Here is a 144,179-nt window from a genome sequence, read left to right as displayed (position 1 = left end):
AACAAACGTGTGTGTGTGTGTGTGTGTGTGTGTGTGTATGTGTACATGTGTATATCTTTGTGCCAATGTGTCTGTGTATAACTATTTATGCATACGTATTTTATATATTATGCACATATAAATATATCTTATATTTTATATATTGTATATACATAAACAATTATGAAAGATGGTGTATATATAGAGAGTGATATAGTGGTATATGTGTGATATACTATAAAGCATATGCACTATATATCAGTGCCTATGTATAATAGTATGTATTTTTCTATGACAAACCCTGGCTTATGCAACAGTAATTATTAATGAAACAGTTCTCCACAAAACACAATCTTTTTCTCACATCTTATAAAATATGTTAACTTTAATTATCAAGTACCAAGTCCTAATTATCAAGAAGAGTATATTGCCTCAAAATTTTACTAAATGAACCAAAATTAGAGAGTTAAGAGGACAGATCTTGGGTGGGAACAAATGAAGAATCACAATGCAGAGCAACCTTCCTCCATGTGACCAAGAGACTCAGAACATGTCATGTTGCCTTAAAGTACAGAGTAGAAGATATGACTTCCAAAAGACTGGTCAAAATGAACATTCCCAGCGTTAGAACAAGCAAGTGTCATGAGCCTCCTGATCTGCCACACAAAGGAGGGTCTTTCTTCTGTACACCCCTAGCAGAAAGCAAACCTATTATGTCAGACAAACCAAGACTGAGGTACAGTCTAAAGAAGACCCTTCAGCACTCTCATGATCAGAAGAGAAAGACAGAAAGAGCAACTTCTCAACATTCAAAGAGGGTTAAAGGAGGCCTGAAAACTAAGTTCAACATGCTACCCTTGGTTTGGAATTAGATGACAAAAAAATTTTACACAATTGGCAAATGTTAATAGAATCTATAGATTAGAAGACCGTGGTGCTCTCACCTTGAGCTTTGTGTCATGAGAAGGAAGAGAATGCCAAACATCTTTTTCATGGTGGGCGGTAACATACCCTGGGAAATAATGTGTAACAAAGGGTCAGTGTGTACACATTACTTTCCACAGGTTAAAAAGAGTAGGTTGGGGGTGGAGAGATGGCTCAAAGCCTAAGATCACTGGCTGTTCTTCCAGAGACGCCAGGGTTCAGTTTCCAGCACCTACATGGTGACTGACAGTCATCAGTGACTCCAGTTCCATAGGGTCAGATGCTCTCTTTTGACCTCTGTGGGCACTTTGTGCATGTGGTAGATATGCATGCAAGACAAACACTTATACACATAAAGTCAAAATAAAGGAACCTTTAAAGAGAGAGAAAGAGAGAGAGAGAGAGAGAGAGAGAGAGAGAGAGAGAGAGAGTTACAAGATGTCATATTAACTAAGATCTTTTTGAAAGCAAACTTGGCATGATGAAACAGGCAGACTTAGTGGACTGATAGGTGTCCTGGCAGAAGTGTACCAGCTGTTCACACTTTGTTTCTAACAGGTGAATGATGTCAAAATTTGTTATCTACCTTCCTGTAACTTTCAGGACAGTCTAGTGAAGGCCTGTTTAAACATTTATGTTTCATACTCTACATTGTACTATGAGAGCTCTAAAAAAAATTGAAACCTCTGTTAGTAAAGGTCCCTTGTGCAGAAACAAGTACCAGAGCACCAGAGCATACACACACTAATCTGAATTCAAGAAAAAAAGTTGACAGAATCTTGGAGATTTCTTAGTATTGAGAGTTTTTGTTGTTGTTGTTGCTTTGGGCTGTTTGCTTGTTTGTTTTTCACCCATTGGCTTTGATAAGAAATATTTAAAATTTTTGAGATTGATGTAAAGAAGAACAGATGTAAACATCCGAAATCCTATCTGTGACTGATGCAGACAATTTTACAGAAAATAAGGGATGACAGAGAATGTTTGAGCTGGTGATCAAATAGAAATTTTTTGGGAACAGGAAACCATGAAATGGTTGAGCAGCAGCATGAGGGGATATGTAAATTATACAAATTCCAATGTCAGAAAACTAGGATCAGGGATACAGTAAACAGCTGTACCTAGGAATGTATAGTGGTGTCTCCTTTTACCAGAAAGTAAAAACTGTTTTGAACATGTACTCAAGAAAACCAAGAGTAATATAAATTAAATAAATGCTTTTTTGAAAACCAAAAGTGTTTCTTTCTAATTAACAAGAGTAAGTGAGGCCTGACTTATCCAGGAAATGAGCAAAGTCTGGGTAAAGGAAATATGGGAAACATTTGTTGATGAAGATGTTAATGGGTTTAGAAGATAAGGTTGCCCTTAACATTTACTAAACTCAGTCTCTGAGTAGCAATAGAATATAGTGGCCATGAAATATTTGGTGTGGTTAAGAAAGGCTAAAAATAGCTACTTTTACTGTGAAGTTAAGGAAACTACAATCATTGCATAAAATTACGGATTTTTTAGTAGAACAGTTTTGATTCTTATGATTGGCTTTGTGATATTTTTCATAATACAAATGCCTGAGATAATCAGGACCCTGTCACAGTAATCATGGATCTGGGTCCGTTTATCTATTATTCTTTTGGCATTTTCTACCTTCCTCCTCACACCTACACTGGGAGCTTCGTTGGCACTATACCTAGACATGTTAGGTTGCCCTTGGAGAGAGCATATCATCACACCCTAGATGTCTGCAACAGCAAGAAATTCTTAGAAGATGCCAGAAGATGTGGATTTACTGGGGGGAAAAAACAACTTGATTTTTGTTTCTCAGAGTAGGATCACAGGCTGTAAAAGGAGCAGCGGGCTGCATCCTAGCACCCAGCTCCCGGCCATCTGGCTAGATTTACCCGAAATAATTACACAGAAACTGTATTCATTGAAACAATGCCTGGCCCATTATATCTAGCCTCTTCTTGGATAATTCTCACATCTTGACCAACCTATATCTCATAATCTGTATGTCACCACAAGGTCGTGGCTTACCGGCATGAGTCTAGCCAATGTCTGTCTCAGGAAGGGGAATCATGGGGTCTGCCTGACTCTGCTTTCTTTCTCCCAGCATTCTGTTTTTTCTACTCCACCTATCTAAATTCTGCCCTATCAAAAAGCCAAGCAGTTTCTTTATTAACCAATGAAAGCAACAGAAATACAGAAGGACCTCCTCCATCAACAGGCTGTGTTAAGACTTTTCCTTGTGAAGCATCAACAAATGTTTCTTCACCATAGAAAAAAATACCTGCAACAAACCACAGAAATGATCCTACCCCAAGTCCGACAAGGTGAAACAATGACTTTATTGGGTTTAATTACAGGAGCATGGGCGACTCAAAGAGAGTTTCACTACCAAAAATCCCACCCTGGTGTAGGTGATGCGTCCTGGACAACTTGCTAAAAGTCTGGTGTTTGCTGTTATAAGCATCAAGTAGGACTGTGTGAAATTTGTAACCTTCTAAGCTTTTTGAGACTTGTATGTTTTCTTCTTTATCTAAGTCTAGAGAACTTCTTTCTCTCTATGTTGGCCCCCATAGAGTCATAGGGAATGCAAGTATTAGAAGTTGTGACCTTGTTGGAATAGGTGAGGCCTTATTGGAAGAATTAGAGGAAGTGTGTCACTGGGAGTTTGCTTTGAGGCTTCAGAAACTCAAGCCAGGCCCAGTGGTTCACTTTCTCTTCCTGCTGGCTGCCTGAAGATCCAGATATCGACTTCAGCTACCTCTCCAGCACTATGTGTGCCTACATGTTGCCATGCTTCCTGCCGTGGTGATGATGGGTTAAACCTCTGAGTTGTAAACCACCTCCAATTAAATGTGTTCCTTCATTAACATTGCTGTGATTGTGGTGCATCATCACAATAATGAAACCCTAACTAAGACACTTCCTTGTGGAGATGTTTCTATTTGAAAGGAATAACTGCATGAGAGTGGTTTATTCCTAAATATGCCATCAACAACATGGTAGAATTAACAAATTGGTTTAGAGAAGGGTCTACACCTTTGTATAGGATGAGGTCATACTGAGACCTATAAAATATTGGAACTAAGTCCAATTCTTTAGTAATAAATGGGAGTAAATAGACGCTGGTGTAGGGAACAGGTTTTGCTGTATACACATGCCCAGAAGCAACATCTCTTAACTGTATACAGGACTGATGCATCTGTGACATATAAGGGCCTGAGGGAATGTGGACTGTCATCATTGTTTCACACCAGAACTGGGTCAGAGATTCTTACACTTTGCCCACCTTTTCACTCTATAATATATGTAAGTCATTCCCCTATATTTTAAAATTAATGAGATTAAAGTATTTGACCAAAGTATAAATACAATCATGAATAAAACTGAACTTTTAGAATTCAAATATTGTTTTACTCTACCTCATTTGTAAAGTTTATGCTTGAGGTTACAGTATGTTACATTTCTCCCTTCCCTTTTCCCCCTCAAACCTTCCCAGATTGCGTCCATTCTCCTTCAAATTCATGTCCTCTTTTTTTGCTAATTGTTATTGCATGCATGTAAGTATGTTCATATACACCACACAAACACACACGCATGTGCGCGCGCGTGCGCACACACACACACACACATACACACACGTCCCAAAATTTCACCTGTTCCATCCAGTATAACCTGTCCCATCCGTATAATATTGATTCTATGTATATCCTCAGGATTGACCATTTCATTTGCCACTAGATAATCATTGATGTGCTCTTCTCTGGGGATGCCCATCTCTCCTGCTCCCTTTGTTCTTAAGTTGCCTACAGTTTTTTAGGTAGAGTTGAAGTACTCATGACTTTTCCCTATCGCATTAGGCATGGCCATTGGTGCCCTCCGTGTTCAGTGCATGTTTGGGAAGTAATGTTGTTGTAGTTTCTGATATAACTAGGAGACACAATCTCACAGAAAGCTCCCTGGTCCTCTGGATTTCTAATACTTCTTCTCTGCCTTTCACAATGTTCCCTGAGCCTTAGGTCTGGATATGTTTTGTAGATGTATTCGTTGGGATGGAGCTCCACAACTGCATTTTGATTGGCTGCAGTTTTCTGTAGTCTATCTGTTGCAAAAAGAAGTTTTCTTGATGTTGAGTGAGGACTGTACTTGCAAAAGGGACCCTACTAAAGTCACTTTCAGTCTGGTCAAAGTCTCCATTTTGTATTAAGATCAAATAAAGTGTAAGTTCTCAAGACTTTCCCCGCCCCACCTCCCCTTGGGTAACTGACACCGGCCTCCTGTCTGCAAAGGACAGATATATGACATCATGTTCTGCAAGGACAAATATAGTACATACCATCTGTCATAACCAGAGGAGCACCTTAGATGTCAGTCTAACTGTACGGTGGTGGGGATAGCTAATAGAAATAAGCCAAACTGCCCAGTACAAGTGCCATAAGTCCTGATTGCTTCCTGACACCCATGTAAGCGAACACAGATGGCTGTGACTCACACAGATGGTTTCGCTTAAAAACCCTGTGAAAACCATGAGTGAGGGACTCAGTCAGCTCCTGAGGCTGTGCTGTTGTCCCTGATCTGTCAGTTTGTGCTGCCCTAAATCTTGCTTTGCGTGTACTCTTGTTTCTACTTGGGTTGTTGAAAAGCCTCAGACCACATATCTTATCTATAAGCATCAGCACAATTTTAGAAAGGATTATGCTGGTTTAGTAATTGTATATGCTCCTCCTATAGGCATGATTTGACTAGCATTAAGAAGTTAACTAGTTTCCATCACCAGGCATGGTCTTCTTCTTAGTGGGTCTAAAATAATTTTTAAATTCATTCTTTGAAAAGTACATAAATGCATTAAATGCATAGAATATATTTTGATAATACTCATCCCCACTATTTCCATCAAACTCACCCTTAGGGTCCATCAATCAGTCTCAATTTGATTCATATATTCCTTTTGCTACTGTGATTATTAATAGCTCCCTAAAAACAATGCATACTGACTAAATGCACACGAATATAACATCATCCACTGAGACACGTGCAACCTACCAGTAATCTAAAACTGTCTGAATATCAACTACATAAGTCATAATGCTTCTGGCCACTGTCCCTAGCATAATAAAAGATTAACTGTGTCCCTACAAGGTATACTAATAATATGACTCTCACTACAATTGGATTCTCACAGGAAGGAGTCCAGAACCACTGCCCTAGAATATCTATAGTGCTAAGAGAGCTATGCTCTTTTAAGATATTCCTTCCAAAGATCTTTATGTTGCAGAGTGCCTATTCTCTGTCTTTCTAATTAACAAGTTACAGAGAATTTCCATTTCCTTGTTTTTTTAATGAAAATAATAGATTCATGATTTTGCATTCAACAGTAGAAGATTATGCAGTGATAAAAGCTGACTGGTTAATAACAAAGAAATGGGATGGATCCACACTCATTTGAAGATGTTTGCTTCAAAGAACCTGAAAATTTCTATAATTTTTTCCCTGCTAAAAATTCAGAATTATGAGGTCAATTGCCCATCTGCACAAGAGAAGCATTGCAATTACTTGACAGCCTGTGAGAAATAGCAACGTTTTAAGATCCACTTTCTTCTTAATAAGCTGTTATTCTATGCATTCAGTAAGCAAAACTTGGTATCTGTGCAAGTGTCACTATGTGAGAACTTTAGGAAGGACTTTTAATCACACATGATGTCCCAGTGAATCAACTCAGCAAACACAGAAATTTTCAAGTAGAATTTATTTTCCTGACAGTGTTCTATAAAATGGAATGATTTTAATTCTTTTTTTATAGAATTCTTTTTATTTCATTCCAATCACAGTTCTTCCTCCACTCCTTCTTGCACTACTTTTACCCCTCAGCCCATCCCTTATCTACTCTTCCCAAAGGGTAAGGACTCCTATGGGTAGCCAACAAAGTCTAGCACAGTAATTTGGGACAGTGCCAAGCCCTGTCCCCCCTGAATTAAGGCTGAGCATGACATCCCACCCTAGAGAATGGGCTCCAACCAGCTAGCTCATGCACCAGGAATAGATCCTGGTCCCACTGCCGGGGCCTATCAACAGGTCAACACAGTTTCCTGATTTACCAATGGTTTTACAGCATACAGAGGGGAATCCCACATCAGTTTTCTATAGAGCAAAAGGTATGAGTAAATTTATGTAAATAATTATCTAAGGTAACCAGGCTGGTACAATTCATAAGTAATGATCTTGGAACTTTTTGTTTCAAAGCAGGTTGAGTATCTTTGCTTTATAGTAAAAATTCTCTCTACATAGCCCAGACTGGTCTTAAACTTGTGATCCTCCTGCACACACTTTTAGACTTTTGGGATTATAGATCACTACGCCCAAAACTTCAAAGCTTAGGTCCCAAAGTTTAGATTTCTTTTTCCTTGACTGTAAAGCCAGTCCTGAACTCTTCCCAATCTCCCAATGCTGTACTCTCAAGTACAATAATACAGAATCCCAAATTCACTTTCTCTTGTCCCTCAAGTAAAGTATTAATATTTAGAGCATATGACCTCATTGAGTGAGTATATTGCAAATGTGTATGTTCGTCTCTGTTAGGAAGAACGTACTTCATATTTATTTATTAAGTATTCCAATTGTTAAAAATCTAATGAGGTTTATGTTAGTAAATATGCATTTAATGCTAACAGACATAAGGTACAAGGCAATGAGGTAGATTTAAATGTTATATTGATAGCATCAGAGCATACATAAATGCTCAGTGGAGGTTTTGTTCGTAGTAGGTACTTGAGAGTATTTGATGAGTGAGTGAATGGATGAAGGAGTGAAGAGGAGAAGACAGGAACAGTCAGGCATGTGATTGCAAGTATCAAGATATATTCAACTTCAAAATTCAACAGTGGTTATATTTATATTAGCTTACTCAGTGTTTCCTGTTGTCCTTTGATAGGTGTGGGGGGTATAGAGTGAAGTTAATTGTGAAAATTTTAGGGTTCCATATTGTAGCTTTTTCATGGTAGTTGCCAGAAAATAAGTAAGGTACAAAGTTTTAGTCATTTTTTTTCACAATTGTTATATCTTGAGCAATTGCTTAAAGGAGGATTATTAAGAGTTTAATTATAATGTAGCTTCATTTTTAATTGTTCGTATTCTGAATGACAGCTCAAAAATTCTCTACCACATGAATAACAGAAACAGAAACAAAACCCCCAAAATGAAGAAATAAGATTTTTAATTAAGTTCTTAAGCACAATTTTTGCCCTTAAAGTGTGTGTTTAAATAATTGTAATATGAAGCAAGAATTACACACCAAATTACACTGGCGAAGAAATGGAGGGAATGACTGGAATTAGAACTGGCTGATTTTTGCAGGGAAGTTAGGCACCAGACTCTCAGAGGTGTTTCTGAGCAGACCATGTAAGACATGACAGTGCTCTCAAGGACTGGGAGCAGGGAGCACCTGTGCAGAGAGTACTCTGGGATGGCTCTTTCTCACTGGTTAAGCCATAACAGTAGCCCACCCCAGGGTCAACCAGCCTGGATGCTCTTTGTCCACATCTTCTTGCAATCATTCGCTAACACTCCCACGCCCAGGGCACCAGCCTTTGAAGCCATCATTCCTGTAACTGTCAGGTTAAACCCACTTGTATTCTTGGCTGTGTATGCTTTATTTCTCCATCAATTAAACAAAAAGTGTTTTTGCCTACACAATATAGTTTCACTCATCGACTTAATATTTCACAGTAATATTGCAGCCTTACCATGAGTTAATAAAATACTAATTCTTCTCTATGGCTTCTAATTTCTGTTAGTCCCATGACATCTCTTCTCACTCTATGTCATTTTTCCCATAATCCCACTAATCTTTCCTTTGTTTTTTTTTTCCACCTCTCTTCATTCTGGCTAAAACATTCAGAGCAGAAATTCATGTGCTTTATTCCTCTAGCTTAATAGTAAAGTCAGTAATTGCTGAGCATGGTAACAAACTCCTGTCATTCTAACCCTTTGAAGAGTAAGGAAAATGACAAGATCGAGCAAACCTGCACAACAGAACAAGAGCCTCCAAAAACAAAATAAGTCACTTCCAGAAAGAGGATCCACTTGTAACTGAGGCAGAGGGCCACACTGCCTTGTCCTCAATCACTGGCCATGTGCTCGCTCTTTCTGTGTTTTTCTAATGAGGCTCATCCAGAGGAAGTCAGTGCCACTAGTTGGCAGTCAAAGAACTTAAAATGGAAGAAAAAGTCCTTTTCTGTCAGAGTCTTTCTCTGAATAGTAGCCAATGCAGGAGCCAGCTCTCTGCAAAGAGTAGAGAACAGGGATCTGATAAAAACTGCAAGTTGTTCACAGATATTGCAGTGAGAATGAACTTTGGGGTTCCAAAGGATGTTAGGATTAAAACCGTAAAGCCAGAGGAAGTAAGGATAAGAAGCAAAGACACTTGTATCTAGATATGTGATAGCCAAACAGACCTTATAGAGATAGACAGACTTTGAGAAGCAAGACTACTGTTGGAAACCAAGCTAGGTAGCTTCCATAATGATGCCTTCCCCAACCGCACCACTTCAAGAGAGAACATATGCTAAACATCATTGTTTATTTACATGTTCTTGCTTCTAATGGACTAATTGTAGCACACTATTTCTAAGAAGGCTCTATCTATTTCAAGAAGGAGACCCTAGACTATCTCATGTACAAGAAATCAATTAAGATTAACTAAGAATAGTGACAGCTACCTTTTGGTTGCTATGAGAAGAAGGAGAGCTGACTGTAAGCAACAGCATTTGAGGCACCTCCAAGGTAGCTACATAGCCAAAGACTAACAGCTACTATACAATATAGATAAACAAGTAACAAAGTCATTCAGAGGTAGGGGTGGTGTTCAATCATCCTTAACAGGGAGAGCAACCTATGAACAATGTATCTCTCTCTTGGGCCGATGGCACATGCATACAGAATATGGTCTCTCCTCTGGCTTGGCTCATGCATTAAACACCTCATCCTTTGCCTAACTTCTGTTTTGGTTCTTTTAAGCAAAGAAGTTCAAAGGCTTTCCTAAGAACTGTTCCCTGCTTTGAGTGTGTCTCTCATTTTCCCCAATTTCTCACTTTCCTATATTTCTCCTTAAAAGAGATCAATTCTGCCTTGCTTGCCCACAATCATGAGAGTCTGTGTCCTTAGTCTTCACTGACAAGACACAACACAACCAGGAGACACTGTTGTCAACTCTGATTGTCTGGGACCACACATCTTTGGATCAAGCTCAATGGGGACAGGAAAATTCCCATCATACCCAAAAGCCCTGGGTCAGTGGGACAGCTCAAACTACAGCAATGGGATGAGTCCTAATATTTCTGTCCACTTCACACGTTTCTGTGGTTCACAGAAAGCCCTCAGTAAAATGAAAAACTGAGAGCCACCTGGTACCACCAGAGCAAGTCCTAACACATACAGCGAATGCCCTTTAGTTTGCCAGCATTGTTGTTCCCCAGCTCAACCCAACAAGAAGCATGCCCCACACAGGCTTCTCTGATGCTTGGTTTTCTTTCCTTTATAAAAAAAAGTACTTTTTTATTATATGTGTATGAATATTATGTTTTGACTGCATGTATGTCTGTTCATCATAATTGTGTCTGGCACCCACAGAAACTAGAAGAAGGTATTGGATCCCTTAGGATTGGAGTTAAGAATGGTTATGAGCCAACATGTGGGTGCTGGAAATTGAACCCAGGTCCTCTGTAAAAAGCAGTCAGTCCTCTTAAGATCTGAGCCATCTCTTGAGCCTGACTCTTGGTTTTCAGGGAACCATCTTAATATCAAACCCAGCATCTGGTTTTATTTGGGATTGCATCATTGAAGCAAAGCACAGTTCTTGTGATTCTCATAAAGGGGTTAAGTATCTCTGTTGTCTCTAAGCTTCCATTGCTTAGCCGCATCCACTTCTGAACCACTTATACCCTCCTCTCATTTTCTACTTGTCATTAAAAACATACTTTTTATCATCGAATTCCGATTCAAGACTCAACAGTTCCACACAGGAGGCCATGCTGGTTTGAAGAATCCAGCCTCTGACCAGGAACTCCACAATTTGATACTACTGAGGTCCTTACTGTCAGTCTTCTGATTTGCTGCTGGTCGAATAAAATAAAATCTATAGAATAAAGAGCAACAAACTTTGGCAAATGGGTAGAAAAAAAGTAACTACCAAAACGTCTAGTACATGGAGAAATCTCATTTTCTTAAACATTCCTCATTAAGGTTTATAGAAAAGAGCACCTTACTAGGTGCTGGGACCTGAATTACTCACTGTCTTTATCTCTTTCTCCATTTGAGAACTACGTAAAATGTTACTGTACATTGTATTTCTTATCTTTAACAAATGTAGATTAAATAAAATAATATCAAATTAGAAATTGTCACCCAGGTAGTGGTGGCACACATCTTTAATCCCAGTACCTGGAAAGCAGAGGCAGGAGGATCTCTGTGTTTTTGAAACCAGCCTGGTCTACGGAGCAAATTCCAGAATAGCCAGGGCCACACAGAGAAACCCTGTCTCAACAAAACAAAACAAGTGTCTTTCTAAGTCAGTTTAACTTACCGTTGTCTCTTCACTGTCTTTACTAATTAAAACTTGATCATTAAAAGTAGATATGAGACTGAGTAGGTATTCTAACCTGGTTTGTGACATTGCAGAGAAAAGAAGTATAAATGTCTCTAAAAGTTACAAAGCACATAGATGTCACCACAAAACAAATTTTAAAAATATATTTCTACCTTTATATGCTTGTGTTTATCTGCATGTCTGTCATGGAGACCAGAAGAGGGTTTTTGATCTCCTGGAGCTGAAGTTAAATGGGGGTTGTGGGCTGCCCAGTGTGAATGGTGGGGAACAAACTCCAATTCTCTGCAGTAGAATTACATCACTTCTTCCTTCCCTTTTCCCTTCCAGAACTTCGTCGTTACCTTCTTTCAAACCCCTCCTACACCTCCGTATCCCCCATTCTGAAGATGATAAGCTATTTTTCCTTGATTATATGGTTGCACATACACATAGACATCTGTATATGATGTATGTGTATGTATATACACATAGTTACATATATATGTATTGTTACAGATGTACATGTATGTATACATATTATGTATATATGTATGTATAATGTGTACGCATGTGCATATGTGTAGTTACATCAAAGGAATAAGACCAGGGGTGAGTCCCTTTACTGGCTATCTAGTGCAAAGTATCTCATCTTGAAACCACACACACACAAACAGAAAGCTTGCCCTCTTAGACTCCAAATTATCTCTCCTGCTTCATGGTTTCTTTTTCCTTTTTTAAAATTCATCAGTTACCAAAGGGTGTGCGTGTTCTCCTCTGAGTGTTTCTTGCTTTAGTCAGATTAGTCTAGAGTGGATTTTGCTGGGTACAATTTGCTTTGGATTGTGTGTGATCCAAATGGAGACCTGCTGGCAAGTTTCCAGATAGAGTGTGGGAATGTTTGTTTTACTCATTTGCAGGCAATTTGCTTTGGGCCTCTCTACAGCACGCCAGGTTATCCCTGCCTACCATTCCACTCTGCTGAAACCGTGCCTCCATAATGAAATTCAGTCCAAGCTGACAGAAGAAAATAAGTTTTAACACATGCACCATCTGTGCTTTGGAATGCCAATGAGTTCCAAGCAACAGAAAACTGTCCTCAAAATGAAATAATACAAATGTGGATGCCATTAGTAAAATAGAAAAAAAAAGCACCAGGGAACTCTACAGTTTAGGACTGGTGTCATCTACATTCAGAAGTCTGTGAAGTCCTTTAAACAGATGAGTCTGTTTTCACAATACCTGTTTCCATAGAGATCGACAGGGTTCTATCTTGATTTGTTCACATTTTGTTCTTGCTTCTTCGTGTCGACCTGTAACTGGGCTTCCTATTTCCTTTCCCCTGGTTCAGTCAGCTTGAAATTTTCTTCCTCTTAGAATGGCACACTACTGCTCATATTAGATTTTTTTCTATTTTCTTTCTAGGTTATTATATAGTAGCACTTAATGCTACTTCAAACCATGAGCAAACGTTCTGGTGTGATGGAAAACAGATTAGGCATGGATTTTCTTTCCCTGTGCAAACAATATTTTAAACATAGAAATGTGTTTTAATCTTCTTGATTATCAATTAAGATATCCCAAAGAGATGCTGTGGGTATTAAGTGACAATATGGGTAACTCTCTATGAGAGGTAGGGTAAGGCCTCCTCCATGATGTAGCTGCTAGACCCAAATGCCTGGAAATCTCTCTCTTAATTTACAAGCCAAAGTAGACTTTTCTTATGTAATCAAGCTAAGAATTTTAAAAAGGGGATAATATTTTGATTTGCATTTCTCTGATGGCTAAGGATGATAAGCATTTCCTTAAGTGTCTTTCAGCCATTTTAGATTCCTCTGTTGAGAGTTCTCTGTTTAGGTATGTACTCCATTTTTTATAGGGTTATTTGTTTTTTGATGACCAATTTCTTGAGTTCTTTGTATATTTTGGAGATCAGAAATCTGTCTGATGTGGGGTTGGTAAAGATCTTTTCCCATTCTGTAGGCTGCCGTTTTGTCTTGTTGACTGTGTTCTTTGCTTTACAGAAGCTTTTCAGTTTCAGGAGGTTCCATTTATTAATTGCTTCTCTCAGTGTCTGTGTTACTGGTGTTGTATTGAGGAGACCAATACATGGTCTCCTGTACCAATGCATTCAAATGTACTTCCCACTTTCTCTTCTATGAGGTTCAATGTTGAAGTCTTTGCTCCATTTGGACTTGAGCTTTGTGCAACTCTGAGATTCCATCTTATACCTGTAAAACTGGACAAGATCAAAAACACTGAATACAACTTATGCTGGATAGGTTGCGACATAAAGGGAACACTCCTGCATTGTTGGTGGGAGTGAAAGCTGGTACAGCCTCTTTAGATATTTATGCCGATTTCTCAGAAAATTAGGAAACAACCTTCCCCAAGACCTAACAATACCACTTTTATATTGAAAGGATGTTCAATAGTACCACAAGGACATGTGCTCAACTATGTTCATAGCAGCTTTATTTGTCATAGCTAGAACCTGGAAACAACCTAAATTCCCCTCGACCAAAGGTTGGATAAGGAAAATGTGGTACATTTACACAATGGAGTACTACACAGCAGAGAAAAATAATGACATCTTGAAATTTGCAGGCTAATGGATGGAGCTAGAAAACATCATATTGAGTGAGGTGACCCAGACCAAGAAAGACAAAAATCATATGTACTCACTAATAGGTGGTTTTTAAACATGAAGCAAAGAAAATCAACCTACAAATCACAATCCCAGAGAACCTAGACAACGAGGACCCTAAGAGAGACATGCATGGATCTAATCTACATGGGAAGTAGGAAAAGACAAGATCTCCTGAGTAAATTGGGAGCATGGGGATCATGGAAGAGGATTGAAGGGGAGGGGAGAAGAAGGGATGGAAGCAGAAAAATGTATAGTTCAATATAATAAATGAAAATTAAAAAAAATGGAGTAATGTTCTAGATTGTCAGAATGAGTCATGTGACCATTGTCATTGTGAGCTTTCCTTTTAGTCCCACATGACTTTGCATCTCACAGATGAGAACAGACATTTGCTGTTTTATAGGTATATATACCTCAGAATTGACAGCAATGTTATAAATATCAATGAGCTTCCAGAAAATTCTTGGAGGCTCCTCTTCCCTAATTTATGTTCCAGAATATATATCATGTATGCTTGGAAAAATAGACAACTATGGACCTCATAATATTTTGCTATGTATCTGTTCCAGAATTTACATTGTATAACAAATTTAATTTTTATTTATTTATACACCAAACATATATATATACATACATATATATATATATGTGTGTGTGTGTGTGTGTGTGTGTGTGTGTGTGTGTGTGTGTATGTATATATATATCTTTGTTCCCTACTCCTGTCTCTCTCTTTGGATCTCTATCTTTTTCCATACTGGGGATCAAATCCAGAGCCATGTGCATAACTTTCCCAAAGAGCTATGTCCCAAATACCATACATTACAATGTTGATTAGGAGATGGTATCTGAGTCTCAATTATTTTGTTTGCTAAACCAGACTTCACTAATGCATTCATGTGGAAAATAATATTTTATTTCAATATTCCAATCAGACATTTCTATTACATTAGGATTCATTTACACAGATATTAAGCACTTCTGATTCTTTGAATTAATGTTTATAGGTAAAAAACTTCTAATTCATGTTGTCTCTAAACTAAAGGCAATTTGAGTTTTACATCTTAATGACTAATTAATAAATAACACAAGAAACACTTTTCAGCTATTCCATTTTTCACAACCATGTGAAGCTTCCTGTAGATCTGGTCTGATTACACTTCAGAAAGCCTTGCAATCACAAGTGTAATCAGATAAATTTGCTCACTGATGTTTCCCTGAGAGCTTGGTGCCTTTATTCATAGTCCAGGTACATAACCTGTGTCATGAGAAATCCTTTCAACCAGGACACATCTTCTTCTACGAGCATCCTTTTTTCTTGTCAGTATCGTAATCTGACTTTCTCTGCTGACCCTGTTTTCTCTTTACTCATGAATGTATTTAAAAAGATGAATGACAAATTAAACAAATATAATTGTTAAGGTTTTATACAGGTCGTATAATCATTCTCAATAAATCTCTACCTCATTTCTTTTATAAACAAGATGATGGAATGACTTGTCTGTCTCCCTGTTTTATACTTAAAACAGTTGTATCTGATGCCAGCCATTGACCAAAAACTGCAACTCAAATGCATTTAACAACATTTATATAAGAAACTGAAATGACATGCTTAGCCCATCATCTTAAGTGGGACCCGTTTTTCATTTTTCCATCACATAGTTCTTCCTGGAATCTAGCAAGCATTTATCTCTCAATTTTTATTACATGGCAACCACTATCATAAACTGGGGACTTACAAGGTCCCAGGCCACAGCCAGATCCTATGTGATTCTGTTTAATTCTTCATGTAAATTCTCATGACAACAACAGTATGCATATTTCACATGGAAAACTAGGGTTTAGCCCAGGGAAGCAGCATATTTAGAACTTCCTTGGTGGTAGAGAGCAGTTTGTACCAAAGGGGCTAAAGAGTTTGCTCAGTGGTTGAGTACACATGTCGCTCTTGAAGAAGACTAGGTTTCCATTTTCAGCACTGACATGATGGCCCACAGCCATCTCCAATTCCAGCTCTAGGGAATCTGACATCCTCTTCTGGCCTCTACAGACAAAATACTCATAAAAAATTAATTTTTTTACTCTGATGTGTTCTTATTATCCTTCCCAGTGTGACCCTACCCTGAGCATTAGACCCCCCAGACTGACTGTAAGAACCCCGCAACTGAGTGTGAGACCCCACAGCCTGAGTGTGTGACCCCAAGTCTGAGTTTGAGACCCCCAACCTGAGTGGGAGTACCCCACTCTGAGTATGAGACCCCCCAGCCTGAGTGTACAACCCATAGTCTGGCTGTATGACCCACAGTCTGAATGTGAGACCCTCCAAGCCTAAGTGTGAGAACCCCAGTCTGAGTGTGAGACCCCAAGCCTGAATGTGAGACACCCCCACCCTGATCTCACTCTGGTCCTTCAGTGCTCTGTGGTCTTTTGTACCCAACAACAGGGCTAATGTACCAGATTTATACTGATGCTTCCAGACGCAACCATGATCCATCCAGATCCAACCAAGAACGTAAGACCTGTCATAAGCACTTATTGGAGAACGTTCTGAAATGTTTGATAGTATCTCAGCTAGTGTCAAACTGGGTGAATTCTTTGACCCAGGGACTTGTTCTTCTGAGGTAGTTTCTCATGCATACGCTATCATCCCCCTTCCTGTTTTTTTCATGCTACTAGTTGATAGTCTGAGGCTATTTCCTAACTACTTAATGATTCCTCTAATTTGTTTCTGTTTCTTTTATAGACTCATTGATCTTCCCTTATTCTATGGCAAAGTAGATGAGGTTCCAGAATTTGAGTTAACTTTTTCAGCAATTACGGGCCTTCCTCTCCACACTGGGAAGTCTCAATCGCTTTATCTGATAAGGCAAAAAATACACAACTGTATTTGACATGTGCCTACCATTTCCTCAGGTACAATATAGATGAACAAGTCAGCTATTTTAATGCTAATACAGAGTGGGACTTTCAGCAGTGCCATTATAGGGATTAGGAAACTGAGACTTAATAAGAAAGAAGCATACAGCTATTTAAGGTGGCCTGTGATTCATTCAGATGATTTTATTCTCTCTCTGACCTAACTGACATCCAGTATAGAGTTCTGCAGTTCTATCTACCTTTACAGAAAGTTTATAGAACAAGACCTTGACAGAACACACTCATTGCAATGCATTTAGATTTGCCCCTTAGATGTTATCTGATTTTAGAAATCACTTTTTTTCCTGGGCTTCATTTCTTTACTCATGGCAGAACCTCTAAGATATCCCCCAATATCAACTGTCTTAATGTTAGTTATAAAATTTTTCAAAAGCATCTGAAACCAAAATATTCCCTTCAAAACTACATGAAGTCATCTGTTTCAATATGTTCAGGAAGTTGATGAAACAGGGTATGTGACAGTTTTTACAAATGCTTTTCAAAATGTTACTGTCACCTTTAGATTTATTTTGCCTGTTTTCTTTTTGAGTGACAGGATATGAACACGGTGAACAAGCTCAGGAAGGCCTTGCGAGTGGAGGCAGAGCAATATGATAAGAAATCTCTTCTCAGAGCCATCTATACAGAGTCAGTTACCAGGCTCCCAGTCTTCAGGTTTCATCCAATGGAAATGGTCCTAGCTGGGTTAGTCACTAGTCAGTGTTCAGCACATTTCTGGATTCGCTGACAGTTATTCAGATGTAGGGTTTGGTTTTCATGTGTGAGTGCTTGTTTATTTCATTTTTTGTTTTATTTTGTTTTCTGATTTCCTTCCTCTTTCAACCATTATTTAAATCTACGTTTGAGAAACAGGTTGACAGGCTGGAAATCCAAAACATACTATTTGAAACACAGAAGTGAAAGAGAGGAAGGGACTGGGAAGGGTTGAGAAATCAAGTCTCTGTTGTGTCTTTATTTTAGAAGTACATGCTTACATTTATCCACTCCTGCCCTTTGAAGCCCCTTCCTGCATGCATCTTTCCCCAACACAACAAATAATCTTACATTACCCACAGTCACACGCTGTCATTCTCTCTAAACCTTACAAAAATGCTATAAGCAAGTGGAATACTTACTGGAGTTGATAGTTATAGTCATTAGTCATATGTGGTATATGTGCATGCAGATATGCATTTATATCATTGGTTCAATGATAAATATTTTTATATCGCTGTAAACCTTGACAGTTTTTATGATTCATGTTTGACACTGCCTCTATTCTTAACTGAGAATGGTTATGTCATGCAATTGTGTGTGAAAGGTATTTTTAGAGATATGAAATTTTACAGATATGAAATTTGTTCCTTCTATTCAACTTAAACTTTTGCAAAAAGACAACTGATCTGTCTCTGGGCATCTGGTACTGTAATTTATTTTTAAGCTGTGTGTATTCTATCTGTTGAAATTTTAGAATGTTATTTTTCTTTTTGCTATCTTAAATTTTTCAATGAACCATTAAATTAATGCAATGTACTCTTTATCCTGGAGCAAGTGTGGTCCAGGAGTTCAGATCACAGGTCCTTGGCTCCTAGATCTGCCATTTGTTGGTGGACCACTGACATGTAACCTAACATCATGATAACTTAATTTCCCCATTTGTTAAATCACAATACTCATCTTGACATGGTTTAATGTCATAATATAATCATGAAATCTATTTCTAAGACCTGGCATGGTTTTAAATCCCTCCATCCTCCACTTCTAAGTTCTTCATATAACACTTAAGATTTCCAACCTGTCAGTTCACTTGACAAGCAACAGTTCAATGTGCAAAAGAGGAATGAAGTCAGAAGAAAAAAATCTTCCCAGAAAAGATACAGTTGGTTTGAAACCCAGAGTTTAAAGAGGGACATGAATGGATCTGTTTCTTTATAGTAAAAGTACAGTTAGCACAGTTCTGAAATACAGAAGTTTTATTTTTTAAATAAAAATGTAAAGCGCCAAGCATGTTTTCAAAAGATAATTTTTTAATGAAATTTTCTAATTTTTTTTGAATGCAGGGACATGAGACAGGGTTTTTCTGTATGTAACTGGCTATCCTGGGACTCTCTCTGTAGAATAGGTTGGCCTCGAACTTAGAGATCTGCCAGTTTCTGACTCCTGAGTACTGAGATTAAAGGTGTGCACCACCACCACCAGGCTCCAAAATATAAATTTTAATTTTGTTCACCTTAACTACAGTCTCAACTGTGTTGACCATAAGATAGTTTGGGGTCATGTATGATGATACTTTAGAGCACTTATGGTCTCAGTCCCCAGTCTCACAGGTTTAAGCACATTCTATTCTTACAATTCTAGTGTCCAGTTTTCCAAAGGAAAGGACATTCTTCCTTCGGGGCCTGCCACACATTTGTCAGTGATGAAGCACAGTCATTCAGTGCTCAGATTACTTCAAGCATCCATAGCACTGGAAATGCACATAATTCAAGACAGTGGAATAATAATGTAGAGTCTTGGTTGCAGTTCCCCCCATCTATCTCATGATTTCATCAGCATACTTCATTGAAGAAGGAAACCTGTACTGTTACAGTCCAAAGGACACAGGACACAGTAATGTTAAAAAATGAAAAATCCAACAACTACAAAAAACTTTTCTGTTCAGTAATTCATAAGCTTAGATTTACTTTGTTAGACTTAAAAATATTTTACTATTCATATTAATTACCTGTTGACAACTTAGTTATTCTAAAAAGAACTTTTAGGTAATCCTGTTTATGTCTCATTAAGTCACCAATGATCTAAATTAAATTCTCTTTGCTGCAGAACTGTAAACTCTGTCAGCTCCTACCATTCTACGCATGGTAATTGGAAGAATTTAGGTTTCATTGCCTGAAGCAATAGTTGTGAACTTTAACACATTTCACAACTATCTGGAGGGTTCTTTAAAGGGCACACTGCTGGCCTAGCCTGGCCTTCTCATTCAGTCAACTGATCTGCATCTTAGTTGGCTATCAGATGTAGGTGCCCTTGTTCCATAGACTCGACTTGGAAAAATTGATAGTTTCAACTCTAAAATATTTACAGGACCCTGGAAATCATTGAACTTTACTCCATTAGGTTTTTTTTTTTGTAATAGCTTAAAGATTATGAACATGAAATGCCACGCCAGCACGGCAACTGTTGTTCTTCTGAGTGAGGGACGTCGGGATTAATATGCAACACAACTTCAGGTTCTGCAGACAAAGCCTTTATTCCACTTTCTCACACAGTTTATGTAGCCCTCAGCAGGGGAGGCCAGGACAACAAAAGCAGGAAGCTCATCACCATAACTCAATGGCTTAGGGGTAAACATTCTTAGAAACATTGCTGAAAACAACAGGTTGTTCCTGTTTTTGTTCCTGTTTTCAACCAACTCCAAGAGTGCAAAACAGATCAAGTGGGGGTGTGAAGGCCTGTCCTCTAGGGACCCAACAATTCTCCCTTTTTATTTTAAAAGCATGAGAGCCCGTCTTAGGACTCCCCCAGATAGAGACTCTTACCCATCTACGGGAGGCCTTAATTCCTGTCTTAGGCGAGCTCACTATACCAGGAGAGTTGCCTGTCATAGGGATCCCTCATGACTTCTGCAATATCTGCAGCCAGACTTTGGGCACTTCCTGATTACCTGAAGACAGTCCAAGCAACACTTGTTGAGTGACAGTGTGCTGTACGTGGGATTGCCACATAAAGCAGCAGAGAATCCAAAAACAGATAACCCCAATAGCAATATGAGTACAAGTGAGCATTCCAGACAATCGCTGGACCCAGCCCCCAAGCTAGGCCATGGCATTCTACTGACTGGATCCAGACACAGCAGGGACCCATGTTCTATTAATATTAACAATATGATAAACTATCTGCAGGGTGAAATTTAAAAAGAAATTCCAAGGGCCATCCAAACATGCATTCAACTGTTAAACCACATCAGAAGCATTTATAACATTAGCAGGTGTAATGTACAAGACACTTGTTGTAGGAGTCAAAGGGAATTTACCTGTTCTTGCAAAAGCACAGTGTGTTGATTTAAATTTAAAAGTCCAAGTCCAATATGAGAGTCCAGAGCACTCTGTGTCTGCAGGGACTTGCTAACCCGTCCAGACAGCTGATCCACAGTCTCTGTAGTCACAGTTGTCTGCGAAATGGCAACTCCAGCAACTGTAGCCACAGTGGCAGTGACAGCAATAGCAGCAACAATTGCAGCTGTTCACCCGCTGGTGATAAAGGATGATCACCTGATGTTCTTGAGACACCAGCACCGGCAAAGGAATCACAGCAGGCACTCGAACGATCAAAGCTCCATCAGAACCATCCTAGCAATTACTCAGCTTGCAGATCCTGGAAGAACAATTAAGAATACCGCCCCCTCCCAAAGTGTCACTCCACAATACAAAGAAAAATGGGGGAGGAACGCAAGCAGAAGATCAAATAGTCATATTGAGTCCAGCAGTATAACAAATCAGACTCTTGAGTGATATATTCTCCCCACATAACTGTCAGGTGGAGATTAAAATTTCCATCAGCATCTCAACAACAAGGAGCAGGTTTGGGACCATAGGTATTATGCAATACTAACTGGCATTAAAAGTGGAGGGTTTCCCAGCAGACTCCCCATCACTCATAATTCTATTGTTGTTACCAGAGTCATCACCTGAAGCAGAAGGAACATTGTGGTCTTCATCCTGGGTCACTGACCTTACACACCGCTCTGGCACCCAAATTGGTTTATCAACTCTTGGAGGAAAAACACATACAGCCCCCCTCACCTTGGCCAACAAGGGGGTTGGTTCCATCCATCTTCCTGTTTGCAAATCTTTCCAACAAACCCATCCTATGCTCTGAGCCCTAACCTGTGTATGACGCTCCATAGGTGAGCGCCCTTCAGCATCCACAGTCAAAAATTTTAAAATAAAGAGAATGGTGGATAATTGAGTAGCTGGGGAGAATATAAACTCCCCTCTTTAATTTTTTGAAAATATTGCTTGAGGGTCTGATTGGCTCTTTCCATGATTGCTTGACCCATTGGGTTACATGGAATGCCTGTTTTATGGGAAATTTCATAGAAGGAACAAAAGGATAAAATTTTTTTACTGATATATGCTGGACCATTATCTGTCTTAATAACCTCAGGTTTGCCCATATAGGCAAGAGCAGATAGGCAGTGTGCAATGGCATTTTTTGCTCATTCTCCTGAATGCAAGGATACGAAAATTACTCCTGAAAAAGTGTCTACTGATACATGGACAAACTTAAGTTTCCCTACAGCAGGGGGGTGTGTAACGTCCATCTTCCATAACTGATTTGGTCATAACCCTCATGGGTTAACTCCTAAACTGGGGCTGCTTAGGAAAGGAGCACACTGAGGACAAGAAGATGTGTAGGCTTGTGCTACTTCTCGCGTGCATCGAGTATGATGCCAAAGGGAGCACCTGTTAAGGTGAAATTTATCATGCATTTCTTGGGCGCAGTCAGAAGTAAAGCAAACATGTGTATATTTATCAGCTAAATCATTACTTGCTGACAATGGCCTAGGCTGTCGAGTATGACTGTGGATATGTCCAACAAACAAAGGCTCAGTCCTCTGCCACATCAAATACTGAACGCAGTTGAGTAAATGATTGACCTTAAAGGTAGGTGATATATATGCAGATGTCTCCAATGGCTTAAAAATGTGGGCCATACACACTATTAGTATACAAATTTACAGGTTCCCCAGGGAAGAGCTGGAGTGCAATGAGGCAGACTGTTACCTCTGCAGCTTGGGCTGATACATCCCCCACAAGACTTTTCCATACTTTTCCTCCAGAGAACACTACTGCATTACCTTGAGGGGAAGCATCTGTAAAAACAGCATGAGCTGAGGGTATGGGAGATCCTATAATCACGTGGAGGAATATAATGGGATGATTTTTGAACAGGACCATTAATGGATGCTGAGGATAATGAGAATCAAAACTTCCAGAAAAGGAGGTGAGAAAAAGGGTCCACTCATCATGATACTGCTGTAATTGTACTAGCTGGTCTTTAGTATAAGGTGTTATAATCTTGTTAGGGTACTTCCCAAATGTCTGGGCAGCAACCTTCTTAGTTTTCCAAAGTAATTGTAATATAGCTTCATAGTATGGGGTGACTACCCTTGCTGGAGAGGCAGGCATGTGTACCCATAAAATACGTCCATCCTGCCAAACGACTCCTGTAGGAGCAAAATTGGAAGCAAGAACTACAAAATTTAATGTTTGATCATAATTAATCTGCTGGAGATGGGCCCTTTCAATGTTGTCCAGAAGAAGCCTTAAGGCCTGCCTGGCCGCCAGGCGTCAATATTCGGGGAGAGGCTGGGTCAGGATCTCCCAAGAGCATATCATACAATGGTCTTAAGTCACCTGTTTGATTGCTAGGGAGGGGCGTATCCACTGTACGGCTCCCAGTAACTGCTGCCAATCATGTAAGGTTTCAAGATGAGAGGTGTTAATAGTTCATTTTTTTGGTTTAATTCCATCCACGGCCAATTGGTACCCAAGGTAGGAATGTGGGGCTTGTATTTGGACTTTCTCAGGAGCTATGATCAGCCCTGCCTTCTCTAAATCCTGTTACATTTGAGTATAGAACTTTTGACAGCTGATCCCCTGCGGCCTTGTTTGGCAGAGCTTTCCAAGCTTTGGTAGCCGCGGTCACCACCTGGAGATATACGGCAGGATCGAGCACAATTTAATTGGCCAAATCAGCAGAAGCTCCTGCTCCAGTTAGCATGTCTAGATTGCGCTGTGCCTGTCCCACTTGCGCATTTAACCTAGCAGTTTGTAAACAATTTTCTTGATATTCTCCCCTCCACAATAAGTAATCTCCTCCCGATAGTACTGCACGGCATAGCTGCTGCCAATCGCAAGGTGTAAGATTCAATGCCACAAAAGACTCTATGGCATTGACTAAATGGGGCCTGAGAGCCATAAACCGCCATGGCCTCTTTCAATTGCTTCATCTCCTTAAAGCTCAAGGCCACATGTTGTCTCAGCATCTGTCCTGGATTGTTAGGATCAGGTACCTCTATAACCAGGGCAACTGTGTGCTGGGACCGAAAACTGACACCTCCTCTTCTTCCAGAGCCCTCTTCAGCCTCCCTGTCATCTGTCAGTCCCCAACGGGACTCCCTCCTTCCCCAGTTGGCATTAAAAGCAGGTGGGGCTAATGGCACACAGAAGGAATCCTTTGCTTTACAGCGCTTCAGCCTTTTCTGAAGTACCTTCATTTCCTGCCTTAGCTGTGCTTCCTCATCAGATAAACTATTCTCTGCACTATCTTTCCCATTTTCTGACTCAGAGGTTATTGCTATCTGCTTTTGCACCCGAAAACAGGTAGACTTTGGCGCTAGCCTTAGTCTGTGCCAGATTCCAAAGTTCCCCCGGTACTTCTGACATTTCCTTTTGGTCCCAATGTGACTCTGCTGATCCTATGGACTGGCGACTCTCCTCCTCCTGTATTTCTTCAAGTATCTCTTTAGACCTCGGGTCTCACTTTCACTTTATCAGTAAGTAGGGCATAGCGAACCAGGCACCATAGTGAAAAGGTAGATATAGGGATGCTATCGGCACCCCCCTTTTGCAGCCGTTTCTGCAAATCTGTTTTTACCTGTTTTCAATCGGAGATGTTCAAACTTCCACCTGTCAAAAACCATGGGCTTGCTGCGGCTATATTCTTAAGAAAATCCTCTATAGTTCTCTCTTTGACCGTGGTTCCTTGTTTCTCTAATAATTTAGATATCTCTCTTACTGCTTGTGGATCCCATTTTACACCAATCCGTCCTTACCGGTCTAGGACGACCCCATCCACTACCTCTTCTTTCTCAGATCTCGGTGGGAACCTCCACTTTGCCGTGCTAGCACGGCAACTGTCGTTCTTCTGAGTGAGGGACGTCGGGATTAACATGCAACACAACTTCAGGTTCTGCAGACAAGCCTTTATTCCACTTTCTCACACAGTATATATAGCCCTCAGCAGGTGAGGCCAGGACAGCAAAAGCAGGAGGCTCATCACCATAACTCAATGGCTTAGGGGTAAACATCCTTAGAAACATTGCTGAAAACAACAGGTTGTTCCTGTTTTTGTTTCTGTTTTCAACCAACTGCAAGAGTGCAAAACAGATCAAGTGGGGGTGCGACAGCCTGTCCTCTAGGGACCCAACAATGAAAAACTCAAAAAACTTGCTTCTATGGTGGAACTCAAGTTATCAAGTGAATGACTTTGTCTCACTGTCTTCTTATAGCTGTCTCTATGTATCTCAGCCTTGCTTGAACAGTATGTTAATTTTCTTCTAATCGTCTCTTGAGTCTTGTCAGATTAATAATTTATTAAAGCAGATAAGCCTTGGGAATCTCAGACCACATAATTTGAGAAAGTTTAACCTTCTCCAAAATCTACAGTTTAACTAATTTTCCATTTCAACCCCTATGACATTTATTCAATGGGATATTGAAAACTATTCTGTCTTCTAATCTCTATCTCAGCTGCATCCAAGTTCACATTAGTTACCAAGGCGACAAGAAGCACTGGAGGAGATGTTCCTAGATTGCATCGTTGACATTAAGTCTAGTCAAATATCATTTTTCTTAACTGCTGATACCCACAAGTCATTGCACTTCATTGTTCCTACTCTCAGGGCCTCTTCTGAGCCAGTGTTTCTGACCATTTACTACAGTGTCGCACTGTATTAAGAAACACTGACTCTGTGGATTTGTGGAATAAAATCGAAGACAAAGACATAAATCCACACACCTATGGATACTTGATATTTGACAAAGAAGTCAAAACTATACAATGAAAGAATGAAAGCATCTTCAACAAACGGTACTGCTCTAACTAGATGTCTGCATGTAGAAGAATGCACAAAGATCCATATCTATCATTCTGCACAAAAGTCAAGTCCAAGTGGATAGAAAACCTCAACATAAATCCAGATACACTGAACCTGATAGAAGAGAAAGTAGAAAATAATCTCGAATGTATTGACACAGAGCACAACTTCCTGAACAGAACACTAATTAAGGCATTAAGATAGACAATTAACAAATAGGACCTCATGAGCTTGAAAAGTTCCTGTAAGGCAAAGGACACCATCAATAGGACAAAAATGGCAGATTGCATAGTGGAAAAAGATCTTCATCAATGCCACATCCAACAGAAGGATGATTTCCAAAATACAAAAAGAACTCAAAAAACTAGATATCAACAAACTAAATAATTAAAAATTGAGTTCTGATCTAAACAGAGAATTCTCTGTGCTGACCATGAGAGCGGTAGCTCAGGGTCATGTATGACGAAACCTTAGAACACTAACGGTCTCAGTCCCCACACTCACAGGTTTAAGCACACCCTATTCTTAGATCAAGTATTTTTACAATTCTACAGTCCAATTTTCCTAAGGAAAAGACATTCATCCTCCAGGGTCTGCCACATATTTATCAGTGTGCAATCTGACTGCTACTTCTGTTCTAGAACTTCAGGTAAATTTGTGTTTTTAGTATTTGTGTTATCTGAGAATTGAACCCAGAGCTTTACCCATGCTGGGCAAGCTGCTCTGCTACAGGTACGTGTTTTCATTTCTTATATAAATTTATGCTTATGTATGTATATGTATATGTATATATATACTGTATAAGCTATATATATATATATATATATATATATTGTGTGTATATATATACACTGCTTGTGATGGAGTCCTTGTCCTTTCAAAAGACCTGGAGAGGAGGCAAGGAACAGGACCATTTTCCTCAGAGATAGGATGGATATACATCTTCAAGTATGAGAATCACTGGCTTTGTTCATCATGAAATTTTACTAAATTAGCGTTTGTGTTTCATATCTACATAAACCTGTTCTGTATTTTCTGCAATGAAATCTACCTTCCTGACTTATTTTATAGGGAAAAAAAATGCTTTTAGAACTCATAATAAATTAAATCTGGTGGTGATGGAGAGATGACTCCGCAGTGAAGACCACTTGTTACTCCTTCAGAGGATCCAGGTTAAGTTACCTTCTCAAAGTCGAATTCCAAGTGATGTGACGCCCTCTTTTGACCTCTGATGCATCAGACATCTATGTGCTGCACCTATACACATGCAAGCAAAGCACCCATACATATACAATAAAGATAAATAATTATTAAAAAATAAAATCTAATATTCAAACGTGTTAAATCTGTTTTTTTAGGCAGTTGCCTCACTCTGTTTCATCCAAAGAGATAGACTGATTCCACTCAGAGTTCTGTTTTTCCAGTACTTTCTATTCCCACTGGCACAGCTTGGCATATTATATTGTAAGTTTTGAATAGGAATGAGATAATATAGACTTTTTTGCCAAAAGAATCCAAGAATCTCTTTCCAGAAGAGAAAATAAATCATAGTCCTTAAAGAAATATGCTTTCATTCTCCAAAGGTGGGGAAAGGATGGTTGAAAATGTCAATTAATGACCTGGGTGTCGTGCAACTGTGTACTTATGAAGAAGGGATTTGGAAATGTATGTGTGCTTTTCCATGGAGTCTCATTCCAAAGGCTGTCTTCCAACAATAACAAAAGGAGAAATGACGACCCTCACTCCATGTAGCTCCTTGCGACAGTTCAACAACCCTCCCTAAACAGTCAGGGGCAGGAACTGAAGCTTACCTAATACAGCGACACTGGGGAAATGCCTATTTAACAAAAACAAAATTAAGGGGAAAAAAATAGAAAGACTTTGAGCATGGGTGTGGGAATGAAAGCAGAACTGAAAGAAATCACACCCTGAACCCAAACTCTGATGTTCATCCCAGTTCTCCAGACCCTGATTCATGCCAGGTCCCTCACTGCTTGCTTGTGCCCAGCTCTCAGTCCACCATCCCAGTTCCTCTGAAGAGTCTGTTTTGACCTCTATAATAGATGAAGAACTAAAAAGATCAATGAGGAGAGAGATGATGAGTGGGGTGTAGCCAGTTTTACTTGTCAGACCTTTTTGCACCCCCAGCCCCCAAATAATGACATGTAGATTTATCATTAATTATAAACGATTGGCCTTTGGCATAGGCTTGTTCCCAACTAGCTCTTATAACTTAAGTTTACCTGTTTCTATTAATCTACGTTCCGCAATCGGTCTCTTTATCTCTCCTCCATTGTGTGTGTCAGACTCCCTCCAGGTCTTGCTGGCTTCCCCAAAACACCTAGATGCATGCTGTGTTCTCTCTCCCCAGAGGTCTCCTGCCTAGCTCTTGACCATTCAGCTCTTTATTAAATCAATTAGAAGGTACCTTGGCAAAGACCACCTTGACAGTAAACAAAAAGATTATCCCACAACAATGAGATTTTCTGTCTTTCCAAAAATGCTTTATTTTTCCAATATTTTAATACAATATTTCTAACAAAATATACATCTTTATTCAATAAAGTGTTTGCTACTCACAAAATAAGCATGAAAATTTTAGTGAAAAGAAGGGAAAAAGAAAAACATTTTAGAAAAATCTCAATTACTTTTTATTTCTGATTTTATTAAATAGAAGTGATCATAATAATATGCTGAACTTATGTAAATTCTTCCATGATAACTTCTATTTTATGAATTTGAATATTTGTATAATCAGATATAACTATATATCATATATACACACATATATATGAGAGAGAGGCAGATATAATACATAAATCATCGTCTTTGGCAAACCTTATTAGATGTGCAATGCTCACATTTTCTGTTTGATTTCTACTGCATATAAATTATTAACAGCTAATTAGATACATCTTACACTCATTTCATTTTTGTTTCACATCTTTACTTCTATCATATTATTTTATTTTCATGCCAATACCTATACATAAATATTTCATAACCACATTTGAAAAATTATGCTAATTTTAAGGTTAATCCAATAGCTGAATACTTGGAACTTAAAACAGTGAAGCTACTTATAAAATGGAAATAACATGTTTCAATACTCTGTAAGGTCATTCTTTGCACAGTGGGTAGACAAAGTGATGAGAAAAATAATCAATTTGACTTCAGAAAGGAGTTTTGTACAGCAAGGATGCAAACGAATACAGCTAACACATAGACCAGCTAGATAAACATTTTGCACTTGGTATTCATCAAATTTGTAAAAATATATTCACAGAACATTTGCTCTCCTTCCCTTTGCATGTGGTTTGGATTTTGCTGTGGGCTTCTAGTGACAGGACAGAAGGCACGGGGTATGTTGCCAACACTCTGCTATAAACAGACTGTGATTTCCATCTGGACTGAATTTGGATTCTCTCCTGAGTCTTCACTCTGGGGAAAACTAGCTGCCTTGTTTTGAGAATATTGCAGCAGGTTTTGCAAAAGACTCATGACAGGTAACTGAAGTCTTTTGTCAAGACACATCCAGGAGTTCAGGCTGCCAAAACCCATGCCAGTAATCCAGTAAGTGAATCACTACTCACCAGTGGGAGCTTCTGAAGAGACAGTATTCCTGACTGACAATTAGACTTTGCTGCTTTAGAAGTCTTTACTATTTTATTTTACTTTATAACTTACAAAGATGTGTGATAATGGTACTGAGAATAAGGGAAATTAACTGGACAAAAACTGATAATTAACACAAAACCTTCAATTAAATATTAGCAGAAACTTCCACTTTGAAAGTAAATTCAAAAGTGAGTAGATAATCTAAATTACATTTTCCTTGAGAATAAAGGTGATCAGAAAATAAGCCTACAAGATTTATTAAATCATCATTAGTAGCAATATGCAAATTAAGAGTAAAAACATGTTGAAAGATGTGAATGATCAAAGTTACTCCAGAAAGAGGTTGACAACCAAAATAACCTTGGGTCTATTAAAAAACTAATTCATAAAGAAATGCGTCCCCAAAGTGAATTTCCTAATCCCAGAAGGATTCATTGCTAATGTTTATTTTTAGCTTTATGTTAGGTGAGTATGCGTGTCTTACCAATTTCTGGTGTATTGTTAGTGAAGACAGACACTTTCCCAGTCTTGAAAAATACTGCCATCCATCATCAGAACATTTTTCATATTCTGTAACTCCATACCCCTCAATCCCTAAGCTGTATTCCCCTAACACTAGCTTATAGGAAACACCAGGTGCTTTCTCTTTGTCTGTGTTGACTACTCCATACACCTCACACAAATAAATCATGCAGTGTTTGTGATGTTGTTCCTACTTTATTTAATGTAGAATAATGTCTTCTAACCTCATCCTCTTTGTGATATATGCCAAAATTAATTACCTCATAAAGGTTGAATAACATTACATTGTATATGTGCATTATTTTGTTTCTCTGTCCTTGGATGGATATTTTGGTTTCTTTAGCTCCAAAAGAAATGTTTTCAATACTTCTGCTATGGGTGTACTTTGAATCCATATTCCCTAAAGTGGAATCGCTGGATCTTAAGGTAATTCTTCATTATGTTGCCTGAAAAACCATAATGTTGTTTTCCAAGCCACTGCATCATTTACATTTCAATGACAGACCACAAGTATCCACGTTCTCCATATCCTTACAATGCATTAATTTTCTATTTTCTTCTTTTTTTATTTTCATTAAGGATTGATTTGTAATCCTTTTGTGTGTTTATAATTGTTATCCAGTTCACATGAAGTATCATATAGGGAATGTGATTTCTCGAGTTTTCCTAACATTAATGATTGTAAACATCTTCCCAGGTCTTTAGTTTCTAATGTCTACTCACTCTGAAAAAAAAAAGACTATTCATATACTTACTTCTTCACTGTTACTTAATTCTTCTTATTGAATAGCAAATCCTCTTCATATGTTTTAGTTGTTAATCTTTACCAGCTAACACAATTCAAAATGTCTTCTTCTTACTGTGTTCTGTGCCTTTGAAGCATTGATTATACCCTTTGATGAACCAATGTTGAAAGTTCATTGATAGTTTCCTAATTTTGTTTTCATTGTCTATTGTTTGGGAATTTAATAGAACTCAAACTAAATGTGATGGAACCTTACCCCAGTGCTTTAGATTTCTAATGTTTTATTTCTGCCATCTAAAAATTTATCTTATTTTCAGTTACTTTCTGTATTTGATGACTGCAAACATTTGGTCATATTTGTATATATTTTGGTAGGATATAATTTAATTTTTATTTTGTCAAAATGTTTACTAATTTTCTTTGTACTTTCAATTTTTACCCATAATTTTAATTTTCAAGTATTTGGTGGGGGGGTTGCTTCTTTTCTGTCAATTGATTATTACTAAAATTCTCTATGGTAATATTGTCTGCCATTATATAACTTTCAAGTTTATTGATTTATTAATTAATAAAATATTCACCTGGTATGCGATCCGGTGAATTATTTTAGGTGTAATCATCTCTATTGTTCAGCAGGTGTCGGGGTTACAGAGTCCTGACTAGCAGCAGTGCAACTGGTGGTCCCGAGCTGTAAGGCTCCAGGCTTTTCTGTGGATACCCAGGCCCAATTCAGGCACACGCTTTCCTGAACTCGAGTCCACGAGAATGGACGATTGTCCTGAGGGTTAAAATAGACACACACAAAAGAGACCTGCTCACTTACCAAAGAGTAAATGGCCACTTTATTAAACTCAAGTCGGGTATTTATACCAGTGGGCAAGGGGGTTCAAAAGGGCATGGCCTCCTCCCATCAGGAGCAGTAGAAGGAGATTACAGGTGCCCGGCACCTCAGGCAGAATCAGCTGGGGAAGGCAGGCGTATGGGGCCCACTGCTAGAACCTTGATTACAGGTGGAATCACCATAACAAAAGAGAGCCAAATTCTTCCTAAGCTATACCCTCAAGCCAGTGCTAGTGCAGAATCTCCAGGGAGCCAGAGGTCAAACGGTCCTGCTAATCGCCATGAAGTGGGGGAAAGACCTGTGTACCTACACCGACCCTCTTTGGTTTCCCCTCTTGGTGCTGGTTAAATACTGAGAAATATGCTTTGCTTGGCAAATTAAAAGCAGTTAAATTCCGTACATGGAGCAAGAAGCCCAGAACTCATGGACAGGGAGTACAAACTGGAAACTACACAAGTCGCAATGCGGCAGTGGGGCAGATGGGCACAAGCTTGGGAAATTTCGAAGTCACCTCACTCAGTTAGCTCTGCTGTAGTGGGGGTTTTACGAAAAAAACGCTTAGTAGGTAAAAGCAAACCAAGTGGGTGGGAGTGGGAAACGTTCTGGGCTATGGACGGGTTAGGCCTTTAAGCTGGTCTACTGAGTAGATGTGTAATTTGAATCCACATGGGGCACCAGATGAAGATGGACGCTTGAAAGAAAGCCCGCACTAGCTCAGAATTGAATATATTAAAGGGTTACTTATTTAGGGGTAGACTCACAAACCAGAGCCCTCTACTTGAATGGTGAACAGCAACCGAATCCCACAGCCAGAAGAGAGGCCAGATGTGGTTTTACATGAGTATATATAGTATAAGAAGTCACACCCAAGTGGGCAGTTAACTTAAAGGCTATTGGTTGAAGGAGTTCCTACAGCAAGATCTCCCCATGAGTAAAATCACTTTAACAACTCAAAACTGCAATGTTTTTTCATTAAAAACATTACTAGGTCATTAAAGTTTCATTTCAAAGAAACTGCAGTGGCATCTATTTGGGTAGATAGATTCAAATCTTTAACCAAATGAGGGATGTTAGGAAAGGGAAGCTTTGTTCCACATCATTTTTCATGGGAAACACACAAAATAATTTCTCCTTATTCTTTCACTTTGCTTCACAATAGCCCTCAGTACAACTCTCATAATATTTACTTTACAGATAATGAAATTGCTCAGGGAAACATTAGCTTACTTGGAACAATTGTAAATTTATAAACGGTAGAGGTAAGCTTTGAACACACCTATTCCTGATGCTGCATGCATTTGCTTCTACTTGGAGGTCTTGGATCTGACCCAAGGGTAAAGCAGCTGGAACTTGGAGCACCATAATATTCAATGAAATGACTGTATGAATTAGCATGTGAAGCTTGAATGGCCTGAGGAAGACACTGGGAATTTGGTTCTAAGTGTTTTGGTCCTTAGGGTTTTCTTAATTAATTTTGTAACCTTGAGCAACGTGTGTACTAACTGGGTTTTTAGCTCCCTCACCTGTGAAATTAGATGCTTAACCTAGATGTTCTCCGAGTCAAGTCACTCCTCACTGCAGTTAGAAGTCTGTGGTTCTAAAGCAAGGCTGTCATATAACTTCTTGGTGATGTGTGTGTAGAAGTCATAAAAACATACACTCACCAGACTTTGTCAGAATCAGTTCAAGCATGTAACATATGGTTTCCCATATTGGCAAGGAAATACAAAGGGGTCATGAATGATATATCATTAAGAAATGGAAGAAAACCAACAAAATTAAATAGAAGTTGTAAAATATGAGGACACTATGTCTAAAACTTTGCTGTGATTCTGAAAAATATAAGATGAGAGACCAGCGATATGGAGATGGCTTGGCTGTTAGGAGCACTTAATGCTTTTGCAAAGGAACCAGATTCAGCACCTGACAGCACCCACATGGTGGTCACAATTCTCTGTAACTTCAATTCCAGGCAATCCAATGCCCTCTTCTGGCCTCCAGGGGTATCTGCATGTGAATGGTGTACCTTAACTCATGCAGGAACACAACAGTATGCAGAAATAAAAATTTAAAAACTAGAATATTCTAAATGCTCCTTGGCAAACAGATGTTATTCTTTGTTTTCTTTGATGACCTTTAACTTTCTACTCTTACAATCTCTTCTGAAAAATGCAATTGGGGTGAAAATGTTTCTTTAAGATGCCAAGGGAGAAAATCACATTTCCCTTTATATTTGTAAATGAATGTGAGCCATTTTTATGTTCTCCACAGGCAGCACCCTTCAGTGGGAAGTGTTTGTAAATGAATTCAGGAATGGGAGAGTGAAGTGTGTGTGTGTGTGTGTGTGTGTGTGTGTGTGTGTGTGTGTGTGTATGTGTGTGTGTGTGTGTATGTGTGTGTGTGAGAGAGAGAGAGAGAGAGAGAGAGAGAGAAAGAGAGAGAGAGAGAGAAAGACAGGACAGAGACTGAGAGGGAGAGGGAGAGAGAGTAAGCAAGAGAGAAAGAAATAGAGAGATATTGTGGAACTTGAGGCTCTCATCCTGTGCTTAGCACACCACACACACACACACACAGAGAGAGAGAGAGAGAGAGAGAGAGAGAGAGAGAGAGAGAGAGAGAGAGAGAGGAAGGGAGGGAACGAGGGAGGGAACGAGGGAGGGAGGGAGGGAGAAAGAGAGAGAGAATTATAAAGGTTCACCAGTAGTTAGGTTTCTATAAGGTGTTCTCAAAAGTGTCTTGTATTAATTTTATCTCCCCATACTCCTTCCTCTCCTCTAAGCTTGCCCCCTAATTCTGCTTAACTCTTCTTGCTCCATTATTGCTCATACTTTCTTCATACTATTTGTATCCTATTTCCCCTCCTTTAAATGCCACCCTCTTTCCCAATATTAGTTTCCTAACCAATATCGTACTCCAATATAAACATATGTATCTAGAGATTATACAATCATTGGGAAAAAATATTTATGAGTGTAAGAACAAATTAGTATACAAAGTGATGGGATACATTGTAAACTTTGCTAATACTTTATTCTTAACTGATCTCCCAATATCCATCAACCACCACCTGACTTATTCCAATTGGCATGACATCCTTGTGATTCTTCTACTTGTCTTATTCTTGGTGTAAGTGTTGTGGTTGTTTTCACCACTACATAGTATCTGTGAGCCAAGTAGTTACTGAGCACACATATATCAAAGGTGAGGTCCTTTATGGACCTTGTACATCTCCTTGTACATCTCTCTGTACAAGGATTAACATGATACATTTAATTAATAAATTTATTTATGCTACATTGAAATAGTGAGAAAATGAGCACTGATAAATGAATTCAACAAGCATGTGTTGTAACCCACAGAGATAACCAAGTTTAACACAACAAAGTACAAAAGCGGCTCTCCTTATCAAGAATCACTCCATTCCTGCCACAAGAGCACTCACCAAGAAATAGTTTCCCATCCTCAAACTCCATGAGAGACACGCCACCGAAGGAGCTATTGTCCCTACGCAAGATTAACACAAAGCAGTCTTTTCAATTGAGTGGATTAACTCAAATTGAGCCTTCTTTAGCTCTAGAGTGGGAAAGTGTTCAGAATCATCTTTCAGGAAAGGTGCTGACATGCGCATCCTTTTCTTGAACACTGAACAACACAAAAACAGAAGCTATTGAGACTGCTTGCTAAAACAAACTCTTACTGGCACAGTCTTCTGTGGACTCTTCTAACAGCGTCAAGGATCCGTTTGAGTTTTCCAAGGAGTAGCAGGCACAACATATCGTCAACTGGCCTTGACGATAACTTTGGAGGCACCATAACTGCCAGGACAGAAATGAAGATACTTCTTTGTCTTTCTAGCTGAATAACAATCGGTTGAAACAATGGTTAACAAATAAATGAGAATTTCTCCAGGAGAAGGAAAATGGGAAGCTAGTAACAAGGAAAGGCTTTACACAGAGTTATAACAATTGCCACGGGGCTAAGAATAGTGTCCTGACAATAGTGGGACTATAGTGGGTGGCACCACATCTTGACCAGAGTTGCTTATATGTACATATTTTTGGTCATTTATTTAAACTTCACTCTCACTTTAAAACCCCAAGATGGATTTAGGAAAATTATTTTATCGCTTTTCCCCTCTTCCTCATGGCCATATTGAGTACATATCCTTTCACTACTCTCTGCTATTAATTTAAGTCTTTTAATTGGCTTGTTGAGGATGGGCGCCAGAACCTGGCTTGGGGTAAAGGCTGTTATCCCTAGGTTTCACGACAGCAAAGCCAAAGGAAACTCATTACAAGAAACAATGGCTTAGTGAGCTTGAGAGCAGAATAAAACCTCGCATTCAAATCCCAGGTCCTCTAATTTTATATGATATACCATATAAAATGGTCCCTTTGGAAGGGACCGCTTGCAAAATGTGAACAGATACGCCATCACACATGACTTACCAATGCAATACCCATTCAACTTGCTTTTTCAGTTTTAGTAACAACCCAATCTGTGTAGTTGGGTTCTTTATTTCTCTTTGAAAAACAAAGGTGTAGTTCAAGAAGCAGAAAATAGGGTCTTAGTCTACTCAAGGAGTTTTACGAGAAGGTCCATTCCTGTGACTGTCACAAGTATTGTCTACAGTTCTTAAACAACAGAATCCGGAAGCTTGGAACCCAGGTATCTGTCATGCCTATCATGAGCACTGGGACTGCGGACTGGCTTCTTGTATGGTTGAGAATTCAAGCAACAGAGAATAACTATCCCCAAGGCTCTGCCTCTTCCCATTTCATCACATTATGTAACCCTTCCTCAGCAATAACCACTGCTGGCAATGACTCTGCATTGCTCTCTGCAAACCCCTCAGCCTCCCACCAAATTCCTGCAGTTATTGTTGAAAATCCTGATGCAAGTCACCTGCTTTCTGATATAGTAAAATGTGCTCTCTTGTTGCATGCAATTGATCATGAAGAGGGAAGAAGCCCAGCATTTGATGAATGTTTACTGATCCACAAACTAAGATAAATAAAATCAACCCTTGTTGTAGGTCCTCACAGACGAATCAGTGAGAATGAAGCATGGAGACAAATGTAATTAGAATCCAGATACCAATCTCAGATCCCCTGTGTAAAGACTGTGCATTCTGAATCCAGAGACATCCATTAATCCTAAAGGAACCAAAAAAACATTCCAGAGTAGTGTGCTTGTTTCTGGCTGTGTCAACTACCTCTGACATTAAATATATAATTTTAATAAACTAAGCTTTATTCAAAACTTAAGTCATAGAAATTAAATGAAAACTGTATATTGCTCAGCCACCTCACTTGTAAGAAGCCTAAGATTTATCATAACAAACAAATCTGGAAAGTTAGGGAGGAAAGTCTGAATTGTTAGAATATAGAAACCTAAATACATTGAAGAAACAGATTTATAAACCAATAAATGTCTTTAATGAGAAGGCTAGCCTATCTAGTCTTGTGACAAGTATTTTTTTTTAGTGATTTGCTGCTTTTTGAGATCACATATCCAGCACCAATATAGCCACAATTATGGATAGTTATTGCAGCATTAGGCTTAATACCTGAAATCAAATTCCTCCTCTACTTTCCACTCTGGAAATTTGCCCATTCATCATGGAGTACAGACATATCAGATAGCTCTTAAAATTTGAACTTTTAACAATTAAATTCGTTTTTTGATAATTTCATGCATGATTATTCTCACCCCTTCCACTGTCTCTTATCTCCCTGGCAGTCCATCAGCCCATGCTTCTCACTGTAAGTCCGTTTCCTATGTTCATACCTTTGGTTTCTGACCTACTGAGTTTAACCAGGGCTGTCTGTGAGATCATGGGTTTGGAACTATCCACTGGAGTCTTGTTGATTCGCCAGTAGGCACACAACTGCAGAGAATGACTCTCCCTTCCCCAGCATGAATCAGTAGCCTATAAGTCACAGTGGAGAGATAGAGAGCCCTAAGGTCCTCTTCTTCCATGATTACTGACATGTCCAGCCATCTACAGAGACAGTGGTGTAGTTACAGGGATAATAAATTCATGACTGAAACAAGCTTGTCATGCCCAGAAAATGGCATCTCATTGCCCTTCTCCTTATCACCTACCTCTCACATTCTTTCTATCCTTCTTTGCTGATGTTCCCAGAGCCTCAAACAAGGTTTTGATTGATAATTTCAAACCCAGTGTCCCACAGAGGGTCTTGGATGAAGTGAGTCACAAAGTAAACAGATGGGAATGTGGGCAGGAAGTTTGTGGGGAAGAATAGAGTCTGATAAGGGAGGAGGAAGGGAGGGAGGAAAAACCAGAATACATTATAGAAATGCATAGAATGTCAAAGAACAAAGTTAATCAATAGAAATAAAGCTATGTCATTTTGAAAACAACCCCTAAATTCAAAATCAATTTTCCAAATCACTATAATAAATGCATTTTAAAAACTTATGAATTAATGAATCATATTCTGTAACATAATATAGAAGTCATCTTAAAATAGTAAATATCTAAAATGGGCACAATATTCAGCAATTGAGAATGTAACAGACAGTAATAGATTTTTCATAAAGAACTAATGAGAACTCTAAATAATTTCCATATGTTTTGGGCTTCCATCCAAAAGAAAACTCAACTTTCTCTTTAGCATAGACATTCTTTTTACATGGCTCTTTAGCCACAGCTTCCAGAGGAAGTCCAGTAGGAGGCTCAGCCAGGTTCAAGCATCAGTTCACCTGAATCCAAGGTTCTTACCAGATTTCTATTCTCCATTCTCCCTTTCCGAACCACTCTTTACCCACTACTTTCTGAAAATCTTTCAGCAGTTCACACACCATGCCATCTTTGTCTGTTTTCTTCACCTTTCCTAGGTTTTCGTTGTTGTTGTTTTGGTTTGGTGGGGGTTTTGCTATTGTTTTAGTTTGGTTTGGTTTAGTTTGGCTCTATCCTCTAGACCTTTGTGTTGGATGTGTTTCATCAAGACAAAATGCCTAAGAAAAATCAACTTCGATAAGAAAAGTTTTGTCTTCGCTCATGGTTTTACATTAGGTAGGAAGCATTAGAGCTATTCCTTTGGACCCATGGTGGTTAGGTTTTGTAGTTTCTAATAGGATACAGGAAGGTAGGAAATAGGTAGACTTAGGCCAGGTGGTGGTGGTGCACACCTTTAATCCCAGCACTCAGGAGGCAGAGGAAGGCTGATCTTTGTGAGTTTGAGGTCAGCCTGGTTTACCAAGCAAGTTCCAAGATAGCCAGCGACATACAGAGAAATCCTGTCTTGAAAAATCAGAGAGGGGGGGGAGAGAGGGGGGAGGGAGGGAGGGGGAAAGAGAGGGAGGAGGGAGAAGGAAGGAAGGAGGGAGAGGGAGGGAGAATGAAGAAAAGAAATAATTAGGCTCTTCATTGTAAATAAGTGGAGTTACTTTTAAGGCTGCCTTTAAGTCTGTTAAAAATTATTTGCAGTAATTCTCATTAGGAAGTTTGTTAAAGCAAACTTTGAGAGAATATCAAAAGGCTGTCTGATTGAAGTGATAATTTATGAAATGGTGTTTTAACAGATAATATTAAGTAGAAAAACAGTACTTAACAACGACAATTGTATGTAGGGCTCCAGCAAAAGTAGAGTTTAAAGTGAACAACAACTGTAGATGAGACTCGATGGGTAGACAAGGTTTGAATCTCAGATATTCAGTGATTCCATAGAAGGAGGAGAGCAAATTTAATGCACTTCTGTCAGGGCACGTAGTTTCGACCAAGTTCATTTGGTTCCTCCGTGTTTTGCTTTTCTCCTGAAAGACTCCTTCTCCATGGACAGGAGCAATGGATCAGCAGTTAAGAGCACATAAATACATACATACATACATACATACATACATACATACACTTATTCCTAAGGACCCAAGTTCAGTTCCTGCAGGAGTGCTTTCTTGCATCTCAGGGTCAAGGCTGATGTATTAGGGGCTAAACTACTTTGAAACTTCTTTCAGATTATGGTCTCAGCTACTAGCAGGTCCCTGTCAACATTTGATGAAAATATGTGAGCAGATTCTCTTTCTATCCTGAAATGTAATTGTTTGCATATTTTAAATACTTATAACATTGGAAATATGGAATGACGGAATGTAAATCTGAATACATATGTGTACACAAACATTGAGTTCAAGCCTTGCTATAGCCCAGGGAAATGTCTCTCAGAAAGAACGTGCTGTCAGGACCTTTCTCTTTTGAGTAATTAGTTTAGAACTTGCTGCAGTGATATCTGACAAAACAAGTTGAGCCAGTCACTCTTATACAAGGACTATCACATGCATTGTCTGTTGCTACGTGTTCAAAATGGCTGCCAACAGCTTGCAGAGTTCTGAAGACATCCAGGGGGAAAAAAATGAATGCTACAGGAAATAATGTAATGGTCAGCCAGTAAAAGTACCTTATGCCAAACCAGATGATCATATTGAGATTTCAGGGTATTGATATCTCGTGGTGAAAGGAGAGAACCAATTTCTATATTTTTTCTCTAACTATACCAATGTCATAGCATGTGAGTGTCTGCCCTCAATACATAAATGTGTGTATCACACATATGTATATGTGTGGATGTGTGTGTGAGAGAGAGATAGAGAGAGAGAGAGAGAGAAGAGAGAGAGAGAGAGAGAGAGAGAGAGAGAGAGAGAGAGGTTTTAAAATGAAAAGAAAGAATGTGAAATGATTGGTTAGACGTTATTGCCTTGACATAAAGTCATCTAGGAAGAAAGAATATCAACTGAGGAAAAACCTCCATAAGATCTCCTTTAGGCAAGTTTGTGGAAACATTTCTTAATTAATGATTGATATAGAAGAACCCAGTAGTCTATAGGTAGTGTAACCTCCAGGGAAGTGTTTCTGGGTAGTATAAGAAAACAAACTGATGAAAACACAGAAACAAGTCAGTAAGGTCAGGAAGTGCTTTTCCTTTATGGTCTCTGCCATAGCTCTAATCTTCAAGTTCCTGCCCCAATTTCCTCCAATAATGGAATCTGGTAGAAAAAAAATAAACCCTTTCCTCCCTAAGATGGTTTTGGTCAGTGTTTTATAATAGCAATAGAAAACAAGGATAATACTGTAAAACTTACTGTATGCTTATACAGAGAACACTGTGTTTCTGATACAAGGTTTTCTTTTTACAGTATTTAGAGATTCAATGAGATTTGTTAGAATGTTGTGAAGGGCATGTGACATCATCTCTTGAATTTAGACTGTTATGCAACTGCAAGATGCCCTACTGTGTTTGTCTGCCTCCTGCAGATATTACCCAACCATTCAGAATTTCCTTTATTCTTAATGGCACAGTAGGTTGACCCTCACTGGAAACAACTGTCATAAGAGTTTGTACCACTTCTGGTACTATGACTGGAAGACGATACATCATACTCAATGCTTTCAGATCCCCTCATATCTATGTAGACATTGGAACTCTTCTGACAACAAGGAATAGTGTTTTGCAGAGTTTCCTGTACATGGAGGTACACATTGCTTCCTCTGAGGATTCATTCCTGAATACACTACATTTTAAATCTTGGGATGTGTGATAATTTCAAAAGGAACTTCCAGAGTCATTTGATGAGTGGTTGCACTCTTTTGCATATATGAATGTTTCCATAGTCCCACTTTTCCACCTATTGCCTGTCTTGCAAATGAATCTTCTAGACCTTACTCATTCAGTACTGATCCATAGCATGTCACTGTGTCTTAGTTAACACTACCTTCATCATTAAAAATAAGCATTTTTACTGTGCTCTCAGTTATTTTAAATCTACAATGTAACTTCTTTTTTCAGAGTACATTCTCTTACCAACCAGTAGTCGGGATGTTATACAAAGTCTACCTATCAATTCTATGTCATACATGGACTGTCAATATCTCAACCTGTAGCGTGATTGTGGGTGTTGTTATCTGTTCTTTTGATGTGTACAAGGTTTCATCTATGATGCTCACCTTTTCAATTAGCAATTTATAAGCCCAGATTTTATATTACAGATTATTGAGAAAGCATATTGACTGTAACTACTTTAGCATCATGGTTCAAATGTTCAAACTCTACATGTGTGTGTCTACTTCTGGGTATGCTTTTGCCCCATGACTTGTTTGGCTATATTGACTATAATAAGTATTCTTAGGAATACAGTAATATAAGGGTGATACATACTAAACTAAAACCACAGGAATGTTTAAGTAGGGCTCCGGTGAAGACACACATCAGTTTAGAGAAACTGTAGCATTAAATACTTTGTGCCTGCTAATCTCTTGGAATTGAATCTTCATCTTTAGTAAAATTCTGGAAGCTTCAAAAGCATGGGTATTGTATGTACTTCAATGTGTTTCTAAAGTCATACGTACTTCAAGCGCTTGTGAACCAGAATGTCATGAGCTCATTTCTAATTGCTCATTGTCAATTTTTATGTGTTAAGTTATATTTTCTCTAATTAAGAGGTCTTTAAATTGCTATTAATTCATTCTTAATCACTTGGCGGGATATGATACTAACACTGTTTAACTTCACAGTTTTCACTAAAGTTGTTAAAATTCAGACTTTCTGCTTTTCTTCGAGTTTTGATCGCCAGCTTTTTGCTTTCCTAGTTTGTACCTTCTGACATTGTTTTCCATTTTACTTGAAGATCCATTGTAAAGCTCAAAGCTCGATGTCATATTCACTTTAAATAGTCAGTTGACTATTTAAGAAACTAAGCTAAAGAGATTGTCTTTTTTGTTTGTTTGTTTGTTTTGCCTCACACTGTAATCTTTGGCAGCACGCCACATTCATTTCCATAGGTCCAAAGTCTTTACTGTAGCATGGGAACTGAAGTATTTGTCTGTATTTTGTCACTAAAAAGTGAACAACTTAGAGATTAGTTCTACTCATTGTCATCATTGTTGACCTAGCATCTACCATAATGTCTGTTTTGAAGGTAGTAATCTAAAGGTTCTGTAGACTGTAAATGAGGCTGAGCTGTAAATCTCTTAAAACCCACACACAAATAAACATAATTTGTGAAATAAAGAAAACCTAACACTAGACATTTCTGTAACAAATGAACTTGCAGGCACAAAACCCCAAACACTGTTCACCCTCGTTCTGGAATTTCTACATGAGAACAGTATGTTGCCAGAGCCACACTACTGCAGAGGCGAGAGTCAAGATTAAACTCACTGTCATGCTATATCGGCTGTTGACATCCTTCTATGTCATCTATCTCTCCTCTCTGCCTGCTTCTGCCTGTCTTCCACTGCCGTGTTATGTTGACTGTTGGTGTTTCTTCTCTTTTGTCTTTCTCTCCTCTCTGTCTACTTCTGCCTGTCTTTTACAAATGCACATGTTCAGAGAAGTCAAGAAAGGTTTGACAGGCTGGACAGTTGAATCAGTGGTTAAGGGCACTCATTGCTCTTAGAAAGGACTTAAGTTACTTCACATGGTGGTTCGCAACCATCAACAACTCTAATTCTGGAGGATTCAAATCCTCATCTAACCTCCAAATGTATCAAACATTTTCAAGGTACACACACACACACACACACAGACACACACACACACACACACACACATATGCAGACAAAACACCTGTACATATAAAATAAAATGTATAAAAATTCCAAATAAGAAAAGGTTTTCATTAAAAGCAATATTAACCCTTTGAAAATTAATAGGCATCCTAATTATGTTAAAGTCAGGACACTGCAATTACAGAAGGCTGTACAATTGTTGAAATAATTAAGAATGAACACAAAATTAGTTCAAATTACAGAGTCTAAAAGATTTTAAAAGAAATTTAAATGGTCAGTATTTAATTTCAATAAAAAGGCAGAAGTCATCAGAAATAATTATTCGTACTTTGTCCTAAACATGTACTGATTTACTTTTTAAAAGGAAAAAAAATGTTCATTAAGAAAATGGTCTGGTTAGGTCTAATGGAGTTTTCCTACCAGTATGTAATAGATTGAGTTATGGGAATCTTTCTTTTTGTTATTTGAACCCATTCTGAGCATGATTCTAATCTTAAATATTATGATATGAAGCATTGCTATGAGAGTAGTATAAAAACTTTGCCAATGACAAAGAGAATGGAAAATGAAATATTAAGCAAGTTTTCTTATATGATTAACATCTTAGGTTACAAATATTTTGTAATGATAATTCCTAATGCTATGAAGCATGCCCACATGGAGAAATCATATAACTGGTTAGAAAGAGTCTCAGTGTCTTGGTGTAACATCAACTACAAAGTCAAAGCATGAGCTTGTTTCTAGCACTACAGGGCAGGAAGGCAAAGGTTGTTCCGGGCTCTCCTGTATTTCCACTTCTTTCAATAGCACTGATATCCTGCAGAGATTTGTATAAATTAAGTAGACACAGCCTTTCACTTTCAAAGCTACATAGACAGTCACAAGAGATTTACCAAGAAACATTTATTTCAGCATTGCTGGAGAGTGAATATGACTTTTTAATAATGTATTTGGGGATCATTCGGGTATCACTTTGGCTACTGCACTCATCAACATCAACTACTGTCCTTTCTGCTTTCCCTTTTCCAATTAAAACAGAGTATTAATTCAAAATTATATGAAAATCTGTGTAGCAAGAAACTTGGTGACATTTTAGAACCTAAGAACCAAAGAAATTCATTTTCTGACTCAACACAAAAGGTAACTCCTGATTATGTGTAAAATGAAATTTATTAAACGTTAAGGGTAATTTTCTTAACAAGCATGTGGATTCATCAATAAACATGGAAACTTTGATGTTTGATGTTTCTTTTAATAGAGAAAAATATATATGCATTTTTAGAACATAGTTTAGGCACAAGTCATATTTCTCCAACCTTCTCTCAAAATGTCAGGAGATTAACAAATGTTTACTATCATGAAATATTCATGACTGGCATTCACAAAGAGTACGATGTGTTTAATATCATTTCATAATATTCAAGATTGCTTAGAAGTGATTCAGAGGGCTTAGGGTAGCCAGCAAATGCAGCATGCTGAATAACAACACAAGAATGCCTGCTTTTGGATTGCTATGTCTCAGTCAACATCATGAAAGAAAGAGGCAAGTGTACGGGAAGCCAGGCATTCCATTTAAAAGGAACTTTTGTAGTAAAATTTCTGTGTAGTAATTTCTATCCTTATTTTTATTATTTTTAAAATTCTACAATTATTTCTTGATTAGTATCATTCTAGACACAAGTGCAGTATTACTCCTCAAATTACATAGACAAACACAAATGCAAAGAACTAAAGTCTAAATTATCTAACAAACAGCACTCCAGACACACAAAAACACATAGAACTACAAGAATGTGTTTTTAGAACAATGGCACTTTAAAAGAACAGTAATTCCAAAGGACCACAGGATTACCAAATTCTCCCCTAAACTGCTAAACAGAATAGCATGGCTCTAATGATGAGTTTGGGTTTTACTTTAAAGAATGGATTGAATAACTAGCACTAATATGTAACATTTATTGTCATTCCTATCTGATTTATAAAGGGAAAAATCACAATACAGGGGAGCATGCCTTTGCTTTGAATTTCAATGGGGCATAATTTTAGCAAAATCTGACTCCACTAATCAAAAATACTTTTAAGCAGTCAATTTTCCTAAATCCATATTTAGATAATTGGGCAAAGGCATTATAGCCATTGTTCTCATAAACTTTGTTGGGACTAATGCCAACAAAAAGTTGAATACAACAGTCTTGCATTTTAGGCTCTCACTTCTGGGGATGCAGTCTCAGGTCTTCTTTAATAGGCAAACTGCAGAACATGACTGTCATTACACAGTAATAGAAGTTAAAAAAAAAGTATCCTTATGTAAGGATTAGAACATAAATTTCCTTCAAGGACAGACTTTCTGGTGGTTTGACCCTAACAATCCCATGGTATGACAATACTGATTCTGCTTGGCTTTGCCAGTTGGTTGTGTGATATCTCTTATCCAACTGATCACAGTTTGGGAGTTTTAAGTATGAATTTAAAGGCTATTGCTCTCATCACAATATGCAAAGTGTGAGTCCAAAAGCTTTTTACAGCTATCTATATGAAAAGATAAACACAGTAATAATTCATGTGATTGAAAATTTCCCCTAGAGATAAAAAAAATTAGAGCTATGAAAAGAACAACAGTACTAATAGAATACTGTATTTACCTAGAAACATTCAAAATGGTAACAAAAAAGCTGCATTTTTTCTTTTCTCCTTTTTTTTTGCAATTTTAGAGTAGTATTCAGTTAACAGAACAATTACCTTCATATAAGCTGCTTCATAGACAGTGAAAATGAAAAATAAAAACTACCACCCCCATATAATAACAAGTGTTATGCGCCAATGAGAATATACTTTAAATTTGTATGTCAATTGACAACCCCAGACTGTACCAAACAGGGTTATTGGCTACCATGACAGCATTATCTACAGAGAGTAAAGTAGTATATTGATCATACAAAAAAAGACACTGTAAAAGCAAATCATACACAGCCTTAAATTTCAATCTTTTTATTTGAAAGGAGTGAGTTGTGCACGGGGGGGGGGGGGCTATCAATTTGTCATTCTTCTCTTCATCCTCCTCCTCATCTCTCTCTTCCTTCTTCTTCATGCCCCTTTCAGCCTTGACCACCCCAGTTTTCACTGCACCAGGCTTTACTTTGGTTCTGTAGGCAGCCATATCCTTTTCATATTTTTCCTTCAGCATGGCATTTGTTTTTTCCTAGAAATACTTGTCACCCACAATGGTGGTGTCCCACATTGCTCCCAGTTTCTTTGCAGCATCATCAATGGATAAGGCAGCATGCTTTTTTTTTTTTTTTTTTGATTTGGGGGTGATATTCAGAACAGAATGAGAAGGTTGATAGAGGCCCTTGGGCGAATAGGGGTCCTTGAACTTCTTTTTGGTCTCCTCTGGAAGAAGTGCAGGTTTTTATTTCTTTTTCATAATGAGCCTTGTCAATCATTGTCATGTCTTCAGATTTTTTCCCTTCTTCAGAAGACATTGTCTTCCATCTCTATGAGCACTTTTTAGAGAACGCTGAGATGCTGGTAGAATCATCTGCATGCTTCTTCTTGAGCTCCTTCAGCTAACTTTACATAAAGAATTCAAAGAGGACATTCTGTCTCTTGACTTTTTGAGATATCCTTTGTCTCTGTTTAGTTGATTTTCCTCTGAGAGTCACAGTTCTTGCTGTCTCTATAAAGCTCGATATACTGCAAGCAATGGCTGCCTGATTTTATTATTTTTATGATTTTTTAAAAAGTTTTTTGTTTGCAGATTATTATAAAACTACTTTGCTTCTCCCTTCCCTTTCCTCCCTCAAGTCCCAGCACAGAGCCGTCCTTGCTCTCTTTTAAATCTACTGAATCTTTTGTATTGATTAACATCATATGCTTATATGTACGTATATATTCATAAGGTAACCTGCTCAGTTTGAATGCTATCTGTATGCATGCTTTCAGAGACTATCATGTGGTTACTAGATAACCAAATAGAGTGCTCTTCTCTGGGGACGTCTATTCCTCTAACTTTGAGGATTCCTTTGTTGCCTGTAGTTCTTTCTGTAGGTTGGTGCCTCTGTGGATCCCCCACTCCACAGCACTTTGGCGTGTCTATTATTGTTGTCCATGTTTGGCTCAAGTTTATATAGTCATTTTGGTGAGATTTATAGGTGTGACTTCTGAAATTACCAGAAGATAAAGTCTCACAGCAAATTCCCTGATCCTATGGCTCTTACAACCATTTTGACCCCTTTTCTTCAATGTCCCCAGAGCCTCAGGTGAGGGAGTTATTTTGTAGATGTATCTATTGGTGCACCACAATCATACATTTTGATTTTATTTTCAGTATTGATTTCCACCTACCACAAAGAAAAGTTTTATTGGTGAATTGCAAGGATTTCACTGATCTGTGGGTACTAGGACAAATATTTATAGTATAATTAAGGGATTATGTTGGTTTAGCAAACAGTGGTTGTAGGTTCTACTCCAAGATCAATGACTTCACAAACCCTGAGTTATTAGCAAGATTCCTATAACCAGTCCTCATTTACTTTTTGTTGAGTTAGTCTCTAGACAAATTAAAGACCTATTGATTGCTGCTAAGGTATGTGCACCACTACTGCATCCTTGGGATTATGGTGCCATGTTGTTCTGACCATTGTTGTGGTTCATAGGAGTCATAGCTGGGTAGGGCTCTTGGCTGCGTCACTCCTTTGGAAGATTGCATGGTACTTTCAGGTAACATGAAAACTAGTCCTCATGGAGAAGGCATTCAGATCATTACCAGCTCAAGGATCTCTGAGCCCTGTATTGGAAATAACTGGTGTCTTCATCCATAGGAGCTTAGCTTTCACTTTTGGTGGACAATCAAAGGCAAAAGCAATAGTTTGTATGCTTTGGGAGTCTCCTGGACCAACAATTCAAAGGAGGATTTCTCATGCCTCATGCCTGATGTCTGTTTTTTTAATGTGATCTTTGACTCTTGAAGGGAGCCTTGTTCATCTAAACTATGTGTATATAGACTTACATGTATTATAAGTCAATGTTTTAGATGAATCTTTTAGATATCCTTACTATTATTTCAACTTCTTCCCTCCTTCTGTATTTATTTTTGGTTTCAATGGCTAATTAGAACACCTGTTTGGTTTTTTCCCCCATTTTTCTGGTCAGATTATGTGTAACCTCTTATTTCCCTCCCTACCGTTCTACCAACAGTGGTTCTTTTTTCCTTTCATGATTCATGCAGTTACTCCAGGATATGTATTCACATCTGAAAATTTGTAGCTAGGAGCCTCAGATGAGAGAGAACATGAAACATGTGACTTTCTGAATATGGGTTAACTCACTCAATATGATTTTTTTCTTTTTCTCATCATTTATCTGAAAAATTCATTATTTCATTTTTCTTTACAGATGAGTAGTATTTCACAGCATATATACACCATATTTTCACAATCAGTTGAAAGTTGAAAAGCATTTAGATTGTCTCCATTTCCTCGATATTATGAACAGAACAGCAATGAACAAGTATCTTCAGAGTAGGATGTCAAATTCTTTGGACATATGCCGAGGAGTGGCATGGCTGGGTCACTGGTAGATTGATTTTTAGCCTTTTGAGTAATAGATTCAGTTTACAATCACACCTTAATTCTTGGGCAAGTGTAACTATGTTCAGAAAGTCCTTTTAATTGTGCAGTGTAGAGTGATGCTTATGTTTTCTTTGAAAAATTTTAGTGTTTCAGTTTGATATTTAGTTTTTTGATCCGTTTGGAGGTAGTTTTGTGCAAGGTAGAATATGAGTATAATTTTATTCTTCTCCACGCATATATCCATGTTGCCCAGCTCCATTTGTTGAAGATAATTTTATTGCCAGCTTGTGCTTTGGGTATCTTTGCCAACTCTTAGATTGTTGAATTTATATTGAGTGACGTTTGGGTCCTCAGTTTCTTTATTTCATTAACCTAAATGTCTGTTTTTGTGCCAGTACTATATTAATTGTATTGCTATTCCTCTATAATTTATCTTAGCATCTGGAATTGCAATCTCTTCAGCATTGTTCCTTTTGTAGAGAATTCCTTTGTGTCTTAAGTCTTCTGTGTATATGTCTTAGGATTTTTTTTCTATTTCTATGAAGAATCAAATTGGCATTTTGTTTGAGATTGCACTTTATAATTGCTTTGGTATAATAGTAAATATCCTTATTTGTTATTGGTCTCTTTAGGCTCTGGACTACTTACTGATTTAAATTTGATGACTTAGTTGAATCTAAAACTTGATGCATTTCTTTTAGTTTTATTTCCAACTTAATGAAGTATAAGTTTTTAAATGTTTCCTTATACTACTCTGAGTTTTTATGGTGTCTTTTGTAAAATTTCATTACTAATTCCTGGTTCTGTTAATTTTGGTGGACTCTTTTCCTTTGGTTAATTGGTCCAAAAGTAAATCTGTCAATTTTGTTTCTCTTCTTAATGAAACAAAACAACCAGCTCTTAAGATGATATTGTTCTTTTCATTGTTTATATTTCATCAATTTCTGATAAAATTTTGTTATTTATTCATGTCACCTGGGTTTGAATATAATTTGTTATTTTTATCAATTTTTAGTTGCATCATTAAGCCGTTTATTTGCTCTCTTTATGATTTTTCCATGTAGTAACTTAGAGCTATAAATTTACCTCATTGGACTACTTTCCATATTTCCAAGAGGTTTCCTTGTTTTTGTTTCCTATAGTTATTGAACATTTTTTATTTCTCTCTTGATTTCTTCTTTGACCCATTCATTGTTCAGTACACAGTTGTTTAGTCCCCATGAGTTTATGTATTTACTAAAGATCTGTTTGCTGTCAGTTTCAAGTTGTTGGATTGTGTTCAGATAAGATACATGAAGTTATTTTAGCATTTTTGAAATTATTAAGATTTATTTGATGCCCTGTTCTGTGGTCTATTTTAGAAAAGCTTCCATGTGTTATTGAGTAAAATGTTTATTCTATGTGTTTAGGAGGTAATTTTCTGTAGATATCTATTAAGTCCATTTGATGTATGATGTCAATTAAACCTTATATTTTTCTGATTATTTTTGTCCAGATGAATTGTCCATTGGTGAAAATGTGGGATTGAAATCATCTCATTTTTAAAAATCTGTGTTAAACTCTGTCTTTAAATACAGTAGTAGTTTTTCCTTTCCTTCCTTTCTTTTCCTTCCTTCCTTCCTTCTTTCCTTTCTTTTATTTTTATTCTTTTATGAAATTGGGTACATCTAACTTTGGTGCATATGTGTTTAGGATAGTGATGTCTTCTTGGTTAACTATATAACAGTTCCCTTGATTAAAAAGAAATATTTCTGATTATCTCTTCTTACTGGATTTAACTTAAAGCTGTATTGTCAGATATTAGTATAAGAATTCCTATAGAATTACTTTTTGGTTGCATTTCTTTAGATTATTGTTGTCTATTTTTTTTTCGAAAACAAGTCCCATCTTTAAAGCTAAGAAGTGTTTCTTTTAAATAATATATAGATGAACTTTTTCTTGGTTTTTCAATCAGTCTGTATATTTTACCTGAGGCCACTTATTGAGAATGTGTATTAGCTGTCGTCATTATTCTGTTAAATTTTGGTGCTGTTTGTATTCTCCGTGGTGCTTTGCATTTCAAAGATTATGGTTTTATGTTGTCTATTGACTATGTTCATTCCTGTGTTACCTTTGAGTTGATTTCTTGGATTTGTTTTTTGTTTGTTTGTTTGTTTGGCTATTCATGTCATGGAATGTTTTTATTTTCCCATTTTGTCTTGCTTTTGCTGAGTCTATTAATCTAGGCTGACTGTCATAGTGTTTTAAGAACTGGAGTAGAGTGAGGGAAAATTGTAATCAGAATATATTGTATGAGAAAAGAATCCATTTTCAATAAAAGAAAAAAGTAAAAAATAAAAGACTTGCATTGTTCCAGGTTCTCTGGTTTTCAAAGTTTTCACTGAGAAAAAAGAGGTTATTCTGAAGGGTTTTTCATTATATGCGACTTACATTTTTCATTTTTTTGCTTGTTTGAAGTTTTCAGTATACCCTCTCTGTTATGTATCCTTGGTGTTTTAGATGTGCTATGCCATGGTGACTTTTTGTTCTAGTCTTGTCTACTTGGTGTCTTTCCTCCATTTGGGAAGTTTTCTTCAATGCTCTTGTTGAAGATCTGTTCCAAACTATTGACTTGGAACTCTTGCCCCTCATCTATGACTATAATTCAAAGGTTTGTTTCACTTTGTTTATGGTATCCCACATTTTCTGCATATTCCTTTCCTGTGTTTTTTAAATAAATTGTTCATATTCCTTGTTTATTTGGACCACAACATGTACTTAACATTCAACTTTAGGCATTCTATCATCTACTTGATCTATTCTACTTGTAAGACTTTTCTTTGAGTTTTTTGGTGAGCTGTAGAGTTTGTTAAGTTTAAGTTTCTTTCACCTCTAGTCCTCTTCAGTGTTTCAATCTCCTTAATGAATTCCAACCTTATTGTAAAAGGACTGCTTCCCGCCGCCCAGCTCCACCACTCTGTTGTATTTAGGAGCAGTGGGCTACTTCCCATGGCCTGGCTCCCGCTAGCTTTACCTGAAATAATTACATGGAAACTGTATTCACTTAAACACTGCCTAGCCCATTATATCTTGCCTCTTCTTGGCTAACTCTCACATCTTGATCTAACCCATTTCTAATAATCTGTATTGCCCACATGACTGTGGCTTACCGGCATGAGTCTAACCAGTGTTCATCTCAGAGAGGAAAGCCATGGTGTCTGCCACACTGCCTTCTTCCTCCCAGAATCCTGTTCTGTCTACTCCACCCACATAAGGGCTGGCCTAACAAAAGGCCAAGGCAGCTTCTTTATTTAACCAATAAACGTAATATATTGACAGAAGACCCTCCTACTCCACAATCTAATTCATGGATTGACATTTCCATCAGCCTTATGATTATGATTTCCTGGGCATTACTCAGATATGTATTCTCTTTAAGCATCTTCTCCTTAGTTTCATTGAGCTATTTCTCTGAGTCATTTTTAGACTCTGTGAATTTCTGTGTGAAGTTTCTGATTGCTGTTCAATTCTGCATCTTGGGGTTCATCAAGAAAATTCTAACTTGCAAATATTTCTCCAGGACTGGTTGTCAGTTTGGAGAGATGATACTGGTTTGCTCTTTTATTTATTGTTATTTATGCAATGGGATTTGGGCATGAAGATATCTTTTCTTAGTTTTAAATCTGATATGGTCATAGCAGGTTAGGGTAGAAAACAGGATGTGTGGGTAGGTTGGGTTTAAAAGTTGTAAATGGCTTTGGTGGATTTAAATCATAAGGACAGAGGAGGCTAGGTTGGTATACAGGATATGTCTCCAGGACCAAATCCAAGCGAGAGTAAATGTGGCAGGTAAAAGGTTGGATACTGCACAGAATCAACCTGTGTAAGTAGCAAGTTTGGCCTTATTTTAATAAATATATGTTTGGGAAGAAACAGAAATAGACTATGTGTTACATATGAACAAAGAATGAGTTTATTTTGACAGTCATAAGAATAGTATTGCAGTTACATAATTTTAAAAGGTTTTTAATTATGTTTATCTCCGGGTGTGCACACATGTAGTTATATGCCATGTGCTCACAGAGTTTATAAAATCCTGATCCCACTGGAGCTAGAGTTCTATGTGGTTATGAGCTGCTTATGTAGGTGCTACAAAATAAATTTTAACTTAATGTATTTAATTATTTAAAAGTCTACTTTAACTTTTTCTTGGCAATAATAACCAAGGCAAAAGAGCAAAAATAATAGATCACAGTTTTAACAGCTATAATATTATTTTAAATTCATATGGGTTTATTTTTCATTACCCACTTTTATATGCTTTCCTTTTTGTAGTAAATACTCTGAAACCACTCTTGAGTGCTGAAGTACTTAGAATGAGCTCTTAGAATTTTCAAAATGCATAGTCAAAAATGAGTATAAATTATGCCACAAATTATAAATAGTTTGCATTGCCTCGCCAATTTCAGATGATTACTGTTTTGAAAGGAAAGGCAATATTATGTTCATTAATGGAGGTTGGGAAGATTATGCTCAGGTGATTAGGGTGTTATATATTTTATTCTGTATTTTATAGATAATGACCCATTTTTAGATTGGTTTCATTTCACTTTATGTGCATGGGTATTTTACCTGTATGCATGTCTCTGCACCACATGCATGCAGCGCCCTCAGAAGTCAGAAATGGACATTGGATCACCTGGAACTGGAGTTGCAGGGTGTTGTTAGCCACAATGTGAGTGCTGAGAACTAAGTTTTGATCCACTGGTAGTGCTGCCATCTCTCTTAACTGCTGAGCCCTCTTTCCAGCCTTTGGTACTGACTCTTAATAAGGATTTTGAGAACTTGTATGTCATTCAGATTTTATTTGTTATTTTTATGCCCAGACTTTGCTTTCTTGTGGAGGTTGCAAGTTCAGTTTTCAAGTCTGATAGAGCAGCAGTTAAAAACAACACCATTTGATCTAGAAAATGAGATAACAAAAGTGCAAAACCTCCAGCCAAACATCACCATAGTCCTGAAAAAGTCTACATCCCAAAGATCCATTAAAGAAAACATTTTTTAAATAAAGAGTTTAATCATGCCATAATTAATATGTTACATGTTAAATAGAAAGCTGTTAAATGGCAATCTTCATTACTTTTCTCTACGTAACCTTGAAATTAGCTGGATCATTTCAAATAACAGCAAACTGAGTGGTGGTCATGTTATGTTCCTGTAGCATGAGAGGCCTGCTTGTTGGGGTTTCTGTCTCGCCAGGTACCCCACAACCGGCAAATCCCAAAGAGAAATTACACACAGGACTCCATAAGGTTATAAAGCTGATTGGCCCATTAGGTCAGGCTACTTATTAGTTCTTATGACTTATCTTAACCCATTATTCTGATCTATGTTAGCCATATGGCTTGGTACCTTTTTCAGCTGTCAGCTTACATGTTGCCGCTTCAGTGGTCTGCGCAGGAGTGGCTGAGGGAGCTTCCTGTGTCCCAGAATACTCCCAGTCTCTTTGCTCCACCTCTACTTCCTGCCTGGCTTTCCTGCCTATACTGCCTGCCTGGCCAATCAGTGTTTTATTAAAATATGATTGACAGAATACAGACAATTCTCCCGCATCATTTCCCTCTTTTTTAAAAAAAAAAAACAAAAACAAAGGAAAATACCCATAGTACATTTGTTGGGAATGTGGGCATAGTATTTCAGGCTACTTCCTGCTGGTTGGGGGCGCTGATAATCTTATGGGGACCTAAAGAAAATTTAGAGTGATAATCAAGTCATGTCTGCAGTATCCTGTGAGTTTCGATCATCTCAGGCTTGAATCTGTTCTGGATGTAGAATTCAGACATCTGAGCCATCTGTTCCTGTTAGAGATTTCTCAGGTGGCCTTCCTTGATCATACTGGATTTTTCTTAACTCAGAATGAATCCACAACCTCTCATTTTCTGTGGAAACAAAAGCAAAATCTCTTCTCCAAAGTAACAAACCTTTTGACTTCAGTTTTGAAGCCAAGGTATTTTCAAAATACCTATCTTGGGTTAGTTCAGCAGCATTTATAAACAAAAGTCTTTTAGCAACTGTTGTTCCTTTCTTGGCATTTAAACAATTCAAAGAGAGCATACTAGCATACAGTGTCAAGATTCTCTGGGTATTTTCCATCTTTATGTGACTTTACTTTAACCTCTATTTCTTATATTTTTACTTTTATTTTTGGCTTTTTGAGACAGGTTCTCTGTATATATCTTTGTCCTGGAATAACTCTGTAGACCAGGCTGTCCTTGAACTCACAGAGATTCTTGTCTCTGCCTCCCCAGTACTGGGCTCAAAGGTGTTTGCTATCACACCTTGAACTCACAGAGATCCACTTGTCTCTGCTTCCCCAGTGCTAGGATTAAAGGTGTGTGCTACCACACCTTGAACTCAGAGATCTGTCTGTCTCTGCCTCCCAGGCATTGGGATTAAAGGTGTGTACTACCACACCTTGAGGTCACAGAGGTCAATCTACCTCTGCCCCTTGAAGTCACAGAGGTCAATATGCCTCTGCCTCCCAGGCATTGGGATTAAAGGTGTGTACCACCACACCCTATTTCTCCCTTTCTTTTTTATTTTTAATGACTTTAACCTTTAGCCTGCATATATTTTTAACACATAGTAAACCATTTAGAGGCTTTTTCCTCTTTGAATCTCTCTTTACTGTATCTCTCTTTTTCTGACTACATGAGCCTTTAATTTACTAAACAATATGGAGAGCTGTGGCTTTGACGGCTAGATCCATCCCATTTCTTAGCTTTCCAGCCTCATGGCAGAGGTACCGCTGGAGCCATTTTCATTGCCACAACTCTGTAGTGTTTCAAGGTCCCGCTGGCAAGAAAGCTGCAGCATTCTGCTCACAGACCACATTCAGTCGGATTGCCTGCCTGAAAGAGTCAGAGTTTGCCCTGGCAGGACAGCCCAGAAAGCCGGCATTTTTAAACAGCGCAGCTTTTCTCCTGCTACAGCTAAAAACACGAAAAGCATGCATTCAGCTTTTCATCAACACCATTTAAGTGTTTTGTAACAGGACCTTTTAAAAGAGCTGCAAGGTTTTGCAGTCGAAGCTGAGTCAGGAAGCCTCCCTTAGATGAGAGTGCTTGCTTGCCTCCTACCAAGAAACCATGCTTTACTCTATTCTTTCCAAAGCTTTCTCAAGCTTTCTGTGGATTCAGTTATCCACGTGGGCGCCATATGTAACATGAGAGGCCTGATTGTTGGGGTTTCTGTTCCACCCATTACCCCACAGCCGGCAAATCCCAAAGAGAAATTACACACAGGACTCCATAAGCTGATTGGCCCATTAGGTCAGGCTACTTATTAGTTCTTATTACTTATCTTAACCCATTATTCTGATCTATGTTAGCCATATGGCTTGGTACCTTTTTCAGCTGTCAGCTTACATGTTGCCGCTTCAGTGGTCTGCACAGGAGTGGCTGAGGGACCTTCCTGTGTCCCAGAATACTCCCAGTCTCTTTGCTCCACCTCTACTTCCTGTCTGGCTATCCCGCCTATACTGCCTGCCTGACCAATCAGCATTTTATTAAAATATGATTGACAGAATACAGACAATTCTCCTGCATCATGTTCCCCCCACACACACTTTACCTCTCTCTCTTTTCTCCATTCTTTCTCTTACTCCCTCTCCCAGTTTTCCTTTTCGTCATCCTCCTCTTGGGCCTACAAAATAACCTTGAACCACTGAACTTAAATGAATCTCAAGTCTTTATCCATAATTTCTCTTTCAGATGACTCCGACATTTCTCATTGAAACTTGGGGAAAGATGAGACATTCTAGGGAGAAAATTCTTCCTTCTCTTCTGTATCACATCATTCACGAAAAGACAAACATCATCACAAAAATCAAACACTTAACAACATGCCAGTGTGTGATCAATAAGTAGTTATGAAAAGAAAATATTGCATAAATGAAGCTAAATAAGTGATCTGTACTCACCAATGTGGAAACAAGCACCATTATTCAAATTATAATTTGAATTCATGAAGCAAATCTTAAGACAATATTATCTCCTTCCATTTCATCTTTCTTTCTTCCTTGTGATGCATCACCTTTCCTCCATAGGCAATTGTGATTTCCTAAATTTCTATTTGTTGCATTCAAGCTGTCTCTCATCTACATTCTCTTCACATTGCCCATAAAATAGCAGACTGCATATTGCAAGTCTGCATAAGCAGACTTGATAATGCAAGTCATCTCCTTCATAGTCACCATTACCATGCTGCCACTGCACTCCCTCTCTCTCTCTCTCTCTCTCTCTCTCTCTCTCTCTCTCTCTCTCTCTCACACACACACACACACACACACACACTTAAGATATTACAAACATGTATTTGGATGTACAATTAAATTAACGTGTGTACCATTCCATGAGAAAGTTTTAGTGGCTCAAGTTCATTAAATAAATTTAAGTACAAATGAGTGATTTGTTGAAAGTTCATTGTTCCTAAGAATCAGGTCTGAATCAAATGCACAGTTAATCAGTTCTCTTATTTTGTTGTATTCTCTGGCTTCCCCAACCGTGAATGAAAGTCTTCTGTGTTGTTTACAGGACACAGCGGATGAAGTACCCAAGTAGAAACTTGTGTAAATAGAACTCATAAAAATGTGCAATCAATTCAACTCCCTAATAGTGTCAATGTGTTGTTAAGTCAGGGCATGGTGTTAGAATGAATGGGAGGAGGTAACAGTGATAGTGGCTTGAAGTGTCTTTTTACTTCGGAAGTCATCTTAATAGTTAGGTTCTTATTCACAAAGCATTGTGAGACTCTTAAGAGTTCTTAGATGGAAGGGACTAAGGCAGATATCAGAAAAGTATCTCTGACTGTGAATAGACAAAAAGACATAATCCCAATATAAGGAAAATTAGTTGTCAGGGATTTGGAGAGAAGGGAACTCCCCTGTCCACAAGCAGAGAAGGAACAAACATGGAGCATACCTTATCTGGGTGTGAAGCAACCGAAGGTGAAGAAAGTGTGATGAATTTAAAGCAGAAAATTTCCAAGAAGTAAATAAAAAATTAGAGAGGACAAGCTGAGAACCATGTACTAGGTTCTCAGTATCAAAGAATACTCTATCTGATGCCACTGGCTACCTGGTTGAAGGTGTTCAACCTTGTATGAAAATTGTGGGACTGTCATCCATGGACCACAAAAGCTAGATGGAGGAAACATGGCAAACCCAGCGAAAGACCTATGCTCCTGTTCAATGCCCCTTCAGTGCTCTCTACTGTGTTCATACAGTCATGCTTGATTTAATGGATACATTCTGAGCTTCTGTTGCTGATAAGCAGAGGTATACTCTCTATCTTCTATACTAGGGATTGAGAGCAGAGTATAATGGATTGACTATTTTTCTTGTTGCTGTGACAAAAATAACTAATAAAAGTGCCTTAAAGAAGGAAGGGTTTGTTGTGTCTCACAGTCTGTAGCTACAGTGTGTCATGGGGAGGAATGGAGGTAGAGCAGCAGGCAGCAAGCTAATTCTTCATCCACAGTATGGAAGCACAGAGAGAGGAATGATGGTGTTCTGTCAGATTTCTCTTGATCATTTATTTCAGGACCCCAGCTCACAGAATGGTGTCACCCTCAGAGTTGTCTTCAGTCTTAATTAATACAATCTATAAACTCCTCCAGACATTCTCAGAACTTGGCTGACAATCATTATTAACCATTACATATTATTATATGTAATTATAGTCCTATACTATAATGACAATAACACTGATTGTGATTTTCAAATGGTCATGTTCTGTATTCTATACAGTTAGCAGTGCAATGGAATTGATTCTATGAGAGTCACCAGAGCCTTGACAGTGCACAGCACAAATGGTAGGAAGCTTTGATGGCCAGAACCATCATATAAGTGGTCTGCTTTTGAATGAAGTCATAATAATTAACATTTAATTATATCCAATAATTAATATTAACATTTAAAATGCATTTTGTATTTTAATAGAAATAAATAGTGTACATATATAATGCATTTTATTTTATAACCTATATAAATTAAATGTAAAAATTAAATTGGCCATTTCAATAAATAAAGCTTATGATATTCATTTTATGTGAAAGATAAATAGTAATGGTTTGCACATAATATTTATTATAGCATGATTATATTTATAACACCTATTAATTCCTTCTTGTCTTCCCAGGATGTCTAGAGCCCTATCTGGGTGTGAAGCAAACGAAGGTGAAGAAAGTGTACCCTATACAGCAACTCTAAGCTGTCATTCCCTACCACTCTCTCCTGAAGATAGTGGCTGGATTCTCAGAAGGTTGCTTGTCCCTATGTAACCCATTGTTATAATGGCAGCTTTATTATCCTCTTTGTAATTCCTTTTAAATGGACTGATTACTCTCCTGGTCCTCAACACTTTTACTAAGTCACACGCACATCTCTTTCTCCCCTGTCAAACTGTGTTCTTTCTTGAATATGGGCCCCTAGTTCAGATACTATGCAACCAGAATTTGATTTCCAAGGGTTCATTGTAAATCCAGAGCTGAGCATCAATTCATTAAGACAAGTTTTCCTGTCGTTATAAAAATAGAATGGTGTGTCTGTAGGCTAACTGTAGTGTGCTTGGAGATTGGGGCTCTCTCTATTTAAATCATGGTGTCTTGGGTGATGGGTGCTCTTCATTTATAATTGAATCTTAGTGTACAGAGAAACTGGCACCCTCTTTATGGATCATGGTGTACTGGTCCCTACACTCTATGGCTGTATTATATTGTATTGTGTGAGTCTTTGGGAAGCCCAATAAAGGAATAAGCAGGACTTTGGAAAAAGTAGGCCATAGATTGCAAACCAAACTCCAGAATACAGAGGCCCAAAGTTCTCATTTCTTAATAACAGTAACTATATTTTCCTGTTCATTTTATCAGGTTTGTGTGAATATTAATATATTTAAGGAAGAGGAAGCTTTGCTATTATCATGGCAAAAAAAATAAAATCAAATTCATGTGAGTCCAATACCCACTTTAGTAACAGTGAAAAACTTAACAGAGTATAATCGCATACACCCTGTCTGATTTTATAAATTTTATTCAGATCTGAGTATCATTAACTCAATCACTGTCCAATTCATGGCATTTCCTCGCTGATTCATTCCGTTTTCAAAGGCTTTTGCCTCCTCCTCTCTATCCTGCTTTACTGGTTTCTGGGTCTAGCGAGAAAGGCAGCTGCCACAATGGGGGCTTTGGCACCGCAGTGACAGTCTGCATCTTTGTGAGAGCCCTGTGAGACTGGAACAGTTGCCGTTATCATTACTGGTGACCGTGGACCATGACAGCTACAAATGTGTGAGGAAGCCTGAGGAATCACAGCAAGGACTGGAATGGGAAAGGGGAAACTTACAGAACCAAACAAATGGAAGCACTTATAATTTAGTAGGTGAAGATCAAGAACACATCATACCAAGGGTGTCTTAACTGATGCAGTTAGGAGGTCAGTCCAGGCTAGAAGTATCTACTCATGATCACAGATATTTTTACATGTCTGTAATCTCCATGTATTCCGTGATTATATATTTCTCATATCTGTGAGTGTGAAGTAAGGCCTGAAGGTTTCAGCCCCCTAAAACTTAACAGTCTATGAAGACAGAGCACAGTAAAACCTCTTTGGAAATCATGACAGAAGAAATCACTGTCTTGTTTGTTTGCTTGTTTGTTTGTTTCTAGCCCATTTGCTATATGGGTGAGTTCTTTCTAACTGGGACTCCTTGCAGCCTTGCCAGTCTTGATTGAACTAGCTGTCATAGAACTGATTGTGTCTGCCCAGTGTCTGCCAGGCACACTGGCTTGGCCTCGTTCGTCAGTGCAGGCTACCACAGCTCTACTGCTGTGCATGAGGGGCTTTTCTGATGCCAGCAAAAATTAAAAACTAATGAGCTGTCAGAAAATAACTTGGACAAGGCGTTAAGCTGCTTGCAAAATGACATTTGATCCCGTTAACCTGAATATGCTAATCCTTCCCACCAATATGTTAGTGTCTATTTTATGGAGTGAATTAATGGGTTGTACTTTATAACCCTACATGTGCCATTTTGCATAGAAAACAATATCCACAGTTTTATGATACCCTGTCAAACCTAGGCACTAATTAACAACATTATGGGCTGCAGGAACACATTTAGGCCTGCATACATTAGTCATTAATTTCAACAACTCTGAAGATGCAAGGAGAGTGTGGAAAGAAGACCTAGAGGGGAATGAGGAATATCATTTCAAGGGAATAGCTAACATGCTGGAAACTCACATTACAGACTCCTCGCCAAGAAAGGGGCACAGGCAATTTTGCAAAACCAACATCAACTGATGTTTGCATTTAATGAAAAATGTGACTTGGAATCTATCACTGTCAGCAAGTTCCTTATACCAAATAGTTTTAAACAGAAACTACTTCCCAGATGTGCCAGTGTGGATGTGGTTCAAGTGCCTTCCAGTGTATTTATTTTTAGTTTACAGACCCAATAAAAAGCATATAGCAATGGCTCTGGTTAGGGGAAAATTTAGCAATGATGAAAGCTTTTTAAAAATGTATTATATTATTTTATACTTGCAATTTATTAAAAGTCAAGGATTTCATTTCTCTTCTTATTAAGATTTTAGACATAAGATATTAACATATAGAAGTACAGTTTTGAGGTTTGTCTCAATCCTTTTAACCCAAAAAATAAAATCTTTTCAATCATACACACACACACACACACACACACACACACACACACACACACAAAATTATTGTAAGACATTGTTCATGGAGAAATGTGAGCTAAAATCTACTCACCCCAGTTAGGGAACCAAGGATAGACTGAATAAAACTGTAGTCTTTACTACATTCTCATAAATGACTTTCAAATGTATTAATTTGTTCCTATATTAAAAAACAAGTATAATAAATCTAATCAAATGTCTATTATTACCAAGCTTATGACATAAGTTGAAAAAAATTAATGTTTCACTCCAAAAGTTATCCCAACAAGATAAAATATCAGAACTTTCTGACTTGTTTTGTAAGATCTGATCATGGAAGTACAAGTTCTTCCTAAAATCACGTAGACAGAAAGTCCTGAATGTATCAAGTTTTGAACTTGTGATAAGAAGTATAATGCAGGGACTGGTTAAGAGCACTGGATGTTCTTCCAGATGACCTGGGTTCAGTTCACAGAACCCCCATAACAACTCACAATTGTCTGTATCTCCAGCTTCAAGGGATCTGACATTTTCACACCAATGTACATAAGCTAAAAATTAAATAAATCATGTAGACGGAAGCCTCAGTCCCACCTGGTCTCTCAGTTACTCAGTCACAAAGAAAAACACAGAGCCTTATATTAATTACAAACTGCTTGTCCTATAAGCTCGAGCTTATTATTAACTAACTCTTGCAACTTAAATTAATCCATAATTCTTGTCTATGCTTAGCCACATAGCTTGGTACCATTTATCAGTGAGGCATTCTCATCTTGCTTTCTCTACATCTAGCTGGTGACTGTGTCTCTAACTTTCCTCTTCCCAGAATTTTCTACGACTGGTTGCCCCACCCATACTTCCTGCCTAGCTACTATTCAATCAGTGTTTTATTAAACCAATACTAGTGACAAATCTAGTTCCAAAAGCATTATCCTACAGCAAAAAAGAAAAAAAAAAGTATAAGACAATATAAACAGAGATAGCTATTTGTTGGTCAGAAATTTTCTTCTCACAGTTAATACACTCCACCATTATAACTAATTAAAGGAATAAAGCAGAGGTGAGTAGAGACAAAAGAATAGAAGAGAAAGAGAAAAATGACAGGACTGATCAAACAGCCAGCCAGTGTCATATGTTTTTTGTGGGAGGCTACCACCAAACAGAGGAATGCAAATCTTTATGAGAGCTACAGAGTTTCCTGACTGCAGGCTACTGACATGGGCAAACTAGAGATGTTTGACTGAAAGAGTGGCATTGATTGTGATGGCTGATGTTGATGTTCCTCCTCCATTAGCTTCCCATCAGAAGCAAAGACAACAATGACGGATTTGGGATTTAATCATGAACGGATTATCTTAGATTGTCATCTCAGAATTTACTCTTAGCTTCTTGGGGTCTCCAGAGGGCTAACTGTTGGACTTGATACTGGTAACTTTCTGAGTTGTTGAGTAGCAATAGCCATGCTGGCATCATGAAAGACAACAGAACCTGTGTTTCAGGCTTCTGTTATGAAATATGGCTTGGTATCATCCACTTCCAAACATAGTCATATTCAATCAGTGGAAAGTTTAAATAATTTTCAATAGCTATTTTTTGCTTAATCCTGATAAAAATTATCTCACCTTAAATATTCAAACAAGTTACTTTCAAACACTATTTTGTATTTATAGAATATCTATAAATGCCCCATTTAAAGCTAAGCCTTCTTTGGCCTTATTTTATTTTTTTTCCAGTTGTGTATCTCTGTATTAATCATCACCTAAAACCTAGAAGTATCTCTGATGGAAGTTGAGAGAGGCATTATCTATGGATATAGTGAGAAATCATTAGAAGTCAGTTTAATACTATGTCCATGTACAGAATAATAGGAGTAGCTTTCCCTATATGGCATATGGCCTGTCTAGTTATAGCTATATCATACCCCTCCTCAAAAGGCTTAGGGAATCATGTGAAAGAGGAGGGAGGAAAGAAAGAAAAATGTAAGAGATAATGGATTATTGACAAAACAAGACTGCTATTATTTATGAACTCATAAGAGTTAATAAAGCCTGCACAAGACCTGTAAAACTTAAGCCAAGCATAATCCCAACATGGAACAGGAAGTTGGCACAAAGCCCATCCATAGCTGGAGATCTATTGGAAATTAACAGCTGCTGAGAAAGTGAAAATCAGTGTTCTATAAGATTATAGCACAAGGTAAGTTGACCACACTCCAAAAGAAGATCACACATCCAAGAATACAAGAACAGCACAAAATAGACTTGTAGGGTATGTGTGTGTGTGTGTGTGTGTGTGTGCGTGTGTGTGTGTGTATGTACATATATGTAGTGCTTATGTATATGTATATATAAAGAGAGATAGTATATAGATACATGCATAGGTCTATAGATAGACAGATAGACAGATAGGTAGATAGGTAGATAGATAGATAGATAGATAGATAGATAGATAGACAGACAGACAGACAGTGGACCTATAGACCCATATATATAATGTCAAAAAGATGGATGGATATAGAAGGGAATAGATCTTGGAGGAGTTAGAAGTGAATATGATCAAAACACATTATTATAAAAATCTCAAATAACTCAAAACTGGTGCCCAACGTGGGGCCCTTTGGAGCCCTTTACTGAGGGTTCCCCCACCCTAATCAGTGGTTTGCCACGTTTGATCTGTGTTCCAGCTGTGCGCAGCTTTCCCGGCCACAAGTGAGGGAGCCTAGAGCAACGAACCCACACCTCCAGGGGAGACTGAGACCTTAGATGATCAAGACTCACAGGACACTTCAGTCAGGACTTGATCATAACTCTAAATTTTCTTTAGGTCCCCATAAGATTATCAGTGCCCCCAACCAGCTGGAAGTACCCTGGAATACTACACCCACATTCCCAAAAAAATGGACTATGGATATTTTTTTTGTTTGTTTGTTTGTTTTTAAAAAAAAAGAGGGGGAAGGGGGAAGTGATATGGGAGAATTGTCTGTATTCTGTCAATCATGTATAGGCAGGAAAACCAGACAGGAAGTGGAAATTGTGCAAGGAGAGCAGGAGAATTCTGGGGAGGAGGAAGTTGATTCCTCCCACTCCCGCCCTGACCACCAAAGCAGCAGGATGTGATGTGCCATCTGGAAAAGGTACAGAGCCATATGACTAAAGTAGATCAGAAAAAATGGGCTAATCAAAATGTGAGAGTTAGCTAATAAGTAGCCTGACCTAATGGGTCAATCAGCTTTATAACTTATAGAGATATCAGTGTGATTTTCTTTGGGACCTAAACAGCTGTGGGGTACTGGGCGGGACAAAAACCCCAACAAGCAGGCCCCTTCATGTTACACAAAAACACCTTTTAATTCAACATTTAGTTCTGGCTGGGCAATGTTGGTATGGACTTTTAATCTTATCACTAGGGAGGCAGAAGCAGGCATATCTCTGTGAGTTCAAGGTCAATTTGGTCTATAGAGTGAGTTCCAGGACAGCCAGGATGACATATACAAATTGTGTCTCTAGAAAGCAAAACAAAACAAAACCAAAAAAATTAGCTTAAAATCCTGAAATGTGTAAGGCAGACATTTCTCACTCTTCTGAAGATGTGACCAAGACTGTTATAGAGAGAAAGTTATGTTAAAACATTCTTTTAAGTCATTATCAGGCACTAGAAGACTTGCAGATGGAAATCTATTTGCATCCCCAACATCTGTAGAGGAAGAGGACAAAGAACATTGTTTCCATTTCACTCACTGCTTATCAAACAGAAGTGCAGATATGTCTTCCTACTTCACATTTTCTACCTGTTCATTATCTTTGCTTCACATAAATCTCCTCTATCTACCTCATCTTCTGCAACAAGTGTTCATTAGTGTTCTCTTCTGATTGCCGGTCATGTTCTGTCTTCATTTCTTTAGTGATACCGTTAAAAGGAACAAATATACCTGGCTCTTTCCTAGTGTTGTGAACCAATAGGAACCATGTGGCTTTAAGAATGTATGATTATACAACCTCTTCCTACCACCAGGACATTCACTGGTTGGGCAGTGGGGAAGTATATGCCCTCACCTTTGCTGTCAAACTGCATCAACAAACTGTGGTCCAAGTACTTTGTCAGATTAGGTAAAAAGACCACTTTGACTAAAGCACATGTTGGTTCAATTCTTTCCCTGTCCCAGTATGGTTGCTCATTTCAGCAAGGGTCTCCTTGAGACAAAAGTCACTACACAATTATCAGAGACTCATCTCAAGGTCTGTTTGTGGGCTTGAGGAGAGATTACTTGGGGCAGTTTTTCCTCTGTACTGTGTGTCTATCACATTATATCTCTTGTTCTAGTCTGCCTCACTCGTTGCCATCACAAACATTCCTCATCATCTTGCGTTGTAAGCCATCTCTGTAGTCCCACTCTGAGAAGTCATAGTTGCCTTCTATTGTTGCTGATAATTTGATTAAAAATTGTTTCTGAAGTCAATCATTTAGAATAATATTAAGAACAAATAACAGTTGAGAATTTGAGCACAGCCTGAGAGATATAGTGAGACCCTGCTTCAAAACTATCCACCTGGAGATTGGAAATAGACAAGAGTCCCAGGTAACCTCGGGTGCATGGGTGGGGGTGGGAGGGTTGTTGGAAGGGGAGAGGGTTAGAGAGAAGGGAGTAGGGGAGGAATGGGGAAAGCTCAGTGGACTGGGATGAGGGGAGGGAGGAAGGATGGAAATGGTTTCAGGGAAGAATATATTTCAACTAAGGGAGTCATTTTAGGGTTTACAGGAGACTTGATTATAAATGGGATCCCAGGTCCAAGGAAAGATCCCCAGATTGTTCTCTGGACAGAAGAGAGGGTGCCTGAAACGGCCTTGGCCCATAACCATACTGATGAATATTTTGCTTATCATCATAGAACCTTCATCTGGCGATGGATGGAGATAGAGACAGAGACCCACATCGGAACACTGGACTTAACTCCCTAGGTCCAAACGAGAAGCAGAAGGAAAGAGAACGTGAGCATAGAAGGCAAGACCAGAGAGAACCTTCATCTGACGATGGATGGCGATACAGATGGAGACCCACATTGGAGCACCGGACTGAGCCCCCCAAGTTCCAAATGAGGAGCAGAAGGATGAAGAAAATGAAAAAGGAAATAAGGACTGTGAGGGATGCGATCACCCACTGATACAAGGGGACTGATCTAATGAGAGTTTACCAAGGCCAGTTGGACTGGGACTGAACGAGGACGCGATCCAACCAGATTCTCTGAATGTGGCCGGATTCTCTGAATGTGGCTGGCCCGGAGTCTTTCTGAAAAGCCATTGACAATGACACTGGGACTTGTTTCCTCTGCATATACTGGATTTTGCGGATCCAGTCTGTCTGGACACTCACCTTCCTGGACCTGGAGGGAGGGTGGAGGTACTTGAACTTCCCACAGGGCAGGAACCCCTGACTGCTCTTAGGAATAGAGAGGGAGGAGGAGAGGGAGTGTGGGGAGTGGGAGGGTGTTGGAAGGAGGGGCAGAAATGGAAACTTTTATAATTTAATAAAATTACTTTCAAAAAAAAGAAAAAAGAAAAAAAAGAAAAATAAACAAAAATCACATTCTTTCTTTATCCACAATAAATATTATTATTAATAAAAAAGTTATGTCTTGGGCCATTTATACAATTGTCAAATTTGCTATTTTCATATTGTTAGTCTGTGTGTCTATATTGCATATGGACACACACACGTATGTCATATCAATTTGAATGATGAAATGTTTGTTATTTTTATACTAACATAGCCTATACCTATCCCAATCTCTCTAGCTTCTGATTTGCTTTCTTTTTTCAACACCTTGATTATTTGTGTCCCACATGAAAGGAAACATACCTCTAATGCTCAGATACCAATTCAGTCAGCATTTTCTTTTTATCATACACCATATTCAGAGACTGTGCTGGGCCCTAACAAGGGACACAAAATTTTAATAGATGCATTTTACTTGATGTGAATGCTGATTGAGCCCAGTATTTACAATGACACTTGGAAATGAACCTAGCAATTGTTTGGTTTGGTGAGCAATGTGGTTAATGGTGTGTTTCAGAGTTGTAGGATTGCAGAGCAGTGATAGCTGGCTTACAGCCTGTGACAAAATGAAACACAGCATTACTACCCCATGAGCCTCGTTTTCCACGTCCCTGCTGCTCTTTCCACCACTACCACCAGACTCAAGTTTTTCAGAGAAAAATTCTACAAAGGCCAAGCTCCTGGGAGTCTCTGCCTCACTTCTTAATCCTGTCTAGTACACTCCAGTTGAGGCCTTAATAAATTCTAACTGTTCCATGAGGGAATCGTGGAGACCAGTGATTCCTAACTGAATCAATTCAAAGCCCAGTCTCTCACTGAACATTTAATGATTACTCAGTGTAATAATGGCAACTGCACATCTTACTCATGTATTCTGTTAGCTTATTTCTCACTTTCAGAACAAGATTAAGTAAAAGATTTTCCATTTTCAATACAACTTCCAAGTTCATTCTGGGTCTCAGCATTTTATCTGCTCTTTTCATCTAGCCATGAATATCATTAATATTCATCTTCTTGTCTTAGTATGTTCTATGCTACCATAACAGAGTATAACAGGTTGGGTGGAACTTTTATAAAGGGAAGAAATTTTACTTCTCATATATCTGGAGGCTGAGACTATTATAAAGGGAGGATCTTGGCATGGGCCATCTCTTTGTATCATCACATCAGAAAGGGTGAGGGGTAAGAACACGTGTAGAGGAAAGAAGGGAGAATAGAATTGAAATCTTTCCTTAAAGTATAACAGGCTATCATAGCATTAATCCATTCCTCAGGGCAGATCTCTCTCAACATGGCATATTAGTCAGATTTCTTTATAGGAAAAAAACTAATAGAATTAATGTGTTTTGACGGAGAATTTTTTTTTAGGTTGGTTTACATGGTATAGTCTATGCAGTTCAACAGTGATGTCCCATATTTGAAATCTTCTCAGTCCATGAGGATAGATGACTAGAAAATTCCTGCTGTACCACTGGTCTTTAGTTCGCATTTGAAGCCTCTGGAGAAAGAGTCTTTTATAATGAACGAAGACAAGTAGCTGGATTTGGTGTAAGAATGAAGACAGCAGGTGAAAGGAAAACATCCACGGGTCACCAACACAACAACAACAAATTCAGAACAGTTAATCCAAAAAAAATGTCTATGGAAACACCAGACAACAACTAAATAAAACACATGGCAGGAATTTATCTGCACTATTCAATAATAGCTTTTATTAATAATGATGTCATCAATTCCCCAACAAAATTACAGACTAATAGACTTTATTAGAAAATAGGATACATCCTGTTGCTGCCTCCAAGAAACACTCCTTAGGATCTAGAACATATACCTCCTTAGGATAAAATAATGGGAAAGCGTATCTTAACCCAACGGGAATAAGCAGGCATATAACAATAATATCTCACATATAGATGTCAAACAAAATCAGAAGATATCAAGGGAGTCACTTCATAATTATAAAAGAAGGAATTCACCAAGAGCAAGTTAAAATTTTAAATACCAAATTGAGTTACATTTAATACCATAAAAGAGGTACTATTATATCCAATGCCACAAATTAACATAACCAAACAGTGGTAGGTGATGACCAATACCCAACTCTCACAAACAGACAGGTCATCTGTACAAAACTGGACAAGGAAACATTTGAATTAAATAGCATCATAAACCAAATGTGCCTAACAGATATCTATAGAACATTCCACACAATCACTACAAAATATATATTCCTAGCAACACATCATAGAACTCTCTCTATGTACACATGTTAGGACAGAAAGCAAGCCTGAGTAAATACAGCAAAATTTGAATAACATCCTGCATTCTATCTGGTCACAGCCGAATAAAGCTATCAATGGCAGTAGAAACCACAGAAACCGCTCAAACTCATGAAAACTAAGTAATACATTACTAAATAATTAGTGGGTCAATGAAGAATGCAAGAAGGAACACAAAAAATAAATCCTAGAAGTGAATGAAAATGAAAAAGAAAAAACACAATGTGGGTTAGCCAAAAAAGACAATTCTAAGAGGAGCTCTTAAAGCACTAAGTTTCTATATTAGAAAAATAAGATCTCAAATTAGTAACATAATGATGTAGCTGAAAACAAATAACAAAAAATAATCCAAAGCAGTAGATGTGAAGAGATGATTAAAATTAAAAATTGAATTAATTAATTGATAGTAGTTAGAGCTAGAAAGTATTATATATGCTCTGTGATAAAAACCTGACCAGAAAGACAAATGGGGCATTCTCTTGATTTCCCACCAGAACTTAACAGCAAGCCTTTTATTGAAGATATCACATACACTGGTCACAGAACAAAGAGAACTCACCTTGGTACTGACCAGAAAGGTTCTTCCCTGTTGGCAAGCTCTCCTAACAACAGAAGGTGTTATTTGGGCTGCTGGGTGGGGGATGATGAACAGTTTTACCCTGCTTTGAACTTTGTAAACTACAAAAATGACTGGTATGGGAATATGTCTTTGGCTACAATACTGGCACAAATGTTATGGAGGCAGTGAATGGCTTTCTGGTCATATTTAAGGCTCCCATCACAGAAAGAGATCTGTTCTTGTAAATCTGGTCAAGTATCCAAGGTTGGGGGACTCACAGATCACAAGGGTGCTCTATTACTACTATTTTGTGAAATAAATGTACCATCAAAATTTTCTCTAATTTCAAGTCTCTATAATCAAAGTTTCCTTCATCTCTCAGCCCTCATCAAAGAAGTTTGTGGAGTAGATGTTTCTTAGTGTAGGAACTCATAATTGCTCAAAAGGTGGAGAATGAGTAACTCAACGGAACTCAGAAACAAATGGAACATCTACATCAGACCCATTTTCCTCAAGACTTAGGGAATCACTGTAGAAGAGGGGTAGAAAGGTTGTAGATACCAAAGGTAGAGAAGATCAGAAAAAAACATCTACCATGAAAGAAACACTCTACTCATAAAATCACAGTGCTGGTGGTGGTTTGCACGTGATCAAGCCAGTCAACATTCTTACATGAAATGGGAAGAGGTTCATGAGCTCCCATGCTAAATGAGGGCTATGGACAGTTGATGATTTCTGGGGAAGGGAGAGTTCACTTGTTAATGGTTAAGTTTCTGGTTGGTTTACCACATTTCTTTGGATGGTTCCACATCTGAAATATATGGGCAGAACAAATTAGAATAAGTTATTATTTTTACAAATGAAAGAGGATATGAAGTTGGTGGGGGCAAAAGAAGTTGCTGGATCTAAAAGGAAATAAGGAAGAGATGAGGATAGATATGATCAAAACATATTACAAGAAATTATTTAGGAATCAATAAAACTCCTTTAAAAGCTTTTTTGAATCCAAAAAATGAATAAAAAGTAAACATTAAAACAACAACAAATTCCAAGTTCATTAATAGAAATAATCAAATATGAGTTTTAGAGATTTTTCTCATTAACTCAGCTTAATACAGCCATATTCAGCTTTGAGATAGTATAAGCCAAACTCAAAACTTTACAAAGTTGTTCTTTGTACCTGTCTTCTCAGTAACTGTATTACTAGTAGTAACAGGAAAATAATTTGAAAACTGGAACACCACTTTGGCTTGTAGGAAAGTTGCTTGGAAATGTCTCTCCATTCTTCAAAATGGTATTTACACACAGGTACTGTTCCAAAATCTTTGGAACTCTTATTAGCTGAGCTAAGAAATGTTCTCCAAGAAAAAAAGAAGCATGAAAGTTTTCTTACTTAATGTCTATTTCCTCTCTGCTTGCGCTATGACAGGAACCACAGGAGGGAAGTAGCGCTTGAAGGGTGCAACTAAATCATTTAAGGACACCATCATATGGGCCTTTATCATCTTCCTAATTGGATTTTCATTTGCCTTTAAACTTTAATTGCTCTGATTTATGAGTGCTTCACTTTAAAACGCTCTTCAAATCCTTTATGGAATAGGCTGTACAATATGAAACCTTTAAAAATATATTATTCACTACTACACATCTCTGAGAAAACATGCAAGGTCTGGAAGTGTGATCATGAAGCAGGTATTTCCTATAAATACCTAAATAACGTGTGCGATGATTGAGTACATGAGCCCAGTTTCATTAGAGCAGGCTTGGTTACCAGAGAAGGAAGCCTGGGCGAAAAGTCCAGGCTTGTTAATTCGAAGCTATTTTATAAAATACGCAAGAAAACTTGAAACTGTTTTTCAGTTTTGGACATACAGTGGAGTTTGATTTAATATGGCACAAAGTCAGTAAGAGAAGTTCTTAAATGTATTTGTGAAATTCATATTGATTATTCTAAACACCAGAAACCACTGTAATTAATGTCATCACACCAGATTTAAAACATTTTTTATTTAGAGAAATTTAAGATGTTATTTAACAGAGCAGAACTTAGACAAATATTTGTTTAATGTAATTTCAATAAAGCTATTATTTAACTGAATTTTATCAGAGCTATTGAATTAAGCTACAGTTGAACAAACTGAAAGGGTTTATGTTACCTTTTGTTTAAAATCATAAAAAACCAATGTAAATGGATTTCTCTATCATTTCACAGTATTATGGAAAAAGCTGAGAAAATTATCCTGGTACAATGAAAGAGGAAAGCTTCTCAGAAAGAAATTAATCTTCATGCTATTCATTACTGGCTTGGTAGCCTGTTTTGAAATTCAAGCAACCATTATTTGTCATCAAGTAGGAAGCTTCCGTGAGCAATTTTCTTTGCAAATGCTTAAGTAGACTTTATAGATATCAAAGCAATGCACATGGACTTTGGTTATAGTTCATAGAGGGTGGAAAGGTTGAAAGAATGGCATCCTTCTCTCCATAATCCAAGCTGAACAAAATGTTCATTGCTGCTTCTTTTAGAAGAATTAAATACATTTACTGACACAAGTTGTATGCCACCGACACTATTTAAAACTGGAATGGTAAGGATTAGAGAATACAGGCAAGAAAAAAAAAGTCACATATAACAATCCCTAAGTAGGGTTCGTGGTAAATTGTCACCAAAGTATACAGAAAGTCTATGGAAATAAGGAAGAAAATGCAATAATCTTCTCTTGTCATTTAAACTATGTGATTTAAACTGTGAGTAAAATTGGCTTCAGTGGATAAAACCAGATGACTCCTTCACATATATGGGAGAGGGAAAGTGGGAGGAGTGGGAAGGCTGTGTCTTTCAAGGCTTTAGGAGCACATTTTCTTTGGGGGTAAATTGCATGGGCAAATGACTGAAGGACAGGTAGGGAGAAGATCAGTGAATGCCTTGTTGTACATTGGAGTGGCCTTTCTCTTCTTCCCCTAGCTCATGGGTGGCTATTGAAACCTTAACAGAGAGGGAAACCGCATTATTGGAAAGTTCTCTAAGAGAAGCAGAGATGAGATGGCAGGACCCAGCAATCAGTATACAAAAAAAAAAATGGTGATTAACAAAAGACAAATGTGACTAACAGGAAGGAGGAATGTATGTTGTTTTGCTTATGGCATTTTTCTCCAAACAAGTCGATTAGAAGGCTTTTTGAAGGGTAGATCTTCATTTCTCAGTTGAAGTGCTTTTGTCTCATAGCTGCATCTCCACAAGCCCCTGGGAAGAATCTTGAAACTTGCATACTGCTTGGACTTGGAAGGGCTATATGAACGTAAGAAGTCTGCTGAACCTACACTTAATTTGGGCCTTGATTTGTCCTATCATATTCACATTCATAGCAAAGCTATGCTGAAAACTAACATAATTCATAAGCTGTTTTGCAGGGTCAGCCTGAGGTTTCAGCGACTCACTCATTCAAGCACAAAATTAGTTTCACATGAGAAATATCTGTTACAGTGCAAAGCTTAGAAAAAAAGTTTCATGCTTGAAAAGAGTTGGAGGGAAACAGGTGATACAGTCAAAGCATGGCTGAATGAAAGGCTAAAGAGTTCTCTTACCATGATGGGATAGCTAGCAAGGCAAGTACACACGGAGGACCACACAGACGAGGACCACGCTTTCCCTCCTTATTTCAGGTTCAATACAAAAGAAACATATTCTCTGAGCTAGCAATACATACGTACATACATATATATGTGTATATACATTTGGAGAATATATATATATATGAAGGGAGCCAGGGTGCTGCCACCACCACCCCTCAAATGTCATCCAAAATGCAATAGGGTCAATGTCAAAGCCCATTTCAGGGGGAAATAAAGAACAAAAACAAAAAGTAGGAAATGGGATGGATGTTACAACCTCTTTAATATAAGCTTCTGCTATTGTCAAAAATGTGTGACGATGAGGAAGGAAGGGAGGGAAGAGGGGGGGAGGGGTAGAGGGGGGGAATGAGGGAGGGAGAGAGGGAGGGAATGAGGGGGAGGAGCAGAGGGAAAAAGGGAGGGAGGGAGGGAGGGAGGGAGGGAGGGTGAGGGAGGGAGGGAGAGGGTGAGGGAGGGAGGGAGGGAGAGAAAGACATGGCACCAGCGCTTCTCCTATGAAGCCACGCAAAATTATGTACTACCCAGGATTCAGAATATAGAAACAAAGCAATGGCAGAGGTCTGTGAGTTTGTACATTTTTCAGTATTGGGCAGGTAGTCTGTTACTCATCCAGAGGTTAGCTTGGTTGGCTGGGCAAGCTGGTATTCAGGTTTGCATTATCTAAAAACCTGTGATTTTGTGCTTGTGATCCATTTTGTCTATTCTACACCAACGTCTAGAACTGGTTTCCAGTTTCTGCTTGGTGTTTCTCTGACAAATCTTTCTTGAACTCATTCTCAGTCACTAAGGACCAGAATGTCACTATTTATTTCATTTTTAAGTAAAAAATATACTATGCTTTTGATATTACTATAGAACCTTTGAATGAATAAAGTAGTCATTTAAAAACTAGCAAATGTCTTGATAAATCTCCTTAAAATAATAAATCTAGAAAGTGTGCTTCTTTGGATCAAAGAATCTGGGCATTTGGAGAATCAAGCGATTATTGAGAAGCATGGTTGTTTAAATGAGAATGCCCCCATAGGCTCATATGTACTTGGCTTCCTGTAGGAAGACTGCTTAGTAATGATTAAGAGCCTTGTTATAGGAGGTGCATCACTGGGAATGGGCTTTGAAGTTTCAGAAGCCTTTGCTTGGCTCAGTCTAGCTCTCTACCTGCTGCATGTGGCTCAGGTTATACGCACTCAGTCACTGCTGTAGCTCCATGCCTGACTGCATGCTGTCATGATCCCCACTATGATGGCCCAAAGGCTCATCATCTGAAACTGCAAGCAAGCCCCCAATTAAGTGACTTCTCTTATAAGTTGCTTTGTTCACAGTGTCTCTTTACAGCAATAGAACAGAAAGTAAAATAGTCAGCAATCAATCTTGCCATTCATTTGCCTCCTGCTAATCTCAACAGCTAAGCAGCTACCAATGCACAGTGACCATGAGTACGAAACCTTTTACTTAAAGCTGACCAAAAGTATCTGCACCAAGAAGGAAGGGCCAGGCCTCTAAAAAAGGGGGTGGGGAATTATTACATGAATTTGCTGGTTGAAATAACATTTTGAGGAAGCTAGTTCAGCTTAATAGGTTTCCAGTATTAAGTAAAACTGTGCTGTGTTTTTGATAATACCGATTGGATTCATAAAATTTTAGATCTTTTTCTAACAAGTAATCTAGTCATTACTCATAATCTTCAGTGCAGTGGCTGAATGTTAAGTAGTCCTAAAATATACTCAATAAAGTAGCCATGCCCGTGTTTGCTCTTTTCCTCAAATGCACTGAGTACCCTCTCTCTCCACGGCCCTCCTCAGATGCTTAGACTCTCACTGAGGCACAACTACTTAGTCAAGTATAAAGCCACGCTGTGCCTCACAGAAGAGAGAGTTACAAACAACAAACAGTACAGAACGGGAAAATATAAAACCCTTGTGTTGTGTGAGGAAACAGAAAGGGGAGAACTTAGGTTAGAATTCTCAGTTCTGATGGCTTCTTCAAACGCGAATCTGTGGAGTGTGTCAGATCTGGAGGTGTGTATCCTGAGAGTCCTGCATTATTACAGGGGAGGAATGTACACTTACTTAACTGAAAACATTATCTCGAAGTTGACAGAGGGTAATTGATTTGAAAGCGGCATGAAAACTATGAAGGCTTCATAAGGATTGTTCTCAGCATAGCCCAGTGTCACTAAGCCACTTTAACACTAAATTTATTGGTAGAGACATACCAATTGATGCCATAAAAATACATAAATTATACTGAATATTTATTGAACAAAAGAAATAAACTTGGGTTAAAAAATGACTGCCTGTGAATTTTCATAATAATTGCACCTTTGTTGTTTCCTAAAATGTCAGTACAGAATTCTGATGCAGAATTCAAACCCATGAGTTAATTGACATGCCCAGAAGATGTCTAAGAGTTGAAGTAGAGAGCCACGTAGGTGTGACTACCATTCCCTACTGATTCCAACTTTTATTTAATTAAACAAAGCAAAGCTCTGGAGACATCCTCAAATGCTTCTGCTTCCTGCTTTTCTTTTCTCAGCAAAACTGGAAATCGTTTCTTAAATCTATCCTCTGTCAATAACTGTTCCAAATTATGTCAGTGAGACCTTGTTTTCACTCTGTATTATCTTCCTTTTCTCTTCCTTTACTTTGTTCCCAAAAATTTATTTCTCCGTGGGGTGATCACAGATCACACTCTGAGTGAGTGTTTTGCTCTATAGCTGCATATGACTGAGTCTGGTTTCTCCAAACTCTGGCCCATACCTCATTCCTCACTTTCAATTATCTGTTTTGGTTAACTTTCCATCAGTGAGGCAAGTACCTCAGGTCTCAGATTACAAAAGGAAGAGATTCACAGCCTAGGGGATCTAGTTGATATTGAAGCAAATCACTCAGTCTGAGGCTTACCACAAGGCAGCGTGCCAAGCAATATTTAGGGAAACTGCTCACCTCGTGGTGGCTGAGACACAGAGTAGAGCAGAATAAGGCCAGCATCCCACAAGCTTTCTTTAAAGCATATTTCCAGGGACATAAACTGTCTCACTATGCACAGCTTCCTAAAGGTTCCATGACTTTGTAACAGACCCATGATGAAGATTAAGTCTTTAATGCCAGGAACTGCATGGCACACTCCATACCCATAGTCTAGCATCATGTTGCCAGCTTGTGTATGTGCTGTGTTTTCCTCTGATGTTAAATGCTGAGTCTGCCAGTGAACCAAAGCATTTGTGGCTATAAGAAGTTTTGTTCTTCTGCTCCTGGGATAATGACGTCCCATTATCTAAGTTTGCAGATTTTCCCACTTCCGTATATTCTATTCCTCTTCTATTACTTGTAGCATAAAAATGAAATAATTTCAGTTTCTTTTCTTGTGTAAACTGAGGTGTATGTCTTGATCTGCTGAGTCTGCTTTTTCCTGTTAATATTATGCCAAAAGATGCCAAACTCTACATGTTAAATACCTCACCCCGCAGTTTTGGCTCCCCAGGCTAGATCTGTAGGGAGTCCCTACAAACAGGCTTAGGCTGCCTTCCAAGGGATAGCTACTCAGTGGGAGAGTCTCTCTGGCCATTTCACCTCTGACACTGGATACTGGAGAAAGTACTGTTGCCAGGCCCATAGATGCAGAGCTGGGGACTCTGGAATCTGTTGTGTACCTACTGAGCAGTTCTCTTTATTGGTGTAATTACAGATCTCCCACTGATACACAGCTCAAACCCTAGAGCTGATTATCACTCAAAATACATGAGTCATGAGTTTAATCTACCTTTATTTCTTTTACTCATTTAATGCTCAAAAGTGAATGATACATTTTCTCTTCTTTAACATGTTTCCATGACAGGAAAAGCACTAAAAGGGAATTAAACATTCACAAAAACTCTAATATGCACTCTACATATCTTCATGTCTAACAATCTGGTTTTCTTTTTCAGTTGTAACTTGTAGGAAACTGAGTTTTAATCAGTACAAATTTAAGTAAATTCAATCCAGCCCCTACTTTCCTCTCTAGTTATAAATCTAAAAAGACCTGTAGACTTAATCTTCACTAATTCCCAATATAAGATTAATAGAAAAGGTGTTTTATTTGTATTTTAAAAGCTTCACTGTTGGTTAGACTAAACTGTCAGATCAGAGAATATAATAAAATGTTATCATATTCTTTCACCTCTTATCCCACTATCCAAATGTAAACTCCTGTTGTTGATGGAAGGAAAGGTACTTAAGGAAGAGTTTTAAGGCACAATGACAAAAGGATGCAGTGGTGTGTCTCAGTGGGTATAGCATTGCTTAGCACGTAAAGGTCCCTGGTCTCAATATCAGAACTAATAGCAATAACAATAGTAATAACAATAGAACATGCTGATTAAAGGAATGAGAATTTTTTTCTGTTGTCTGCCAGTTTTACCTCTCAGTGTAAGTAACAAATACGATCAAGTCCCAGAGCATAAAATATTTCTAGTGTAGAACCTTCACTTTTCTTTTTAGAATGCATTGAGAAAAGCTGGATAATGTAGTACAAAAAATATGGTTATTGACTTTCACTAATTAAACTAAGACATTTTAAGGCCCTTCCAGTCCTTGTATGATAAGACTGTAAATATCTGTATCATTAAGCTTTCCCAATAATGACTCTACTGTCTGTTTGTGAGATAAAGTAAAAACTAAAGGAGAAATCACAATTCCATAAACAAACTAAGATTTTCTAACCAATCAGATATATTCTGACAAAACATGAACAGTCCTCTGAAGCTCTAAAACCAGGTAATTCATGGCTATGTTTTAGACAAGTTCACAGTTAGTTCTTAGAGAAACTAGCTTGGTTCACTAGTTAAAATAAATCCATTGCCTGGGTGCTTTGCTCAATTTACAAATACTAACCACAATTTCTAAAGCTGTGTTGAAACTTCCGCTCGCAAACCTAGTCGGTGCCCTTGTGTGATACTCTTTACTTCTAAGATATTCTCATTCCTTAAGATATTGCTTCATCTTTTATGGAACAACTAAGTGATCTAAACATTTTTTTTACCCTATAATTGCTTCTCTTTGTCTTTGATCAGGAGACAGCGTCATTTCTAAATTACTAGGTTATTAGAAAAATTGAGTAAGTGTTAGCCAAGAGGAACCTAACGTTATTAGTAAGCCCTACAGAGACATTACTAATTTACTGCCTCTAAACCAGTTGACCTCCTTTGTGCAACTGAGGCTGGGTTGAGCCTCCTTTCACTTGGCTAGCTAGCAGAAAGGCATACCTGAAGAACACCTCACAGTGTGGTTCCACAGCAAAAGGCTTTGACTTCGCAACTGGTCTGTAGACACATGTTCTCTTGCCTTAGGCTTGCTGGCAATGCCAACAGCAGCTTTGAGTCCCCCTTCTGGAGTTTCTGTCTGCCTGTGTTGCAGTAAAGCTCCGGTCTGTGTGCAAGTCTACCCCACAGCACTCCAGGCAGCCTTTCCACGAGCCCTTGTCTACAAGGTCTGAAACTCCAGATTCTAAGGCTGCCACCTCTTCATTCTCCCCAAGCCCGAGGGTCTTCATAAGAATTCTCTCAATCTTTCCCTCCTTGGGAAGCAAAAAGCTGTTTTGCACTAGAAAGTTAGCTAGAAGGCAGTGCTACTGTTGGCATACTGTTATAAGTCTATTGAAGACCTCATTACTATGATCATAAGGCCGCAAGGCTATTGAAGAGAAAGTTAACCAGATCGTAGTGCATGTCGATATATCCTTGTTTAAATTGCTTATGTGTTTTCTGTCAGCTGATGGATTCCAGCTCATGTAGCTACTATAAATACAGCTCTTCGAGATGGGCATTTATATGGATTGACACCTAGACTTTCTAGTGTCGCTACCATTTTCTGCCTCGTGACCTGTGACCAAGCAGCTCTCAACCCTAAAGGGAAAGCACAATGTGGGGGGTATATTTGGATTTTAATATCATGGATGATATTTCCACATTTCTGCACTTTCCCAAGACACGTGGGTCAGACATTTACTTCAGCCCTGATTCTAGATAGAATGTTAACCTCTGACCTCTGTCTGTCTCAAATGGGTGTAGTTTAACAATAATCAGGTACAGTTTATTTGTCTTCATGAATCTTGTTTTTCTACTTAATAGTTTATTTAATGCTGGTGTTAATATTTGCAAAAATTATAATAACAGCAATTATTAATAAACTAACCTTTATTAGGTGCTATCTTGTCTTCTAGGCACTGTGTTAAAAAATATTTAGTTCAAAGAATGTTCTGATTAGGGAAACAACATTCTGTATTGAAGCCACAGATAGTGGACTGAAGCTGAAAGACATTTGCATGTTTCCTAATTTCAAGCAACTAGATGTGATATGTAGATATTCAGGCCTGTGCCTAAGTCAAGGTTCTTGGTTCTCTAGAGAAAACTGCATGCTTCAAGTTCACATCAATGAGTTCCTATCAACAGTGAAAACACAGTTTAGCTCATGGTACTCCAAAAGACATCAGTTTTACCCCTTGTGGATTTCAAAACCTATTTTCTTTTTATTGAATGCCCCATAACTAATTTAACAATTATTCATGGTTTAAATGAATGTCAGTGTGTGAAAATACCTGTGAAGTAATAATTAGTAATTATTTTGAAAATAATAAAAATTATTCAAACTTGTGTGAAATTGATTGGACTTACTAATGGAATACCAATGACTGTAAGCATTTTACCTAGCTGATCCAACATACTAAATTGGGTAGGCAGAGAGATCACTTACTAGTATTTGATTCAATTTGATTAATTAAGCTGGACCCTATTCATTAAAAGGATGATTTAGTCTTTGAAATACAGTTCATAAGTTCATGCCAAGACATACTTAATCAAACTAAATCAACCTTTGATGTTTGGGTGAACAAATTAGTACAGTATTTAAGATATAATTACACAAATCTTTAGATAATTGAGAGAAATTGAGAGATTAGTAACCAACAAATAGATGAATGCAATTAATTAGCTTTTGTTTAACAAAGAATATATATTACTGCTCGTACGACTAAGTAACAAATGAAACATTCGAATTAGTTTCCTCCACAGGCCTTTTCTAGAAAAGAATGACTATTTATAGTAATTTTTGGAACATCCTAAGATAAGAAGGAAAGAACCAGGAAAAGGAACATGTTTCTTATGAAAGAATCAATTTGGGCAGAGCAATTCATCAGCTCCTTGCAAATGCAGACAGAAATGGTTGCGGCAGGCTGTGTGAACATCAGATGAAAGTCTGTGTGTTGCAGTGGTATGTTGTACGCCCTAGGTGGACAGCAGAGGACACCCCTTGTAACCCTGGGCTTTCCTCCTGCTGCCCCTGTGTTATGTTTACCAATAATTTTAATTTTTTTAACATCTCTCACTTTAACATATTCTAAACTCTTTAGAACTTTTTTATGTTTTCTATAAGCCAGCGGGAAGGAAGACATCTCCTTGAGCCTTCATCATTTTAATGGCTGGTGTCTAAAGAAGAAGAAAATCAAATAGTAGCACATTTCCAAGCAATGAAGTGCTTCGTTGTATTTATTACTGTGAATTTTGATTTTTTTTCTACTTTGTTTATCACATTCAGCAAGTCATATTTTTTGGGTTTTACAGTTCTGTGTCCTTGAAAACATGTCCCCTTCATGATTAGCAGAGACAGAAAAGCAGAGTGGCTCACGATAGTGTCATTAACCGTAAAATGGACAACTGCTACCTCACCTGTGTCCATACATGCTGTATACATGAACACATGGTGCGCTTTGCCTCTAAGTGTCACATGTTCTCATGTTCCAGGATGTCATGTAAATGGAATCATTCATTGCATATTATTTCCAGAATGGTGATGTTCAGTAAGTGTTATACAGCTGACACTGATCTGCATTCTGTCCTATGTCAATGGCTTAGTCTTCGGTATGTCTGAGTGGTCCTCTGTACAGGTTCATCGGGATTATTATTTATCAATTGAGAGCAATACAGGCTATTCTTAGCTTTGAACAAGTGTGAGTCACACTGATACAGAGTGCTGTGGCTTTATGGGAACATGTATTTGTTTGTGTAATAAAGAAGGAGGGAGAGTAAGAACCCCGAGAGTGTCTGTGTCACGTTAAAAACATCAATCCAACTGCCGTAGCAGGGCCTGCATTGTTTCTCACTCCCACAAATGATCAGTGAGATTTCCAGTGGGACTGTTTTCAACAGCACTTGGCAACATCAAGTTGTATTATCTTTACTCTAATATTGAGAGACGGTGCCATATTATAGCTTCAGTGTCCACTTCCCAGTGGATAGTAATACTGAAAATCTTTTGAAATGAAAGTCTACTCCTCTCTGCCTATCCCTCTGTCTCTCCTTCTGTCTTTGTCTCTGTCTGTCTGCCTGTATCTCTGTTCTCTGTCTCTTTGACTCTTTTTCTTCCCCTCTCATGTGTATGTTTGTGTGTGTGTGTGTGTTGACCGGATCTTATTTTGTAGCCCAGTCTGCTCTGAAACTCACGGAGTTCACCTGCTTCTGCATCTCTAATGCAGGTAGTAAAGGCATGTGCCACCCATGCCTACTTGTCAAATATTGTCTTTTGTTTTTTCCCATTTTCCATTGTTCAATTTGATTACTTTCAGACTTTGAAGATATTTCATATATTCTACATCTAAATTCTTCTGACCATATACTTTATATTCCTCCTTCTGAACTATGTCTTGTCTTTCATTTTCTGACAGCGTTTTCCATAATACAACTGTGTACGTGTGTGGCATGTGTGTGGTGCAAGCACATGAGTGTCCAGGTTTGTGTGACCATGGGCGCATAGAGGCCAGAGGACATCAGGTGCCTTTATCCACCGTTCTTTTCTTTATTCCATTAAGTTGGGGTCTCTCTCTAAATTAGAACCTCACTATTTTTACTAGGCTGTCTGACTAGCAAGCTCTGCCTATCTTTATGTGCATTCCCTCAAATTCCCATCCCAAGCTATGGTAGACTTGCCTAGCTGCCAGAAATTCTAACTTAGATCTTCATGCATGTACAAAGCAAACTCTTATTCACTGTGTTTTGGGTACTTTGTAGTTTGTATTTTATTACATTCAAATCTGAACAGTTCATATCTTGAAGGCTAATGGTTCAATTTTGTTTCATTCTCTGTTGCTATTTCTGCCGTTTGATTGTTCATTGTATGATTGTATTTCTTTAATGACATTAATCTTTCATCTTGTATTCTTATAAAACTCACACAGCAGCTCCAGAAGGTTGCTCTCCTTCAGATTTTTTGAGATACTTCTCTGCTCATAACACACTCTCTGTAACCATACAGACTTTCATTTTTCCCTTTACAAAGTTAATGTTTCGTATTCATTCTCATTATATTTCTCGGGGTTTTTATTATTATTAGCTTATTCTTTCATGGGCATGAGTATTTTTGCTCTGTGTACTTATCATATGCATGTCTGGTGACAATATAGGGCAGAAGAGGGCATCAAATCAGCTGTACTGGAGTCACAAATGGTTGCTAGCCACCATGTGTATGCTAAGAATCCAACCTGGAACCTCAGCAACAGCCATAAGTGCACTTACCTGGTTAGCCATCACTGTAGCCTGTTATTATCCTCTTTGGCTTCCAAATATTTCATAGTTTCTTTCAGCTATTTTGTTACTTATTTTCATTCTTTCATTTTTTTCTAACGTCTTGGGATGCTTCATTAGCTCAGACTTATCTCAAACTCCCTTTATGTTGCCAAGACCTTGAATTTCATATCCTCCTGCCTCCCAAGTGCTGGGATTGTATTATGTGCTTCTGTAGCTGTCTAATTTTTATTATTTTCAAACACCTGTCCATACACACACACACACACACACACACACACACACACACACACTGCCATATACATTCTGAACGTGAATGGTCTCTAGAGTAAATCACAGGAGGACAGACAAGAGAACAATATGGCAGTATTTGAGCCACTGCTCCTACCATGAAGCTTTCTTCCTGTCGCTGTTCAAGGAAGGGGACTTTGCTCTGACTTCTCATTGACTGAGCAACAGTTTTTGCCACTGCTTCCACTTATGGACACACTGGGGACTGGGACTTGTTATGAGGCTAGGCTGGAAAAAAATCAGAACAAAGCAAACAGAATGGGGATTTCTCTATTTTCATCCCTCAGGGGATCCATCTTTAAACTACTATATTGGTCAAGAGATTCTCCCCAGGTTTTCCTGTCCCTGTTTAGTGCATGGTCTAAGAATACAGTTTGCTTTAAGAGTAAGAGAAGTGGGAGGGAGAAACTGAAGAACCGGACTGCCTCCAACTTAGGCTTAAAAGCCATCTTATAGTAAAGACAAACTAGGTTCGTTCCTGTTTATGATTAAACCTCTGTTTCTCAAGGATAAGGCTATGCCAAACCTGTAACCTTAACAACAAACAGTTCAGCACTGTCTGTTCCAGGAATGATAATCATGGCTTTGTTTCAAAAAGTTGTTTATGATCATTTTACAACTTTACCTTTGCTTTAAAAGGTTACGGACCACTTATGACTATGTTGCTATGACTACCTTCTGTGATTACCTTGTTTTGACCACCTATTATGTTCTGCTACTGTAACCCCACCTATTTCCCCCCAATTAGAAACCCCATACCCCCTACCTCTGAGCAATAAAAGCCTGTTTTCTCACATTCAAAGCTGACCTATCAAATCCTACCTTAGAGGGAAACAGACCATGTACAGGAATAAAAAGGTTTGCTTTGATTGATTTGGCCATGGTGATTTGGGTCTGAGGTATTTCTTCTTGCATCTTTGGGATTAACAACATATGTACCACCCCACATACACATACCTCATGCCAATGGTTTCTATCTGAGTCTCATCAGGAAGCTGTGAAAAGGGTGACACATCCTGACTCCATCATAACAATAAGCTCAATCTGTCTTCTACATTCTTGACATTACAACTGATTAGAATAAGTGTCTACAATCTTTTATAGGTTAGCTGGCACTTCCTCTTGAAATAAGTTTTATAAAACGCCCCTCCCACCTACATCTTCACTATTTGAAGGAAACAAAGTTTTGAGTTAAGCACTGGCGAAAGCAGGACTGCAGATTATGTGGGCCTATTTTCTTCAGATGAAGGAAATGAATGATGCCTGGTCACCTGGAACGCAAGAGTGAAAGTGGTCGAACAACCTGCTGATCCTTTGCTCTTCTCCTGTGAGCCAGCCACCCCCTGAATTCAGTCAATATCCTGAGCATTGTTCATGCCATAATGCTGAGTTTTATTTCTTGGTTTAGGAGGCCTTTCTGTATTTGTGTTGCTTTCATTGGTTGAATAAAGAAACTGCCTTGGCCTTTTGATAGGGCCAATCACTTAGGTGGGTGGAGTAGACAGAACAGAATTCTGGGAAGAAGAGTAGAGTCATGCAGATGCCATGAATCTCTGGCCTGAGACAGATGTAGGTTAGAGTCTTGCTGGTAAGCCACAGTCACGTGGTGATATACAGATTTAATAGAAATGGGTTAATCAAGATGTGAGAGTGAGCCAATAAGAGGCTAGAGCTAATGGGCCAGGCAGTAATTTAACTAATACAATTTCTGTGTGATTATTTCGGGTGTAATCTAGACAGGCGAATGGAACAAGGAGCCCTGCTCCTCATACTACAGTTTCTCAGTGAAGAGAATCAGTCCCTATGAAAGAGTCCCCCATGTACTTTGCATCCTCCACCAATAGCATCTCTCCTTATGTTTATCACTGATGCTTCCCTAGACCCTATCCTTGAGCTCTGTTTATCAGCCAGTAGAACTCAGTCCTATTATAAAGGTCATAGATGCTTTGCTACCTTGCCAGGGAGTTTAGATGCTCTGCCTAAAGCTTTGTTGTGATAACTGACACATAGTAACCTTTTGCTAAAGTTTTTACTATGCTTAAATGTGTACAAAGAATAAAATATGAGGTCATACCCTGGAGGGTTTGACCTGGCGCCTGCAGAGATGGTATCAACTTGAGCTTCATTCTTCCCCCTCCAGCGTAGTCTGCACTCAGGCTGAGGCTTGCAAGGTTTCCCACAACTGTTATCAAAGAGACTAAAGATGTTCACTTATTAAGGAGCAGGATCATCTTAATGAGTCACTGCCCAAGGGGACATTATTTTTTTGGTTAGTTTGGTTTTCAATTTTTCCAAAACCAAGAGTATAAAATTTTCGTTTCTTTTCTTATCTATATAAAGTATGTCAACCACTTTAGTTGAACATTCCTCATCACACTCTCGCTATTTTTTATTGGCATTTGTTCTCTGTACATACTCCTGGGTTTCATAAGGACAGTATCATGTAAGTATATAATGTATTTGTCAATATCCTCCACATACTGGTTCATTCTGGGTTTTTCTTTCCTACTCCTGATAGATGTTGTAAGAGGTGTGGGTTGTGTTCCACCACCTGGCTAGCTTAACCCCCAAAATAACCACACAGAAATTGTATTAATTAAATTACTGCCTGGCCCATTAGCTCTAGCCTCTTATTGGATAAATCTCACATCTTTATTAACCCATTTCTATTAAATATGTGTATCACCACATGACTGTGGTTTACCGGCAAGATTCTAACCTATGTCCTTCTTAGGCAGGAGATTCATGGCATCTGCCTGACTCTGCTTTTCTTCCCAGCATTTTGTTCTGTCTTCCCTGCCTACCTGATTCTGCCCTATCAACTAGGCCAAGGCAGTTTCTTTAATAATCAATGAAAACAACACAAATACAGAAGGACCTGCTATACCAGATAGTTTCCTTCCTTTCTCTAAGTATCACATCTACTGTCATGTTATATATAAAAAGAATGAAGTTACATACCTATATAAAAATCTAGCATCCACACATAAGAGAAATCTTTCAGTATTTATATTTCTGTGGAGCTCACAACTCACTTACCAGAATTCTCCAGTTGCATCTATTTTCCTGCAAACAAAGCACTAGCTCATGTATGGACGTTGGAATGCCACCCTGTGGATGCTGCATTTTTCTACGAGAAAGGATCCCAAGGAACCTCTTTTTCCACAGTGTTAAGATAAACTGATCAAAAAGTTGATACTTTGTCCCACAGATTTTAGAGTGAAGAACTAACCCTGTCTTATTTGGGCCTTAGGGAACAGTTTTGTTTCTCCTTTGACTCCTCCCAGGCACCAGAACTTTGTTTGACATGTCCCATCAACTTGGCACTTTTGTTAGTTGTTCATAACCTTCTATGCAAGTATTTTCTTTTATCATCTAAAAGGCAGGTAAGGCTACTAGGTAAATTCTTTCAGTTTGTTGCCTAACCTTAGACTTCATCTTTTATTTCTTTTAAAATAATTAAATTCAAGGCTAGAAGTAGCTGCCACTTTCTCTCCTCCATATCTTCAAACCATCAGAACCTTGTTACAGGGCATCTCACGATCAATGATAAGCTGCTTAGAGACCTTCTTCCCCATCAGAGGAATATGCACCATTTCTGCCACATTAAGGATGCAGTCAGCCAGATATAGAGTCATGTTTTAGCTCTGCTGCACTTAAGTGCCAATGAAGCTCTTAGAACATTCTAGCCATTGCTGTATGATTCAATACCATAGAGCTAGATTGAGTAAATGAAGGAAGTTGTATTAATTACTTTTCTATGGCTGTGATAAAATATAAAAATAAAAAGACCAAAAGCAACTTATGGAAGTAAGGGTTTGCTTTGTCTTATAGTTCCAGAGAAGAGAGTGTGTGATAGTGACACAGAGTGAGAGAGAGAGAGAGTGAGTTCATCACAGTGAGGAAGGTAGGAACAGGATGTTATCTTGGCAGTCAGGAAGCAGAAAGTTCATACTTTATCCAAACCCAAGAATCAGAGAGAAAGAACATGAAGTTGGGATGTATTACACAACTCAAAGCTGAGTGACATACTTCCTTCAGCAAGCATCTACCTCCTAAGATTTCTAAACTCCTCAATTGGGAACCACCAATCAGGACTAACTGTTCAAATATAAGAGCCTATGGAAACATTTCTCATTGAGGCAAAGACAAATGTATATCTAAAATACAGCAAACTTCTCAACAGAAGAGCATTTACTTCCTCTTCTTGAAATTCTATTAGTTTCGGAGTACCTGCTTGTATCCTGCAGAATGCGCTTTTGCTTCGGTGCAGGTGAGAGTGGAGTCAACATAAGGCTGGACACTGAAAGATCATTTTAGACTTGAAGACTGACAGCCCTAATCACTTACACTTACTGAAGACTCTGAACTATGATCAACTGCCAACATCCCAATCACATCATTAAATTCCCTTAATTCCCAACTAATTGAAAGCTGAAATATTTTTATCTCATGGTATTGTCCTCCAGTTCTGTTTAAAAATATGTCGCAAGCTTTCCATTTTGAATGACTAGAACTATGGCACCAGCGTCACTCTCTCTGAATCACTAATTCTTAGTGTTCTGTGGTTTCCACAGATTCCCCTGAACAGCAAATCAAATGACTCTCTCTATTCCTTTCTAGTCCTGTGGTCACCAAGAGACACCACTGGAGTCTCTCAAAAATGCTGCTTTTGAGCCAGTCTGCCTCCTCACTCTTCAGGCCCACCACTAATCTCCCTTAATCTGCAAGGTGTTAGCAATTAGCACAGGGACAGCATGGCAGCCAGAAAGCATCTGAGTGTCCAAGCTGATCTTATGAAAATTCTTCCCGGAAAGGTGATGGGAGAATGGGGGTATTGCTGGGCCAAAAGTTCAACACATGCCTTTCAAACGCCATCTGCCTTTGGTGCGTCATTCTACAGCACTGGGTGATCATCCACAGATGGTTCTTTTGCGTTTATGAGGCTTTGTTGTCCCTTCTTTCGGTCCTGAATCTGGGTAATGTTGCCCTGCTGGCTTGAATAGAAATGCATCTCCACGGCTCAGGTGTTTGAATACTTGCTCTTCAGCTGGTGGCACTTCTTTTGGGATATGGAGGCTATAGCAAACACAGGGTCATAGAGGTGAGGCTAGAAGTACCTAATCAGCCCCAGTTTCAGTGCAAGAACTCTGCTTCCTGGCCAGCCATTGAGCAGTGTGCAGGCTGCCTTATGCTCCTGCTGCTATAAGTCCCGCCATGCCCTCTCAAACATGAAAACTGTGAGCTAATAATGCCATTTGTGTCAGGTATTTTGTTCAATATTGAGAAAAGTCAGTATGATGCCCACTTCCCAAAGTGAACATATGTGTGTGTATTTATTCCATAAATTAAATAGAATCAAAAGGAATCATAGCTTTTTGGTGTGTTTATAGTTCTTTAAGATGCTAATCTTTACAGAGATGGCAGGTTTCTGGGTGAGACAATTCAAGGGTGGCTTTGATATATGTAAGTAACTGAGGCAGATGGAAATGGCTAGGCAACTGAGGAAAAGGCAGCCCTCACTTCCTCCTGGAGTAATGTGTAGGGACTTCTGAGATGGAAGGGCATTTGACCAGCTTGACGGGGCCAAGCCCAACAACTGACTCACTGGAGTTTCTTTACCAAGTAGCCTGTACCTAAGTGACCCCATCTGATGCTTTCACGCTAGCAGAAATCATATACAGGTAGATATTCCAAATCCAAACTTGGCTGTTGTTATTAAATATCCATGATCCTGAATATTATGCATATGAAAGTTTTGTGGGCAGAAGGCAATCTTAAATGCAAGTGCAGAGGAACGTAATCTAACTGGCTTCAGGGATCAGGTAGGACAGACACAGGAGGGACATTGCAAAGTTTCTGCCATTCCTTTCTTTGTACATGCTAACTTTATCCACTCCCTCTTTCTCTGCTTCCTCCATTAGAAAGCAGTGATGGTAACAACTCTTGTGGTTTGTGACAGTGGCTTTGGATCTGGGCAGATAGAAATCTGATCCCAACTTCATCATGTTTCCTGGAAACTGTAACCATCTGGTCTGTGTATATTTTCTTCTCATCCGTGAAAGAGCAGCAGTACAGTATTTGCTCCAAGGATTGTCATTTTGCTAATGAAATCTGGTACTGTGGTGATGGCACAGTTGATGTCCTTGGCCTGACTGTCTTCCTGCTGCTCTGAATTGAGCTATTCTCTCTTGTTTTGTGGTGTCGCTTTCAGAAGATGGGTGATACGGTGGTAATTTTGAATGGCACTATGGTCTAAAAAATAGGCTTAGGAATAAAACTGTGTTCCAATCCTTAGTCTCCAAACGGCTAGTTTTGATGACTTAATATGACCTAGAATAAACTATCCCATTATTATGAGATTGGGGTTCTCAAACCTCTGAGGACTGGCAGTCATTCAAAACTTGATACACAAAGCTTGCCACAGCCTTCATCACACAGCCAGTGTCCTGAGTACTACAACTTTGTCCGACATTGTTTTGGGGGAATACCTCTTATCAGATAAACATCTGCCTGTGGTTTCACTGAACAGCACACCTGTAATCTACCTCATTTCTACAAAGATACAGTCTCTCCTTTAATGTGTAGCTTGGATAAAAGAAATATCTTCCCAATAAGTTTAAAAAATAAGTTGGAGCATTCCAACAGGGCTAGCCAGAGGGAACACATGAAGATTGAAGCTCTCTCTATAATCCTGTGCCCAGCATGGCAGCACCTCATCTGCCAGGAGAATTGCATGATATCCTTTTCTTAGACTCGCTACATCAGCATCTGAATTATATTTCCACTTCACAGACAAGCATAATCAGTGACCAGTTTCTATTATGAATGAGATTAAATTAATGAAAAGGAGGCATCTTACCTGATATATAGAAAATATTTTTTACATGATAGAGATAAGAACAAGGGCAGGGAAATGTTTCTTCACAAAAATACATCTGAAGATTGAAATCTAACAATCCACAGTCCCAAACCACTCAGAGTGAAGCTGCCCTCATAATCTAGCTTCTGGCAGTGTTGGAAATCCCATCTTGGTTGAGGGATTTGCAAGTCAGCCCAGATAATGGAATCACACAGGAAGACTGAGACCTATTGCGAATAAAAACAGATCGGGCACCAAAAATTGTCATCACCCTTGATACCCCTGGCCTTGATGCCAAGGGAGTGACCTCAGCAATGACCTGAAGTACACTTGTGGCAGCCTATGTCAAACCCAGTATCTTCGGCAGGATGAGTGCTGTGCTGTACTATGCTGAGGTGTGATGTGGTGTGATGGGTTGTGGTGTGTTGTGCTGTGCTGTGCTGTGCTGTGGCTGAGCTGTGCTGTGGTGCAATGCAATGTGGTGTGGTGCAGTGTGATATGATGTGATATGACATCACATGATGTGATAATGTGATGTAGAATGAGGGTGCATGGACCCAATGATGCCTACAATGAGGCCAGAGGAGTGTGCCAGGTGTCCTTCTCTACCAATCTCTGCTTTATTCCTTTAAGACAGAGTCTCTCACTGAACCAGACGTGGCTAATTCCATTAGACTGATGTATTGACCAAGCACCCTTACACAATGAACCAACTCAGCAAAGGCATCATTTTCAGGCATCACAGCACTCAATAGTGCAATGGTTAGCAATTGTCTATAGTTTGATTACGCATAGACAAATTGACAACTATAAGGCAAAGTCCAGACGTTCTTCAACACTTCACCTCAGACATTAAGCTAATCTTTCCATCTATTCCTTCAGCCTTGCCTTTGTGGTCTTGTGCACCTTACTACCACCATGGTATTTTGCCACATTGCCTCCATGGTATTGTACACCTTGTCACTGCCGCCTGCTAGTCCTAGTATAAGTCATCAAGAGAAAGGAAGGTTTTTGCTGCAGTGTTTTCCATTCCCGCTAACAAGTCCATTAAGCCAGCATCTTGCTCAGGGTGAAATTCAGCATGGCTTATGGAGCATTCAGAGCATGTGGAACATAGGAGCTTGTGATTCCTAGCTCACGTTCCTTCCCTTTCTTCATTCCTTCCTTTCTTTCTTCCTTCCTTCCTTCTTTCCTTCCTCCCTCCCTCCCTCCTTCATTTCTTCCTCCGTCCCTGTGTCCCTCTTTTGTTCATTCCTTCCTTTTTCTCTTCTTGCTCCCTCCCTCTCCCCACCTTGACTCTTTTTTTTTTCTGGAATGACACCTTCAAGCTTTACCCACTAAGCTACCTCCAATGCCCCCTGTTCATTTTCTTGACACTTCTAAGTTTCTGAAACATACTCTCTGCTCACTCTGAAAATCTGGTTGTGTGACACCAGTCTATTCTTTTTCACTGAGGCCTCTGCTAGGATAGCCTTGGCATGATAGGACTGAAAACATTTAGTGAGGGAAGGGTATTTCACAGCACTCCAAGAAAAAGACGGGAAGTAGTTCTAGAGCAGGCTGATAGAAACTGCTTTTTCTTAGCAAGAGCAGGCTGTTTACTTGGGTTCACAGGTAATCAAAACCAGAATGATGCACTCATCTGTTTGTATAGCAATATGTCATTAGCAGTCATTTTATTGTCATGGTCCTTTAGCAGAATAATAGTGGTATGTTTTTCCCTAGGCACACCACCTATCTAGTCTCAGGTTCTTGGCCATTTTAGAAGTGTCAGGTATGGGTTCCACTCCATGGAGTGGACCTTAAAACAAAACAAACAAGGTTGATTACTCCCATAGTACCTGTGCTGCTGTTGTAGGATGATATTGATGATACTTGTCTTCTTCTGTAGTATACCTAAAGTACCTTCCAGTACCATAAACACTCTACCTATATATCAGTTCATCCCTCAACCCTCATCAAAGACGCCTCTTGCTTGCAGTAGACAGTAATTGGCACAGAGACCCACACCTGGTCAATGTGCAGAGAGTGAAAGACTTTGGAGCACATTATCCTGTGTTACGTCTCCCGACAAAAGAAGAACTGAGGCCGTGATCAACCGGACAACAAGATGACCAAGACTGTCACCCATGCATACCTTTTCCTCTTGCCCCAGTTCTTCCTCCATTTATACCAAAAACTCCTGTTAGTTCCCAAAAAATGGACTTGGGGTCACTGGACATTATTATCTGTATTCCCTCGAGTGAGTGCACTGATTAATTCATTCTTTCTCCTCTCTCTCCTTTCTAGAAATATTTGTCTCTTTGTCTTGTTGTGACAAGTGATTAAAACTAGTCTATCAGGAGTGCCATCTGGAGCCATTGCTTTTGCTCTAAAACTTAGGTCACAGTCATAGGTCTTCTGTGGCAGGGAAGTAAGGCCGGGAGAGAACAGTATAAAGATCAAAATATGAAAAAAAAAAAAAAGAAGATGGCAGAGAGACACTGGAAAGCCTTCCACACACACACACACACACACACACACACACACACACACACACACACACGAAGTGTGGTGAAGAAAAGACCACAAATAACAAGGCAGAAGATACAGGTGCTCTGTAAGTGACCTGTGAAGGCTCAGGGCGTTCTTGGCCCAGCGGGCTCCTTCAGCGGCCTTCCTTGGCCGACTTCCTTTCTTAGTTAATGTCTCTATTTCTATTTCGCCCCTTGTCCCTGGTCTAGTTTTGTTCCCTGAGATACAATGCATGCCACAGCAGGGGCTTCCAGGACTCAGCTCCATGCTTATCCCCCTATTGCCCTCACAGTTTGCAACACCTGAAACACCTCAGGAAGGAGAAAAGAGTTGGGAGTCACATCTATCTCCAAAAGACTCCTCCTTGTGTGTTTTCGTTAGCAACAAAATATGCTGCAACCTTGTGTCAGGCGCAGGCAAATGGCTCCCCTGAGACTTATTAATGAGGCCATGTGGAACTTTGTGGAAATACAAAGTCAGTAGCAAGCTCACTTACCAAGCATATGCTTTGCTCTGGAGTTTAGCCGCATCGCACTCCTGTGAGGAGGTTTTTGCTATTGAGAGGGTAAATATTAATCTTAGATAAATTTCAAAATGTCTCAGATGGCACTGTCCCTTTCCTAGCAGTCCTTCCTCCAGAAAATCTGTGATGGGGAGGTCCTGTGGGTGTCCCTTTGAAATGTCTGTCGATTTCTTTAAGAGCCAACTCTCTAGTTGATAAGCAGAAATGCTTTTTCTTAAGGGCAGGGGAGGCTCCTCTTTGAAATGGAAACGTCAAAGACATTAATTACAAGAGAGGCTTCCTTTGAGAAAGCAGCAGGCGGAGGGTGTATACTTTAACTTAGGTATCCTGGCTCCAACCTGAAAAACTCCATTATTTTGTAGAGATGAAAATTTCTTCTCTTCCTCTTACTAAAGGTAATTAACTTACAGAGGTGGCAACTTTAACCATTGGGCAAATTTAGGTTAAAGTATGGATGCCAAAGGTGACTAATTACTTTTGCTTCAGTGCTAAATATTGCTTCCCTTAAACATGTATATACTGGGGAATGGGCGCCTTGATATCTAAAAGGGTAATTTTCTTTCTAACATTATTTCTTATTTTTTAATAATGTGTGTGTGTGTGAGAGAGAGAGAGAGAGAGACAGAGAGAGAGAGAGAGAGACAGAGAGACAGAGACAGAGAGCTCTAGTGCTTTAGTGACTTGCCTGCATTATACACATTCATTCATTCTTTCTTTCTTTCTTTCTTTCTTTCTTTCTTTCTTTCTTTCTTCCTTCCTTCCTTCCTTCCTTTCTTCCTCCCTCCCTCCCTCCTTTTTTCCCTTCCTCCCTTCCTTCCTTCCTTTCTTCCTCCCTCCCTCCCTCCCTCTCTTCCTCCCTCCCTCCCTTTCTTCCTCCCTCCTTCCCTCCCTTCCTTCCTTCCTTCCTTCCTTCTTTCCTTCTTTCCTTTCTTCTTTGTGGTCTTTTTTGAGACAGGCTCCCAGGTAGACCAGCATGGCTTAGAGCTCATTAGGTAGTCAAGGATAACCTTAAACTCCTGGTTCTCTTGATTCTACTTCCTGACTGGTAGGGTTAGAGATGTGCACCACCATGTATAACAATGTAGCTTTGGAAATTGAAACCAAGACTTCCTTCATGCTAGCTGGCACTCTTATAATGGAGTTGCACCAACAACCTTTAATGTATTTTTGTTTTTTGGTGCACCGACATCATATATACACCCACAAAGACCTGGCACCAATGATCAGGTAGTAGAAATGGAATTCACATTTTTGAGGCAGATAAATATAAGTTTTTTTTTCTCATGAAGAATATTTGGATCATTGTTTGCATATAAAATGCATCTGGGAAATATCTAATACTCTCTTTTAATGATTTTTTGTACCAGTTGTAAATAGTTTAGAAGTAAAATATACAGGATTTATAAATTTGGACTTTATTGACAGTATTCAGAATGAATAAATTATTAATTTGAAGGCAAGTATGGTGGCACACAGCTATGATCAGATCATTCAAGAAGCAAAGGTAAAAGTGTTGCCCCAATTTCAAAACCAGTATAGTCTACAGAGCAGGGTCTAGCCATCCAGTGCTTGATAATGAGACTTAAAAAGATAAAGGAAAAAGTAAGTAAATAAATAAGTAAGAAATTATATTTTATTTCTCCTTTTCTTGCAATGAGTTATTCTATGGAGCACATGATTTCTACAACCACATTGCCTATTTTTTTTGGACTCCTTCAAAAAGCTTTAAAACAACACTATTATGCATCAGGTGATGAGAAATCAGTTCGTTATAGGGCCCTTCAATAAATTGATTTTAACCCATAAGATCATTTGTAGTAGCTAGCCAAAATGCTCGACAGAGTAAGTGATCAACACAAATGCCTGGGCTATTAAGTTCAAACAAACGATTTAGAGATGTTACCAGAATTGAGTTTTGTGAATCACTTTAAGGACACAGTCAGAAAGAAAACGTCAGCTTTTAAGGCATTCTGACATGAGAGGAGATATTCTAAAGCAGGGATTCTTAACATGTAGGTCACAACCCATTGGAGGAACCAAAGGACCCATTTATGGAGGGCGCCTAGGACCATCTGCATGACAGATATGATATTTACATTACAACTCATAACAGCAGCAAAATTACAGTTATGAAGTAGCAACAAAAATAACTTTATGATTGCGATTGCAGCATTAAGAAGGTTGAGAATCACTATTCTAGAGAGACTATTGAAGCAGGGCACCTCAAAAAATTAAAACTTTCCGCAGGAATCCTACCTGGAAGGGATGGAAAGGTGGTTCTGACAGATTAACACACGTACATTTCCCAGTAGTTGTTTCACCTGTTCCAACCTTTTGCTTCTTTTATAGACATCCTTTTTTAAACTTTCCATACATCATAAAGTATTTCAATCATATCCATCCATCACACCCCCTCCAACTGTCATCCATGTACACGAACCCATCTCGCTTTACAACTTCATGGACTTTTGGGGGCTTGGGGGGGCTATTAATAACCCTTCTATAAAGTACCATGCAGCTACAGAAAAGACTGAGAGAAACTAAGCATCTTTTCACCCCAAGTTGACCAAATTTTCAATAAATCATTTTTCTTCAACTTGCTTCATTTTTTTTTTTCAACAAGCAGGTAGTTTTGTATCAAAGTGCTTCTATAACAGTGTGGCTTTTTAGATCTGTTCTTCCCACCCAAGACACAAGCTGTCTGGTTCATGATGGAATGAGGTCTCTAAAGTCAGTGTGAGGGTCACCTTGAAGAGTGGTGAGTGTTTGCATTATGAAGTATCTCCATCCCTTACAGCTAAAGTGGTCTACATCTTTTACAACTTCCTCTAAAGAGTCACCCCTCAAAACTCCATGGAGTGTCAGCTTGTTCTCTGGCAACAAGACAATTCCTTTAACTATTTTCTTGCCTATAGACAAACAGACTAGATGTGTGTCAGTTATGGAGGTGGCTGATTTTATTTTCTGAATTTCCATCATTAATTGTGGTAACTACAAGAGCCAAATTTTCTCTCTTTAGAGAAAAAAATTGATTTGTTATTTGACCACATTTACCCTTCAGATTCCTCCCAGATCCACCCCAACCCCCATTCCATACCCATTTTTCTGTCTTCATTTAAAACACACACACAACGAAGTCCAAATACAGTTGCCTGTAAACCCTTCCATGTGTGGCCATGGTCTGAAGCATGGTCAACTTCTCAGGTGCCACATCCTTAGAAAACAGGCTCTTCTCCAATTAGCTATCAGCTTCCAAGAGCTTCACACCTAGGACTGCGATACCTAAAGCACCTGTCACCTCCGAGTTGGAACTTTGCTCTGGCTTGAGCTCTCCCAGGCCTTGTGCATGCAGCCACAACTGCTGCGAGTTCGTGTGCAGAATTTCCCTGCTGTGCCCATAAAACACTGGGTCGGTATAGTCATCTACAGTCTCTAGCTTGTGCAGCCTCTGCCCTCTTTTCCACATGATCCCCGAACCTTGAGAAAAATGGGTATCATAGAGATGCCCCGATTCACTGTTGGGCATTTCACAGTCTTGTGGTCTCTGCACCTTGATGCAAGTGTGGGTATAAGAGTAAAGATTTTTAAATCTTTAAAGTTCTTAGAAACTTGCATTACCCACAGATAGAAATAACATTAATAAGCAAATAAAAGATTGTTTATGACTACTTGCATCAATCACCTAGAGGAGGTTTTATGTTTGTTTTTACATCTTTGGATAAATATTTGGGGCCTCTTCTGAGCTAGTAGATGAAAAGACTTGTTGATTGAAAGCACAAAGGAACTACATTTAAGAATTTTCAGATTGACCTCCATTCCCAGGAAAGTCTGAGATGACCCGCCGTAACTGTGAGCCAGAGGCGGCACACCGTTCTCGAAATTATAGTGTGTGTATACATATTGATCACACTGCACAGAGCACAGTGCATACAGAATAACTACCTGTCTTCGCTCTGCACTGTTTCTCAGAAACTGACCTCCTTAAGGGTTCAACCTGTGAGTTCAGAAGACATAACTTCTTTAGATTAAAATGGAGGTGACAGAGCTAAAACAAAAGAAAAAATATTTCGGCTGAAAGCAACCATTTCCTCACAGTCTGCACTCAGTAAAATTTACAGGGGCCTCGAGGCTGCATACATTTGATGGTTCTTCATCACAGTTCTGTGAACTAGGGCTGCAGCGAACTGCTTGTCACATTTTGATGAGGTGGTCTTTAATCTCAAGGGGCTTTGGCATGCATACCTTACATGCTCGAGGAGAAGGTGAAATACAATTATCTCACCATTTATTTATGTTTAGTGTTGAGGCTGCAAGGGGGATACTTAGAAAGACAGAGGGCCTGGTCTTAAATCACGTCTCCATTGAAATGTGTCTTGGAAAGTTTCCTCTCAGTTCTTTGGAGTATGAGAACCATCGTGATGCCTAAGGCCAAAAGTAGGCAGAATACTGATCAGAAATGACAGACGGGGGAACTCAACAAAAAACTACTTATGTCTCAGAATTCAGGGGTAAATTTTAACAAGGTATCGCTTGATAGGAAAATGTTTATTTTTGATAGTTAATGTTAGGAATATTTTCTAATGCGAGCTCTCTGCCAACGCAAAATAATCCCAAAATCAAGCCAAATCAGACCAGATTAAAAGATATCCAGGTTTAATTAGACACCTGTGATCCCAGGCTGTTTTTCTTTTGGTCTGGTCCCTTTAAGGGGCAAGCCACGCCCACTCCCAGTGACTTCTGACCTCTCTTCTGACCTCTCCTTGCCATCTTAACTCTCCTTCTGTTCCCTCTCTTGGCTTGTGCACAGGTGTTTTCCCCTCTCTCTCTCTTTTTCTATTTCTGCCTTTCTTTCTCTCCCTCTTCTTTAAGTAATAAATATTCAGCTTTATGTTCAGCCTTATGTCTATTTACTATATCCTGTAAGCCTTTTACCAGCCCTGGTACCAGCCTGTCAGGGATGAGCCACCCCTCTGCCACTCGCGGAGGGGAATCTGCACCGCTCCGGCCGTCTCTGCCTGGACTAGCAGCTGCAGCCACGCCAGCAGCATTATATTTTTAAAGAACAAAACAGGGTCATGGACAGGAACTGGAAGTCACCAACGTGACCACCAGAGACCAGAGAGGAAAAGGGAAAACCACGTGTTTAATTTTTTTTGGGGGGGGGCAGTTTAAACAGCCTGTGGGAGTGGTCTTAACCATTCCTGAGGAGGGGTCAAGGGTCAAGGGGCACAGGGGAGGGGCCTCCAAAGATGGAGGCCAGAGGCTGGGATTTCAACTGACCCCTTCAGTGGTATTTGTCTCTATTCAGCCCTAGTCTGTGAGTTTTGCTGTCAATACTACTATTGGCTGTTGTCCTCTTTTTTTAATGGCTGCTACTTTTTAAGCTATGGGTATCCCAGTAAACAACTGCGACTCCACAGCTACCAGCAGTGGGGTAGCGGCTAGGCCACAAGGACCACAGCCTGAGGAAGTTCTCTTCCCTCAGGCACCGACTCTTTCAAAGCCACTAAGAAAACTTATTTAAATCTCAGTCCTACTAAAGAACTCAAGATTCACAGGTTGAAGTACAATCCTGTTCCCCAGAAAGACTGAATAGCAAGCATCTCACCTAGCTCACCACCTTGGGTCTCCCAAGAAGTCTTTTGTGCTTTTTCTCTCCCCCTCCTTATAAACCCTTCTCCACCTGGCTCCTCCCTACTACTTCCTGTCAGCTAATTGCTGACTCAGTCTCTGGACCACAGGTGAATTTTATTTAACCAAATACATCTTTCCATCATTAAACAAATGTTCCAGAGCATAAACAAAAGCAATACGCCTTAAAGTAATATTCTGCAACAACTGGCTTTATTTTCAGTCACCACCTTGTTACTCCATCGGCCATATTCCAAATAGAGATTGCATACCTCTTCCTGCAGGTTTTCTGCTAAGGAACTCCAGCTAAACTGCCTCTGTGGACCTAATCTTGCTGAAGAATGTTTCTTTCCCAAGTTCTGCCTTCAAGTCTAGGTGTCTGTCTCAGTCTCAAGGTCCAGTGAATGTGGAGGTAAACCATTATCTATGGGCAGTTTACTTGGGTGCAAGCTTTTCCACATGTTTCAAAATTACTATTATGTACAACACACACATACATTCACATGTAATGCTGGTACACACATACATAATGTTTAAGATAAATGCATTTTTTAGATTTGTTAACACTTTAGTGTAAGTTGATTTTCAAAGTTAATTTCAAATTTGATGAATGATTCAATTTTGATAAAGCTTAACACTGATCATTGCTAATGTTTAAATTAATTTTTAAACTTCTGCAAACACTATAAGGTAGAACACTTATGGTCATTTGAGTTTTGACAATGATTTCAATGTAATGCAATTTAGAAGGGTATTTTTTAAAAAGAAAACAAAAAGGTAAAAGCCATGGAACATCCAGGAAAGGGATGCTAAACTTGGTTATCTTCTTTATACAGTGAATGCAAAATTAACTGAATATTGGCCATGAACATAAATGCAAGTATTTAGGATATTCTTTTAAAAATAGAAAAATTCTGCCCTCATTTGTAATTATTTCTTTGAGAATTTCATACATTGTATTTTGATCAAATTAATCCCCATCCTGAATTCCTTCCAAAGCCAGGTCTCTTTTTCTACCCACTGAATTTTGTGTGTTCTTTTGTGATTCTGCTGTTTTAACTCCATCAAGTATAGTTGGTGTTCTGAAATGGGTGGCCTTTCATTGAATGGAATATGGTGATTTTGATCTTCAGCCAGAAGAAATTTTAAAACGTGTTCAAGGTTACATACTCTAATTTGCTATAATATTGATAGCATTTTTAGTGTTAGATGAAAATGATGAGTTATGTGATGAACAACCTTTCTTTGGGTTGAGAAAAATCTATGATCAGCCAGAAGTTACAATTGTTTTATAATGAAACAATCAGAAATATGATCTATTAACATAATTTTAAGTTGCCATAAGAAATTAAACTTTACCTAAAACTGATTTATGGTGAGCTAATGATAAAGGCAACTTGGTAAATGCCAGTGGATGCGAGCAGCGCTTGTGATTTATGCTTCAGTAGAAGTCAGAAAAGATTCCTTAATTACTTTGGAGAATTAAGCTAAGTAAAATATGTATAGGTTTTAGGAATTATAAATGTAATCAGTTAGACATAGAAATTCCTTTTCTACTCAAAATTAGTAAGTGAAGAAACTTACAAAGCAAATTTGGGCAGTTTTTTTTTTTTTTTTTGAAGGAAATAAATAACACAGAAAGTCTATGCCATGAACTAAATAACTCGTGGAGGACAGGTAGGGCCCCTCAATAACTGATTTGATCTGAGCCAGGAAGGGAGCATAAGGCTAAATTGGTGGTTATGCATATTGCGCTATGTAGAAAGCATTGAGTCAAGGAGAGAGTGAGTCTTCACAGGGCAGAGAAGGGGCGACAAAACCCCCTTAAAAAGAACCAGCTTTTCAGTATCTGGAGTTGCGCTGTGTCTGGAGATGAATCAAGCCTTAGAATCACGGGCAGTTAAAGGTGCAGAATCTTCCATTCAGATCATTCATCCCCTCTCAGTTTTGAAGTGAGGAAAAAAACAAAGAATGAAAACAAAGATGCATATTATCGTCTTATGTGAAGTAGGGTGGCGGTGAGGGGTGGCTAGGCTCCCTCAATTTTACACTGGAGATAATCCAAGAAAATGAACAGTCAAGGCGCTTGGGATTTCTATTTTTAAAAGGATCTTGCCAATTACAGTTGGCAAGCTCATGAATATGTTAATCCTCTCAGCTGCTTGCTTCTTTCCAGTCCTCAGTTAAGTAACAGTCTGGAATGGGCATTCATCTTCAAGACTCCACTCCCAAGGCCCCGGCCGGCCAAGCTTTCTGCCACATAAGTTAAATTCCCGAGGTATCGATATGAAACCCACTGTTCATAATTCCTGTGGACTGTCTCTCAACACCTGATCATTTTTATCTGATGAACATTCTACATGCTGGCTTTGCAAGCAGGACACTGCAGTTATTCACTTATACCCACGATTTATTAACTCCGTTACAGTCATGGACATAGAGTTTAGTTGTGATTCGGAATTTGCTGTCCGCTTTGAGATTTATTTCAAGACACTCTGTGACCCTATAAGTCTGAAAAGCCCATATAAAAGAGGGTTTATTCTTAGAACTATGATCAGCAGGGTAGCTTTCCTTAGAGCCTTGGATGTAGCTGTGTGAGAGGTTTTTCTTTTTAGCTTTCTGGTGGAGTAGACCTCAATAAAATTTAACTAGTGTAAACTCAAGTAAGCAGGAAGTTTTCTTTAAAAAAAAAAAAGAAGAAAGAAAAAGAAAAAGAACTGCCATTCCATAAGCTTGTCTAGTCTGAGATAAGCAACATCTGTCTTATAAAGAAACTAAAGAGTGTTAGCATTTACTTCTTAAAAACCAGCTCTCACTTCTGAAGATTTAAATCTAAGAAGACAGTGAGTAGAAGGACAAAATCTACTTGTCAGTCATGCACCTTCATTTAGCAGATTCTCTGTGCTTTCCTTCTATGAAAACACCATCCTCAGAATTACAGGAATCAACCTGAATCTCAGTTGCAGCTGAGCTCTTTGGGACATTTACATACCTTGTCCTTGCGACTATTTATCCTTGGAGGGAAGAATGAACACTTGACCCAGCATCAAGGTTCAGCTCCCAGAAAGGCAGCCACAAGCATCAAGGCTGCATTGCAGTCCCGGTGGTCATTGCACTGCATTCAGTCTGATTCTGTTTTACCAGTAATGTCCTTGGGTGCAGCTTTCTTTGCCCAGCATTGATATTTAGTGTTGCAGCATCTTAATATAACAGAAAAAAAGAGGCAGAAAAATGCTTACTCATCAGTCTGTTATGAAAATTATTTATAAGCACAAATATTTATGATGAGGAAAGGGGCCCTAAATGCTAGTGCTGGCAATTATTACTAGAAAGGTTGTTAATGCACCAACCCCTATGGAGAATTGTTGAGGACAGCCTACTACACTAAATAATTTCCAATTAAAGAAGTCTGTGCAAAGGTGAGGCCTTTCTAAGAGCAAGTCAAGAGTTCCCAAACTCACCACCAGTCTTACAACTACATAACCACAAACCCCGTTGGTGCCACACATCCACAAGTGATCAGCATTTTAAACAAACTGAAACCACAAATTTGCTCCAATGAGAAAGAGTTGCTGAAAACTTTGTTTTTATTTTATCGATCATGAAAAAGTCAACAACGGCCTGGATTTGTATGCCCCACTCCCTAAATTTACATATTGAAATCTAATGCTTATAAGATCATCTTAGGGAGTGGGCTCTCTTAAAGTTAATTGGGACCCAAGGAAGACATGACCTCATGGATAGGCTTAGCTCTTTGTGAAACAGACCAAGAGTCATCCTTCACCTCCCACCATCTGAGAATGTGTGAAGATGTTGAGCAATGAACAAGAAACAGGTGACATGATGCACCAAGTCTACCATATGCCCTAAAGTTGGAGCTTATAGCCTCCAACCTGTAAGACATCATACAGTGACAATAAGCCATCCAGTTTATAACACTCTAGTACAAGAGTCTACAATGTAAAAGACCAAATCTTAAGAGTATTTAACAGCATCCTACAATGTGATTCCATCGTATAATTATGTTCCGTACATTTGCATATGTGTTTGTGATCAGGTTCATTACAAAATTTTATAATTGTAGTATACTAATGAGTAAATGACTAAGGCAGGTTGAACTTGTAAATTGTGTATTGCACCAGATTGCTTTAATACATACTGTTCAAACTAATGACCCATGTTTTATAATTCAAGGAATGCAGTTAGACAGTCTCGCATTAGACACTCTCTATATTTCTGGGCACTGGAGAAAGTGCAAGATGGGAAAACACGGCTCTTACTTGTAGGAAACACATATCATGTGGAATAGAAAGGAAAAGCAAATTAAATGGCACATCAGCAAAGTTATGTACCTGTTCATTTATTCACTAGACAGCCATAAAGCAACAGTATGTTCTGAGCAAGTACTGTGGAGCAGTTTCCTATAATATTCAAACTCCACCCTGCAGGGAAGCTGTTAAGACAGAAAGTAAACAACTCAAAATAGCTTCAGGATGTCCCTGAAACTGACCAAATTTACTAGACTCCTCCCTCTGAAAACACTATGAGAACCAACCAGGTTTCTAGAAGAAACCAACAGAGTTGCCTGGACGAGGTTTAGACTAACTGAGACAACTGAGAACACTCTCAAATCTGTGAAATGGTGTGGGAGGTCCTTTTGTCTATGTGTTGCTTTTATTGGTTGATGACTAAAGAAACTGCCTTGGCCTGTTGATAGGGCAGAACTTAGATAGGTGGGAAAAAACTGGACTGAATGCTGGGAGAAGGAAGGTGGAGAGAGAGATGCCATGGAACCGCCAAAGACAGATGCTGGGAATTTTACCTGGTAAGCTTCTGCCACGTGGCATTATATAGATTAATAGAAATGGGTTGAATTAATATGTAAGAGTTAGCTAATAAGAAGCTAGAGCTAATGGACCAAGCAATGATTTAAATAATACAGTTTCTGTGTGATTATTTTGGATCTAAGCTAGCTGGGTGGCCAGGACAGACAAACGGGCCCTCCTTACAACAACAGAGCTGCCTGCAGGCTGTGCAGTATGCTCCAGTTTCCCAGGAATAGAGAGCTGTCACCTATCCTGGGGTGCACTTTGGTGAAACAACTGTCTTCAAGTAACCCCAATAAAACTCACCAAATCAGATTTTGATGGCATCAGTACTTTGGTTTCTCATGGGTTCCATATATGGAATGAGTAGACATGTGTGTTGTACCTCATCAAGAAAACTTTTCTCACACAGCAGCAAGCAACACAGTTGAAGGGACAAGAAGGGCAGGGTAAGATGAAACCATTCTGGCAACTGTCTCTGAGAATTGAATGGTGAGAACGAACAGTCATATGAAAGTGTCAAGGGAGTGACCTTGATAGAAAGCCAAAAACTGACAAAGAACCCATGTGACAGAACGATTTAGCTTGTACACAGCTGTCAGGAACAGGAAAGAGAAAAGCACATGTAGAAACCATATAAGTCAAGCAAGGCACGAGAGGGACACTTTAACTATGACAGCACTATATGGTGATTCTCATTTATATATAATAATTCAAACTGCTGTGAAGACACGTGGTAAAGGGGGATATTTAAAAAAATAAATAAAACTTGGGAGGCAGATACCTGTGATTTTTGACACCAACCCATTCTACATTGAAAATTTCAGGTCAGCCAGAGATAAAGTGTGCGATAGTCTTAAAAAGTGAACGTAAAAGAAAAGAAATAAAGTAGGTTTGTTACTATTACTGTCATGCAAGCAAATAAGGATAGACACATCCAAAAATTGAAAGGACCAGAATGTATTTTTGAAAACACTGCACACACACACACACACACACACACACACACATACACACACACCACATACACACATATACATACACAAATGTACACACACATACACAAATGTGCACACACATACCACATACACACACTAGAAAGGGTTCACCAGAAACACTGAATAATGTGAAGGATGGATGGTAGGTGAATGGGTAAATGTGGATGAGCAGGTAATAGCAGGCAGTTAGGCATACAGACGGTAGACAGACATACAGAGATAAACTTATATTAATTGCCATGTGAGCTTACACATGCTGAGGATCCCGATGGGCGATTGGAAAGTAGGAGACTAGGAAAGCATTTCTGTTTTGATAACCAGTAGCAGCAATCCTATGCTGGGCTTCCAGTCAGACAGTGAATTCTCCCTCTTTCAGCGACTGACACTGCTCAGGTGAAGCTAACTGGACATCTACCCTAACCCACCTGGAAACAACTTTATCCAGTTCATTTGTTCAAATGTTAATCTCTACGAGTACTGTCTTCACAAGCATACCCAGGAAAAAATTTGACCAAATGTCTAAGCAGGGTTTTTAAAATTTTCCCCACTCAAGATCCCTTCGAAATGATTGTTCACCCCATGCATCAACTTATATTTATTAATATAAATCTTAAAGAATTTTAAAGAAATTTACCTATAGAAATTATTTGATGCATGCATATTTTATCATTTGTTAAAGATCAAAAATATGTTTATTCAATATTGATATGTATAAACATTTTAATTTTCACTGGAAAAGTTAAAGCTTTGGTCAGATGTGATACTGAAAGATACTAAGTATAAATCTTTTTTGGAGTTAGTTGATATTTTGGTTTTAAAGTAATCAATGCTGAGAAAATTGCTACATATTAAGTCTATATTGCAAAATGGAGAATATGTATAAGCCCATTTCAGAAACTGTTGGAAATTCTGTTCTCATCTCAAATAAGAATATTTGTTTTTAATGAAACTCAAACAAGTACTTCTCCAATAACAAATCAAATATTTAAACAAAGTACAATCCAAACAAACTAATTTTATACACACTGAGAAGTGAAAATAGAGAAATGTGTATTTACATTGAAAACACTGAGGTTTGTAACATGGCAAGTATCTTTAATCTGAGCTGAGGTGATTCTCAATTGAGAAAATGTCCTACTGACTCTCTGCAGGCTAATATTCTGGAAGCATATTCACAATTACAAATACCTTTTTCTAGGTTGGCAAAAGCCAACCAGCACATTTGATTCTTTGTCAACTTGAAGCAACACATAACCTACTAGTCCATGACCTTTTATGTCTTGTTCATCCCTAAGATCTTATATTAATATTTACATCACAATTCAAAACATTAAGTACTGTGAAAGTATTGTAATCTGCTGGCCTGGCCTGTCATCTGTGTACCCTGTCCCTTTAAGATACAGCTCCGCCCACTCCCAATCTTCCTCTTCCTCTGAGGTAAAGGGATCTCCTGTCTCCTCTCTATCCTGAGTTCTCTTTCTGTTTTTCTGGTGTGGGAGAATTGTCTGTCAATCATGTTTTAATAAATGCTGATTGGCCTGGCAGAAAGTATAGGTGGGAAAACTAGACAGGAAGTAGAGGTGATCCAATGAGAACAGGAGAATTCTGGGAAGCGGGAAGCTCCCTCTGCCATTCCTGCCCAGATCATCGAAGAAGCAACATGTGAGCTGACAGCTGAAAAAGGTACCAAACCATATGGCTAACATAGATCAGAATAATGGGTTAATATAAGTGATAAGAGGTAATAAGAAGACTGAGCTAATGGGCCAATCAGTTTATAACCTAATGTAGACTGTGTGATTTTCTTTGGGGCTTGCCAGCTGTGGGAAACTGGGTAGGACATGAATCCCAACAAGCAGGCCCCTTCATGTTACAGCCTTCCTTCTGAAGAGGCAGCTTCTGCCTCTTTCCTCTTTTCCTTCCCTTTCTCCCCTCCCCGCTTCTTCCCTTCCCTTCTCCCTCCAATGCCCACTAAATAAACTCTACAACTAAGATCTCTGCGTGGCATATTTATCTGTCTCCCATGTGGCTTTAGGCCACCCACCAGGGTACCCACTGAGGTCTTGGTGACCCACTACCATTCCTTTTGGGACCAGCCTCAAGTCGCACCCCATGTTATGAATGATAACAAAAAGTCCTCCAAGGCCTTTAAAAATCCACTCTCTTTAAAACATCCAGGGGTACTTTCAATGTGTAATCCCTCCCTAACTATCCAAAGCAGCTCTAAAATACCCAAAGTCTCTCTAAAATTCCACAGTCTTTCTAAAGTACCCCAAGTCTCTTAACTGTAGGCTCCTGTTTGGATGAAATCTTTCTTTACACTGGGACAGAAGAACCAGGTACATTCATAATCTGAACAAAGCAAACCTTTCCAATTTTTCAGTTAAAGAACTCAGCGTCCAATATCTAGGATTCACACAATGTCTTCTGGGTTTCTAAGGGCTCAGATACTGGTATTTCTCTGCCTCTGCTATGCAAAAGAATCCTGTATCCTAGGTTTAGGTCAGCTCCACTTCACTGCTGGCTGCTTCTCTTGTGGTTTTCTCCTGGTATTTGCTATTCCAACATCCTGAGGGCTCAGGCTACAACTGGACTGCACATTCACCAAGAGCATCTCCTCGGCTCTCTTCAGCAACTCTAACCCTGTCACATAGTGGCAAGTTTCTATTTCTCTCCATGAAAACTTCAAACCCAGGTCTTCTACTATAACTAAGGTTGTCCCTTCACCAATCGCCTCTCTGGGACTCTTTAGGGACTCCAGCTCTGTCATGCAGGACCAACCCTGAGCTCCTCTGTGGGACACCTTTATGCCTTCAAAGCCAGTACTATCTTGGTAACTCTTGCACTTTACCAAATTTAGCAGACAGAATGAGACAAAGCCTCAGTCTTTTCTGGACCACAGCTTCTGTGTGCAAACCCTAAAGGAAAAAAGAAACTCAGAACATTTCAGTTCAGTGATGCTGGTTTCTTTCTTCCTTCCTTTCTTTCTTCCTTCCTTCCTTCCTTCCTTTCTTTGTTTCTTTCTTTCTTCTTCTTCATGAAAAAATAATTCTTATTTAGTTTTTCTTTTTCTGTAAAATTTTTTTTAGTACAATCTTTTCTTCTTTTACATAACTATCCCCATTCCCACTCCCTTTTTCCTCCCAACACACCCTTTTCCCCCACCTCACCATCTTCTATTCCCAAAGGGTAAGGCTTCCCATGGGGAGTCAACAAAGTCTGACACTTGACTTTGAGGCAAGACCAAGCCCCCCCCCCACACTATATCTAGGCTGAGCAAAGTATTCCTCCAAAGAGAATGTACTCCAAGTTGCCAGTTCAAACATTAGCAATAAAACCTGATTCCACTGCCAGTAACCTCACAGACTCGCAAAGTCTCACAGCTGTCCCCCACATTCCAAGAGCTTAGTTTGGTCCTATGTAGGTTCCCCTGCAATTAGTTCAGAGTCAGTCAGATCTCACTAGCTCAGGTCAGCTGTTTCTGTGGGTATCATCATCATGGTCTTGACCCCTTTGCTCATATTATCGCTCCTCCTTCTCTTGGACTGGTCTCCAGAAGCTCAGTCCAGTGCTTCACTGTAGATCTCTGCTTCTGCTTCCATCAGTTGCTGTATAAAGGGTCTATTGATGATAATTAAGGTAGCCATAAATCTGATTACAGGGGAAGGCCAGTTTAGGCGTCTTCTTCACAGTTGCTTAAAGTCTTACTTGGGGTCATCCTGTGGATTCCTGGGAACTTCCCTAGTGCCTCATTTCTTGCTAGCCCTTTGATGGCTCCCTCAATCAAGATATCTCTTTCTTTACTCTCCCTCTCTATCTTTCCCTCTTCTTGGGCATCCTGTTCCCTCATGTTCTCCTGCTCCCTTCCTTTCTCCCCTCCCACTCTCCTTTCACCGTCCTTTCTTCTCCCTCATACTCTCAATCTTTTCAGGAAATCTTGTCTGCATCCCCTTCATAGAGGGATCTATGTATGTCTCTCTTAGGCTTTTCCTTTATATCTAGTTTCTCTGGGATAGTGGACTATAGGCTGGTTAACCTTTGCTTTATGTCTAATACCCACTTATGAGTGAGTACATATTATGTTTGTCTATTTGTTTATTTTTGTTCAATCCATTTGGATGCAAATTTCAAGATGTCATTGTTTTTTACTACTGCGTAGTACTCCATTGTGTAAATGTACCACATTTTTTTAAATCCATTCTTTGGTTGAGGGATATCCAGATTATTTCCATGTTTTGACTGTTACGAATAATGCTACAATACACACAGTTGAGCAAATGTCCTTGTGGTATGACTGTGCATCCTTTGAGTATATGACCAAGAGTGGTTTGGGTGGGTCTTGAGGTAGATTGTTTCCCAATTTTCTGATAACCCATCGCACTGGTTTTCAAAGTGACTATACAAATTTGCACTCTCTCTAGCAATAGAGGAGTGTTGCCCTTACTCCACATCCACTCCAGCATAGCTATCTTTGTTGTTTTTGATCTTAGCCTTTCTGACAGATGGTAAGAAAGTATATCAGAGTTATTTTGATTTGCATTTCCTTGATGGCTAAGGATGATGAGCAATTCCTTAAGTATTTCGGCCATTTGCAATTCTTCTGTTGAGAATTATGTTTAGATCTGTACCCTGTTTTTTGAGTGGATTATTAGAAAATTTTATGTCTAGTTTCTTGAATTCTTTATATATTTTGGAGATCAGTCTTCTGTCTGATGTTGGGTTAGTGAAGATCTTTTCCCATTTTGTAGGCTGTCACTTTACAATAAAGGAACTTCTGGAGACAATACCATTCCTGACATCAAATCCTGTTACAGAGCTACAGTAATGAAAACTGCTTGGCACTGGCACAAAAACATGCAGGTGGACCAATGGAATTGAATTGAAGACCCTAATAATAATCCACACACCTATAAACATCTGATTTTTGACAAATAAGCTAAAATTATACAATGGGACAAAGAAAGAATCTTCAATAAATGGTGCTGTCATAAATGAATATTAACATGTAGAAGAATGCAAATAGATCCATATCTATCCCCAGCAGAATACTTAAGTCCAAATGGATCAAAGACCTAAATCCAGCCACACCAAATCTCATTGAAGAGAAAGTGGAAAGTAGCCTTGAACACATGGGAACAGGAGACTGTTGTCTGAGTTTTCTATCCTGCCTGGTTCCTGCAATTTTTAAGTCCCAATGAAATAACAAAGAGGTCTACCTTAGTTATAAATTCATTGGCCCATTAGCTCAGGCTTCTTATTAACTCTTATAACTTATATTAGCCCATTATTCTAATATATGTTAGCCACATGGCTCAGTACCTTTTTCAGCGGGGCAGGTCACATCTTCCTTCTTCTGTGTCTGGGCAGGATTGCAGAGGGAACTTCCCTCTTCCCAGAATTCCCCTGTTCTCATGGACCTGCCTCTACTTCCTGTCTGGTTGTCCCACCTATACTTCCTGCCTGGCTACTGGCCAATCATCATTTATTTAAAACATAATTGACAGAATACAGAATTTTCCCACACCAGGAGACTACTTTCTAAATATAATACCAATTGCACAGACACTGAGAGAAACAAATTAATAAATGGGACCTCTTGAAACTGAGAAGCTTCTATAAGGCAAAGGACACAGTCACTAAGACAAAATGGAAGCCTAGAGAATAGTCTCTTCTCCATTACTGCTAATTTCTTAGATCTAGCTACCCAGCATCAATTGTCCCAGGAAGCAAAGGATTCATTCACGTCAATGGTGCTGATCTTTTGTTAATCACTGCTGATTCTTCAGCCCCAGATGACCAGAATCACAGATTTTAATAAAAATTATTACATAAATAATCCTGATAGAGCCTTTGGCCTACTTCTGAAATGTCTTCAACTAGGCTTTCCTTTTCTGTACTACTCTCAGTTTTGTTTTCCAAGCTCCCACAATAGTTCATTACACTGGGATGCAGAGAAATTCAAGCACCTTGGACTATTTTAAAGAGACTAGATTTTTAAATATTGTGGGATTTTCAAAGTAATTTATGGCATTAATATTACTATGAAAATCCCTGAACACTTAATGACTTTTCCAAGACCAAAGTTTGCCACCATATTCCTGTCTGAAACACACATTTGTATCTGTTGTAGAAATACCCCTTTTCAGGTACCAATTTATGATTTAGTTGGGGTGTCTATTTTTGTAATAATATATCATCAGTACAAACAAGTTGGGGAAGAAAGGGTTATCCCATCTTACAGCTTTTAGTACATCATACAGGGAAGTCAGGGAAGGAACAAACATAATGTAGGAAAATGCAGATAAGAACTAAAGCAGAAGATACAGAGGAATGCGGCTTCCTAACTTGCTCTCTATGGCTTGCTCGGCCTGCTTTTGAATGCCATCCATGACTGATTATTTAGGGACAGTATCACCTACAGTAGGTTGGACTCTCCCGTATTAATCACTAGTTAAGAAAATGCCTTATAGAGTTGCCTACAGTCATTTTCTCGGTGAAGAGTCTTTCTTTCAAAACAAAACAAAAAACAAACAAAAAAAAACAAACACAACAACAACAACAAAAGAATCTTTCCAGATATATTAGGTTTGTGTCAAATTGACAAAAATCAATCTGCAAAGTCACCTGCCAGGTTTTATAGAGAGAACCATTAAGAAAGTGTGGAAGCCCAAAATCACACAAATTTTACCTGAGTTTGATGAGATGAATCTTTAAGCAAGAAGAAATATGCTTTAGGGAGGAGGGAGAGGGTATGGGATTTGTGTGTGTTGTGTCTTTATTTTATTCTGCTTTTCTGACTAGAGAGCTATCTGGTAGGTAGCTGGGATACCATAGAATATGGTGCAATCATGCGCCAGATCCTTTTTAAAGCTAGAATTTTCAAAACTTTCTTGGTTCAGTTTTCTAGGTTAGCACATGTGTGTAAGAGTAATCCATTTACTAGATACTGTATGTGCCAGCACCACCTGCTCACCATACCAAAAGCCCTGGCTGCCACTCCCTGTGGGAAGCATTCCTGTTCATGACACCAGTAAGTGGCAGACAGATATTCACATCTGGCTATGTTACATCCAGGATTTCTAAAAATGCAGAAACAGCATAGCAGATTTAAGTCACACTTAGGCTAAAAGCATATAGACTTTGGAAAATTAGGCCAATGAGTGAGAGTTTAAAATGCCATTATAAAATTAGATGCTTTCTATAAAATTAAAGATCTATATATGAAATGTGCTTGCAATCATCTTTGGAGGTAATATGGAAGAGTAGTTTTGTTAATAAGTTTTGAAGATATTCAGCTTGGAAACTAATGAAAAATAAGAGAAAAAGTAGTTGAAATCACGGTTGCAGTAAAGCCTTAATTCTTCAATCTCTTATTCTCTCACTCTCTCCATCCTTCTGCCTTGTGATCTCTGCATAGAAGGATTGATGGATCTACATATCTATCCACTCATCTATCTATCTATCATCTATCTGTCTGTCTGTCTGTCTTTTATCTATAATTTCTTATCTCTATCTTCTATGTTTCTACATATTTATCTATCTATGTAGCTTTTAGAGAAAAAATATAGTTACAGAAAATGATATCACTCTAACTAACATTACATGATATTGTTTTAAGTTTGTTGCCTAGTTTCAAAGAGTTATAACTCTCTATTAAAAATGAATGATTTAGAATTTCAGTAACAACAATAAGATTAACTATATTAAAAATAAATTAAAATCAAATAAAAAGAGGAAGAACTATCACTTTGTTGAGAGAAATATAATTAATCGGTGTTAACATATTTAACAAGTTTATATAACAATTTACACACAAAATGAAAGCTTATCATCATTTTATCAGAAAAATGCCAAACAAAATAGACCCAAATTTAAACAGTTGTATGAAAGTTCACTGAGGTACTGTTGCATTTGATGGTGAAGTACTGAATGAAGGTTCAGAAATGACTTCCAAGGGGAAGTCAGGGGAAGATACAAACCATTCTGAATGGTTTTTAATCTACCAAATGAAGATACGTCTTCCAATCTCTTCTTTAAATTTAGTCTTTATAATTACAGTTTTCAAATAGCTGCAAATGTTGTTGACAGAGAATTTAGCAAGCAAATAGCCTGCCAATACAACCCTTGACCTTCAGTCCTCTGGCATCTCATTTATGCTGAGACCCAGTTGATGTGTCACATCTGAGCCTCCAAGCACTCTAGTTTCAATTCTCAGTTGGGTCAGAACAAATTGTAGAATATTATGTTTAAGTGTGTTGCTTTTGTTTATGCTGCATTTGTTTATCTCTTTGAAGCTGTAATTCTTTGCCTGTTCAAAACACCTGAAGGTCTGATAAAGAGATGAATAGCCAATAGCGAGACTGGAGAAGGGATAGGAGAGGCTGGCAGGCAGAGAGTATAAATAAAAAGAGAAATCTGGAAGAGAAGAAGGAACGAGAGAGGAAGGAGGAGGACTTCAGGGGGCCAGCCACCCAGTTTCACAGTCAGACATGGAGTAAGAAGAGGAAAAAAATGTATACAGGAACAGAGAAAGATAAATCCGTGAGGCCAAAGTAAGACAATTTAAGTAAAGAAAAGCTAGCAAGTACAGGCATTCATAAGAAACAATGAGCCTCTGTGTATTTATTTGGGAGCTAGCCCCCCACCCCTGCAAAAGAGCTAAGAGTAAAAAGAGTGAAAACCAACAACAATAATATAGACTGCTACATCAGCTGATTTCGTTCTCTAAATAGAAATCTCAGACTTAGTCTAAAAATATCCAACTAGCATACAGTGCCAAGGAACCCGAATCCTGAAATGTACTTTGGAGTGAAATGACTTTGTGTTTTGCATATTGTTTTTTTGGGTAATGTACAAGAAGACATTTTCAAATTATTTTCATTGAATGAAAAACAGCAAAGAGATTTTATTTCTATATTGAATGATACCAATAAAGGTACTTTCAAAACCATACATACTGGTAAGGGCCAAGCTTCCCAGTGCACAAGTTCATTCTTCACAATAATTCTCTATTCCTCGAGTTTTTACCTGCATCCATGGCCAGCATTGGAGCACGTGGAATAGTAATGACTAGAACTTCTGAAGTGGAAGACAGGATGAGCTGCAGTTCTGAGAGCATTTCTGTCTTCAATGGCATTCTGGAAGAGCGCTCTCTGGGGATCAGATGCTACTTGGAGCCCGTTTCTTTCCCTTTGGACACAAACCAATTGCTACTGGGCTCGGTACAGACTCTAGGTTCTTAATTACAGAAATGTGATCTAACTGCGTTTGAGTGTTGCGGTTTGAGCTTAGGAACATGGGTTGTGTTTAGATTTAAAATGTCTGATGGTCATCTGTTGATACTGAAAAGATCGGCCAATGGGACAAATGCAGTCAAGCCCGTAGCCTTTTAGTTGTGTGCCAGTTCCCTCTGTGCCACAGGCTTGCCTAGTGTGCTTCTTCAGATGGGAGAGCACTTTCCACCAATGGCTGCTGACCTTGAAGAGAGCCTTGCCCTCCCAGCATCATCAAAGATACAAACACATTCCCCTTTAACCTCCCTATGTCAGGCTAAGCACCATCAACCTTGCTTCGTTTTCAAACTGCAGGAAGGGGACACCATCCTCCCAATAGCCCCAAAATGTTCAGCGTATCAGCTTCATCCCTGAACAGTCTCTGTCCTCTTTGCGTGCACCACCAGCTGAGTGAAAGACAACAACTTGGAACTAGGAATTCAACTCCAATAAAGTGAAATGCAGGGTCCAGGCATACGTTCTGCCTTTGTGTTGGAGCAGAATTAAACACAGGGGTTCAAGAAGTTTTAACCTCTGAACACAGTTCAAAATGTGGTACTAACAGTTTGTGACCGTGTCACTGACTTTGGTTAGTCAATACAACTCCCCAAAGTCCAATTGTCTAACTGAAGGATAATCCACTGTTGTTGGATGTTTTCTTATTTTGATTCTTTTGGCTTTTGGCTGGGAAGGGGGCGGGGAGCAACACCCAGCTCCCAAATGAATTCATGGTGGCTTATTCTTAGTTATGAATGCTCAGTCTTAGCTTGACTTGCTTTTAGCCAGCTTTTCTTAACATAAATTATCCCATGATTTGTCTATCTTTTGTCTATAAACTTTTACTTTTCTCTGTTTCTGTTGTTGCTGGTTGTGTAGCTGAGTGACTGGCCTCTTTTCTTGCTACTTGATCTCTCTTTCTCTCCCTTTCTTCTATTTATTCTCTCTGCGTGCTGGCTTGTCTATTTCTCTCTCCTGCCTAGTTATTGGCCATTCGGCTCTTTATTAGACCAATCAGGTGTTTAAAGGTAGGCAAAGTAACACAGCTTCACAGGGTCAAACAAGTGTAACATAAAATCGTGCAGCACGTTTTTGCATCATTAAAACAAATGTTCCACAACGTTAATAAGAGTAGCACATCTTAAAATAATATTCTACAACAACCCACTGTATGCAGAGCAATAGAAAATCACGGATAGAGAGAGACAGCAGACAACTTGCTTGAAATCTAAAATCAGCTAGATGCTGGAACTGTGCCCAAGAACTGATAGAGAACTGAGAGGAAAGTTCAAAGGCACGCTGTGCTGGTGTGCCAGAAAGAAAGGAGCAGAGACAGCTTCCCGAAGGTTAGACAAACACAAATATAAGGAGTCAGCATGAAAGCAGCCTGTGTCATTCACACAGAGAACACGAGCAGGAATTGCGTCCCGCAGTCTGCCTTCCACATGCTACTGGCTTCCTAGTTTTCTTCCTTTTGTTTATTTATCTGGATGATTTACATGATTATCAAAGTGATGGCTCTCATTACAATTATCAGGTCTGAGCAAGGTATTTCACCATAGAGAATGAGCTCCAAAAAGGCAGTTCATGCACCCAGGATTGCGGGGCGCCATCCTGTCCAGCAGGAATGAACCCCACCAAAAACGAGAATTCCTTCTCTGGTCACATCTTTATTTGGAGCATTCCCTTGAGGAAAATTGGGGGAAGGGACGATAGAGCAGGGACGAGAGAAAGCTTAGAGAGAGAGCGTTGGGCCCCGAGGCAGCTGCTTTTAAACGGTGGAGCGGCTTGAACGCTGTCCTGATTGGTTAATGCCATTCTGCTGGTCTGAGCATGTGCAGGCAAGGGTGCAGGCAGGGGTGCTCAGCCCCACATGGCTACCTCCAAACTGCAGGACCACCTGTGCCTCCAGGTGGCTCCCAACACAGGATAAGTTTTTCTCCCACTACCAGGCCCCCACACAGCAGACCAAGTCACATAACTTCCATTCACATTCAGAGGGCTTAGTTCGGTCCCACGCAGGATCCCCAGTTGTCAACTCAAAGTCCCTGTGTTCCCACTAACTTGGGTCAGCTGTCTCTATGGTTTGCCCAATCATGATATTGACTTCCCCCTCGGTAAGTCCATTATATTAGCGGGAGTAAGCATACATTTTTCTCTGAGAAACTCCATCCCATGATTCTTTTGATATTTATATACTTCTCTATAGACAGTTCTTAATATTATCCTGAAATCTTGGTCAGGTTTAAATGACTATGTTCTGCAGGCACATGACTCCTCCTGAAGTCGTGGAGAAGGAAGTGTCATAGATGAATGACACCGTGGTGAGGAGCTCACTCGGAGTCAACTGAACTCCCATTCCAATCAAATGAAGCTCCCACATCCATTTAGGAATATGAAGTTTAAATATGCATTGTTACAATCTCGTGAATTTTTTACAAAAGTTATCCTATTACTGTATAAAATTAGCAATATAAAGCTGGATATAATTATGAAAATTGCAAGAAAATAACCATTGGACTATTTTAAGATATGAAAAATTCAGAAGCAGGGTGTAACTCAATTGGAAGAGTGCTGCCTAGAGTACACGAAGTCCTTGGTTTGGTCCTCAGCTGCTCATGGTAACAGGTGTCTGTGGTCCCAACACTTGGAAGGTGGAGGCAACAGGTTCTGTAGTTCAAGATCATCTTCTGCTGCAGCGACATAGAGCGTCTGGTGTCATATTAGGCTGCATAGGACCATTGAGAACCTAAATTCAAAAACAGTGAGGATTCTACCTATTACTGTATTATTAATATTATACATGTATTTAGTACAAATCTTCAAGAGGAAACGTGTTAAGTTATGAAGATGAACTTTATAAAGAGCTCTGGGCTAGAGATCTAGGGAAAAGGAAAATGTTAAAAATCAATTGTCCTTGTAAGTGGGTACCTGTGCTCATATGTGGACATGTGACTATCCACAGTAGAAGGAGCAGACAAAGTCACAGGCTGCATAGGGAAGATATTTTTCACCCTGAGGCAATCTTCCCAGGAGGGACGAGAGGGAAACCTAGTGAGAGGGGAGAGTTTAGACTTGCTGCAGCAAAATTTGTGATTTTCCAGATACAGGCAACCAGGACAAAATAAATGTGACAAGAATACAGGAACACCCACATGAATGAAATTAATATATCACCATTAGGCCTATGTACTACAATCTCAAATGTGGGAGTGAAAATAAAACCCAATTGAATTCTTTTTTGGAAAAATAAATTGCCCTCTCCATTTATACAACTGTGATATTATCTGCTGACATCCATTCCCCATCTTTGTATGAGAGACATCTTCCTTTGCCATCCTCACTGGCTGCTGGACCCATAGGTATAAGGACCTGTAGGTGTCATGGCAGCATTTGCTACTGTACCTAATTAGTTTTGGAAATTCCAGGGACTCACACAGTAACCTCCAGTCATCAGGGTAGTCATTGGTGTTTTTATTCCCTATCTGGGTTTTTTTTTGTATTCATTTTCTTTATTCTTTTCTGTACTTTATTTCTCTTTGTGTTCAACAATTTATCAGAAAAGTCCTATCCTGTCATCTGTCATAAGAATTATTATTTTACTTCATGTACCATTAAGAATATAAGTGAAAAATATTATAGTCTGATAATTACACACTGACATCCATGTTTTACTTGGCAGGTGTTAAAATGTGGAGACCACCCTTACTATTATTTGTACGTCCCCATATTCCTTACTGTGCTCCACCCTTGCATTACCTTCTTTCATTTAAAGCTCCCTCCCTAAAACCCCTTTCCCTCTTCACACACAAACTCACCCCCCACCACCACGCACACATGCATGTTTAGTTGGAATAACCCACAAGGGATAATGTTATCTTCAGAGCTCATAGTATAACAGAAAAGTCTGTGCCATGTGTAGAATATTTCTACACAGCTATTGGTCAGGGGTATCTTAGACCTTTCCAATACAGGTCAATGTCATTGATCCTCATTGCTTACCTGAATTTGATAGCAAAAGTCTATTGCTATAGATACCAAATATTGTTTTTTTTATATTTTCCATCTTTATGTGGATTTTTTTTATTTATTAGATTTTTAAAAAATACCAATCCAAGTTTCCACTCCCTTTCTCCTCCCATCCATTCCACACACCCTCCCACCCTAGCCCAATCCAATCCTCAGAGAAGGTAAGGCACAATACTTTGTTCAAGGTCTAAAGCCCTCCCTATTATATCTAGGCTGAGTAAGGTATACATCCAAAGAAAATAGGATCCTAAAAGCCAGTACAAGCAGCAGGGATAAATCCTGGTGCAACTGCCAGTGGCCCCTCAGTCTGCCCCAGCCATGTAACTGTCAGCCACATTCAGAGGGACTAGTTTGGTCCTATGCTTGTTACTTCCCAATCTGGCTGGAGTTGGTAAATTCCCATTAGCTCTGGTAGACTGTTTCAGTGGGTGAACCCATCATTGTCTTCAATCTTTGTTCATATTCTTATTCCTCCCACTCATCAACTGGACTTTGGGAGCTCAGACCAGTGCTCTGATGTGGGTTTCTGCCTCTGTTTCCATCAGCTGCTGGATGAAGGTTCTATGGTGATATTTGAGATATTCAATCAGTCTGACTACAGGGCAAATAGAACTCAGGGCCCCTCTCCTCTGTTGCTTAGGTCTTAACAGAGGTCATCCTTTTGAATTCATGGGAATTTCTCTAGAGCCAGGTTTTTGCTAACCCTATAATGGCCCCCTCAATCAAGATATCTCTTTCCTTGCTCTCATCTCTGTATCTTCCTCCATCTCAATTATCCCATTCCCTCAAGTTCTCCATCCCCTCCCCTTCTCCCTCCCTCTTCCCTTTCCACCTTTCCTTCTCCCATTACCCTATGTTTCCAATTTCCAGATGAGTCTATCTATGTTTTTCTTTGGGTTCACCTTATTACTTAGCTTCTCTACAATCATGACATATAGGCTCAAGGTCCTTTGTTTATAGCTAGTATCTACTTATCACATTCATCTCTTTAGGTCTGAATTATCTCACTCAGGATAGTGTTTTCTAATTCCATTCATTTGCATGCAAAATTCAAGATGTCATTGTTTTTTACTGCTGAGTAGTACTCTAATGTGTAGATGTGCCACATTTTCTTTATCTATTCTTTGGTTGGGGGACATCTAGGTTATTTCCAGGTTGTGGTCATTACAAATAATACTGCTTTGAACATAGTTGAACAAATGCTCTTGTAATATGACTGAGAATCTTTGGGTATATACGTAAGAGTGGTATTGCTGGATCCTGAGGTAGGTTGACTCCCAATTTTCTGAGAAACCATAATACTGATGTCCAAAGTGGTTGTACAAGTTTGCATTCCCACCTTCAATGGATGAGTGTTCCCCTTACTCCACATCCTCTCCAGCATACACTATTATTGGTATTTTTGATTTTAGCTATTCTGACAGGTATAAGATAGTATCTCAGAGTTGTTTTGATTTGCATTTTCATGATGGCTAAAGATGTTGAACATTTCCCTTAAGTATCATTTGGCCATTTGAGATTCTTCTGTTGAGAAATCTCTGTTTAGCTCTGTACCCCATTTTTAATTGGCTTATTTAGAATTTTAATATCTAATTTCTTGAGTTCTTTATATATTTTGGATATTAGTCATTTGTCTGATGTGCAGTTGGTGAAGATCTATTCCCATACAGTAGGTTGCCTTTTTGTCTTAATGACAGTGTCCTTTACATAAGCTTCTCAATTTCAGGAGGTCCCATTTATTTATTGTTGCTCTCAGTGTCTGTGCTACTGGTGTTATATTTAGGAAGTGGTGTCCTGTGCCCGTGCATTGAAGACTACTGCCCTCTTTCTCTTCTCTCAGGTTTAGTGTGGTCAGATTTATATTGAGTTCTTTAATCCATTTGGACTTGAGTTTTGTGCATGGCGATAGATGTGAATCTATTTTAATTCATCTACATGTTGATATCCAGTTATGCCAGTGCCATTTGTTGAAGATACTTTCTTTTTCCATTGTATAATTTTAGCTTCTTTGTAAAAAATCAGGTGTTCAGAGGTGTGTGGAATGATATCTGGGTCTTTAATTTGATTCCATTGGTCACCCTCTCTTTTTCTATGCCAGTATTAAGTTGTTTTCATTACTGTAACTCTGTAATAGAGCTTGATGTCAGGGATGGTGATGCCTCTGGAAGTTCCTCTATAGTACAGAATTGTTTGGATATCCTGGGTTTTTTTGATTTTTATATATGAAGCTGATTATTACTCTTTCAAGGTCTGTGAAGGATTGTGTTGGGATTTTGATGGGGATTGCACTGAATATATAGATTGCTTTTGCTAGGATTGCCATTTTTCTATGTTGATCCTACTTATCCAAGCACATGGGAGATCTTCCCATTTTCAATGGGAAAGTATCCTTTTCAATTACTTTCTTCAAAGACTTAAAGTTCTTGTCAAATAGGTTTTTCACTTCTTTGGTTAGTTTTACCCCAAGATATTTTATATTATTTGTGGCTATGTGATAAGTGACCTCCTGAAATGAGAAGCTTATGTAAAGGACACAGTCAATAAGACAAAAGGCAACCTACTGTATGGGAAAAGATTTTCACCAACCCCACATCAGCTGTGATTGAAATATATAGGTTTTCTCTTTTCATGGTGTCGCAGATTTCCTGGATTTTTCTATAAAGAATTTATTGGATTTAATGTTTTCTTTAGCTAATGAGTCTATTTCCTCTATAGTATCTTCAGCACCTGAGATTCTTTCTTCTCTATCTTGTATTTTGTTGGTTGTACTTGTCTTTATAGTTCCTGTTCATTTACCAGGACATATTTTCCTGGTTTTCCATATCCAGATTTCTCATGGTTTTTGTTTTCTTTATTACCTCTATTTCAGTCTTCAAGTCTTGAACTGTTTTCTTCACCTGTTTGATTTTTTTTCTTGGTTTTCGTGGGTTTCTTCGAGGGATTTATTAATTTCTTCCAATATTTTTGTTTGTCTTTTCCTACATTTCAAGGGAGTTTTTCATTTCCTCTTTAAAGTTCTCTCTCATTTTCATAAAGTTATATTTAAAGTTGTTTTCTTTTTTTGGGTTAGGATGATCAAATCTTCCTGTTGGGTGACCACTGGATTCTGGTGTTACCATGTTGCTTTTTAGGTTTTTGGAGGAATTCTTGCATTGCTGCATACCCATCTCTTCAAGGCCAGCAGTGTCTTTGCTTCTTGGTCCAATCCTTACAGTGGCTGTCTGAGTGTTTGGGAGTTTTTCTTGGTCTGCTTTATACTGTCAGTGTCTGTCTCAGAAAACCTCTGAGGTGTCTATATGCCTGCTCTCTTGGTCCCCTCAGTTTTGTAGCAATCTCTTGGTCCCCTCAGTATTATAGCAAGCTCTCAGATCTTTGATAGGTCGTGGGTAGTAGCTTGGAAGGTGAAGTGGATGGGGTTGTGTTTTGGGAGAGCCTACTCTCAGGAAACTCCCTGCTGGCTGGCTAGAAAAGCCAAGGGAGTTGGGGGAGGAGCCCAGGGTTTTGTCCCACTGTGGAGGTCCTAGAGAGTTGGGTGTCCCCCTTGTGGCTGTTCACTCACCTCTTAAGTCTCCTCAGTATTGGAGCAAGCTGTGTTTCAGAGTTCCACAGAGGTTGCAGGAAGATAGGCCAGTTTGGGAGAGGGGTGTGGCAAGTAGTTTGGAGTGGCTACTGGATGGGTTTGAGTTTGGGGGGAGACTACCCACAGGAAAGTCCCCACTGACTAGCTAGAAAAGCCAAGGGAGTTGGAGGAGGGGTCCTGGGGTTTTTATCCACTGTGGAGGTTCTAGAGAGTATGGTATCTCTGATAGCAAATATTTTTATCACAGGGCCCAGGTAAATCATACTAGTCCTAATCTGAAAGCGATCTTTCTTATGGCTATCCTCCATAGTCACAGAAAGGTACTATGTAGGCTTATGGATGAGAAAGGTCATAACAGTTCTACCTAGCTATGAACCTATGAAATACAAAAAGTACCAACCTGTCAAGATATGCATGAGTGTTATAATGGAATTAATGTTAAAGAGGCAACAAGTTACTTTCTCATTGAGTTTGAGACCCACTCCACAAATGGAAATACCTATCTGGTACTGTACATGTGGCAGAGACCCTTTGTTTTGGAAGCTCATAGGTCCCTAATGGTTGGTCTGCTACTATTACTTTACTAACTGGATGTAGTATCAAATTGTCCTCTAACTTTGTATCTATATCGTATCAAACTGTCCTCTAATTATATATCTCTATATCCATAGTTTAGTGTAGCTTTAATTTCTCAATAGAGACATTTCCTTTTGCTGTGGACAGTGGTTAACTCAGAAGTTCTCAACTCTAAGCTCAGAGACTAAATGCATGTGGAATACTCCCACAAATATGACAACTATATTATATTCCTCTCATTCCTAGGTTCAGAGAATATCAGGATTAAGGGTTTAAAACTCTAAAAGACAGATGTCCAGGAGGGCTGGCTATGAAACAATCTCTTTGGGACATGGAAGGACAACCAGAGCTTATAGCAACTGATGCAGAGTGAAATTATTCTTTTATTAAATGTCTTACACTATATATATATATATACAGCTTTACCAAAGGTCATTTCTCTCGATTGCTTATGCCTACAGAAAGATTGCTTACTTCTTGCCACTTCAGAAATTCCTGTGGCTTCATTTCTTTATATCTTATTTTCCAATAGTTTTAAGTTTTAAACACAGTATAGTCTTGGAATCAGTTTTCCAGGATGGGAAAATTCCATTTTAGTCAGCTTTTATTATCTGGAAACCTTTGGTAAGTTAGTTAAACATTACTTAAATTTAAAAATCTTAAGCAAAATGAACTACCTTGCTGAATAAATAGTTAGATATCTTTTAAAAATCAATATTGTGTCAACTGAAATGGCCATTGCAGTTATATCGGGCCCCTGATTCTTAGTGGGTGTCTTATGAAATCATGGTTGTGAGTGCTGGTGTTTGTGCTCCAACAAAATTGTCCCCTTAGGTTCTTAGAGTCAAAGAGAGCTTAATGCTGACATCTTAGTCATCGATGTGACTGCATCTGGAACCAACTAAAAGAACTTGCTATTGTGCACTCCTGTGGAGGATTTTTCCTTCCAATAAAAGTGGAAGCAGGAAAAGCATCTCATGGTTGCAGCCCAGACAAAAGGACAAAGCACATGAAAAGAGGAAATTTTGCTTTATGTAGCTTTCCCTCACTCTTGCTGGCAAGTTAATCTATCCTGTCGGCACCATTTCTTCATGGGCACTAGAATGAATTTCTTCAGGATTCTGATGTAGACTGAAGAAAAAGCACTCCGGGAATCCTCCGGTCAGCACCAGACTGGGACTGCTGAGGCATCAACCCTTGTGGACTGATTCTCAGCCTCTCCGGGGTGATGGGCTAGCCAGCCACTGTTGGACTGCATGTTGTAAAGCCAATCTGTTCAATTATGTCAGTTTGTTTTTTCTGAGATCCCTGGTTAATAAAGCTAATTCTTAGAATAAAATTTTTGGTTGTGTTAAAAATTATACCAAAAAAGAAAAAATTCTAATTTATTTAGGAGGTCTAAAATAAAGAAATATTTAGGATGAAAAATATAAACTTGTCTTTACCTTTTAAAATTTTTTAAATATTTTATTTATTTAATTTTAATATTTTAATGATTTACTTACTTTTTAATCTTATGTGTATGAATGTTTATCCTGCTTGTATTTGTGTACACTACATGTGTGCCTGGTGCCCACTGAGATCAGGAGATGGCACTGGATTCCATGGAACAATGGTTATAGGTGATTTTGGGCAGCCATGTTGGTTCTGCAAGAGCAGCAAGTACTCTTAACCATGAGGCGACTTTACAGAGCCTTAAAATCCTAACTAGTAGGACAGATAGAAAATATTATTGACTTTGTTTTGTAAAGAATAAAAAACATCCTCTAAGATAATGAATTTTGTTCTTTAGTACCAAACCTTAGCCAGTCACCTCTTACATCGTTTCTGGCCCCCAGAAGAGATACGTTTGGTTGTCATGAGCAAATCCCAGCCTGTGTCTCACTTGAATGTAACCAAGACATTCATTCGCACAAGGCAGGGCCAGCAGGACCTTGAGCATGTCAAGGAAGGCCTCAAGAGGCTGTAGAGTTCAAAAAGTATCTCACCAAGAGATCTCTGATCTCAATGTGCTATGTTAACTTGATCAGTATGTCCTAGGAACTGTAGAAAATTACATTGTAATTATCTTAAATCCCAATTTAAAAATCTAAACTAGGGTGTATTTTAAAATCCAGAGTACTCGTTGCCCTATATTTACATCTACTTAGACTTTATACTGAAAAAATTGTGTTTAGTTATGAATGTAATTAGTAACTCCAGTTCTAAAAATAGAGTAGCAGTCACTAAAACGCACAGAATCAGCAGATCTAACCCCCTTAACCACCCAGACCTTGGGATAGGACCACAGGTAACGTCATTTCCCAAGCGACCTTATGCATTCACAAGACATTTTGTTTGTTGTGTTTTAAACAAAATGAGAACATTTTGGATGTAATGCTCTACAACGTATTTCACCTTCAAGAATCAGATAAAAACCAAAGGGAAATCAGAAGACAGACAGGTACATCACGTGGGCAGCATCGCCAGCTGCTGGTCTCCCCTGGAGAACTACGTGACAATCAGGCTTGATGGGTTGCTGGAGACAAACTCCACAGGCTGTGACCAGTTCTAAAACCGGCGATTCTGCATACGAATTCTGCCGAGTTGTTAATGCTCAAATCTGAAGTAACAGCCAAGCAGAGAGCATCAGCAAGGATGCTTGGGGCCCTTCTCTCTCCCTTGCTGACCAGGTCAGCCATAAAAGCTGATAGTGTGATGTCATATTCTCTGAGTGGCTTTTTTGTTCATTTGTTTGTTTATTTTGGAAACCAGTTTCTGGGTGCACTGGAATGCCCTGTGACTGAGTTGGTGGTAATCATTTTATTAATCAGTGAGGCTTCCAAAGTGCTTGGAAGACAATAGTGTCCCTGGTGATATATATCTACTGCCTTCACAGTTTTCCTTTCCTGTGACAACCTGCACAAAGTCACCCACTCTGTGACCCAGGTAGCCACCCAGGTAACTGATGGTGCTCCCTTACAGGGTAGAACCCAAACTGGTGGCTTGAATATTCTTAGGCAAGAAAAAATTCTTTAGGTGGTTGCCTTAAAACTTATCCATGTGATTAAATATGTAGAAACTGGAGTCACCATATACCTTACTTTTTCATTGCTGTGATCAAAATAGACGACAGAAACTCTTTAAGTGGGGAATGGTTTGTGTGAGCTCGTGGTTTCAGAGATCTTTATTTTGGTCACTGGTTGGAAATACCTTGAAGGCAGGAGCAGCTTTATTCATGAATGTGGGAGGATGAAGGGGCCTGTAATATGGCAATGAGCCAGGAAGAAAACAGAATATCTGGGACAAGGGGTGGGGATGATCTTCAGAAACTTATCTCTATTGACTGACTTTTCCTATCCACATCCTACCTGCTAATAACTCTACATCCTTTAAAACAGTGCCATAAGAGAATGAGTGAGCATTTAAATTTGAGCCTTCAATCATAACATTCTACTCTAGGTCACTAACTGTGTATCTGACTATATGGATTACCTTCAATACAACATCAAGGGTTCCATTCTCGTAATAGTCCCAACACTGTTCAGAGGATCAAATTCAAAGTCTTTTAAGACTCAAGGTAATCTATTAAATGTGAGCTACTCTGAAATCAAAGTGAGTGTTACATACTTCAAAATTACATTGGCATGGAATAAAAAAAAAAACTCTATAAGGAAGAAATGAGTAGGCAACAAGGACAGACTAGACCAAAATGAAACCAAATCCTAACATGGAAACATTAATTTTATTTCCAGCATCCAGGGCACACTGTGGTATGATGAGAGCAGATACTTGCTTTTCCAGATCCCCTACTACAGCCCTCAGCTAATTAGAGTTTTCCACAGCTTATGTCTGGCATCCCTGGCATATCCAGCATACGTGGGTCTCCAATCATGGAGACTCCAGTGGGTCCCCACTGCAACTTAGGCTTGAACCTCAAAGCTTCAGGCTTTGCTTCTTCTGAGAAATCAGATACAGTTAAACATTGCCTCATGTCTCCTGCTTTCCTCTAAAACAGGCCTAAGCCTCTGGGTCCTTGCAGTTCTCAGATTCTGCGTGCCTGCAAATCCAGAAACATGTGGAGGAGACCGTGTCTGCTGACTCAACTGGTAACTGGTCCCTAAGACAATAATTACAGTACTCTCTCAGTGACTGTAAAAACTGAGGCTGGCTGTGAAAACCTCCCCCCAGTCAGTCCTTTTCTAGCAGGATAACCCTTTAGCTCTTTTTTTTTTTTTTAAAGATCTTTCAAGGGAGTTTGCAGTTTTTTGTGCTCATGCTTTCAATAGAAGGTTTCTTGCCCCAAAGAAGATTGCTTCCTATTTTCCGAGTTCGAAGTGCAAGGCTCCTCTTTAAAGTAACAACAGTCTCTTTAAAAATCACAGTTGCTTTGTCTTTACTCCCTTTGTCTACAGTTTTCAATGTACTTGTGTGCCCAAATTTTGCATTTTCAAAACATTTTGTACTACTTTTTTTCTCTCAATTCTCCCTGTAAATCTGGCTAAAAGCTGTCAGTATTAATTATTCTATATCCCGAATGAAATGCTACCTTAAAATTTCATTCAACTAATCAATTAATCTGCTAATTTTTAATTTAGACACAGTCACAATTTCATGCTATCCAACACAAATGGTCAATAGCTCAGTTCCTAAGAGTTCTCATTTATCTAAGTAAGAAACCATACTTAGCACCATCTTTATTGTCCACAATTACTTTCCAAACTCCTACCAAAATTCTAGGATTTCTATACTATGCAGGACCACCTACCTGCCCAGGGATGACTTTGCCCATAGTGGTCTAGGCCCTCTCATGTAAATCATTAATTAAGAAATTGTTCTCACAGATTTGGCTATATGCTGAGATCATGGAGATCTCTTCTCAAATTAGATTCTTTCTTCCCAGAAGACTCTAGTTTGTATCAAGTTGACAAAATCTAACCAACACAAATTCCCAATGTGCTTTGCTTGCAGTATTTCAGGATTTTTTCAGCCTACAGCTGCAAATTTTTCCAAATTATTCCAGAAAATTAGTTCCAACTGCTGAAGAACCATATGACCAGGATGAGCAATGCGACCCTTTCTTGATCACCTCTTCTCGGATTCTGTCCTGGTGATCACCTTAACCTTGTGTATGAGTGTTTCCATGAGAAAAGGCTAACATCTCTGATATAACACTTCTTTGTTTGGAATCTCAAATAGCCCCACTCCTAGTTGTTTAGGAGAACACTTTCTTTCAGGAAATTCCCTCCCTAACACACACAGTAACATTGGAATGGAACCCGGAAGGGAGACTGACAAGGACCCTGAATGGTTTTCCTTCCTGACCTCGAACATTTCCAATGACTTCAGTTAACTGCCTTCTAACTGCTCACCATATGTGGTGGTTTGAAAGAATATGATCCCCAAAGAAGGTGGCACTACTAGGAGGTGTGTTCTGACTGGAGAAACTATGTCACTGTGCGGGTGGTCTTTGAGGTCTCTTTTACCCAAGCTTCTCCCAGTGTGACTTTCATTCGACTTCCTGTTTGCCTACAAGATATAGGGCTCCCTCAGTTCTGGTACCACATCTGTCTGCATGTCAGCCTGCTCCCCACCATGACAGTAATGGACTCAACCTCTGAAACTGTAAGCCATCACCTCTACGTTTTCTTTATAAGAGTTCCATGGTCATGGTGTCTCTTCACAGCAATAAAAACCCTACGATCCAAGTCTTTCTGTGGAAGGTAGGAGGAATAGGTATTTACTAAAATTACTAAAGACTCACACTATTGCATATTTTCAACTTAGATATTCTATTCAAGACAAAATGCTCATTTTTTCCTTTGTGTATCATTATTTCTGGTTGTCCGTATGCTGCATCTATCAGTTCTCCAAGAGCTGGATTATCAATGCTGTTTTTCTTTCTTCATTAAGTTCTGGAAATCTAAGATGTAATTCTTATTTAATTGTGTTAAATGGCACATTATGCAATGTGTCAAATGTATTAAATGTCATCAACAGTAGATAAAATATATAATGTCAATATGGAAATTTAATCAATAGTTTCCTTGCATAATATAAGAATGTACAGTCAAGAATCAGAACTCTCCTCCCTCTGGGTTTAATTAGCATTTGTGCATAATTTAATAACTTTATGACTTGAGAAAGAAATGTTCCTGAAATTAAAAAGCAAATTTGCATTGTGATATTTATTTATAATTAATATTATTTTTACAAAATTACCATGCTTAAGACGTTTTTATTTTGAAACTGAGTTGTAGACTTTCAATTAATGGAAAACAAGATCTACATTCAATTTCTTAACCTAGGGATGTAATTTGTTTCATGAGCAATCATTGAAATTATTAATATTTTAAGAAGGATAATATTTACTAAATTACAGGCTATGTTTTTCAGCAAAGATAAATATTACAAAGTTGTACAATAGTTGTTTAATTCACTTTTTAGCAGTTTTGAAGACAATGTTTACAATGTAATCCAAGTCTGTCTCACATCACAGATTCCCATGTGCCAGGATTTCAGGCATATATCCTCGACCCAGTCTAGGGTCCAGTATTTTATAAAAAGTATTTTTGAAATGTTTCTCAAATATAGCTAACTAAAATATTACAGTAACCCATACAGATGAGCTAAATGAAGTAAACAGTTTAGAAAGAAAAAAAAATGGCAAGTTATCGGCCATTGACAGGATGTAAATCCTAAGCACATAGGGTCAGATGGTCTACAAGCACTTCGGATATAGGAAAGCAAGTGATTAATTATAACAACAGGCCTGAGTTTACAATCTGTATACTTAGAATTATGATGCCTACTATTAATGAGATCTTGTCTAATTAGAAATTTACAGAGCACACATTCCTACCTGAAAATGTTTAATATTCTCCTTTCTGTTAACAATACCAAATTTCTAGAACACAGTCTGCATAACCTAGCCTATCATTATAGCTGAAGATATCTATACTGGGAAGTCATTAGAACTCTTCTACCTTGTCCCAAACATTTGCTAACTTGATGAAAAGTGTATCCAACACTAATGGAGTAGATATGCATTCAGTCCTCCGTGTAGCCCAGGCCCTTCTTAGCCTAGAAAAGAAGGCTCTTCTCTCTGGAAGCTCGTTTCCCACTAGGTTAGGTAGACCGTGCACAAAGGAGCACCACCTCTAGTGGGAAAAGATAGCTGAGGACTGAGAGAATAGAAGTGCTGAGGAGACAAGAGAGAAGTAGACAGGGAGGGCAGCAGCCATTGGCTGAACTGTACAGCGTAGAGGGAAGGCCTTGCTGAAATATGGCCAGTATAGTCAGAAATACCTTCACTGAGAAACCTAGGCAACTCTATCTTAAAGAAAAATGATGTGGGATGTCCTTCTGCATATGTGCTGTTTTATTGGTTGATGAATAAAGTTCTTTTGGCCAATGGCTTAGCAGAGTGAAGTCAGAAAGGAGCCAGAAAACCATACCAGTAGGCCACAGCCTTGTAGTGATACATAGATTAATAGAAATGGGTTAATGTAAAATATAAGAGCTAGCCAAGAATACGCCTGCGTCCTTGGCCATGCAGTATTGTAATTAATATAGGTTCTGTGTGATTATTCATGTCTGGACCACCGGGAAATGAATGAACAATCTCTATTTACAGAAAAAGCTAGATTTCCTAACATAAACAACAACAACAAAATACATGTTTCCCGGGAATGATGGATTACTTAGATATCTCACCAGGCTTTCAAACTTTTTATTATTCTATCTATAAGTAAATATCAAAGATCATTGCACTGGATTCTTACATCACAGGCTAACAATGAAAATGGTGTCACCTTCAATAAAGTTTTATGGTGCCACACAGAAACTAAGCCCTTTCCTAGAACAGAAAAACTGGGAAGATGAGAAACATCTGCCAGCCTTCCCAAACAGACCCACTTTAACCAGACTGGAATAAAATTCCCTCTGCCTTAATACTTCCATTTAAAAAGCAAACTGAAAATAACCTTTATTAGTATTATCATAATCATTATTATCTCTTTTCCTGTGAAGATTGAATAGAATATTCTACTGCTTATTCTTTGATTCTGATTTCTTCAGTCCTATGCTATCTGCTCAGGTCATCAGAACAGTTATTTTATTTAAGGAAATGGGACATTACCTGTTCCCACCGAAATGTCTTTTGTTATATGACTGCTTGAACCTGATACGGTAGTTGTCACGTTAACTATTCTTCCTGAGATTGAGACTGCTGATGCTCCTGAAATCACAAATGGGAATTACCAACAGACAGTGCTCCTCTTTCTTCTTTGACAACCTTTTTTTCTTTTAAATAAACTCTTAGATTCTCAGAACATTAATCCTCTTATTCCCCACAGCTGGCGATCCTTTACACAGCTGTTATCAATCTTGTCTTCTGTTTTCTATGTTCTCATGGTTTGAGATCTTGAGTCTGAAAATCCAAGAAAAACTAGCCATCCCAGAGGTATCTGGTTTCTCAGGCTAACCAATATGAAACCCAGAATCCCAATCACCTCCATTATTTGCCCCTTGTAGTATGAGTAAATTACTGTATGCCCACGCTAATCTCCAAGGACTGGGATAGGGCCAGAGAAAAATAAACCAGAGTGAACCTCTCTGATCCCAAGTCCAATTGTTTTGCTTTTCTAGGTTTTTATTTGTTTCCCTTGAAACCACAGCCAAAGACCTTTGCTCTCATTTTCCCAGTGCGCTGCCTGACTAATACCTGTGCTTCCCTGCAAGTCCCTCTATGTCATGTTTGGATCTCTCCTCAGATCTGTGAGGAGTATCAGCATTTCACAGTCTGCTGATATTTGCTATGCTTAACTAAGGGGAGAGCTGTGAGAGAATAGTGGATTCAAGAGGAATGTTTTCCCCAAAGGAGTAAGGTTGTGACCGTGGGTGCCATGCAGTGTATTCATTTGGGCATTGGACATTCAGGGATAGAGCTGGGGAGGAAACAGGAACTGATGATGGATGCTATACAACAGATTGTTTGGGGCATTGGGCATTAAGTGGTAGAGCTGGGGAGGAAAATGAAAGATAGGCTCTATTTTCTTAACCTCAGATCCTTCCTCAAGAGCAAGAGACAGCCTCACACCATCGCACCCCAAATCCTCCTCAGGGCTATAGAGAAGATTCCTCTACTTCAATAGTTCAGCCTGTTTCAGTGACCCATTCTCAAATATAATAAACTTTTCTTATTCCCAGTTTATCTTCCTGAGGCTTCAGATACTCACAGTTGGCCACAATTTGAGTGCATTTGCTTGAAAGCTCCAGAAATAGGTCGTCTTTAAGTCCTAAATCACACATCATTTTATATAGTGTGATGAGAATTTGTGCTGCTCTCCTCGAGATGTGAACTATTCCTGTGTTGTGAATAAGACCCCTTCCTACTATTGCTTAGTGGTCCTCTTGTTCACCAGATCAGTTGTAGTGGTATCCACGTGTTTGTGGTTTAAATCAAGTTTTAAAGTTCCTTGATTTTACCTAATAGTGAACCCAAACCACAGCATTAATGTGATGGTTAATCTTAATTGCCAAGCTGGTGAAATGTAGAATCACCTGGGACATGGGCCTTTTGGTAAACAATAAGGAATTATCCTTGTTAACTGAGATAGGAAAGTCACTGTGGGTGGCCCTTTACCTGGTTGGGGATTCTGGAGTGTATAAAAAGAGGAATGTAAACAGAGTACTTTCCAGAGTACTTCGGTCTTTCTAAATGTCCTGATGGTAGATGCCATGTCACTTTAGGCTATAGTTGTCCTGACTCTCCTATTATGATGGGCTGTAACCCTGTCTTCTTTAAGTTCCCTTTTTTCAAGGTATGTTATCATAGGAAGAAGAGAATTAAAAACCGTTATGATGACCAATTTATTATAATCTCTTCCTGTTCTAACTCATAATCATTATCATCACTCTCTTACAGGCGAATGTAAGAGTTAACTTGTATCAGAGGTGTGTACATGTACCAGCAACAAGATTTGCTGTTATGTAAGTTTTCAGGCATCTGTTGGAGATATTAAAATGTATTACTGTTGAGTTAGAGAGGACAGTTTTCTTGTGTCTTGAAGTTGTAGACTTTTATTCAATATAAATTTCTTTCTTAAATTTTCTGAGAATTCTTTGTTTGTTTTCAGAGAAATTTTTTACTTTCAGTCCAAATCATTTTATCCTCTTTGTTGCTCTTCTATCTACTTTAATTAACAAGGGAATACCCAACATTCTGGCCTTGTCCCTTTCGGCCAGGGGTTCCTGATGTACTATTTAGTTTCTATCAGGGTTCCTACTCTCAGCAGAAGGAAGCATGAAGAGGGAGTTATAGTTACATTCCAAACCAACAGCAGTTACCACGTCCTTGCTGAAACATGTTATGCAGAGCCACTGCCCAAACGGCCTTGCTCCTATGAAGGACACTCTTGCGCCACAAATCATCAGCCACACATAACTAATGATTCTTCATGTGATACTAAGACAGTGAAGGAATTTTCCTCAAGATGGAAAGGGGGGGTGCTATGAGAGATGGGGTCGAGAGTAAATATGCGTTCTACCAACCCTAGTAACCTGAGTTAGATTTTGGAAACTCCACTTGGTGGAAGGAGTGAAAAAACTACCACAGGATGTCATCTGATCTACACACACACACACACACACACACACACACACACACACACACACATATCACGGCATGCACGTACATGCACACACCCACCACACACACAAAATCAGTCAGCAAAATCCATTAAAGTCTTCTTTAAAATGTGAAAAGTTAATGGAATGATTCATAATGACATTCTTCTATACATGTAGATTGGTATATAGTTCAGTACTCATCAGAGAGGCTTTGTCCAACCACCAACGGGAGCAGATGCAGAGACTCACAGCCCAACACTAGGCAGAGCTCCAGGAAACCCATGGAAGAGGGGAAGGAAGGACTGTAGGAGTCAGAGAGGTAAAGGACAGTACAAGAACATGGTCCACAGAATCAACTAAGCAGGGCTCACAAGGCTTCCCAGAGGCTGAAGCGGGAAACAGGGAGCCTACATAGGTCTCTATGTCCTCTGCAAATATGATATGGTCATTTGCTTGGACTTTCTGTGGGACTCCTAACAGTGGGAGTGAGGTTATCTCTGAGCTCTTTCTCCTGCTCTTGGAACCCTTTTCCTTCTACTGGGGGTTGCCTCATCCAGCCTTGATTTGAGGATTGTCCCTAGTCTTACTGCAACTTGTTATGATGTATTTGGTTGATATTCCTGAGAGGCCTGCTCTTTTATCAAGAGAAATAGAAGGAGTAAATCTGTGGGAGAGGGGACATGGGGTAGGGAGCAGACTTGGAGGAATGAGGGAGGAGAAGCTGCAGCTTGGATGAAATGTGTAAGAGAAGAATACACTTAAAATATATAAATATATATAAATAGTAATAGTGGTCTAGGAGTAGTAACTTTTATATCGGTCCACATATGTTCAGCAACTCATAAATGAATGAACAAAATTTGTTTTCTTACTCATGAGTGAAAAAAATAGATAAAAACAGAACACCTGAAACCCAGTTTTCCCTGTATTTACCTAATAATCACTTTCCTTCCCTCAAATGTTTGCTAGAGAACTAGGAGAAAAGGACTTGAAGGGCAATGTTTGGTGGGTTCCTGCCAATTCCAAGCTTACCTTGCTATTATTCCAAGAGTCCTAATATCAAGAAGGACACAGCAGAGCCATCAGAGGAAATGCAAGACAGGTAACTCCTGGTAAGAAGGACTTTCTCTCAGAACAGTCCCTGCCCTCAGTTCCTAGAAACTTGCATCCCCCAGAGCCTCTTCCCGGACACTGGAACTAACACCCTGGACTGATCTGGAGAATCTTAATGGATGTCAGTACCAACACCCGGGACTGATATGCTGGTGCCAGACATTGCAGCAGAACTTCTTGTCAAGACACTAAAAAGCATTGCTCTTTATTGATGAACCATCTCTGATCCCACCTGTGCCACATGTTAGTGAAATACTGAGACTCAGACCCCACTCTTGTCCCACAATCAACCAATCAGTTGATCAGTGTTCTGCATCTATTGGGACCAGTGGCCAGCCATTCAGCACTGTGAATATTGCTGTTCTCTGAGCAATCGGCTAAGTGGTGCTTCCATGTTATCCTCCCTCTCTTTTCTTCCTGATTTTCTCTCTAAAGACTGAAAACATTCATCTCCTAAGAGTCTCCAGGCATCAGATGTGAAAACCCAACTACAGGTTGATTTTCTTAAGAAATGTTGTCTTTAATGCTTGTGACAAGTTTCTAGAAAATATTCCAGGCGTCTCAGGCATTTGCTTAGAAATGAAATGAGTCTACAGCTCTACTATATTTTCTTTGTATCCATGTCAATCTAAATATATTTTTAAATTGACAGAGATTTACAATCTAATCATGCAAATATTTGCAAACATATATGGCAGAGTGGGTGCTTTAGATAATATTTGCTAGAATTTCAGGGTCTTTTAAAATGATCATTTAAGTTGTTAATTCTGCTTCATTAATGTTATGTTTTATAGTATATTTTACTATATATTGTATAATAAGATTTATACAGTAATAAAACTTAAAAATATCTAAATGTTCAGTGATAGCATAATACTTATGAAAATTATGATTTTATTTACAACAATGCTATGCTATGCCGTAAAATAGTCTTAAATATGTTTAATGCCTTGAGAAAATGTGTATCTTTAGATAAACTGGAAATTGAAGGATATTTTTAATCTGACAACTCCTAAATAAGCTGCTTTTCATAGATCATGGTATTATGAGTAATAATTTATTTCTATGTTTTGTATTTTTCAAATATGACAGGATAAACATCATTTTCAATCAGGAGATAACACTCATGGAGGTGTGTATGTGCATACAAACAACTGAGAAGAAATTACAAGAGCCAAATATGCAAGGTTATCCCTGGAGATATCTGCCCAGGAGTGACTCACATGGGCTGTATTATATTTGCACTGCTTTTGAAATTGGGGATAAATATCCTAAGTCATGACAGCAGCACTTGTCCTATCGTGACATGGTTCAAACCCCTAGAAGTGTCCACTCTCTCACTTTGGTGACAATCTCTGGTGTATCGACTTTAGGCTTCATCAATAATATTCTGACTGAATTGGGAACTCTGACATTCCCTGCTCAGCTAGAAATTATATCAAAATATTTTAAGACACGAGTATTGTTTCAGTTGCTGGAATTTTATTTATTATTGTCTGTTAAACCATTCAAGATACCATTTGCATGATTCTTTTTCTAATTCTGATTTCAGGCAATAAACTGTGTGGCTGTGGTTTGGGAATTAGGTTTATTTTCCCCAGTTTTGCTTCAGGATGGCAAACAAGAATAGGAAGCTCCCAGGTACACACACCTGAAAAGCAGCCTGACCTATCAAACCTACTGAGTCAAAAACATGTCTCCATGTGAACTCTGAGCTCCCCTTACCTCAGTAATCTTCTGCGCTCCACTCTATCATGTTGACAAAAGCTGTAAAAAGCCTTGTATTTAAGTTTCCACCTCTGCTCTGGTTGAAGAGAAACTGGTTTGGGGACTGTAGCTTTTTCAAGTTAGTCCCTTGGATGCCTACTGACTTTTTGCTTCTTAAGAAAGAATATAAAAAATAGGTACATCAATGTTGTCTCTTCCATGATCAAAATTACCAGGCTGCTGAGATATCTCACATCAAAAAGAGCACAGAGACAGAATCTGCATGGCCATCAGTGTGGACCTGCCCTCCCTCAGAAAACAACAATTACCCCAGACTGGTAATATCGGAACTAAAAAGTCCAAATACCAACCAGGTAGTAATACTGCCATTAGTCACCTGCGGCTACTGAAAGATTTGTTTTTATTAAATCCTTCTCGTTTTAATTGCTTGCATAGGAATGTGCTATACATTTTTCCCCATTTTCCTTCCAGCTTCAACCCTTCCCTTCCGTCATCCCTCCTGCCCTCCACACTCCCAATTAACTCAGGAGATCTTCACTTTTCCCCCTTCCTAGGTGGATCCATGTATGTCTCTCTTTGTTACCTAGATTCTCAGGGTTTGTGGCCTATAGGCTGGTTATCCTTTGCTTCATGTCTGTTATCTACTTATGAGTGAGTACATATTATATTTGTCTTTCTTGGTCACCTCACTCAGGATGGCTTTTTCTAGTCCTGTTTCTTTGCCAGCAAATTTCAAGATTTTTTTTCTTACCACTAAGTTGTATTCCATTGTGTAAATGTACCACATTTTCCTTATCCATTCTTCAGTTGAGTGGCATCTAGATTTTTTTCCAGGTTCTGGCTATTTTGAACAATGCTGCTATAAACATAGTTGAGCAAGTGTCCTTGTGGTGTGTGTACACATCCCTTAGGTTTATGTCCAAGAGCAGTATTGCTGGATCTTGAGGTAGAGTGATTCCCAGTTTTCTGAGAAACCACCATACTGATATCTAAAGTAGTTGTACAAGTTTGCACTCCTACCAGTAATGGAGGAGTGTTCCTTTGTTCCACATCCTCTCCAGCATAAGCTGTCATCAAGGTTTTTTGTTTGTTTGTTTGTTTGTTTTTTACTTATTTCTTTAGTTATTTATTAAAAATTTCCACCTCCTCCCCGCCTCCCTTTTCCCTCCCCCTCCCCACCTCACCTTCCCTCTCTAGTTCTAAGAGCAGTCAGGATTCCCTGCCTCATGAGAAGTCCAAGGTCCTCCCCCCTCCATCCAGGTCTATATAGTTGAGCATCCAAACAAACCAGGCTCCCACAAAGTCAGTCCATGCAGTAGAATCAAAACCCAGTGCCATTGTCCTTGTCCATGAGTGGTGCGTCCACCCACTGAGACGGTGGGACTGATCTAATGGGAGCTCACCAAGGCCAGTTGGACTGGGAGTGATGGAGCATGTGATCAAACTGGACCCTCTGAATGTGGCTGGCAATGAAGACTGACTGAGAAGCCAAGGACAATGGCACTGGGTTTTGATTCATCAGGGGTTTTGATACTGACCATTCTGACAGGTGTAAGATGATATCTCAGAATTGTTTGATTTGCATTTCTCTGATAACTAAGGATGTTGAGCATTTCTTCAAGTGTCTTTTGGTCATTTGATATCCCTCTGTTGAGAGTTCTCTGTTTAGATCTTTATCCATTTTTATTGGATTATTTGGTCTTCTGATGTTTAGTTTCTTGAGTTCTTTGTATAATCTGGAGATCAGTCCTTTGTCATATGTGTGGTTTATGAAGATCTTTTCCCATTCTGTAGGCTGTTGTCCAAGTGGACCAATGGAATTGAATTGAAGATCCTGGTATCAACTTATACACCTATGAACACCTGGTTTTTGATAAAGAAGCTGAAACTGTAATGTGGGGGAAAATCACCTTTAACAAATGGTGCTGGCATAATTTGATGTCGACATGTGGAAAAGTGAAATTAGATCCATATCTATCTTCGTACATAAAATTCAACTCCAAATGAACCAAAGACCTCAATTTAACATAAGATAAGGCACACTGAACCTCGTAGAAAAGAAAAGGGGAAGTAGCCTTGAATTCACTGGCACAGGAGACTACTTCCTAAATATAACATCAGTAGCACAGACAGACACTGAGAACAGCAATTAATAAATGGGAGCTCTTGAAACTGGGAAGCTCCTGTAAAGAAAAGGACATGGTCAACAAAACAAAACAGCAGTCTCCAGAATAGTGAGAGAATTTTGGGCCAAGGACAATATGGTTGAGCTGAAACTGCACTGTCTCTCCAGCTGTGGGATATAAAAATGCTTTAATTGAAACAGAGGGAGATGTCTACATCTTCCAGAAACCCTCTCTTCAAATACTGTTAAAGTATTTTGGGTTTAAATCCTTCCTGGTGTTAAAGAGGCGTTCATTAAGTTATTACTGTAAAATCATCTTTTAATGCTCAGCTTCTTGTGAATAAGCAAAGTCACTAAGGATAGAGCAATTTGAATCCTTAGTTATTAGCTGATGTACTGTCCCTCCCTACCTTGAGTGAAGTCAAACAGTCAATTAGAGCATCTTCATGACAACAGTGACCACTTTGAACCCTTCCCAAGCACCTTGAAATAAAAGCTGAATGACATTGGAAACTAGTTGCCCTGGCTTCTAAAGGTGAACATCAGCCAAGATTGATTGATAGTTTCTACCAGACATTACGTTATCACAGGCTTCCTCATACTTTAGATCATTCCTGCATAGGCTGGATGGGAACCGCTTCCCCAGGTGGCCTAGTAAAGAGACAACAGTGACTGTTGCTAAGGATTAAAGCTATCAGCAGGAAAACAGAATTCTCCCTTAGCATGTGATCAGTGCAAAGGGTCTTCGACTTTACAAGCAAGCTCTCAGACTCTTTTAATACAACTTCTGGAAGACACTCTTAGGTGCTGTGAACCCTGTAGTTGCAACACCAGGACGAATGAAGGAGTTTCTGTAGAGAGTATGTCTTGTTTATTTCAGCAGGGCAAGTTGAGCTGCTAATACAGGTGGAAGCACTGGAGTCACCAGAGAGGCAAAAATGAAGAGCAGCAGGACCCTGTACCCGAAGACCCATCAGAGAGGTGAGTGTGTTTCTGACTGGCCAGCGGAAGCCCCTAAACGGAGCACAGACACCCCGCAACCCCCTAAACTATCTGGGTATTCAGCAGGGGCTTCTCTCCCTGGCTACTGCTTCTCTCTTCCTATCCCATCCCAGTTTGCTTGTAGGCGTCCCTTCCCTTCATTGGGGACATAGGATCCCCCTAACTCAGTCCGCTTTGGAGCTGAGGATCTGGGGAAAAAGTGGGGAGTATAAGGGTGCGGAGTTCCTTTGTTTCACTGAGCCTGCACTCTGCAAGCCCGCCCTTTTGTCTGCGAGGTTCCTGGCCAACAAGTGGGCCTGACCCTGTACCAGAAGATCCATCAGAGAGCATTTTAAGGAAGAGATGGACAGGCGCCAATGCAAGAACAATAATCTGAAAAACAACATGATAACACCAGAACCCATCGAACATACAACAGGAAGACTCGAACACACTAATCCAGAAGAAGTAGAAAAAAACTGACATTATGAAAATGATAGAGTCCCTTAAACAGGAGGTGAAAAACTCCCTTAAAGAAATGGATGAGAATAACAAAAAGTTTGAAGAATTGAATAAATCCATAAAAGATACCCTAGGAAACCAAGAAAAAACAATCAAACAGATAATGGAAACAGTTCAAGACTTGAAAACTGAAATGGAGGCAATGAAGAAAACACAAACTGAGGGATGGCTGGATATGGAAAATCTGGATAAACAAACAGGGACTACAGAGACAAGCATAACCAACAGAATATAAGAGATAGAAGAAAGAATCTCAGATGCTGAAGACACTATAGAGAAAATAAACGCACTGATCAAAGAAAACAGCAAATCCAACAAATTCTCTTCACAAAAGATCCAGGAAATCTGGGACACAATAAAATAACCATACCTAAGAATAATAGAGGTGGAAGAAGAAGAATTACAGCTCAACGGCCCAAAAAATATATTCAACAAAATTATAGAAGAAAACTTCCTCAACCAAAAGAAAGATATGCCTGTGAAGGTTCAAGAAGCATACAGAACACCAAATAGACTGGATAAAAAAAATCCCCTCGCCATATAATAATCAAACACAAAACATACAGAATAAAGAAAGAATATTAAGAGCTGCAAAGGAAAAAGGTCAAGTAACTTATAAAGGTAAACCTATTAGACTCACACCTGACTTCTCTATGGAAACCATGAAAGCCAGAAGGTCCGAGATAGATGTGCTGCAGAAACTAAGAGACCATGGATGCAAGCCCAGACTACTTTACCCAGTCAAGATTTTGTTCACTATCAATGGAGAAAGAAAAATATTCCAGCATAAAAACAAATTTAAACAATACGTAGCCACAAATCCAGTCCTACAGAAAGTAATAGAAGGAAATTCACAACCCAAGGAATTCAACAATGCACACAATAACTCAGACATCTAGCAACCCTTCACCAGCACAACCCAAAGAAGGGAAACACACAAACTCTACCACCAAAAAAAAAAAGAAGAAAAAATAACCGGAGTGAACAACCACCAATCATTAATATCACTTAATATCAATGGACTCAATTCACCTATAAAAAGGCACAGGCTAAGAAATTGGATGTGAAAACAGGATCCAACATTCTGCTGTTTGCAAGAAACACATCTCAACCACAAAGACAGACATCTACTCAGAGTAAAGGGTTGAGAAAAGGTTTTTTCAATCAAATGGTCCTAAGAAACAAGCAGGTGTGGCCATACTAATTTCTAACAAAATTGACTTCAAACTAAAATCAATCAGAAGAGATGGAGATGGACATTTTATACTCATAACAGGAACAATTCATCAGGATGAAGTCTCAATCCTGAATATTTCCCTAATATAAAAGCACCCACTTATGTAAAAGAAACATTACTAGAACTCAAGGCACACATCAAACCATACACACTAATAGTAGGAGACTTCAACACACCTCTCTCACCAATAGACAGGTCAATCAGACAGAAACCTAATAGATCCATATCTATCACCATGCACAAAACTCAAGTCCAAATGGATTAATGACATCAACATTAATCTGACCACTTTGAAACTGATAGAAGAGAAAGTGGGAAGTAGTCTACAAGATATAGGCACAGGAGACCACTTCCTAAGCAGAACCCCAGGAGCTCAGACAATAAGAGAAGCAATGAATAAATGGGACCTCCTGAAACTGAGAAGCTTCTGTAAAGCAAAGGACACTGTCAGTAAGACTAAAAGGCTACCTTCCGACTGGGAGAAGATCTTCACAAATCCCTCATCAGACAAAGGTCTGATCTCCAAAATATACAAAGAACTCAAGAAACTAGACACTAAAACTCTAACTAACCCAATTAAAAAATGGGGTACTGAACTTAACAGAGAATTCACAACAGATAAACTCCGAATGGCCAAAAGGCACTTAAGGTCATGCTCAACCTCCTTAGCGATCAGGGAAATGCAAATCAAAACCACTTTGAGATACCATCTTACACCTGTCAGAATAGATAAAGTCAAAAACACCAATGATAGCCTATGCTGGAGAGGATGTGGGGTGAGGGGAACACTCATCCATTGTTGATGGGAATGCAAACTCGTGCAGCCACTGTGGAAATCAGTGTGGCGGTTTCTCAGGAAACTGGGAGTCAACCTCCCTCAAGACCCAGCAATTCCACTCTTGGGTATATACCCTAGAGATTCCCTAACATACTACAAAAGCATTTGTTCTACTATGTTCATAGCAGCACTATTTGTAATAGCCAGAACCTGGAAACCGCCTAGGTGCCCCTCAATAGAAGAATGATTAAAAAAGATGTGGAACATATACACATTAGAGTTTTACTCAGCGGTAAAAAACAATGACATCTTGAATTTTGCATGCAAATGGATGGAAATAGGAAATGCTTTACTGAGTGAGGTAAGAGAGACCCAAAAAGAGGAACACGGTATGTATTCACTCATAAGTGGATTCTAACCATAATTAAAGGTCTTTGAGCCTATTATTCGTGATCCTAGAGAAGCTAAATAAAAAGATAAACCTGATGAAGATTATTTAGCTACCCGCCAGGAGGTAGGAAATAGACAAGAGTCCCAGGTAACCTCGGGTGCATGGGGGGGGGGGTGGGAGGGTTGTTGGAAGGGGAGAGGGTTAGAGAGAAGGGAGTAGGGGAGGAATGGGGAAAGCTCGGTGGCCTGGGAGGGGGAGAGTGAGGAAGGATGAATATGGGATCAGGGAAGAATATATTTCAAATAAGGGAGTCATTTTAGGGTTTACAGGAGACTTGATTATATATGGGATCCCAGGTCCAAGGAGAGATCCCCAGATTGTTCTCTGGACAGAGGAGAGGGTGCCTGAACCGGCCGTGGCCCATAACCATACTGATGTATATTTTGCTTATCACCATAGATCCTTCATCTGGCGAAGGACGGCGATACAGACCAAGACCCACATTGGAGCACCGGACTGAGCCCCCCAAGGTCCAAATGAGGAGCAGAAGGAGGAAGAACATGAAAAAGAAAATCAGGACTGCGAGGGATGCTATCACCCACTGATACAAGGGAACGGATCTAATGAGAGTTTACCAAGGCCAGTTGGATTGGGACTGAACGAGCACGTGATCTAACCAGATTCTCGGAATTTGGCCGGATTCTCTGAATGTGGCTGGCCCGAAGTCTTTCTGAAAAGCCATTGACTATGATACTGGGACTTGTTTCCTCTGCATATACTGGATTTTGGGGATCCAGTCTGTTTGGATACTCACCTGCCTGGACCTGGAGGGAGGGGGGAGGAACTTGAACTTTCCACAGGGCAGGAAACCCTGACTGCCCTAAGGGACGAAGAGGGAAAAGGAGAGGGAGTGGGGGGAGTGGGAAGGTGTTGGGAAGAGGGGCGGAAATGGAAACTTTTATAATTTAATAAAATTTACTCTCAAAAAAAAAAGAAATGAAAAGGGGGATATAACAACAGACACTGAGGAAATTCAGAGAATCATTAGGTATTACTACAAAAGCTTATATGCCACAAAGCTGGAAAATGTGAAGGAAATGGACTTGTTTTTAGACAAGTACCATTTACCCAAATTAAGTCAAGACCAGATGAACAATTTAAATAGACCTACCTATAAGTCGTGAGGAAATAAAGGCTGTCATAAAAAAAATCTCCCAACCAAAATAAGCCCAGGGCCAGATGATTTTAATGCAGAATTTTATCAGAACTTCCAAGAAGAGCTGATACCCATACTCCTTAATGTGTTTCACAAAATAGAATCAGAAATGTCATTGCCCAACTCTTTTTATGAAGCAACAGTCAACATGATTCCAAAAACACACAAAGACCCAACCAAGAAAGAGAATTACAGACCAATCTCACTCATGAACAATGATGCAAAAATTCTCAATAAAATACTGGCAAACAGAATCCAAGAACACATTAAAAAAATTGTCCATTACAGTCATGTAGGCTTCATCCCAGAGATGCAGAGCTGGTTCAACATATGAAAATCCATCAATGTAATCCATCATATAAATAAACTGAAGGAAAAAAACATATGATCATTTCATTAGATGCTGAAAAAGCATTTGACAAAATTCAGCACCCCTTTATGATCAAGGTCTTGGAGAGATTAGGGATACAAGGTTCATTCCAAAATATAATAAAAACAATATACATCAAGCCTACAACTAACATTAAATTAAATGGAGAGAAACTCAAAGCCATCCCACTAAAATCAGGGAACAAGACAAGGCTGTCCACTTTCTCCATACCTCTTCAATACAGTGCTTGAAGTTCTAGCAATAGCTATAAAACAGCATAAGGAGATCAAGGGGATTCGAATTGGAAAGGAAGAAGTCAAATTTTCATTATTTGCAGATGATATGATAGTGTACATAAGTGACCCCAAAAACTCTACCATAGAAATCCTACAGCTGATAAACCCCTTTAGTAATGAGGCAGGATACAAGATCAACTCCAAAAAATCAGTTGCCCTCCTTTACACAAAGAACAAAGAAACAGAGAGGGAAATCATAGAAACATCACCTTTCACGATAGCCACAAATAGTATAAAATATCTTCGTGTAACTCTAACCAAGGAAGTGATAGACCTATTTGACAAGAATTTAAGTCTTTGAAGAAAGAAATTGAAGAGGATACTAGAAAATGGAAGGATCTCCCATGTTCTTGGATTGGGAGGATCAACATAGTAAAAATGGCAATTCTACCAAAAGCAATCTATAGATTCAATGTAATCCCCATCAAAATCCCAACAAAATTCTTCACAGACCTTGAGAGAACAATAATCAACTTTATATGGAAAAACAAAATACCCAGGATAGCCAAAACAATCCTATACAATAAAAGTACTTCTGGAGGCATTACCATCCCTGACTTCAAACTCTATTACAGAGCTACAGTAATGAAAACTACTTGGTATTAGCACAAAAACAGAGATGTTGACCAATGGAATCGAATCAAAGACCCAGATCTTAATCCATGAACCTATGAACACCT

General features: G+C 38.9%; 1 pseudogene; it reads right to left on the bottom strand.

Moving 5' to 3' along the window:
• Positions 1-43,897: 43,897 nt before the first annotated feature.
• LOC146893918 (nuclear autoantigen Sp-100-like) lies at positions 43,898-96,688 on the bottom strand (annotated as a pseudogene).
• Positions 96,689-144,179: the final 47,491 nt, after the last annotated feature.

This window comes from Myodes glareolus, chromosome 8, assembly GCF_982192425.1.
Source record: "Myodes glareolus chromosome 8, mMyoGla1.1, whole genome shotgun sequence".
Taxonomy (NCBI): domain Eukaryota; kingdom Metazoa; phylum Chordata; class Mammalia; order Rodentia; family Cricetidae; genus Myodes; species Myodes glareolus.
The sequence above is the reverse complement of the archived record's forward strand: the minus strand, read 5'-3'. Positions and strand labels throughout refer to the sequence as shown.